Source organism: Varanus komodoensis, unplaced genomic scaffold (assembly GCF_004798865.1).
Source record: "Varanus komodoensis strain SLA01 unplaced genomic scaffold, ASM479886v1 scaffold7_1, whole genome shotgun sequence".
NCBI lineage: Eukaryota > Metazoa > Chordata > Lepidosauria > Squamata > Varanidae > Varanus > Varanus komodoensis.
Window position 1 is genome coordinate 4,002,887 of NW_025336479.1, and position 144,179 is coordinate 4,147,065.

The following is a 144,179-nucleotide window of genomic DNA, read 5'->3' on the forward strand; positions in this document are numbered from 1 at the left end:
GCGAGCGCTCGGATTGTCGCAGCAACAGAGACGCCTCGAGCGGGGGCTTCCAGTTCCGCCCTGCGGGGGGCGCTCTGAGAGCAGATGCCAGCCACGCAGCAAGGACCGCAGACCAGCTACTCTATGATGAAGATGCTCCTTCCCCACCCCATACTCAGTCGCGTGCGCTCTCTAGATTCAGATACGAAATAGCAGGAAGTATGTTACGCTATGAGACACGTACTTCCGGCTATTTCGTTCCGCCTTCGGACCGTGGTGACGTCATTGCGCCGCAACGTGCCTCCGGCCTCGCGGGTGCGCGCGCATCTTGCTGGGGCATGGCCGAGCTGGGGCGGTGCTTTCTCGGGAAGAGGGTTAATCGAGGGAGGGTCCCTTGACTGACGGAGTGACTTGGCGCGTGCGCAGGGGCGGCTCCGCCCTTTCGCGCCTCGGGCGGCTTGGGGTCGGCTAGGCCTGCTTCTGTCCCGAGTTAACCGCGAAGTGCCCGCGAGGAGGGTAGCTGCCCTGGAGCCGCAGGGATGGTGGGCGCGGGGAGATTCGGCTCCTGGCTCCGTGAAGCCGTCGAGGCCCCCTTTGGACCACATCGAGGTCTTTTGCCGCCTCTCCGTCGGACTTGGCTAACTCGCCGGTTTCCAGGTGTGGCGGGCCAAAGCTGCGTTCATCCCCACCCTGGAGGGCGCCGGGTGTAGGGAGGCCGCTGTGTGTTCTGGGTTTTGCCTGCTGCAGCGGGGTGGGGGTAGCTGCCTTGGCTCATCAAGCGTTGTAATAGTGCATTGGGTCCTTCGCTTGTTCTTTTGTGGGGACGAGTTGTGTGATGGCACAGCAAGCTCAGCAATCTTGGAATGCGAGAATGGGAATTCCTTAGGGCTTGTCTGCTTGGCTTGGGTTGTAGAGATACGATACTCTGTAAGGAAGCAACATGTCACATGCTCTAGAAAAAGCAGCACTTCTGTTTTGTAGAAAAAATAGCTGATCAGCAGCTGTGGTAGGGAGGAGGGGCAATTAAAACAATGAACATTAAATGGTAATGTCTCTTTTTTGTCTCTTACAGTAAAGGCTAGAAAAGTGGGGGTGGGGAGAGCTGGACCCACCGCCAGGAAATGCCCTAAACCTCTTGGTGCCTTTTCCTTTAAGCTCTGCAGTTACCAGTCTATACCCTGCCCAGGTGGGTAGGCCAAGCAGCAGCTGCACCTCCAAGAAACAGCATCCTCCTCATTTTTGCTTGGGTAGTTTTGCTAGGCCTCATATTTTCCACTGCTGTCCATACAGAGGGGATGTAAGAACAGGTGAAGTCTTCCACTGTCTCTGGAAGGCCACAGTAACCATCATTTGGTCAGTCTTTGCCGCTGAAAGAAGGCTTGTGTGATAGTATTAATGGGCTTCCTTTTGGTGGAAAGAGCATGAATATAAAGTATGTACTTTTTGTTTCTTGAACAGAAAATTTGGCAACTTTGAGAGGTTACTGCCTTGCTCATACTGAAATTTTGTTTTATCTCTAGTACTGAAGTCATCACCAGAGTGAAACATACTCACATGTGATCAAATTAGCCTTACCATTTGGGAAGTGTTACAGGTTTTTCTTCAGGTAATACATTTGAATTATACAATATCTAGGTCTGCCTATTAAATATGGTAATCAATTTTGCTGCAAGCCATAAAAGGCTATGGGCTAGGAAATGGTGGCTGTGTAGCTGGGCCTCTTGGGGTTCAGCCTTGTACCTGCTAGCCTGACCTTGCCCTAGATTAAATGAGAACTTGGGGTTTGCCCTCTGCAGTAACAGGTGTGAGCATTCTACCAGTAGATAGATGGTCATGTATGATACTGCATACAGTTTTGTGACTTCGGAAAAACTTACTGTGGCCTACACTCACTGCCTAACAGAGGTCTGTTAATGGCTGAGTTTAAGTAATGAAGGGTATGGGCAAGGAGACATGTGCTTGGCCAGGCCCAGGCAGCTTGCCATTAGTAGATGCATTTCTGAAACACTGGCCAAAGTCATGGTGAGACCAAAATGCAGCAGCTGTTAATGACTGATTTTAAGTCTCTTTGCTGGAATAATGAGAGAAAATGTTACAGTCAAGAAAATCATTGAGTTTCCAGCACTTCAGATGGAGAGATGGAATCTGAGTGTCCCATGTGCATTCAGCCTGAGGGGCACCTAGTTCAGTTTTGTAATTGAACTCAGAAAATACAAACAGAAAACATTATTTTCAGTTCTGGTAACTCAAGTTGTGCTGCTTCTGAAGGGCAATTGTATTTCTGTTACATAGTTAGATTGAGACCTGGGAGTTTCCAGGCAGCTGACAAACTCTTTTAATCTAGGAAGCCATAAGGATTAAATAGTGCTTTGCAGGACATAAGGATCATTTTCTGGATAGAAGAACTCTGGGTTGGATGATTTCTGGAATACTGCTCACTTCATTTAAAAGACGATCTGTTGTGTGTGTGTAATGCAAATGGCTAAACCTTTGGCTTTTGGCACCTCCTGCACAGAATTCTGTTGCCAGGTTTTTGAGTAGACATTACCAATGGCAATCCTTTGTGTGGGGAGGATGGTGCAGAAACATCGTATTTTTCTGCACCATCAGAAGTGTTCAAGGGGAACCCTTCCAGCCCAAAATCAGTTCCTCCTGCCAGAAGTCTGCCTTTCTGATATACAAAGATAAAGGTTCCTCCCTTCCATTCAAGTGGGGTTTGCACTGCATGTCTTGTGGAAACCCAAACTTCTTTGGCAACTTGAACTTGAAGTGCTACAGCAACAGGGAGATTTCCTCCTTTGTGCAAGTATGGTGGAAAGGCTGTAAGGCTAAATGTTTCAGATGGTGGTCCAAATCATGGCAGAGCATGGCCAGTTGGAAATCAGGAAGGGAATAGAAAGGCTACGGTTATTTCCACCACGCATACTATAAGGCTATATATAAAATCAAGAAATTTTCCAAGGAATTGCCCAGGCAACCAGCCTTTCATGCAAGCTTATCCCAGCTCCCTTTTCTTTGCAGAAACAACTCACCCATCACAAGTTAGAGAGGCTGCTAGCTTTCTTACTCCAGCATTTGCTGGATTTATTTGTGTTGTGACCTGCTTTGGCCGGCCACAATAGATGGATTGTGTGAAGGAACCACAGAGAAACAGGTGGGGCAGACATCAGTGAGTCTGCAAATAAATGGGCATATTACTGAAGTTAATCTAAAGAAGTGCCCCTCATTTTGTCTTATTCCACTTCAGGCCTACAAGTTTAATCTGGTTTTACAATTTGGGATTATGCTGCCATTTACTGAATCATTGCACTTCTATGCAAACTCTAAAATGTGTAACTGATTTTTATAAACTTGATTTTTTTTTACAGAGATGTAAAGTGATTATCAAGCTCTGGAACATTTAAAGTTTTGTTGAACTGGCCATGAAGCTACAGCTATTCAGCAGTATTGAAATGTAATAAATCAATCGTTCATAGCGCTTGAAAGATAAAGTGTGCCAATTTAATTTCCAGTAGAAAACTGTAAATTGAATCCTTATGTAAATAGTTACTTTGTGGCAGATTTTGTAGCAGTTCCAAATTGTCTTAGAGCCTCCTTTGCCTTATTAGGCACAGAGGAGAAATGCAAACAACTGCTCATGTGGCTTAGAAATTCAGGGTGCTTCGCTAAACCCTTCTAAAGTCTTTATGCTGTTACAAATCTAGAGTTCTATTTCTCTATGGTTGTAGCTTGTATATTAAACAACCTTCATCTGTAAATTTAGAGATGTCCTCATTTACACTGAACTGTAATTACGTTAAAATCAGTCTGTCAATGACTAACAAGTATTTCTTTTAGGTGTTAGTGGTACAAAAAGAATGGAAAATGATGGATTATTCTGCACCTTCTTACAGGTAACTGATATTTCAAATCTCCCCTAAATATGTTTTAGATGCAGACAGGGGGAAGTTACTATGGAGCCATATATTAAACTAAAGCTCTACAGGTTTATGCTTCTGTTGCACAGTAGGCCTTGGAGGGAAGGCAAATTAAACTAGATATACTGCTAAACTCACTTGTGCATTGCTACATAACTTATAGGTTCTTCTGTATTTTCTTCTTGCAATTGGCAAACTATTAGGCCTATGACTCTTTCTTATTGCTCTAACTGCGTTGTAAAGCATTATATATTTCCAGTACTTAAATAAAAACTAGGGAATACATAGCTCAAAGTGTACTGGCTTTACAGTAATATTCAAAATTTAGTGAAAACATTGAATTCTTGTTTTGACATGACTTAGAATGACTTCTTTCCTGTATGCCAAAATAAAGCAACTGGAAGTATGAAGAGAACTTGAGTATGAAATACTGGATGTAGCAGAGTTGATTTATATTTGGAACAAAGGTGGTGTGCATTTAATGCTGTCTTCCTTAAACCTGGTGCCTTCCGTGTGTGCGGGGTTCTTCCTTAATCTGGTGACTGCTCCAGTTCTATAATCTCTGACAGCATTTGGTCATCCTGATGAAAGATGAATACAATATACCTGGAAGGCTGTGTTAGTTAAATAGCTACATGATTCCTTCAGGCAGTCTTAAGGGGTCATAAAAACATATAAGGGAAGTCTCACAGTTGTAAGTTCTGCTATGTTTCTGGAGGGTGTGCATGTGGGGGAAACAATCCTATCTTGGGAATAAAATGCATACAATTTGATACTAATGTGAATCCTGAATATGAAAAATAAACAATTAGCTTGTTGTAAGAGCTGCTTTAGAGCTGGCCTTTAGTCTTGTAGGCCTGGACCTGCTTGAGCGATGCACTCTGTAATTTCACAGGTAGCATGTTAGTTTTGGTTACCTTGATTCATGGAGTGCTAAACTAACTGGCTGCCTTGGCACAGAGAACCCTTGTGTGTAGTCTTGGAATTCTTCTGTAAAGGTGGCCGACAAATTTTCCTCAAACATGCTACAGTTTGCATCTGTCCTGAGAGTACCTCCCAACTACAAATGTTGCTGTTACGTATCTTGTGATTTACCTGGGAGGGCAGCTTTTTTTAAACCTAGGATTTTTAATACTAAAGTGCATGGAAGCTGCTGCACAATTCTTCCATTAACCTTTACTTTTAATAATTGCTGTGAACTGAGATATTTTGACTACCTAGGAGAATTTGCTGCCCTGTGCTTAGGGTTCCAGTTCCTAAAATGAGTAACAGCACACTTGTTGGTGGTAAAAGATAAAAAGCTCATATGTGGGACCAAATTGTCTACCCACAGAGTAGGCTAAAGTTGCATGACCTCTTCTATGATTTTCCCTTCTTCAAACATCCTGTGCTACGTTGGCTCATTCTGCATTAGAAGTAACTAATAGAATTGCATTTGGTGGAATTAGCCATGCTTTGGGGTGGGTGTAGGTAGATACTTATTATATCTGTGTGTGAGTCACTGTTTTGAGCTTCTAGTCTGTAGACAAGCCAAGATCAGTGACTTACTCAGAAACACAAGGGATGGTGGGTAACTTTCTACTAAAACTGGGTCTCTGATCTTAATTAAGAAACAAGTAGACTTTATCTGAAAGGGAAATGTTGGTTTAAGATTTCTTGTTTTGAAGATTCTGAGTTTTCTTCAGCTCATCACAATTATCATTATTTTTTCAGGTGAACCCTGGTAGAAGAATAATGCTCGAGTACTGCAATAAGAACACAGTAATTATATTCCAGTTACATGTACTGTTGTTTCTTGTTTTCATGTAATGTTTTCTGGTTTATACATAGTAATCTAATAAATGGTTTCAAATGCTTCCATGACTTGAGTGCCTGAATGTCTTGCATATATCTCATATTGATCTTTATACTGTTAACAGCAAGTAGTAATGTGTGCATTCTTGCTATCCCTGCTTATAGCCATTTTATGATGTGGCAGCTGCATCTTTAAATTGTTAGCTGTGGCATCCTTGTCTACCACTAGAGGGAGACAATGTACACTCTATGGTCTGCCCAGTGCCTCTTCCAAGCAAACTGCTGTAATTGCATTCCAAGAATTCTTAACTTTGCAGATTATATAAAGATGATAGATGTACAAAAAGCAAACCATCTGACAAGTACTGTGCTTTTTAGCAACCCACTTTAGGAAGCCTGAAGGAGCTTCAGTAGAAGATTCCAGTAGCTTATTCCGTATAAATGATGTGCAGTGAGCACATATGAGCATCTACCTGGCTAATTCAAATTTCTGTATGCAATTTAAAGTGCCAGAAGGCAGGGATGAAACAGAAGGGGACAGAGGAGTGCTGTGCTTGAATTGAGAATGTTGTTTCCTTACAGAAATTCGTATATGTCTTACTTGTTGAGAAGTTAGTTTTGCTGCACTTTCTCACTAATTAAGAGGGCTTCAAGGAACAGTTTTTAAGCTTAGCTATTTGTGATTACAGAAGGCCTCTTACTTTAGACATGGGATATGCAGGGCCCTCTCTTAGTGATAACCATTAAAAGGATTGCCTTAGCATTCATATGGCTGTGGGAGTGTATTTCCTCAGAGAATGAAGCTGTGATAATGAGGAAGTGAACTATATATGTACCTTAAAGATATGAAAATGAGCACTCTGATAAAAATTGTCTCTGCTAGGAAGGTTATGGCCCAAATGCATGTTCATACTTACATAATTAGATTACATATGTATTGTTTATCAACTGTGGTCCTTAAAAATTCCTGGCCATACTTAAAACAAGTGTGAAACTTCAAACGGGTATGATACTAAACAACTTAGGACCAGGGTACCTGCAAGAGAACTTTCCCTTCTTATTGATCTGTCTGGTCACTAAGTTCATCAGATAGCATGCTCTTTCGTGGTCCCACATGGACCTATGTCCCTGTTGGAGTCCACCCAGAGAGCTCCCTTTCTGTGATGCTCCCTGCTTCTGGAGGTCAAACAGGAACCAGCGTTGTTCTTTTTGCAGTGCTGCTTTATCTTAAATCTACCTTGTTTGACTATTTGACTAGCCATGGTTTTTCTTGGTAGTTGGGTTCATTTTTTAATAGCTTGTTAAAAATTTACTGTTCACCACTCTGGAGTTTGTTTAGATGTGGAGCAGTATTTAAGCGCTGCATTCTGGTAGCATTTGTATATTTGCAGTAAAACCAAGTTGGTTTATTGAATAATTCAAACATAGGGGAAAATTGTTGCAACTGGAGGAAACTTGTGGAAAGAACAAGAGATAATAGTGGACAACTTAAGAAGGAACAGGTCATGAGAAGCACTAGAAAAAGCAACATGAGTTTTGATGAAGCATTAAGTTTTTCACATCTAGAAATTTAGCTAATACTAAATACATTCCCTAGTATGTTCCAGTGCCCATGAGTTTGGAAAGCCTATTTGCAGCTCTTGGAAGTGTGTCACATGAGCTGTCAACATTTCCTAATACACTGTACCTGATACTAGTGCAACCCTTGCCTTGATATATGAACACCATATTTTGTCAGCAAGGGAAGATCTTCATTGCGTCAGAGAGAAGAGTAACATGTCTGTAAGCACTTTAAATTAGCCCTAAGCAGCTGGGTTTGGGAAGGGTGTGTTATGTAATCCTTTCATATTTTGTAATGGTCATTCTGGCATAAACCATTGGGAGTAGTTGTAGCTTGGCTGAACTAATCACATTTTTTCCTGTTGATAAAATAGTGTTGGGTGTTTAAACCTATTCTGTGAAAGAACATATTCCTTAGAGCCACAAAGCAGCTTTGTATTGAGGTCTTCTAAATGAACCTTGCCCTGTGCACATACTTAATTTATTATATAGCCAAGAAATAGAATTTTCTTGTAATGTAGGGTTGAACTTGGGGGTAGGATAGGACCCAGCTATAGAGCTTTTCCCTTCCCTACCCAAACATGGAAAGAAACTATTAGCTTGCTGGAGCATATGTTTTTCTGCATATATTACTGAGGTAGTATGAGAAGATGACATACGGAATTGGTTTTCAGGCCCATGCCAAAACGCATGAATGTTTTTATTGATGGGAAAAGAGAAGAAGGAGCATTTAAACAAGCCAAGATGACAGAGGTAGCCCAAGTGTTCTTGTGCTTCCAAGCTCTCTCAGTCTAAAGCCTCAAAATCGTGCTTAACATGAAAGCAGACTGCTGCATCAATATTTATGTAATGCATGATGGCATTTTAGCTGACAAACTAGCCTCTTCACCTGTACGGAGCACGTGCAAAACATGAGTGCAACAGAAACACCACTACCACTGTGCTTTATGTAGTGGTACCTCGGCTCATGGACGCCTCAGTTCATGACCAAATGAGGTCGCAAACAGAAATTCATAAAAATTTTGTCGCAGGCCGTGAACTCTGCACTGGGTGACGACCATGATCGTGCCTGCCTTCCCTGCATGGGTGCGGTCGCAATCGTGCTCGGATGGGGGAGATGGCCACAATCGCACCCGTCCTCCCTGCCTGAGTGTGACCACGTTTGTACCCGTCTTACGGCTGTGGTCGCGCTCGTGCCGCCCCGAGGCTTCGGCAAATGGGGCGGCATAAAAATGTTTTAATAAATAAATAAATAAATAAACACGGTCGTGTGGGTGGGCGGAGATGGCCGCAATCTTTGTTGTTCTCTGTCACTTTGCTTCAAATTTTTGTGAGTAAAAAAAAAAAATAGTTGCAGAATGGATTACCCTTACTTACATTGAACCTTATAGGGAAATTTGCCTTGGCTCATGACCAGTTTGGGTTGCGACCAGAGTCGTGGAACGGATTAAGTTCATGAGCCAAGGTACCACTGTATAATGTTTTGTAGAATAACTTGTTGAGGGCTCTTTAAGAATTCCTCTCTTCTTATGACACATGGGACTGTCCTGTCAGCAGTAAAATTACCACTTTTTGTTTTCTGCATGAGTTAGTTTCTGTACTGAAGCTGTATATTTTGCTTTTATAATCAAGTTGACTGCTTAATTGTCGCTATAAGGCTTTCCTAAGCTATTCTAAATTAGATTACATATAATATTAAGAACAAAGGGGGTTTTAAACTTGGAAATTGAGAAATGCTACCTTTTTAAAGAGAAGTTTCATCCTTCAGCTGTTTTACTAGATATGTTAATTGAGCATGCTGTATTCTTGCCCGACTGACTAGTTTTAGAGGTTAGAGGTAATACCTTGATAAGGAAAAAAAGTAGGCTTTTTGTGGCTGAATTATGCAATGACTGCTATATTATCTTGGTGAAGTAGAGGAAGAAAAGAATTAAGGGACTTTCATTCATCCAAAAAAGATGGGGTTAGACACTGGGCCATATAAAAGGGTAATTGCATTCTGACTGGGTGGGGGATGGCTTTAAAAACAACCTGAGACCACACAGTTTGTGCCTTTTCAGTGGTTTTGCTGCAGTGCAACAAATTGAGTGGAAAGGAATTGAAAACTTGTCACCTAACCTTTATGACCTGCTCCAGTAAAGTTTAACAGTTGTTTTAGTGAAGAAAGCATCTCATTATATAGCCTTTAACTGAAAATTCCTGGGCACTGCTCATGTGAATGGGCAAATCCAAGGCTTGCCATTCCTCTTCTTTAAAACTAGATTAACCATTCTGCAAACTGTGTAAGCAACTGGAAACAGATTCCAAGGGGTTATATGAGTCTTAATTTTTCTATAGGTGGAATGGCCTTTAAAAGCTGACTGTTTTAGTGTTCAATGATAAGCGCGACCCAATTATGCTGGAAAAGGGTCCCTTCTATTTTCCTTATCCCCTCTTTATCTCTCCCCTGAAATAGCTAGATTGTCATACTGCCCAGGGCCTTAAAGGGCTTAGTTAGTAGTCACTCCTTCCCTCATGGAGTTTAGAATTAAGCTTTATAATTCATTTCACCAACTGGTTTGTTTAAATGCCTATGCAAAACTCCTCAAGTCTTGTCTTCTTTCCCAGTTAGGTAAACATGTCAGTGCAGGGATTTGGGGGGGAACAGGTTAAATGCAAGAATGTGGGGTGGGCAGTTGCGTGCTCAGTTCTACTACCCAGATTGAGAGGGAAGAAGAAGAAAAAAGTAACAGCCAGACATTGGAGAAAGCTATGTTACAGCCTAGCAGACCTGCAAAAATTCAAGCTCATGCTCTTTCATGCTTAGGTATTCCTTTGGAGGATTTAAAAAATACCCATGGTGGGTTCTGTCATCACCCAAAGCTAGATCTGTTCTTGCAGAGGGGCTTATTTGGGGGCAACAAGTCATCCTGACAGCCCATGGCTTGTGCAGCTTGGGCAAGGGGAGACTTGGAGAAGCTTGAAAAGGTGGAGGACTCTTCACCTCTTAAAAGCCAGCTGAATATGATGCTGCATGGGAAATCTTGTCCTGCTCCCTTATGTCTACCTTCTTTTGTAATATTTCCCTTGTTCAATGGAGGAGTCTTGTTCCCTGGCAATTGTGCACAAATTTGGCTACATGCAGTCTCACCTTTCAGCTTACATATCTATTCTGCTGAGTGCTCCTTTTGACAGCTGAAACAGATGAGGCAATTGACCAGGCAGGGTTTCTCCTACCAGACAGCTGTAAGTGTGCTCCTTTATGCTCACAAAAGACCAAAAAAGCAATTTAAAAAATCACAAATACAGCCATGCCATTTTCTGGGACAAAAAAAGATCCCTATGGCACATTTTTTAGGTTCTAAGAGTTTGTTTTTTTTTAAGGTGAACAAAAATGGGTAGTTATCTGGGAAGGGTGAGACAAGAGAAGTCCTGCTGCGAAGGACCCTGACTGGGGACTGAAGGATAAAGAGGAGGAGAATGGGAGCTGTTGGCCCGAGGGTCGGGGATGCCGTGTGTTGTTCCATGAACAACCCACATTGTGGTGATTATTCATAGGGCATCAGTCTCGCTCTGTGTTAAGCAGCTGTGGTGAATGACCACAAAGTCACCAGCATGCTACTGGTTTTGGGATTTGTTTTATAATTATATCCTCCCTAGACTAATAAATCTTAAAAGTACCTTATAAAATTAAAACCATGAAACAAAAGAAGTACATAAAACGTTTTAAAAATTAATTCTCGGCCATGTTACAAAAACAGCCAAAAGCCCTACTTTGCACATTCACATTGCAATTCAGTATCCCTCATTTGAAGAGGAAAAGCCTTTGTACCCTTGTTCAGCCTTCAGCGAGTGAAATTGAGTGAAAAATATATGCAAACAATTCCATGAAGCATGTGACATGACTTCTGATTAAGTAGCTTTACTGTTTTGAATGTCGGTGGGAGAACTCAAGACAGCTGCAAAGTAGTGCTGCTATTATAATATTTACCGAAACAGCCTCAGCTATTTCCCCTTCTTTCTGCAGCAACTGCTAGGTCAGTGAAGATCAGTAAACCTGCCCCCATCACTGTAAACAGCTCCACCATTAGCAGCTATCTTTGTCTCTGGAAGATTACAAAATAGTGCAGCTTAGAACATGAACTGAGTTGTGTTTATGTCTTGCTAAAGCAGAACATTTGTTCAGGTTTCCAGCACAAAGCTTTTTCCTGAATGAATACGAATAGCTTTTCTTGTGAAGTACAGTGATTTTATCTGTTTGGATTAATGCCATGTGTTGACTGAACATGGAAGAGGAAATGTCTGTTCAGTCTGAGGGAACACTAATGGTCTAAAAACAGTTTCCCGTTTTTCTGGAAATTTTTGCTTCTGTTTACATCTGTTTATTCCAGTGCAGTAGCCTGGAGTGGCAACTTAAGAATAACTGCTTGGAAGGAAGTCTGCAAAATCGGGAGAGCCTATTTCTAAATGAACAAAGGGGTGAAGAATTATTGGAACCCAGGGACTGCTAGAGAAGTTTCATGGTGGTCCTGTGATTTTCAGACATCCCCTGAGAGAGAGAGAGATAAAATTCTCCCCCCAACCACAAATTAGGACCACAAAAATGAGGTAGATGTTGCATGCCAACACTCCAGGTTCAAACCCAAGCATCTTCAGGCATGAGATGATGATACCAAACTGGATCAACTCATGATAAGAGGCAGCTTCCTGCATGTTTTGTCTTCCTCACATTTTTGCAGAACCTCCTTCCTTCCGCCATCTCAGGAATAGGCAGAAACACAACTCCACAGGGAATGGGTGGAGAGAAGAAAGAGGGAAACATGCCAAGAAGCTGCCTTAATGTTTTGCCCCAGGACTAAATGTTTTTGCCATAAACTCTTTCCTTGGGCAACAAAATATGCTCTTGTATAGGAAAGGTTTACAACAAACGGGAAAAAACCTTGCAAAGTTTGCAGTGAATGCATTACTGAACGCACAAATTTGGCCCACTGTGATTTTATCCTAAGTGTCTTGTCTTAGCTGTGTGTGTTCTGTTATTCACATGGAGAAACACAGCAAGTAATTTTTAAAATATTTCTTATTTAGGGTGGCAGGGCCTTTATTGAGGAACAACTGGAAGCATTCAAGAATTCTTCTTTTGACCAGTGGAAACACACAGACCCTGTCCAGCTTTCTCCTGGAGGTAGTGCCTTCACTTCCAGACATTTTCTCTGTGATGAGGGTTAGAAACATGCTTAGCATCAGAAAGATGCACTGCTTAGGCTTTTGCATGTGTTATAGTCCCTACCTTTGTGAGCAGGTGGGCATATCTGGCAGTTTGAGAGAGTGCCTTTGGTCCCCTCACAGAATGGCTGTCATGGAGATTACTTGCTCACAAAATGGCTGCCAGGCAGGGATCAGCCCATAACAGCACAGCTATTTCTCTGAAAGCAATTGGGTGTAGCTAAAAGAAAAGTAACTTGTCCAAGAAGTCTCAGTACAAGGTGGCGGTGAGGTCTGACCTCTGAAAAACACAACGGCACTTCTGAACCAAGAGAGACCCACCCATATCACTCAGCCATACCCATAAAACATGTATGAAGTTACAAAGGCCACCCTAAAAGACACAAAGGCAAATGTATACAAACCTAACCAACACATCCCCTCTACACCTCAAAAATACACTTGTGTGTTCTTCTGCACAGTATCTGTACCCCTACTTCCTTTCAAAGTCTTTCAGATGGGTTCAGCAGCATTTGGACTAAAGGCAAGAGTACAAAGAATCTCCTCTGAGATCAAAATGTTTGATCTTTTCCCATTTCATATGAGCGTAATTAGACGCGGTTTTTGACTCCAGGGCTGGCAGAATGAGAAATTTGTCTGTCTTAGATCTATTTCATTGTTTGACGTCAGATACAGCATTCTGTGTTTATCAGTTGCGCTGACCTGTTCCATCTGCATCTGGAATATCAGTGTGTTGATTTTGGAATCCTGATCACAAGCCAGATACTCTTGATAGAAATTTTTGAAAGATTGGTTGATTCTTGAATCCTTCAAGAATGCATTGTGTACTGTAAAGTATCATTGCTTCCCAGGGTGCCATGGACAGCTATGGCAGCCTTCCCTAACCTGCTGCTCATGAGTTATGTTAGACTAGAGCCCCCATCATCCCCAGTCAGCATGAATGATGGGATTTGTGGCTCAACGCAAATGCAGAAGGCTGACTATGATATCAGTTAGTTAGAAAGCCCTTACATCTTACATAGAATGGTGCTGAATTGCTTGTCATCACTGCACTGATGTGCACAGATTTTGCAGGCTGGAGTCCACTGTTAGTAAAGAGCAGGATTTTGTCCTTCCTTTGTTGTGAGCCCTCGACTAACTCTTTCAAGGATTTTCAGTTGCCTCTGAGAGCATAATGCTCTGTGGTGCCAGGCATAATCCAGTGAGAAAGATGGCCCTGACGGTACCCTTTGAATCACTTGGCAGAAATATTTGGTACAATTGAGAAGGTTCCACGGATGGGAGACCTCATGGAAACCAAAGGTTTATGGTTGAGCAGGAGGTATCCTTGAAAAACGCCCTGCTACATTTGCCAGAATGGTATTTGGCCCTCCGCTAAGTTTACTTAGTTTGGTGGCAGGGGACTCGTCTCTTTCTCCCAGAATTCTGTCTTGATTGGGTCACAAGGCAGCAAGGACTCCCCCCAATGTTTCAGAATAAAACTTGGAGCTGGTTATGCTTGGGGAATATTATGAGATATGGTACCTTTGCACTGTTGTCTGTGAAGCCATTTTGCAAGTTAAAGACCCAACAGAACACCTCACTGTATTTGTATAGCTGTGAGATGTCAGTAGTTAAATTTATTTGCTCATTAGTGGAGATATGAAAGCAGATGAATTCCCCTTCCCATGCCTTTGAATAAACAAATGCCCACGTTACAGAAGAGATTAGGCACAAGTTATGCTTTTTTTTCCTATCAAGGGAGCATGCCACCTTTTAATTTGATTAATTGTGTTTGATTATATTTATATCCTGCCTCTTTTTTCCTCTTCCATGGAAGCAAAGATGGGTTACATGGTTCCCCACCTCACACCCTGCTCTCCATTTAATCCTCTCAATGACCTGTGAGATGAGTTAAGCTGAGAGTTAGTGACTGTCCCAAGCCCAACGAGCTTCATAGCAGAACTGAAACTAGAACCCAGATTGCCTGAATCCCAGTGCAGAACGTGATCCAAGGGTTTTAGGGAGAAGATAGTGTGGTGGTGAATTCTTCCTTCTTGCACCTTGATTGGGGGTGCCCTGTGGCTACCATTTCTGTGTCTAGTTTGGCTCTGATGCAACGGGAGGGGGAGGAGATTCTAACTTCCCAGATATTATTAGAATGTCCCACTCCAACCCACATGTCCGGTCAGATTGATGGGAGTTCTCTTCCAGTAACATTTCAAGTGCTGTGCCATAGGATTCCTGCTCTTGGTTTAGAGTGTATAAATTGCAGTGTCACGCAGTGTTTACTTCCTAAAGATTTTCTTGGCAAGGTCAGCTATGAATGCTTGTAAGTCCTACAGATCTTCCTTGGAATTGTTTCCACCTCTGTTTGGAAATAATTATCTTCACAAAATGTGGCTTCAAGTTCGCACATCTTTTTCATGGGAAGAAATAGGAAGCATTAAGTTGCCCAGATGAACCCCCAAAAGAGCTGGCTTTTCCTTGGGGCTGCATTCCTTAGAATCTTAGATCCAGAAATACCTCTGCAGGGTTGGCTGCAACTTTTCCCCATATAACTCCATCACCTTTGGTCATCCAGAGCTTCTAGTCTGAGATACACTGAAAAAGTCCACTAGGCTAAGCCAAGAAGTTTGATGGCAGCTGATATTTAGAAATAGATCAGCCTAATCTCATCTGTGAGCACAAATGAGATTATGTGAATATGTGTTGGGTACAGTTGGAGAGATTGTTTCTGCGTCTACTTCACCTCTCTCCCCTGCAGAGTCAAATATCCTGGCCAGAGGCAACATCTGCAGAGCACCATCATTTATTGGGGAATGTATTCCTCTAGGGTGCACGGACTAGGTAGAGTGGGTCCTTTCCTGCTTGGCTGTTAGAGAGGATTGAAGAAGAAGAAATTTCAGGACAATTTGCATGGGTTGGATTCAGGTTTCTTGCACATCACTTAAGAGGTGGCCAAGGACTGTGCATGAAGGGCTTCCTTTCACCCTGCAGCCTCCTTGGCTTCCTGCACTTCAACTAAAGCCATGAGGTGGTTCTCCCATAGGACTTTTTCAGGCAAGGAAATGCAGGCACCCTGCGTGTCTGCAGAGCAATGGACAGATGCAGCACACATGCACCCCACACCCTTGGCTCCAGCCCAGGGATTAGCTAAGCTAAGCTCAAAAACTGGGGGGGGGGGAGTGACAGAGCTGGTCTAGACTACCTCCTTGAGAGCAATAAAAAAAATATGAGAGGTGGCTAGAGTGCAGATGGAGGAAATGTTCTGGTGAGTGAAACTGAGCCCTGAAAAGTGCCTATAAGCAGGAAAATTCACACTGAGGGTGGCTAGGAAACATCTCACTTTCTCCATCCAGTCTTCTAGAACACTCTTTAAGATCATTTGGGGCCTATTCACACTGGTCCCAAGAACATCTTAGACCCGTCTGAGGACCTCAGTGATATATTTGCCAGGTACTTCCAGAGTACTATCTGGTGCATCCTGTGGGACTGTCACACTGTAGCAGTTGAATCAAGTGAGGTGCACAGAGAACAGTCTGGTCCAGTTTTAGGTTCAGCTGGAGAATGCTGATAAAGGTTCAGGTAACCATGTCTGTACTGGAACCTTGCCCTTCTTGGCTGATAAAAGCCAGCAAGGAAGTGACAACCAGCTGGGTCAGGGAGGTGATTGATGCCTCCTTGTGAGAGGGAGTGACCTCATGCCATCGGAAAGAGAGAAATGGTGAGACCACTCCTAAAGGTAACCTCCCTTGACCTGGAAGGTCCTAGCAACTTTGGACCAGTGGCAAATGCACCCATCCTGGGGGAGGGTTTTGAGCAGGTAGTGGCCAACCAGCTCCAGGCTGGATGAGATTGACTGATTATATGGAACCATTTCAGATGTGCTTCAGGCCAGGTTTTGGTCTAGGAGTGGCTTCAGTCACTCTGTATGATGACCTATGCTGGGAAAGAGACAGGGGAGTGACTGTGTTGATACTACTGTGCCACTTAACAGCCAGCTCCAGAAGGTGCTGCTTGGGGAATATTGCTTGGCCCCAGCATTTCCATATTTGTTTGTTTGACTTTCATTCCACCCCATTAGCTTGAGTTTGTCAGGGTAGCTCTTATTCCTCCATCTTAAGATCTACATGAAACCACCACATAGATTCATCCAGATGTTTGGAGTGCATGACCATCAATCAGTACACTAGGACACACAGGTATATTTCTCCTATTCAGCCTCTTCCGATGAGGCTGCGCATGTGCTAATAACCAGTGCAGACTGGTTCTGGGCTAATAAAGTGAAGCTCAATCTGGAGAAGAATATGTTGTCAGTGTGTGGCTCTTCTGACAGGCTGGGAAGTTCTCAGCCTTTTCTGGATGGGGTTGAACTCCCCCTGAAGGAGCAGGATCATAGCCTGGGGGCCCTCCTTGACCCATCCTTCTCTCTTGAGGCTCAGGTGGCCTCAGTTACATGGAGTGCCTTCTACCAGTTTAGCTGGTGGCCCAGCTATGCCCCTATATGGACAGGGATAGCCTGGCTTACGTAATCTGTGCCTCATAAGCTCTCAACTAGATTGCTGCAATGTGCTCTACATGGAGCTTCCCTTGAAGACAGTTTGGAAGCTACAGCTTGTCCAAAATGTGACATCCAGACTAATAGCTGGGATAAGGCCAACTGACCACAGAACTGTTGTTCTGGCCACCTGCACTGGCAGCCTGTACTTTCCCAAGCCCAGTTCAAGGTACTGGTTTTTAAGCTGCCACACTGTCCATGCCTTGGGATCACAACACCTACTGGGATGCTGCTTCTGACTACAATGTACCTGCTCACTGTGCTCAGTATCTGAGGCCTTACTCCAAATGCTACCTAGGTAGTCTTGGCTGGTGGCAACATGGAGGAAGGCCTTCTCTTCCCCAATTATAGAACAATCTCCCCACCAAGGCCTGCCTGGCACCAACTTTACCTTTTTGGTGCCATCCCCTTTGCTGAGGTTTTCACTTAACTCCTAAAGCAATGGGGGTCACGAGGGGTGGACATTGCCAACTGTTTTTCTACTGGCCATGCAGCATGGGCCGGCTCTGGCTGCTTAACTGTGACACATGGCTTCAAATACAGTTTTAATTTTGATATAATTTTATAATATATGATTGTTGTAATCTGTATTATCTTGCATTGTGTTTACTGTTGTTGTTCACTGCCCAAAGGACTTCAGCTATTGGGCAGTAGAGAAAGCAGATGGATAAATGCAAATGAGAAACAGCCCTCCTCAACAGCAGACCAACTTTGCATCAGCTGCATCAGATATACGCTTGTTTTCTGGCTCAATTTAAAGCACAAGTACTAACTATAAAGCGCTTAAGATCCAGCGACCTGTTTGTTTGAAGCACCACCTACACCAGCTTCCCCCAGCGTGGTGCCCCATGGATATGCTTGACTACAGCTCCCTCCAGCCAGCATGACGACGCTGGCTGCAGAAGGCAGAACTTGATCGCTCATCTGGAGGGTACCAGGTTGGCTACTCGGCTGAGTTGCAACAGTTTGAATCTACCCTTGGGCATTTTGTTCTCATGCCCATCACTAAGATGGATCTGGTTGCAGGCATCGAGGATGGGACCTTTTCAGCAGTAGCCATGCCATGGCATTTCTAACGTGCCTCTAAAAAATGTGATGCAGAAGCTGTTTGACGTATCCATAGAAATCACAACTGTCAGTTGCCTTGGGAGATCTTGCCTCCAAAGGTGGGATAGAAATAGTGGGGTGCACCCCACAACTGGGGGAGCTGAAGTTAGGTGTGATGATAGAGTTCGGAGTAGGAAGGTTCGTAGCACTATCCTCTCCTGGAGTAGAGAGCTGATCTCGGTTTTACCATCTGGGGCAGCCCTGTTTTGGGAATGTAATGCAGAGCTCATTTCCTCTTCAGTCATAAATCTGGCCTTGGCTGGCTGAAGTTAAGCTTGTGTGCTCAATGAATCAGTGAGACTTCTTCTCTGGAAGAGCGAGCCCGAACTGAGCGATCCGCTAAGATGTTATCTCAGAAGCACCGAACCTCTTCCAACAAAGGACTCAATTTCATGTCAGAGAAATTCCCAATGGCTGCATTCCAGTGGGGGGAGGGAGGCAAAAGGAAAGAGGGCAAAATACCAAAAAAGCCTGCCAATTTTAGCCCGAAGTTCCTACTGCCACTCACTTAAGCCTTAGGAGAAGGACTGCAGTAATTTAGCATGGGGGGAAACTGCACAAAAGCCAGGAAACCAGCAAATGATCACAGATAAAGGATTATGGGAAAGGCATGGTCATCAGGGGAGTGCAGGTGGGCCAGGTTTCACACCTGGGCCTGCAGTTCTGCACCTGAAACTGCAGATAGAGGAATATATTCTTGTTCCCAGCCTTTCATAAACCTGGTTTCAGTAATGTTAGTTGATGCAGGGAAGAGATGGCGACTGCAGCTTTGGCCCACTTCCTCCACTTCTTTGTCATGGCAAGGGCGGAGCAAAGCAGCAGGGCCACTGACTTCATACTGTAAAATGTGTCTGCATTTAAATGTACACTTGGGGTGGGGTGGCTTGGAGCCAAGCCACTAGGTCACTCCCTCTGAAAGTGGAAAGGAATTCATTCTGCCACCATGAAGTGCCCTTTTCTGTTTCATCTGGGCCATTAAATGCATAAATCTTATATGTGCTTCAGAAACTGAGTCCAGGTGTTCATTAGCTATCTGAACATACGTTCAGGTTCAAATCCTGCCACTTCCCCTACCCTGTGTGTTTTGTTATGGCTGGACACACAAAAAAAGTTCTCAGAGGGAGCACCTGTGAATGCAAAATAATAGGACCCCCAGGGTATAGAATGGGCTTCCACGGGAGGTGGTTGAGGCCCCATCAGTGCAGGTGTTCAAGGACAGGCTGGACATACACATGGTGGGCATGTCATGAGTGGAGCTGGGTGGAGCCGGGGGTCAGACTAGATGGCCCGGGAGGCCCCTTCTGACTCGCTATGTTTCTATGTTTCTACAGCAAAAGATGCACAATTATGGATTGTCCCAGAAGGACTGCAATAAATCCCCTGAAGTTTTCCTTGCAGTAGAAGCATTGCTGAATAAAGTGAAGGCCTGTTTGTTGTTTCTTAATTATTCATGTCCCTTCTGTGACCTCTGTGCAGTCAGAAGTGTGACACTGTGGGTCCTTCCTCCACCATTTTGGTAATGTGAATTGAACTTAGGCCACATAGGAGGAACTAAAGCTTCTCCTCCTCCCCAGTATTGCCATCATTTTCCTGAGTGGGGCTGCATGTGTGTTTGAAGCCTTGTGCAAGCTCCTTGGGGCATGCCCTGTTTACTCTTGCAACAAAGGAAGGCACTGCACAAAGAGAATAAGAAGGGGAAACGGCTGCAGTTCAGTGGCCGAGTGTTGCATGGAAAAAGTCCTCAGATCCATTCCCTGTCATCTTTGGGAAGGACTCCCTGCCCGAAATGCTGGCAAGCCATGCCAATCTGTAGGCAATGCTGTACTAGATCGGCCAACAGCCTCACCTGCTGCACAGGAGCTCCCTCCGGTATCCCTGATGTTAAAAGCGGCAACAGTAGCAAAGTGCAGTGACTGTCAATATACTGCTTGCCCTGTAAGCCTAAACCAGTTTGGGGATGGGCCACTTAGACGTGAGTCTGAATCTGAATGCAGTTTGGAAATGCAACATTCCAGTTTTCTCATTTCATTCCTGTGAGTGTCATGGGAAATCAAGAGATGACTATAACTTTCTGTCTGTGTCAGAGATGGATGAAATTTAGTCACAGCCTTCCCCGAAGAGGGAAGTTCTACCAGCCCAGGCTCAGAAAATAACTGCGGTGAGTTCTGTGCTCCATGCCATCTGTCTGTCTTGTCTATTTTAAAGGACTTGTGGGGCCAAGGGAGCATAAAACAAACTAACAAAAAGACTTGCCTCATCTTTTCACCTCTGGAATGGCCCAGAGTAGGAGGCTGGAAGATCTTGCTTTCACTTTTGGTTAGCCACAGCTTACTGTTTCATTGGAACTGACCAAAGTATAATTTTAATGCTGATTTCCTTGACACACGCAGACATCAAATCAAGAAGGGGCAAGCTGGACAAGTTTGTTTCCTCTTTGCCTGGTATAAACAGAGCTTTAGCCTGTTAACACTTTATGATGTTTCTGTTCTATTGTGGATAAACTCCCCCCCAACCACCCTCTTGGGGCATGGAGAAGTTGCTACAGCGGTTTTTGTTATTCTTTATGTTGTGAACTGATAAGAAATCCACAGAAAAGCAGTATAACTCTGTTATATTTACTCAGGCTACATGAGGAAAACAACTGTTGAGAGAGATAAAATGTCTTTGGTTTGCCTGTTTGGGGGGGGGGCGGGGTGAGGACCAGGGGAAGAAAAAAAAAATGCATAGCCATGGAAATCTTCTGAATGAACATACTGGCTTGTTTTGTTTTTAATGGTTGTACTTAAATGGACAGCCATATCTTAAATATTTTAAAAGCTGTTTAGAATAAACTAAATGCAGCTGCAGTGGTGACCTAAATTCCTCTTGCTCTACATTTCATTAGAAAGTGGATGTGTTTGCCTGCCAAGAATCTGACCAAGGTCATTTGCTGCTTCCAATTATGCTTTTATCAGCAGAATTCAAAATGTGCAGTTAACAGACTTTCTTCTGGTTCTATTCCTCCACCCCTCCCCTTCATTTAAAGAAAGTGCAAATATGCTTATCAAGCAAGAAAAAGTAGTATATGGCCCAAACCACTTACACTGGATAAATGGGAGCAGACTTGCTTTGTTTTAGGATCAGCATTAGCTCTAATCATTCCCATCTATGGCAAACGCTTGCCATATTTTTCCCCACACCCATCAGTCTCTCTGCAGTAAGAACATGTGGCATACATGGAATGTACCACTGGATACAGCGACAGGCAAGAGCCATGGCCATGCACCGGCTTTCCAGCAATTCCTAACATTCCTGTTTGCTGTCTGACTACAGAACACTGAGCTAATAATTGTGCTCTGCTCAGCCCTTCATGACTCCGGGATCAGTTCTTGTAATGCCAGTGCTAGACCGCAGCCTTGAGTATGTGTAAATACAATTTCTTTATTCCCAACGTACCTCCTTTCACATGCTGCAGTTGCTCTTAATTATATCTTACCAGTTGTCCCTGAACTACCAAATACAGTGGTACCTTGGCTCACGAATTAATCTGTTCCAGGACTCTGGTCGTGACCCAAATTGGTTGTGAGCCAAGTTAAATTTCCCCATAAGATGAAATGTAAATAAGGTTAAACCAATCTAACCATTTTTTTAAATCAGAAAAATGTGAAGAAAAGTGACAACAACCAAGATTGCAGCCATCTCCTCCCCACCCCAAGCACAAGTGTGGCCATCTCCCCACCCCCGCAGCACGACCGAGATTGCGCCCATCATCCCCAAGTGCTGGGGGAGGGGGAGAGACAGGCGGGATTGCAGGCACACTGGGGGGGGGGAGACGGGCGCAAATGGGGCGCGCCGGGGGAGGGAGAGACGGGTGCGATCTTGGCCATCTCCCCGCCCCCAGCACTATCGCTGCCATCTCCCCACTTGGGAGATGGCCGCGATCGTGCTGACTGGGGGAGGGGAGATGGCCAAGATCGGGCCCGTCTTTCCTGCAGGAGCGTGCCCGTGATCACACATGTCTTCCCTGCACGAACACAACTGTGATCGTGGCCTTCTCCCCACTCGGGGTGGGGGTGGGGGAGATGTCTGCAATCTTGGTCACCACCCAATGCCGAGTTCGCGACCTATGTCAAAATTTTCAAGAAATTTCTGTTCACGACCTGATTTGGTTGTGAACCAAGGCGTTCGTGAGCTGAGGTACCACTGTAATTGCGCTTTCCACACCAGCAAGGTTTTATTGCACCAATAAAAATCGGCTAGTAACTGTGTGTCTAGTCCTGTGAAGGAGGCTGACATAAGCAGGGGCAGGGACAGGGAATACACATATTAAACAAACACCTTTCCACTAGCTGCCTCCTTGATTTTTGGAAATGGAAAGAGGTGGTGATTGTTATTCTGGTTTCACTTCTTGGCACAAAAGGGACCTCAGCTGCTAGAAGTGTTGCATTCCACATCCCATCCCCCTCTAGTCCTGAAACCAGCTGCATATGGAAGGCAGGAGAAAAGAAAAGCATGTTTCCCCCAGAGGCCAGAGCTGAGTGAGGGCTGGAGGCCGGCCAGCCCCTCCTCCCCGGGATTTTGCCTTTGAATATGAGAGCACAAAGAAATGGTCAGGTAAATTAGAAGAAGCTGGTTTTTAAAGCTATGATTATATCTATATCTGTAATTTTCACAAGCCAAGGTGAAGTTCAGACATTTTCTTTATTTTGGGGCTGCAAGCTTTGCGTATCTTCAATAGATAATAACGAATCAATGAATGCATAATTGAAGCCAATATTAATCCACCATCATAGCCTCTAACATTGTTTGTTTACTCTCAGTTTCAGTTTATTGATCACTGTATAGTGTATTAAAGCCTCCTGATAGTTTCAAAGTCAAGACCATTTCTTTGAGGACAGAAATATAGCTCGCTGTCATAAGCAAACTGATGACTTATACTAGACCTTTGAGCAAAATCTGCCAAAAATTCGATATAGACTGAAACAGGGAGGCTTCTTTGAGATAGCTATATTTCTGTCTTCAAATGAGGAGAGCTGAGAGTGTTGTTTCAAGTGCAGTCTGCAGGTGAGAGTGTTGCACCAGGGGCCCGGACGATGCAGGTTCTAGTTCCTGTTGTCAGCCTAACTTAGGGTGGTCGTAGTTGTTGTTGGGATAAAATAAAGCTGCGTCCACCAACTTGATGAATCAATTTTCTGCATGTGAAATGTTTGCACTTTGATCTCTTCCTCCAATGAAGCTGCTGCTCAAGGATCTTTACCTCTGATGCCCTTCCATCTCTTTTCTTTCTTTCACTGACACACATGAAAGAAAGAGCTGTTTCTGTGGTGGCAGTCAGAGTGTGGGACAATCGCTGTTTGCTTTTTGCCTGCTGGTAAGCAAGCTGTGAAAATGCTGTTGTTGCAGCTCTTTTAAATAGGCAATGCAGCTTCCGCATTGTTTGATTGTGATTGTACTTTAAATTGGTTTCTATACTTGTTTCTAAGTTCTTGTAAGCTCCTGTGATCTAGCATGTGCCTAGAAAGGTCAGATATAAAATGTTTGTTATAAAGTAAAATATTTAGTATATCTCCACCCACCATGGTAGTTGCTCTTCCATTTGTTATAAAGGCTGTTCGGAAAGGAAACTCGGGAAAGCAGATATTCTGCACAAGTATGGAATACAGTATTGGTATGTAGTATTCATACCAATACAGTATTTTGTTCCTTGAGAGTGTTCATGTCTTGCCCTTACACATGTAATGGTTGTGTGATAAGCAGGGGCTGAGCGGGTTCAGATCTCCCAGCTGATGTGTGTGTACATGTAGCTAAGTGTGTCTGGGCAGGGGGAACCTCAGTGATCTCAGAATCAGCAATGCAAATGCAGTATTGCTTGCTTAATTTACATAACTTTGAAGCCCTCAGCAGACAGTGTTGCATAAATCTTGGGGAGCTGCAACCTCTTTTAAGGGTGAGTAGTGCCCAGCTAATGATTACTTAAGCATATTTAAACTGGGATTTTTAAAGACAGAAATGTTCCATTATTTTTCTTTGATGGACGCATCCAGTTCTGTTTTAGGCTCATGAGTCGTTTTTTCTTTCTTTGCCCAGACATGAAGTGGACTCCCCACACATGCATCACCTCTGCTCCTAGCTACCGAAAAGCCTCAGGCTTGGAAAGTATTGCAACTTGTTTGCAAACTCACAGTATTCTACTGGAGCCAAGGCAAAGAGGTGACTTCCAGAACTTGCTACCCAACTTATCTATGTTTATGCAGTTCTGGAGAAAATATGTGGTATTTTACAGGCATCACAGCATCTTGGGCCCCAACCACAGTGCCAAGGGTTCAGTCTGAATTTTACTATGGGGTATAGTGAAATTAACCCATCATCCCTCCCCAGACCAGCTCCCCCAACTTCTTCCTGTATCTCTCTGAGTTTCTACTTGGTTTCTGTACATGCTTTTGCCAGTCAACTAGCAAAAGGCAGAGAGAAGTTAATCCAAAGGCTACTTGCAATCCTATTCAGAACTACTGGGGAAGCAAATGGGCCTTCCTTCTGAGTAAGCATGCTTTGTGTTGAACTAGTAAACACTTACTGGAGAATTCAAGACAGGGATTGTTTAGTTTTTTCCATAAATAGCTTCTTTAAAAATTGCCAAAGCAAGGCTTGCTAAATACCTCCCTGCCCCTTGCTGTCATCTGGTGACTCATTCCATGTCACATCAGTTAAGAGGAGGAGTTTTGTTGATGGCAGCAAGAGAAGCAGATGGTGGGTGCTTGTGTGTTTTTGTTTGGCCTGGCTATTCTTTGCTCCTTCGCTTTTCACAAAGGAATTACGGGACCCTTCCCAAACCGCTGCATTCCAGCTTGTGCTGCATCGTTGCGCCCCCCCCCCCGACCTGTGGTGACGTTCATTCTGTTTGTACAATGGTTTAGACTGGGCGGGCAAGGCCCTGTTGGATCCTTAATGGGAGCGGCCTGCAGAAGGTTCAGCCCCAGGCAGCTCTTGTTTCTAAGGCCCTGGGGAACTGCCGCCTGTCAGGTGGACCGCGCCAGCTGAATAAGGCAGCTTCCGGTGCGCCTGATTTTACTGCTTCTTGTAGCTAGCTCAAAGCTCTGGGACTTCATAAATTACATCCTGCATATCTTCTTGAAATGGGCCCTTCTCTGTTTTCTATTACATTTAGATCTTTTTCTTTTCTTTTTTTTTTTTTTTGCCTCTTGAAAGGAGCCCAAGGCAGCTGACATGACCCTCCTCATCACCATTTTATCCTCACAGCAACTCTATGAAGGGGCTGTGCTGTGCTCACACAACATGGCAAGTAGCCCTGCATGATACCATGGTTCACATTTTTTGCCATTATCTAAACAAGTGGATCAAATTGTTGCTACTTTATCATGGTTTCCATCCTCCCTACTATCCTCCCACTGTTGGCCGGTATCCCATCAGCCACTGTGCCTGAAATTCAATCCTAAAGTGCATCATTTCCTGCCTATGTCACCTGGCTCTTCCATATTGGTCAGTACACAGAGACCAGGGTGGCTCCTGCAGTTATCGCTCTTTCTAGGGGGTTTTGTGGTAGTTGCTTTTGAGGACCATAGGAACCATGATCCTGAATTCAGACAACATGACAAGCCACGGTGGCATGCAGAAATCATACAATAAACTGTGGTTTCTTGCTGTGGTTTCTTACCATGGTTTCTAAAGACCAAACTTACCATAACTGGGTTCAGACGACACAACAGACCAAGAATGGTAAAACAAACAAACCACCATGGCTTGTTGTGTTTTCTGAACTCAGTGACTTGCCCAAAGCCCCTCACTGAATGCCATGGCTGAAGGGAGACTAGTGCAAGAGGCGGCGGCAGACAGAGGGCTTAGTACATACCTGAAACACTCTGGTATCAAGCTAGTATTGTAAGCCTCACAGAGAACCTTCGGGTTATGGAATGGCATAGAAATTGAATTAAGTAAATAAATAAATATTGCACTGAGCACCTTAACAGAATTCCTTAAAGCTAAATAAGCTGGTATTGCTCAAAATATGAATTAAAATTCAAATCTGAAGCAGCTCCAAATTAAAAATAAGTGTATATTTTAAAGGTTGCCCATTAGTGTCACACTCTCTGGGCGGTCATTACAATTAAATTACCAATAGGTAACATAAATAAAATGGTACAATTAAAAACTACACAAGATAAAGTAACATAGAAATAATCAAGCAACAGATAAAATGTAAGCTAATATATTTAAATCAGTGCAAATTGATGCAAAAAGAATCTAAATGGTGCCATAGGTGTGGCAGAAAAGTTTTTGCAAGGTGTGTAAAGCTCAACAAAGTAGGTGCCTGGTGAATCTCAGATGGTAACGCATTCCACAGTTGAGGGGGCCAACGCAGAAGAGGCCTTCCTCCTTGCAAGCTCCCCCTTAACATCCTTCGGGAAAGGAACGCATAGAAGAACCTCTTCAACAATGGGCAGGAATATATAGAGTAAGGCGTCCCTAAGAGAATGTGGTCTCAAGCTGCTTAGGGCTTTATATGTCATAGTCAAGACCTTTAATTCAGCCTGGACTAGAAAAGGCAGCCAGTGCTGCTGATGAAGAGGTATAATATGTTCATAAGAACTAGCCCTTCTCAGCAACTGTGCTGCCCTGATCATTTGAAGAGTCCACGCTGTCTTCAAGGGAAGCCCCACAAATAGTGCATTGCAGTAGTCCAATCTGGAGGTTACCAAGGCATGAATGCCTATGGCAAGACTACCAAGTTGGAGTAGTTGGTAAATCAAAGCTGATAAAAGCTGATTGTAGCATTCATGCGCTTATTTTGCCAAATATCAAATCTGTGCAAAATCCAATTTTACTTCAAGTTCTACAAGTGGAGCCCAAACCTCCCTCTGTTAGTTAGCACTTGCCTTCCTGTGATGCTTTGCTAACCTTATGTCTTGGGGAATTCAATTCACCCCGTAGCTATTCAGAAGCCAGGCACCGAGCACTTGTCAGCTCAGCAGGATGAAGAGATGGGGTGGGCTTGCCAAACTTGATGTGATCACATGGACTTCCTGATTAAGAATTTCCCTGACTCAAGTATGGGTCTTGGATACCTGCCAGTGTTGCTCTGCGTAAAGCTTGGGTAATGGCGCATTGACTTTGGAAGGTGAAGCCAGAATGCTGGCAGCTGAGCCTCTTTTGGCCAACACGTCATCTTTGCTTTTTCATCTTCCCAGGCTTCACTCTTGTAAAAAGAAACGGATGAGTGAAGCAGCGACCAAGCAAAAGTGGTGTGAGAAGAGACACTTCGGGGGGAAAGACAAAACTGGTGTGATAAGCAGTTAAGAAACAGGCTGAACGTATAGACAGACGTCATGTATCGTAAAGGCCATGCCATGCATTATGATCCTACCACATAGCTTGACCAATGTCAAAAGTGTTATTGCCACCATGGAGACAGTATAGAAGAGACTGGCTCCATGGGGTTGGAGCTCTCTTCAGTGGAAAAAGTTAACGAGGCTACTGGGTATTTAGTTGTGGGAGGAGAGAAGACAAGCAGCAGGCCATGATGAGAATTCTTAAAATATTACAAATTAGGACAAATTGGTTGAAAGTCAAATGTGTTCCAAGCACCCCTGACAAGAGGTCCATATACAAAATGGAGGGTAATATACAAATCCCGTAACAAATTAAACCTCTTGTTTCCTTTCCAGGTATCTGCAGCAAGGGGGGATGCTAACAGAGAAGAAACTGGAGCCAACCAGTTTTTCCTTTTTTAGTGTTAGGAGCTGAGGCCAATCTGCCCAAGCATCCGGGGGAAACATGCAAAAGCCTTGATTGAGCTGGCTAGCTAAATAGATTTATGTTGCTCTGTTCAGTCTACTTTTCCAAGCATCTGGGGACAACTGAGGACACAACACTGACCAGTTCCCCTTGGAAGAAGGCCACTGGAGGCTTAGTGGCATTTTGTAGTATCTGCATGTATTTGCAGATCTGTTTCTCCTATTTCTGAGGGTCTTTCATTGTTTAAAAAACCCAGCAGACAGAATCTGTGGCACGTGTTCTTCGGTTTTGTAATTTTTCTTCTGGAAGGACTGTGTTGCTTACAGGAAGGTCAACAGAGTTTTATGTTAAACACTTGCTGACAGATGGATGTGACCAAGTTTTTGTCAGTGGCAGTAAGAACAAGGAAGCAATTAACCATCTGATTCTGGAAGGACTTTTGCAGTAGGTGAGGGATTACAGAAAAGCGTTTGCTGTTTTGTATCTGCGCATAGCTGAGCTGATGGGCTCTGTTGTATTGTTTGGTTCAATTTCTGGACCACTGTTTAAGAAGTCAGTGGATGGGTGGAGACAGGCAACTTGAGCAAGGACAAAGATACAGCTTGAATACAACACAAAGCTAAAGTCTTCCATGTGACACCAACACTCAAAAGGGACAGGCAGCACCCTAAAATGCTTTCATAAAGCCTTAACAAAGCCCTCTCTCTTTTCCCCTCTAAAACCTGTCTCAGCTTGTGCACAAACATCTGGATTACAACTTTCCCATCTAAGGGGGAGGGGGGAAATCCACTCTTTTTGTTGATGGCTCCGTTGATTCAAACTGTTCCTCAAAATGGCCCTAGAGCTAAGAAGCAATTGCCTAAACATTTAGTTTCCATGCCAACATATTGTCTGAGTATTTTGGGCTATTGGTGGGGGGTGGGGGCAGGCAGCAAACCAAGTTTACTCACAGGAGCCTGATAGGAAATCCATAACAATACTTCACAGTATGGTGCAAGTCTGTTGTACGCATACCTATGCAAAAATGGGTGATTTGGAAAAGAGCCTATTTCTGGAAGCTTTTCCCTGTTTACAGGAAATGACTACTTAATTAGCATTCTTGTTGCAAAATACAGTTGCTTAATCTCAGCATCTTTTTGTAAAATACTCTGTGAGATTTTCAAAAAGTACATTGATTAGGTGGCCAGTAAAGATTGTTCGAAACACCTTAAATACTTGAGAAATCTAGAAGTTTCTTTTCTGCAGAATCTGTGGTGATGATGGGGAAGGATTAAACATTGTTATGAATTCTACCTGTATATTTCATGCTATTAAAAATGGAAACATTGTACAGTGCTGTAGAGAGATACGTTCCTTTTCAGATTCTTCCTGTCTTTCCATTCTTGAACTGACCTTTATTTATACTTACATACATACATACATACATGTATTTATAGCCCCCCGCCCCCCACCATTACTGGTGAGGCCTTCCTAAACAGCTTTTGGACTTGACACCTTCAGTTAAGAATAATGTAAGTGGATCAAGCAAATAATTGTGCTTTCCTGAGGTAAATAAAATAAAACCACTGTTAATTGTATACAAAAATATATGTATGCATTATGGCTTGAATCATTATATTGCCTTCCATACGTAATTATCAAATTTTATTCGAAAAAGATTAAGTGATGTAACTTCATAAAATGTCTACTGTCAGGTTGTAGACATTACTCATGTGAGGGACGAATTCACTTGTGCCTTCACTTAAATGCCAATTCACCTCAATAGCAATAGTTTGTGTCAAATCACAGAAATGGTTTACATTTGGTTTCTTGTGCAAATAGGTACATACTGGCGCTAACAACAGAGCACTGTGCATTCCTAGGAACTGTATTCCTAGGAAAACTGGAATTGATCCGCAGCTTATCCTGAGTAACTTAATTGCAAGATCAGTTGGAGATGGAGAAGGACTTGCCTGAATGACAGCTTGTCGAACAACACTTTCAATCTTTCCCTTCAAATAGCAAAGGCAGTCAGTTGTTGGGTTCACTGCAAAAATGAATGTACCTCCAGAAGACACCCCAGAGTCCTCTGAAAAGCCATGGATACTGTGGCCTATGACAAAAAACTTTTAAAAGGAGGGTCCAAATAGACAAGCATTTCCTCACAGAAAGCTGCAGAAAGCACTGCTTAGGAGACATTCTCTCTGTGTATATATCTGTGTGCATGACTACTTGGGCTATAAAGCGGTGCATGGTGACACAACTGACCCAGCGAATGTGTCCTTATAGGGTGTAGCACAAACAAAATACCTCCCCGCCCTGTGATAACACAGAAAGGAACTCACCTGGTGAAGGGTTATGATTTGGAACATGATTAAGCCATTCTAGAAGGACTAGAAGCTTTAACTGTTCAGAGGGTGCTGAGAGCACATGCACAGGTCAAAGCTATTGCGGGTGTGCCTACTGAGGACACTGATAGCCTTAGCCCCTGAAGCTCTGGACCGAGGGGACATCCTGCGCCAGCAACAGAGTGGAGAAACTGCAGCAGGCAGCATGAAATGCTCTGTTTCTAAAATTGGACATGCTGGGGCTTAAACTTCCCTGAAAGCTCTGTGTCCTCATCCCTGCTCTTTGGTGGCAATACAATGGCATAGTGCACATTCATGTGCTCTAGGGATGAACACTGACTCCTGGTGTGCAATTGCATGTGAGGCGGCATAGAATAAATAGAATTAAATAAATTCATACGACAATGCTACATGTGTTGCATTCAGAGGACTGAAAAGTAATGTATCAGTACAAAGGATTGTTGTGATTACATAGATGCCCTGCCTTCCTTCATCTTTGAAGCAGATGCAGCAGCAAATGAATGTAATGTGATTCAATCTTAGTTGCAGCACAGCTCATGGTAAGGGACATAACCTTGCATGGTTTGCAGAATGACTGCATCTGTATGCGTGGCAAGTCTCTGTGATGCTTGTCACACAAGGCACAGGCAATGGAAAAGTGTGACATGCCTAGAAAGGGTTAAGTTTAGGAGAAGAAGGATCTGTGAACCTGGTGACATCATAGAGTGCCTGCCTACACCCCTGCCTCTTCTTCAGGCCCTGCATGCTGCTACCTGCTCCTCAGCTTAGTAACCTGGAAGGCACAGAGTCTGCATGTATATGGAAATTCACAGTAAAATGATTCTGGAGTTAGAAACATAGAAACAGAGCAAGTCAGAAGGGGCCTCCCAGGCCATCTAGTCTGACCCCTGGCTCCAGCCGGCTTCACTCACGACATGCCCAGCTATTCAGGTATAACACTAAGGGTGCAATCCAATCCACACTTGATGCATAGACACCTCCAAACTCAGATGCTCATGTGCTCCCAAATGAATGCAGTGAAGCTCAGTGATAATCTTTCTGTAGCAGTGTTTGGCCATCAATTCAAAGAAGTGCCAACCAGAAAGGAAGGAGGCTGGGGCAGTGCCTGGATACTTTGTAAGCTGCCAGCCCCAGCCTCCTTCCATGCCCTCCCCAAACTGGCCCACTCCTTCTCCTCTCCTCTGTGGCCAGATTGTAGCTGCTAAGAGGCAGCTGGCACGGTTCTCTCTGCATTGGCTGCAAGGGGCAGGGCAAGGGCTCAGCCTTTAGAGCCCTGCTTGAGAACTCGAAGCCAGGACTCCAAACACAGAAGCCGGAGGCCATAGGACTGTCTCTCACATCATGGTTGAGCATTACAGAAATGAGCAGGCACGTGCCTCAGACTTGCAGTTTCTCCTCTCTTCCTCATTAAAGATGAAAGGCTTCTGATCATCTAAACCCAGCAAACTACTTATGGCTAGCAAAAGCCGTGGTTTGGCCAGAAACTAGTATTCCAACCCTGCATCAAAACCGGTCCTGGGATCAAATGAAACAAACACGTCTGGTTGTTTGGTCGCTAACTGCAATCAGAAGCTTTTAAACGGGAGGAGGAGAAAGGAAAAAGAAAATGGATCATCTTACATCTGAAAAGGTTCACTCTCTCATACTTTGGTTTCGACTTGCTGCATACCTGGTGAGAAGGTTGGTCTCTGCTCTTGTAACGCATGGAAACTGATCTACCATTTTTATAATCATTTGAGGTCAATCTCAATGTTGAAACATAGGAATTTCTAAACAAATCAAAAGAAGTATATATGCCTCCTACATTACCATGGCAACTGTCATGTTAAAGTGTTTCCAAACATTTACAGTGGCAGAATCAATTCAAGCACAGAAGCTCCAGTGATGTTGACAGGTGCTGTGGACCATACATAGCACGATGCACTGGACAGGATGTCACATCTTGGTGCTTTTGGACTCTGGCTGTAGGAATATATTGCTTGATATCAATTTGCAAAAGATTATGCTTTTCACATTGGAGACAGCTTGTACTAACTCAGATGAGAGTGTCTGACTAGCACCTGCTGTTCTTGAGGCTGCGTTCTGCTCTAAAAGCACACCAATTGACTAGTTACGTTGCCAAGATACAGAATGGGTGTTGGCACAATGAAGAGACCTCATCTTCCCTGCATATAGGCATTTGAGCATTTACACTACACTCAAAGGACCTGAAATTATCCCACAGAGCCACAGCTTTATCATTTTAGCAATACCATCATATTACATATATGTTACCTGATTAATCATACATGTTTAGTTCAGTTGGACATGCCCCGTGGCCTGCAGGCTGTTCTCTGTGTGGTCCACCAGTCTAGAAGAGCCCCCACCCTCTTCCTTGCAGCACCATTTATCAACTGGATCATGGAGAAAAGATGGCTGCTCCAGCGCTATCAACAGGACAGTGATAAAGGAGACAGACTTTATCTTCCTCAGAGACCCCCCAGGTGTCTGGGTTGTTGGATGGAGGTTGCTTTGGCAACTCAAAACAGCCGGTCCCCCCACCCCCGGATGCAGGAATGGGTGGTGAAACCGACCTACCACCCAACAGTTGTGGGCCCACCAGCCTGTGACTGCATAGCTTTACATTCTTTCCTGGGAGTAAGCCTTACTGAACTCAATGGGTCCTACTTCTGAGTAGACCTATTTAATTTGTGTGGTTTTTTAAAATAAAAGCATTATTATTGTACATTTGTACAATAGTGTACACGTTTAGGCTTTATTGATGTACATTTCTCGATCATTAATGCTGCCTTACCTAGGGAGCTTGCTGAATTTCGCCATCCAAATTAAGGATTCTACAAAACAAGGGACAAGTCTGGCTAGAACCTTGAAAAGCAGCTTTGTTCAGCGAAGGTGCTAGATTAAACTAGAATTTCACGTGCCTTTTGAGTCACTTAATTTTCAACAGAGTTGAATGCATTACTCTCAGGTAAGCATACTGAAGGGCTCTGAACTCCACAGTAAATATAGGGAGGCTTTTTTCCAAACAGGATCGGGTTGTTAGTGTGCTTCCCAAAGTAAGGCCAAGCTTTGCAAACTTTGCTTCGATTTAGATATACGAGACCTTCTAGTTTGGTGAAACCCGATTCATACTAATTCAGTTTTGGTAATTTTGATCCGCAAGCCTGCCGTGCCTTCCTTCTGAAGGAGCCCAGCACCGACTCCTCTGGCGTCCCGGATGCTTCTCCACAGCGCGAGCATTCCGCCCTACCACCCCGCAACTACTGCGGGACGACTTTAAAAGACAGGATGTGCACTCGCGCTCGATGAATCAAATACGGTGATGATGAAGAAACCCCCGGAATAAGAGCAGGCCACGTGGTCTTACATTTGCGTCTCCCGTTTGCGCGAGCGAGTTCAGAACCTTGTCTTAGAGGAGCATGCGCAGAGGGAGCGCACACGTGCCTTCCCCTCCTCCTGTGAGCGGGGGCGAGTTGTCGTTCCTCGTAGTGCGCAGGCGCACGCGTTGGCAGGCATCTAGGTACCTCCTCCGGCCTGTCACTGGCTATCAACAAGCCGGGCGGTCGCCGCTCTATATTCCTTCCCTTCCCCTCCCCTCCCCTGCCCCGGAACCGGCGGGGGCAGCAGCAACACCACAAGGAGGGGCCCCAGCATCGCCGGCACAAGGAGCTGAACGAGGAGCCGACATGAGGCAAGAGACCAACGGGCCTTGGCGATAGAAGGTGGGCAAACGGTGCGCCTCTCCTCCCCTCCCCCTCCGTCCTGTGTTTCCTCTCCCCTCCGTGACACTCGTTCCTCTCCTGCGTTCCCCCTCCGTCCCACTGCTACCTCCCTTCCCCCAAGTCTCCTTATCTTCTGCTTTTCTTCCCCTCCCCGCCTCAGCCCTTCTGTTCTGCTGAGGCTGGGATGGCTTCAACATCCTCTATTTGCTATGTCGCCTTCTCTCCTCTGCCCCCTTCGCGACGCGCCCGGGGACGTCCCCGGTCCCAGATTCCCTGCCTTCCTCCAAGTTTTTCAAACTTCGGCACACTAGGTGCGTCCCCATCGCTCAGCCTTTCTGTAGCTTCTCTCCCTCGCCTCATGCCTCTCTGAATGGGGTGTGTGTCGCCATCAATCTTTCCACTGCCGCCCCCCGCTTTCTGGGTTCTTCCTCCTACCATTCCGACTAGTATCCTCGGCCACGTCATGCCCACTGGTGAGCCCTCCAAACTCGTCTCCCGCCTCCCCACCCCGCAACTCATCCCTTCTGCCCCTTTGCTCGAGCTACATTTCGTCTGAGTATCCTCCTTGCTTCGCTCGTGTGCCCTTGCCTTTTGGCTTTCCCCCTGCTGCTCTCTTCCCACCCTTGCCCTGAAATGCCTTCCCTCCCTTTGTTGTACGACTGGTCTCGCCACTGCCCCTTCCCGTCCGCGGTTTGGTAACATCGACTCAGTCCACGTACGTGAGCGCCTCATTTGTCTCGAAATCTTCTCGTTCTGCCCTTCGCACCCCCCGCCCTGCCTTTCTGCCCACTAAGCTGTTTTTCTGCTCGCATATTTTTCCTGTTCTGCAGTAAGACAGTTGTTCCCTGGTTAAAAACTCTGAGCTTCTCCTCTCGCACCCCACGATAGAGCAGATGGATAGTGCTACTTATTTGGGGGCAACTTTTTGCTTTCCTTGTTGATTCTGCCCTGTCACTCCCAAACCCTTTCTTCCATTCAAGAAAGTCACCCTGCCTTTTGAGCTTCAGTTGATGGAAAGGGCTATATTATACAAAAATTGGTTAAGTTGTTTAAATATGTGCAGTCCATGCAGGTTTTGAGACCCTATGATGGAAGGGTATAGACTAAATGAATCCTGAATTTAGTCACTGTAAAAATAATAATAGTTGTAAGAGCAGATCTCTGTTAGTATCAGCTCTGAACTGCTTTGCAGGCTACAGAAGTGACAAGGAAGGAAAGAAAACAGTTCCATGTAAACGTTAAGCTTGATACGGACCAGGCAAGAATTCTGCTTAAATGTCGTCGAAAATGCTCTTGACTGGGTTGCTAAATATTTCTTTTAATGTAAATGATGTCTGTTTAACTATCAAATAATAGTGTGGCTTGGCGACACCCCCCCCACCCCCAAATCACTGTGTTTTTGTGCTGAAAGAATTTGAATTTTCTCCAACATTCTTTCTTCTTCACTGCTTACAAAGTTCTTGTTATGTTAAAAAAACAAAGCAAAATTCCTGGAAGAGCCTGTTAACTCTCTCTGACATTTTGAAGTTAATTTATTGAAGCAGCTATTTGAGACAGTGAATGTTTTTTCCCTTGTGGCTGCAGAAAATGGTCCTGATTATTTCTCTTTACTGTACTTGTTAGAAGGCTGTTCCATATTAGCCATGCACACAATATTGGGGTATTCTTTGAAGAGGACAAAGTAAGATCTCTTGAATGTGTATATTTCTTCTTGAAGTTGTGTACAGCTGGATTGGAATGTCCAATTCCATAAATCCCTTAAGGGTATCATACTGAGTCTCCTGGTTGCAGTTAATGATCTTTTGTATTCAGAACATCCTTAGTGCTAATCCCAAAGAACTGCATTAACCAAACACAGGCATGATGTATGGCTAGAATTATTTATATTAACAATCTTTAATGTGCTTTTATAGTTGATCTGTTACGTATTTTTGTAACTTTAAAATATATTTGTGCATTGAAATGATTGTTACCAGCCCTGAGTTAAGTAATTAGTTAATTTTGCATTCTGATGACCTAAATAGGCTACTTTTCCATTTGAAGGAAAGGGACTTGGTAAAAGGTCACCTTAGATATTACTGACTGCCTTGCCTAGCACTGGAATAAAAAATCATATCCTGGATGTTTTCAAATTCTATGGGACTTAAAGTTCTAATTTCTAAATTAGAATGTTGTATGCTGTCTTTTTAAAAAGGGATGAAAATCAGTGTAGACTATCCACGCAGTAAGAAAAGTATTCCTAATAGTCTTGTTTTATTTAATATCTACTATATCACATTTTTAAAAGAAAGTACCTACTGTGTTTTTCAATTAAAGTTGATGAATCTGGGAATATATTGACACTATATAGCTTTAGTAGGAAAACATGCTGGTTCTTTAAGGGTAGTCTCCCTCCTGCATGGAGCTGCTTCACTTTCCCCTCCATGTGAGCAGCAAATTTAACAATGTTGTTAATGCCTTCTAAAGAAGCCAGATTATGAAATGATGGTTTAAACTGGCAACCATAGACTCAGTTCCCAGTTCAGGTGTAATGGGAAAGTATAATTAACTTGGCTTGCTTGCTCAGTGTGGGACAAAAAAACAAAGTGTCTGTGTGTAGGTTCCTAAAGCTCCTGTATATCATGGTTTATTTAAGGAAGATTTCATTATCCCAAAGTGACCACAGTTTGCCTCATTACTTGCCAAGTGGCATAACTTGTGTGAGTGAGGCTGATGTCCTTTTTCCCATTCAGCATTCTGGTTAAGTAGAATTGTTTTAATATTTAGTGACTAACAATCCAGCTATCGTAATTTCAAGGAACTGAAATGTACAGGTAAAATGGGGGCCTAGCCTAGATGCATTCAATTGTGTGTTCAAGTGTATCTGTACACTTGACTAGAACTTTTAAAACTCATGGTATGCCATTCAAATATTTCTTTGAATATTCTACTGCTGGTTAAGTACCTGTTGTACCTGAAGATACAGCATCTTGTGCTGCTGCTTGTCATTTCTCTGAATGTGAAGTTATAAAGGAAGCCAGAAATGTATGGCTTAAAATAGAAAAGTGAGTATATGTTGTGGGTGTGCTATCCCATATTTTAAGTACATTTAAAATATAGTAATTCCTGACCAAATATAGCTCTTCAGGTTCCATGATGATAGTGAGCCTTCTGTTGTGAAATACACATTTTAAATGCTTTTTCAGAAGAACTATTCTGATAGTGGCAGCATAAATCACACCTACCCTGAATTCTCTTCAAAATCTTCCATGTGTCATTTGGATATAGAATTCTGGTGATCAAAGTGAAATGTAAAGTACCTGTGATTACAATTGAAACAGTAACATGCATGGATTGATACCATTTCAATCTCTTTCCCCCCTCAGATCTGTGTAGTACTAATCACTCACAACCATGGTGCAGAAATACCAATCCCCTGTGAGGGTGTATAAGCACCCCTTCGAGTTAATTATGGCTGTAAGTATCCATTTTCTAATGTATTTGCTGCATTGTGCATCAACTTAGTTGGACAACTTGAAGATTAACAAGTCTTGTGTATCCTTTCTCTAAAGAGGATATTATCAAAGGCCATTTTTACTTATAAATAATTCATACTGCCCTGTTCACATCTACTCTAGGACGTGATGGTGTTTCAGTATGTGATCTGGAACAAATATCTGAGGCTACTTGGAACAGTATGGTGTGTTGCCAGGGGGCAAGAGATTCTTTTAGATTTGAAAAGCAATGAACATACCACTGAGGGAAGAAAAAGAGATTTATTTAGATAGAAACAAATACAAAAACAGAGAATGTGCTCTTGGAAGCTTCAAACCATCACAGGTGGATTCCTGCATCCATTTCTCCCAGCACTGCCTCTGTGGTCCCACCTGAGCTGAGGTTCTACCAACAATGAAATTCCTTCAATTTATAAAGGCATAACATCAAGGTTACATCTGGTGTTAATTGTGGGTGAGAATGGGCATGGATGATAAAGTGTCTGTACAAGGTCAGATAGCTGATATCCATATTTGACACTTCTCCTCCTCCTCAATCTCTTGTGTCACACTGATGCCCAATTTCAGAATTCAGCCTTTGATAATGGGCATAGAATGAGGGAACTGTAGCACAGTTACAATTACAATGGCCTTCTGCATGAATGTCACTACAGTATGTTCTGTATTTTTGCTTTCTGATTATCCAGATCAGTGGAGTAAAGCACAGGTGCAGTTCAGACATTTGAACAAATCATGGTTCAAGAATCTGAACTTGGCATAATATCTGTTGACAAACTTTTGCTATCACTATTGCTCTGCCTCTAGAGGCCACTGCCCCTAAATAGTAGAGTAGGGAGCATTTTTTAAAGGCAGCTTTAAAATCATGGACTTCTGTGCTTCTGAAAGATCATACTGTGGCCAAGTAGTAAATTATTGTTTGATGTACTGTAATGTTTGAATTGAGCCACTGTGGGGTATCTGGTTCTGAGAGTACTATCTTGTGCACAAAATATCTTCATGTAGTCTAAGATAAGAAACATGTGGAGAGGAGGGGAGAGAGTTACATATTTCTTGCATAGAAATCTGTTCTCCTAAGCTGAGTTATAATACTGACAGATGTCCTGTAGGAAGTACAGCAAATCTGAAAACATTGGCAGTGGCCTTTTAGGCAAACAGTCAGGACATGCTGTGCAAAAGAGTTTCTTTTAACTACAGTGCCAAAATATAGTTGAAATATTAATAACAGGAAAATTGAGTCTGGTATTGTTCTACCTGTACTTTAAAGAGTAACCAGTGCATGAAGAAAAGGAGTCCAACATTCAGGCAGTATTACCTGTTGGTATATTCATGTGTAGATTTAATTGGATCTTCCTCCACACAATGGTGATAGCATTTCTGTGGCTTATTGATGCACACCTCTTACTTGTGTCAATGTTGAGATCTTTCAAACCAGGTATTATATCTTACAGAACTATTACAACTAAAAAAATACTGTAAATATGGGTGACAAAGGAAGTAGAAAAAAGAATCAGATTAAGCCAACATTAAAAAAAAAAAGTTGCAGAAGCGAGGAGCATTGAATGAAAATTTTAGTCGTTCTTCCTGTGTTGGTAGGATGATGCTTGTGTATATGAACATAACAGAAACATGGAGGACTAAAAAAACCCCACACTACCACAGTTCAGTTTTTCTGAAGGAACCTTAAGGACAGAAATTGCGCTGGTGAGCATATGAAAACGGAGAGCGGTAAACTTCTCCTTAGGAGTTGGGGGAAACGTATGAGAAGCTACTTTAGTCAAACTCATAGTTGCTTCACCTTTTCTATTTTGTAGAAGGACATTGACAGAAATCATTCCAGCTTCTCTATTTTCTGGTTTTGAATATTCTTAGTTTGGTTTTAGATTTTATGTGGCATGGCAGCATTTTTGAGGCTTTAATGAAGTTTTTTGAACTCTTGCACAAGCACATAGTTTTCTGGAAGTAAGTATTTATTCCCATGTGTGACAATCATGGATTTGGAGACTCTTTTATTAAAGTTGTGCTGTGAGTGAGTACTTCTATAGCCCTTGATACTCTCAGGAAGAGCATTCTCAGACAGCAGTATTTCCTCTACCCTAAACACTCAACTTCCTTGACCTCACTACCTTGCAAAGAAGCAAAACTGAATAACTGGTTCTTTCGCTGCTTATTGCCACCCCAGGGCCCAAATAGGGTCTGAGATGTGGCACCCATCCTACTTTCTGTTCAGCATCTGCCTGAATGTGGGGAAAACTGATAGCAGCTGTGCAAAGTTGCGGCCAGCTGTCATCAGTTAGAGCTCCTTGACCAGCGTGGCACTCCTTTTTTACCACTCTGGTCCAGGACTCTTAATTTTTGACTTGACCATAGCTTAGCATGTTTCCCAGGTTCAGATGGCATGCTAAATCATAGAGAATTTTCCTAAACCCTAGAACAAACCATGGGTACATGAGGTGGCTTATAAGCTGCCCCAAGGAGACTTATAAACCACCCCACTGGTTTCTGTAAATTCTCAGTCAATAAAGCATGTAGGTTGTATCTGTGCTGAAAATTAAGCACTATATTTCTGAACTTGGGTTAGGTTTAGAATTAGGATTTAGACTGTACCACAACCAAAAACTTAAGAGGGAAGCAAACGAAACTAAACCAAAACTTTAAATGCCAATCTCATTCTCCCAAATAGAAATCCTTGAATTAGCAGTCATAAATACCCAACACTATATCAGATACAGAGATATTCATAATACTGATATTCTGAACACATTTCATTCTATTTGCTGCTTTTCAATAGGAAAAAATCCAGATATGAATAATAATGTTAGCCTTTACTAAATTGACATCATACTCAAATTCCTACATGGAAATAAAAAAATTGAAAAATACAAGCTTAAATATACCTGGGATAATGTTCCATGCCATAATAATCAAATATCTTCCTTGTTTGTTCTGTGATGAATTATTCCATTCATTCAGTGTGTCTACCAACACAGGAAACAGTTCAGTATTAGTTGCTATGCATACAAAGCTCTGTTTTCTTCCACTGAAGAGGACAAAAATAGGATATTTGGCACATCAATGTTCTGGATGTGTACCACCTATACAGCTGATGTCTTGCTGGGTATTTGTGGCCGATAATGTATTAGTTTCAATTTGAGTGAGGCATTGGAGCTTATATCAAAATGTTGTTATATCTTAGGATATGTGTATGCTTTAATCATTTTTGTTTGAAGTTTTATAAGTGGTGAAGGACTGAACTCTTTCTAGATTTGCATTGGACTACGTTTATTTGGACATGGTACTTCCATAACACAGAGATCAGCTCCAGCCTGCCCCTACCTGCAGTTGATTGGCAAGCAGCAACAACAACTCAAAAAACTTAGTGGGCCAATCTTACTAAAAAGTAAGGTTATTGAACAGTACCAATGACCCAGTGTTTCTCCCTGTTTTCAAAAAGCTGCACTAGTATCTCAAAAGCAGTGACATTAGATGCTGCTAGATACAGAAGTGAAATAAATAGGATAGGAAAGCTTCTGCTTTCAGTTGTCTTAAAAATTTCAGTTGACTTGAAATTCTCTGTGGTTTCAAACATGGGCCTTGGGCCTCACTCTAAAACTCTGAAGAGCTGGTGCATGGTCTGCTGGCCATGTATCATACATATCTTTGTACATAATAATGTAGAGTTCAGCTTTAGCTGCATAAAACATATTCTATCATACCTGGTAGTCACTCGGGAAGGTTCAGCTTATTTCATGCATGTTGAAATGGAAGAAGAAACCAATTTGCAAATGGCTTCAATACCTTGCAAAACTGTCTTCATTTTAGAGAAGCAATAACATAGGCAATGTGTTGTCCTACAATGCAGTATAGGTTTTTAAATGGCTGTTTAACTGAGGATTCTTTTGCAGAAAAAGTGCATGTAGCTTAATGGATTTATTCAAGGTTGGAATACATAATCTACAGAGCTCTGAGGAGAAGATGTTTACATACACAAATGTATGTAAGCATCTAGTGGAAGGAGTTTTCTGTGAAATAGGTTCATGTCCATGTGAAATATGTCTATGGTTTTCTTAATAAAATGGAATTTCTGAGATGAATCATATAAAGGTTCCAGATCCATTATTCAGCCAGTGGAAGAACATTGCATGGGAAAAGGGATATCTGTATCCTGTCTCTGTTGTAGTCTTTTCCCTCAGCTCCGTGTGCTATTGATCAACTTCCAAGATTTGAGAAGGGGAGTCTGACTGTACAAGCTGTGTCTTGTGTTGGTAGAATGCAGGATCTGGACCCAACCATGACAATTCAATTCTAGTTCTAGATGTTAAAACACTAAAGGTGCAATCCTCTGCATGTGAGGATCAGAGAAGCCCTAGAGCTTCATGTATGGCTTGTTGGGGATTGCTGGATGTTGTAGGTCTCTCCTCTACCCAACTAAACATGCATAACATTATACCCTAAAGCAGCCTTCCCCAACCTGGTCCCCTTTAGGGGCTTTTGGACCGCATCTCCCAGAATTCCCATCCAGCAGGGTCAATGACTTGGGAATTCAGGGTTTTGCAGTCCAAAGTTGTGTTGGGACAGCACTAGGTTGGGGAAGGCTGCCCTAAAGCAACATTGCCTATACCTTGGGGATATGCAGCTAAAGCTGGTGAGGGCTTAAGAACTGAGGATGTTCTAGGTTTCAGAGAGAATCTGTTTAATAGGAGATGAAACTGTGTTAGGAGTTTGCACTGTTATCTTCAGTAAAGCAAAAGCTTCAGTATTTATTTGAACTATTGTCTTCAGTAAAGCAAAAGCTTTTTCAGTGAAATTGGACTTCAGAAGGGGAAAGCAGTGCATATAATTGCAAGGAACACTTTAAATGGTTTCCTAGCTTCATGCTCTACAACACTAATTATGTTGACGCTTATCTGTGATGGGTGGCCTGGACAGAAAGCAGTAGAGCAGGATTGATGTAGATTTTAATCATTTTTTCCATGAAAACAAATGGAAGCTCTTCTTGTCAAGAGGTGCTAAAAGGATATTGTGTTGAGATAAGCCCGATTTTTTTCCCCCTCAAAGGAGCAAGTTTTTACTTGATTAATATGGGCTATCTAATGGCTTTAGTGTTGTTAAAGTCTGTTGTAATATTCCTAGTGATAGTTATTTTGGACTTTTATAAGATTGGAGATGTAAAAACTGGGGGCAGGGGAACAGAAACATTTGGAGGAAAATGCCCATTTTTTCCTAAAAAAATTATGGGCTTTTTTGGGGGGAAAACTTGTTTTCCAAATTTTACCAGGCCTTCATACCTCTGATAGGACTGTTGTAATTGAAATAAATTATACTCTTTGGTGTCGAATAACTGTGCTTGTTGTTGCATTACCTTAATTTGGATGTATTTAGCCTAAGAACCGCACTGCAACTTACCTGTGAATTCATCAACTGCTGTCATCTTACAAATTACAGTTCTGCTTTTCAAGCTACAAATATTGTATGTAGTTTCCATCTTTAAGGCTAACTGGAAATCTGAGATTTATATATGGCTTCTAGCATGGCAAAGGTTATATGTAAACATCACAATGAAAGGAGACCTGTGTAAGTAGAAATCAGACAGCATTTTTCAAGGAAAGGGTTAGAGACAAGGCAGAAGAAAAGGTATAATGGACCTTGTATTGGGAATTTTGCCCTTTAAAAAAAATGACCCAGACTGTGGTTGTGGTTAGCCTACCGTCAAACTGGCAGGTATAGTTTGTTTTTAATTGCGGACCCATTCAAAAATGAACCTTTTTGACACGGGAAAGTAACAGTTGAAATTCCACCAAACAGAAAAACTTGGCGGTGTTCCTCTTTGTCCTCGCCCCTGAGGGTAAGCTGACAAGGGAAAAATGAAGAGAAAAAGGTTGCACAAGCCCCATAATCTACTTAAGTACTTATAGAAGAGAATATAGAAAGCAAGAGCCTTGCGAAATTCAGTAATTGCTTAATTGCCTAATCATGGTGAAGCTGATCTCTCTGCCCTGTCTTCCTGACTTGGATAGGGGAAAGAAATGTGTTAACATTCTGTGTCCTAGACAAGTCTATGTATCTGTACAAACATGCCTGTGTCATTTTCTAGGCCAGGCATATGCTGGCCATGGACACCAATATGCCATCTAACAATTCTGGCTCCATCCAAAGTCATTTCACTTTTTACAGATTAATATATTTTCTTACCAGAGTTGTGAAATAGATATCTTTTGGTGCTGGAAACTCTGGATTTGAAGGAGCTCTTTCTTGTGTTGAGGCTCAGAACCCACTTCTTCCTTGTCATCTTTTGTGAGGTTTGCTTGTCTTATCCATGCTTTCAGTTGCATCCATTTTGTGATGGGGCCCAAGACGGTTTCTTAAATTGTCAAATATGTCTATGGCTAACCTTCCCTTAGGCTGACCAGTGATGGAACCTGTTATGGGCTCTTCCTATGTTGTAGAAAATAGGAGTTTTATAAACTTTTAAAACAGCAATGATCTGAGGAAAGTACCTGTTCCTAGTATTACTGCCCATACTATTAAGAAGGTTGACTCATCCCATAAGAACCTCTGGCCTAAAGGCCTTCCCAGACTATAATTTTTTCATGTAGTAAATCCGCAGTGACTACTCATTTGTTGTAGGCAATTCAGATGTATACCTTCAAGGTAAAATTTCTTGAGTGGGACACTACATTTCCCAAGCATTCAAAACAGTGCTATTTTCTTTTTATCAGAGAGGGCCGGATGTCATTAACTATTCATATACAGGAACCTTGTTTACTGGAACAGCAGTTTTTAATGTAATGCAGAAATCTTGTAATTCTGCATTTGCATGAATGTTTTCTTATCTGAAAGTGTGTCATGATAGACTGTCGTCATAACATGTGTGAGCCTTGGGCTTGTGTGCATTCTCCTTCTGTATGATCATGAAGGGGCGATCAAACCTTTTGCTTCCATTTAGTTAAGTGCAGTCTACTGTTGCATCTAAACTCCAAAGTGTAGATTAACTATCTTTTTGCAGAGGGTAGAACAGAGATAAAATTAACTTCTGTCTCTTCAGGTTTGGACAGAATGGTAAACTGCTTTCAACCGGGAGTGGCACGTGAGCTAGAATCTTACTCATGTAATGCTAACCCATAGTTTTTAGTGTTACGTCCAAATGAGGCTTATTTGTTTTTGGGTGATGACAGACTCTAAAAATAAATGGAAGTCTTGTTTAGAAATCAGTGGGAACTTGACTAAAGTGACAGTTAATCACTAGGAAAGAATAACAGCTTAACTGTTTACCATGCAGAGTTGGCCTTTGTTTGACTGGAGGTTTCCACAGCTTGCCTTCTTCTGTGTTTAGCTGAACATCAGCTGATAATTAGTTCCCTGGGCTTTCAATCCAGTTCTTTTCAAAAATGATTCACACTCAGAGTGATGAAACAAGGCCAATCTGCCAACCCTCTGTACTGAAAAAGAGTGCACAGTTTTTAAAGTGGTGATGCTGTCTGACTATAATATTTTAATGGGGTGGGGGTAGCTGCAAACCATGAATCAGAGGGAGCATTTCATTCCACTTTGATGTCACTGTTTATACTACTGTGTGATTCTATACTTGGGTGCTGTAATATCTCCTTTCATGTAACTGGTTTCTTAGCATGGAACTGAGAGGACGTGTTGCTTAGATTGTTAAATTGACCTCTGTGATTGGAAGAACCTCAATGAGTATGTGTGTATCTTCTGGACATTCTTCCTCCATGTAACTTGTTTAAATGACAGTTTTAATTGTTAACTATATTTGTATGCCTCGTCATAACATAAAGTTCTCTGGGCAGCATACCTTGAAGTATTAAAGGCTGCCTTTGGGTAAGTAATTGCATAAAGTTAAGTTCCTTAAGGACACAATCCACTGCATGTTTAGAAAGGAAAAAGACACGCACTTCTCAGCAGCCATGCTGGCTGGAGCATGCTGGGAATTGGGAGTCATTTTCTGTCTAAACATGCATTAGGTTGTGTCTTGAGAGGACTGAGTAAAGTATAGGGGTATCTTGTCCTCTGTTAACAGTTGATGAAATGATGGGGAGAACTAGGTTATGTCCTGAGCTACTAGGAATTAGGGAAGAAATTGATAGTTGCATTTATGGAGGGAGGGCTTATGAGCTCTGAGCCAAGCTGTGAACATTCTGCAACTAAAAAGTGTAAACAGAACACTTTCAGAGGTGTGATTGGAGTTGAAACACTTTCCTCTCCCCATTTCAAGCTATCAAAAAATTGAGAAATATGGCTCAATGAACAAATTGTGGAGATTGTGAGCATCTGAACCAAACTCCAGAAGTTTCAAATACATGAGTAGATTTCTGAGAGTCCATTTGTGTGCTTATAACATGTGACCACTTTCAAGTTCCCATAACTACATGGTCTTTGTGAATGTGGTTTGTGATTTTAATGCAGGAACAGACAGAAATGTTACCAAGATTTTGATAAAATAATAATGATTACAATGGGTATATTTGTTATATTTATAGCTTCTTGCATCCCACAAAGTTGTGGGAGCAAGGGTCATGGAACATATGTATGTTGGGGCCTCAATAGGAGAATAGACATTGAGTGAATTGTATTTTTTCACTTGATGGAAAGCGTGAGTGACATCAACCCATGGTTTGGTGTAGCAACCTTAGTTGTTCTGACTGTATGCCTTCTTCCCTCCCTCCCAAGGATGCTTTTAAAAAAATGAAAGGGAGGAGGGAGGGAGAAACCACAATATGCCTGAATTGCCAAGTAAATGTGCTATTTGTAGACTGCTGTGGTAATATTCCTTCTCCTGTAAGTTGCAGATATGCTGTTATAATAAACAGTGTTGAATATGAGTGACTTCCTTTGAACTTGTTTGTTAATACTTCCTGTTTTTCAGTTTGGGTTCCCAAAGGGAGCAGATTCATAGGGTGTGGGAGAGAGGAGGAAATGTCAGTGCAGGGTTAGTTTTCTAAGCAAAGCAGGGTGCTGTAGGGGAGCGGATACTGAAAGAGATTCTCAGCACTTATATTTTCTGTCAGACTGGTCTCAGCACTGCATGTGAATGGGCTCTGATGATGATGATGATTTAATTGCTGTTAACATTTCTATATTGCCCAATATCCAGAATATTCTAGACAATTTAGAACAACAGATAAAATACAGTAAAAATGCAATGCAAAATACAAAGTAATAATTTAAAAATCAGAAATACAATACAGAATCTAAAAGCCAAATTTTAAAAAGCTACAAAAGCTTAAGCAGATGAGAGCTTAAGGTTTTCATGCCTCAAGTGGGTAGCAAAAATTTAACAAATATCATCTGAGAAGATAATTTAACAAGATGGCTCTCTTTGTAAATTATTATGTACTCTTGAAGTATATAGAATGTACATTTAAACTTCCTGCTGGTAGTGCAAGGCTCCCTGGGTAAAGATGGTACACTAGAGAAATCCTGTTTGTTATATTCTACCTTTTTTCTTTCAAGAGACTCGGCTAGTCAGGCTTAGGTGTTTTGCTTAACCCTTAATCACAGGAGGCTGAATGTTTTGAATGCATGAAGTACTTTTATAAATAAACATATCATTAGTGGGAATGAGTGCTGAAATATTGCTGATACTATTGTCAACAGTATAGTGGTCACCATACTAAACCGAAAAAAGAAAAAAAAGGGAGCTGGTTGCATACTCTTAGATGAGACAGGAATATCCTTTCTTATGGGGTGGTCTAGCTTGTGGTCAATTGGTGGATGCAATAGGGTACCCTCACTGTTCACCAGACAGTGGAACATCATGGAAGAATTAAAATGGGGCTGGAAAAAGGACAAGGATTAGTCCAGAATGGCTCTTCTACAGCAGTGAACGTTGAGGATGGATTATATAGGATAAGTTTATTGGTGGCTACTGGTCTTGATGACAGTGTGCGGCCTCCAGTATCATTTGCCTGTGCACACCAGCTGCTAGGGGACATGAATAGGAGGGTGCTGTTGCTCTCATGTCCTGCTCATGGATTTCTGATAGGCAGCTGGTCAGCCATGGAACTGCTAGGCAGTTCCAGCCTGGCTCCTCTTCTGTTCCTAAAAGATGCAGCTTGTTACAGGCGGAGAGAACAGTAGCAGAGTGAAAACACGTGGCAGGGAGATGCTGGGATATGGGTGAAACAAGACAAAAAAAGTAATCAGAATTTTAAAAGGAATTGAAGGTTTTTTTCCCCTTAAAACTAATTTCTGATAGGAAGCTTGGTATACGCACCTAGTGGGATGGTGCGGTCGTAGATCTTAAGCACATCAAGGAGAAAAGCTAGCAAGGAAGTTAGCTATGTTTGCATTTTAACTTGGAAGTTTAAATAGTCTGACCTTATGAAGTCTAATGTACACAAGTATTTTCTGATAGAAGTTAGAAAACTGATTGCCTACCTCTCATATACATTGTTAGAAGCTACTGCAGCATTTCATTGCATGACTTGTTCATGGAATAGTACAGCATCAGTGATAAGGAAACAGCGTCATACATACAGCCATACTGCAGCAAAATATACCAGTTCTGCTATTGTTTCCTCTGGGGAAAGTCTATATCTTTAAACTAGATCTGATTATAGCTAGTAGCTTTTTGACTGTGACATGCAGTGTTGGCTTCTGTCCCTTTTCTTAAAGCATCTGTGCTCCTGAGGCAGTGAAAGTAATGGTACAGTTATGTTAGGTAAGATTTACCTATCTTGATGTAGGGCTCAATTTCCTTGTGGAGTTCTGGAAGGCAATCTCTTTACTTTTACAGCATAAATTTTCCTGTCCTGCAGCATTTTTAGGAGGCTTATAGTATCAGCATCAGGGAAAAGAGGCCTGTTAACAAAGCCCCCCTTTTCACAGTTGTCTTTAAAACAGGCTTCATAGAGCATTATTTCTTTTTGTATTCTACAGCAAACATTTTAAAAGGATATTTGACATGTGCTCATATTACAACTTCTGTTATAGAAAGATCAGAGTGAGAAAAATTGCATATTGAAAGAACAGAACTTCAGTATTATTAGCAAGATTTCCACAGTATATTTTCAAGATCATACTTTGAGATGGATTATTAAAAAGGATAAATAATGAAGAAAAACTGCAAGGAGATTGATTCTTTATGGTAATGTAAACAATGAGTAGGGGTATTATTTCTATCAAAAGACATCTGAAACTCACCTCTCATTTTGAACTTTATTGTAGACTTTAGCATTGGCTGGCTGTTCAGGATGCTGTGGTTTTGGGATTTATAAGCTTGCAGTTTGTTTAGTGAAACGCCCCTAGTGTGCCAGAAACTGAAGAACAAACAGCCATAGTTTGTAATGTGGGACTTGTAAAGGGCCAGTGCTATGAGGAAGCAAACAAAGCCCTTTGTGGGTGTTCTGCCACAAGTTGCACGCGATTCTTTGGAGAATCCATTGTCACAGTGGGTTCTCACTACTACTGCAGCAGCAGCTTTCTTGTCTGAAAATTTGGCAGTGGTACACAGTTTAGGATGCTCTATTAAGCTTGGGAAACTGGCAGACATTCTTTATTTTAAATATTGTTGGTGCCAGCAACTTGTATAGACTAGCATATAGCATAGAAAACAGTAGTGGTAGCAGCTTGCTTATGCCCTTTCGAGAAGCTTAGGTTCATTGGCAGTGCAGAGTCTCCAGACAGCCCTTTTGTTGAAGCCTTTCTAGTCTAGAGTAACTGCCAAAGGCATTTGCCACTCAGCATGGCTCTGCTGTGACCCAGTGATGCACACAGTGTATTGAGATGTACCATGGGGGGAATGAATTGCGTGAAATGCATGAAGCAGTGATGTAGGTTCCATCTCTCAGTACACCAAGCCAGGGAATCTAGCACTGTGTCTGTGGGCACCTCCTAATCTCTTCACATGCTTTCCTCTTCAAAAATGTTTGTTCTGATAAAAAAATGGAAAAAAAATAGGACCCCTTCTCCTTCCTGTTCCTGAACCTGCTGCTGGTCCGCTGTTCAGTAGGCAAGTCAAGCAGGTCAGACAAAGGCATGGAGGGGAGAGAGAAAGAGGCTAGGAGGAGGAAGAAAGAGCAAGTTAGTGACTGTGAGGCAGTGGGGGAGAAACAGCATGAGTTGAGCCGAAGAGAGAGCAAGGCTAAGCCAGTAGTCTAGCCACTGAACCATTTAGTCAGTTTGAAACTTCTGGTTATTCCCACAGGCATAGGCTTAATTATTATTCCATGTCTTAAGACAAGGAAACATAATCACATAATGGAAACAATCACATTCCTTAGAATTTTGTGACAGATTTGGCATAACCCTTTAAGGCCATAGGCAATTGGGGTAGCAGACGTCACCGATGTGTCTTACCAGAAAACTACATAAATTAATCCCTGAGGGTACAGCTAAACAAGTCCCGAGGCTGTACAAGTTGGATCAGTTTATGGTTATGTGACTTTTTCCCACAAAACTTATTTCAAGTGTTACGGCTGCTAAGCAACACTCTGTTTTCATGGCTTGAACTGAGTATTCAAGCCTGTGGTGAGGGAGCAATGTTTGAAGCTGCTGCTCAGCCTCTGTTAATGAGGGGCTATGTCACAAGCTAGCTTACCCAAGCATTGCTCTTGGAAAATGAAATCCTGCCCAGCTGGCTGTGTGCTGTTCTTGTCGGGAAGGTCCAGGTGCTGAACTTGTGAAGTCAACTTGGAAATGCCTGCCTCTTGATCTCCAGTAAAGCCTGCTCACCGCAGCTGTGGTCAGAACACTGCTGCTGACCACCTGTGACTTGGTGCCATAACTATTATCTACCCAAAGAGCACAGTTAAGTGAATAATAATGTAGACTAGGCAACCGCTACTAAACCTAGATCTAGTCCTTAATATTGAGCAAATTGCCTGTCTGTAATATGGAATAATCAGTGGACAATACAATGGGAGTACTTGGCACATCAGTCATGGTTTCAGGCAGACGTTGACTTCTTCCAAAGCAGCTTCATGCATGTCAGACCCTTTTAGGCTGCCTAAGAGGCTGTACTCAGGACAGTCACAGGTGCATAGCCTAATGCTGAATTTGCAGATGGCTGAGAGATAATGGGCAACATGGCTAGGGAGCTGGAATGTAGGAGTTGACGGATGTGTGGATTGGCCTCACTGCTCCCTAGCCCAGTTGCTTGTTTCCAAGCTTGTAGCAAAAATCCTCACATTTTCGGATTGTGTTTTTCACATAATTTAAAAACCTTTCAGGTTAAAAAAAATGCAAACTGAGGCTTCTGCTTACTGAACTAGAAGGAGGGGTCCTGCAACTTGTTGCATAAGTTTTGGGTACAGAAATCCTTACATCTCATTCTACATGCACTGTTCTTTCAAGAGGAATGTTAAAAGAATGCATTTTGTCCATGCTGCTAGCTTACTGTGCATTATTTTTATAATATTCACTTTACCAACAGCTGGTACAAATCCCAATTTGGTTTTGTGTTCTTGATTTTGTGCTTTTAATAGCCCAGCTAGTTCCTTTTGGGTTAGAGTTATATAATAACTTTCAGGGGTTCAAAGCCAGCTTAAAAAACAAGTAAAACCAAATAAGCTTCTGATGAGTTTAAATAAAAATGTAATAATCAGTTCTACCTCCATATTTAAGGCATTCAGAATGAAATATGTATAACTAGCTTTTAAAACTCAATGGTTGGAGATCCCAGAATGGCAGCAATTGAATAAGCTTAATAACCTACTTTAGGACAATCATCTACAACAATGTTAGATACAAGCAAGAGCAACAATTACTTTTTTTTTACACACAGAAATGATAACACAAAATACATTATGTAAGTAAATTCTGTTGGGGAATGAATGCTGTTATAATCCCGTTGAGCAGAATTTGTGTTTCAAACCATACTTGAATAGTCCAAGCTCATTTACTTTTGGTGCTTTGCTGTTCATTCTGCCAAATTTAAGGCAACTTAAATGGGTGCTTAGAAGGCCTCCTTGGTGTCTTGGTACAGGAAAAAAAAATACAAGCTGCTCTTTTTAAAGAAAGTATGTTGTGATAGATCAAGAATATGAGTACATTTTCAGAGCTTTAGACCTCATGTTAAAAAAAAATCACATTCATAGCTGAAGGCAGCACTGTTATCATAGGAAATACTAAGGTATCTGAGGCAGGCCTGAGGACATGTCATTGCACTAGAAGTGGTTTATTTAGTGGTTTTTGTATGCAAATAGCTTTATATTGCATGTCTCCACTGTATATATTCTACGACCTATCTATATTGATAAGGAACTGTAGCAGAGAGTGAATTGCTGAAAGCCCATCTCTATGAATTTATGACAATTTAAATTCTAGTCCAACAAACTCCAATAATATCCAGAAAATGAGATGATTCTAGATATTGTCAGGTCCGATGAACTGGCAACATAAATAATTTTTTATCTGCAGTTAAAAGTTGCATTCAGTGCATATAAAGTTGGCATGGGCGTGTTTTGCATGTCCACCCAATGCTTTTTACCCAGAGCCAGGCTGGGCTGCTGTGAGCCAGGTGATGCCGACTGACCAGACATCCTCTGTCCCTGTTTTGTAGCAGCCTTGTGCAGAGTGTATGTGCGTGATTTAGACAGAGATGGATGTGTTGGAGGAAGTGCACAATGTTGAAACTAACATAAACGTGTTGTATGCATGGAAGAGCACCTAATTCAATTGTGCTGCACCTCGGTGATAATGGACCAGGGAAAGTGCGCTGGCTATAGAATTTGTCTCAGAGCAGGTCTTCTCTCGGAGTCACCTTGTTAGTTCACAATGTTCTTGTCAAACTTGAGAGTAGAAAAGTTGAGCGTTTTCTTTGTTTACTGTCACCTCATATTCTGACAGTCAGACTACATAGTTCCCAGTCGATAGTTCCCTAGAAAGTGCATGGGCTGGAGAGGTGCAGTGTGCACCATGGTCTGATGCTGTGCAAATGAACTTTTGAGGAATCCTGGACTCACATTCCTCCCCTTTTATGCAGCTCCACCTTTCCCCTGCTTTTTGGTGTGCAGTAACTAGTTTGCCATTTATCCAAAATGGCAAATTATGGTTTGTATGTGTCCTACAGATTGGTTCCCATTTTTCTCTCCTGCATAAGCAGAACCCATGGTTTACAGTAAACTGGCATGTGAAGGAGGAAGCAACAACATGGTAGGAGAGAAGGAAGTGTGAAAAGGGCCTTTTAAGTTAGATCCATACACCATGAAATCATCATTTGGAATTACATTGGAAGTGTCCTTAAATCTAATAAAACATTTATGAATCTAGAACTGAATGCATGAAGCTTACAAGCTCAAATTGCCATACTATACTGTGTATGCTTCTTAGAGAACAATGCTAGCTTTTGATATAGGAGGAAAAAAAGTATGTGTTCCAGAGGAAAGTGTTTAAATATCATATATTCCAGCAGGGGAACTAAAATATTATGTAGGTGGTGATATGTGGGTGGATATTGGCCTTTTAGGCTGAAGAATGCTGTGTCTCAATGTTTTTGCTTCTAGTTTCAATAGAAGCTTTTGGGACATGTATCGGTTCCAATAGACTGTGAAGGCTTTTAACTTAACATGTTACTGAGGCTTCTACCTGCAGATTCTTTGTGGAATTAAGATCAGAACTCTATGCACAAGGTTTTTTTTCTGGAAGTTTCTGTTCTCTGCTTTTCTGAATGTTCGATTACACAACTGCTAAGTGATGCTGTGGCATAGTGGAACTGAGCAATGGTATAAAGAGTAAACCCTGGGAAATTAGTGAATAATACACTAATTTCCAATTTGCTTCTTCCTTGAGCCTTTGAGGAGAAGAGCAATGATTTGTGTTTAATGTACGGTTCATGAAGAATTTGTGCACAGTTTTCTCTCTTTCCTGGTGGGTCTTGTAGTCTATTTTGCCTATCAATATTTGGCTCAGCAATGCAGTATTTTGATTATATAGGCAAATGAAGTAATGCGTTCTGATTTGCAAATATTTCTTTCATATAAGCGGCCACAGTTTGAAGTAATAATGTCAATCAATACAACTGACCAAAGTATCTTTCAAAGGATGAAGTCTTTATAATCTAAAAATACTTTGGGGCTTTTTCAGATTTGCATCAAACTCATTACCAAAGTATAGAACAATCCCATTCAATCTGAGGAAAAATAAAGACACTGACAGATATTTGGGAAGCTCAAGAGATTACTGTGATTTAATGAAAAACGTTGCTTGTGGAGGATAAGCCTGCCAATAGCTCAGTCAGGGTGGATATATATTCCCTCCCATGCAGGATCAGTATGCCTCTCAATGCAAGTAGCTGGGAACACAAGTGGGAGGGTGCCGTTGTGTACATGGCCTGCCTCTGGGTTGCCCGGGGACATCTGGCCACTGTGGGAACTGAGTGCTGAACTAAACAGACTTTTGGTCTGACTCAGCAGGGCGCTGATGTTACATAAGTAAACAACACTAAATGAGCAAGCACGTGCATGAACTTGTCCTGATGTAAACAGGCCAAGAATTTAATTTTGGTATGGGTAGATGAACCCCTCGCAGATGAATTGCCAGGTCACTTGCCCTATCATGTTTGGCACATTTTCCCTTTTTCTTTAGCCTTTTAGGGTTACATGTAGATGCTGTGCTGCATGTGTGTGGAAGAACATTACCGTGTGAACTCCCATTCGCAGTCTGAAGCGGTTGAATCTGGACTGTGAAGTACCACCTCAAGTCAAAGCCAGGCTAAGACACAGCCTAAGCACACATGCTGACTCAAGCAGCATGCTTCTGCACAGCTGCTGTAGTTACATCAGGCCGTCACAACAAGACAGCCATTTAAGCCATCTGCTTCATGACTGTTAGCTTTTCTATCCCCCTCTTCCCCCTTCCCCCATTTCTTACATCAGGTGGACTCCTTCGGCAGTAAGAACTACCATAGGGATGGGAAAGAACCTCTGTATGTTAATCCAGCCTGCTTCGTGTTTGCTTCTGCCATATGTTTTTAGTTCCAGCCTATAGATACCATTCTCTTTCCTCCAAAAAACCAAAACAAACCAAACCAACCCACATCAACAACAGAAATAACTTTTGTTAATTAAAATATTGGCACTGCAGTATTTTAGTTGAGCATATTATAATGAACCTAAGAATAAGGAATGCAGAACTTTTTATAAATCTAGAGTTGAGAATTTCCAGGAGTTTCACTGTCTTGTCACTTGGGGTCTGTCCATTTTCCATGTAATTTTTCTTGATTAAATAAAATCCAAAGATTCATGAGCTGTTGTTATTATCATTATTAATAAATAGGCTTCATCGCTCTGTGAACGAACAAACAAAAGCATTATGTTCCTGGTGCAACTGCAGGTTGGTAAATAGTACACTGCAGTTATTAGCTGAATGGAGTTGCTGCTTTTGGGGATAGCTATTCCGGTAAAGAAAAAGCTTTGAATGTCTTTGCTAGGCTTTGGGGAAGTACTTGGAAAACATGCTAGATAGTTCTCTAAGAGACACTAATTTTCACTCCTTTAAAGTCTTCCAATACCACATGACGTTACTGACAGATATCTGTGATACACAAACAAGCACCTTTTAATACGTAATATGTTTAAACAATGTATTGAAGTAAACAGAACAGTTGTGATTAGCTTGAGCATACGAAATGCTACCTGGAGAGTCAGGCGATAGAACTTCAAAATGTGTTCTTCCTTTCTTACTCTTCCAGGCTTATGAGAAAAGGTTCCCCACATGCCCACTCATTCCCATGTTTGTAGGCAGTGATACCATGAATGAATTCAAGAGTGATGACAGGGCCATCCACGTGATTGAAAGGCGCTGTAAACTGGATGTAGATGCACCACGACTCCTGAAAAAGGTAACTGGATTTGGTTTGGCTGGAGGGTGTTACGAACTGGAGGGGGAGAGATTTTTGCTGCTGGCAGACCTTGCTTTATCAGGCTTGAAGAAAGAATTACTGAAGGGCTGTTGCCAGGCAGGATGAATCTCCTGACACACCCTAGTCTGTCCAGCTGCTTTGGAACATTTCTGGGTGCTATTGCCAAATATTCCTCCCTTCAGTCCAACTCTACAAAACTTAAAAAGAAAGAGGTTGTGTGTGTGGGGGGAGGGGGGAGGAGAAATGGCCTAAGCCCTGGAAACCACAACAACATCTTTTTGAACAACCTAGAAACACAAATGGTAGCTCTGTAACTGTGTGGGGAAGTTTAGAGAGGATTTCCTTTTTAAAACAGATTAGCCAAGTGTCCAAAAGTTAAAAGGAAGTTTATTTCTGGAGTAGCGGAACAAATTGAGGGAAGACAACCATCTTTCATATATGTATGTCTTCGTGCACGCATGCACACACTCTTCCAAATAGTGAGTTAATCCAGAGTGGTTGCAGAGATCATTACACAGAGGGTAATCCGAGAAAACATCCTGACCTCCAGTTAGATGGAGTATGGGAAGCTCACCAGGAGTGAACAAAGTTTCTAAAGGACAGTTTAAGACAGTCCTTTAGAAATTGGTTGGACAGCATAGCAGTCATGCAGTAGCCTGCAATTCGAGTTCCAGTAGTCTGGCCAGCAAATTTGAAAATCAGTGGCTTCCTGATGGCTCCAAACTTACATCCCACAGCCAAGTAAACAGGTAGCCTAGTTTTAAAAAGTACTTTTTGGATGTGCCTCTGTGAACAAGAAGCCAAGAAGACATCCCAGCTTGGGACCCACTTACCAGGTGTCCTAGGGGCAGTGTTGAGCCACCTTGGAATATGGGGCCTTGTTGCAAAGGCCTTGCCTATCTTCAAGCCTTCATCTTTTTAACCTAATCTCTGTTCTTCTCACAGATTGCAGGGGTAGATTATGTTTACTTTATTCAAAAGAACTCCTTGAACAGACGAGAACGCACTTTACACATAGAGGCCTATAATGAAACTTTCTCAAACAGAGTTGTCATTAACGAACACTGCTGTTACACGGTGAGTTGAAATTGACATTTCAGTAGAGACCTGTTTCTGACTCCCCCTAGATAATGATTCTATTGCATATGGCAGTTCTTGTTCCTTTTTAGTGAGCTAATTTGTACCAAGCAATGTTCTTGAACGTTCTTATTTTGGTGAGATTCCATCAGCACTGAATCTGAAATAATCTGTCATATTTAACCATCTGTGCTCAAACAGTACAGTAAAAACATATGGTATATGTTTGGACTGGTCTGTGTTTAGAAATCTGAATGCTGCATTTTCATTCTGATTCAAATCAGCACATCCCTTGGCATGTGCTTAAGCTCTTTCTTGGTAGTTTTTGGCAGCAGGTCATAGCTGAGATGACCGGCTTTTGTACCAGTGTCTGTTAAGCTTGCAGTCATCTCCAGCATTCTCTCTTCAAAGAAAAGAAAGGCTAACATGCAGGGTAGGAACTGGATAATAATATTCAGTCTGCCTGTGCATTCACAGGACCCACTGTTGGTGCAATGGAGTATTTTTGGTTTCTAAGATAATGTGAAACAATTGCAAATATTTGTTTCTGGAGCAGGGCAGGTCAATAGAACTCCAAGGAAGGAGTTCTGCTAGACTGACCTAATCTGGAACAAGCTTCTGTTTGGTTGTTTCTGGGACCATAGCTAGAAGAACTAAAGATCTGTGGTGCAAGTGGTGGAAACCAACAAAGGCAGGATAGTCCAGTTTGATACTGCCCAAAGTGCTTGAACAGGACAAGTTTTAGGCAAAGATGCAATAACAAAGATGCAAAATTTCAGGGTATAGAAATGGAGGAAGGCATTGATGCAGGTGAGGGACTCTCTACGGTAGTCATAAACATACTATTATGATTAATGCATTTATGAATAATGATTAATGAATTAATATATCTTGAATTACCTTAGCAGAAGTCGGCACTCCAAAATTGAACATGTAGCAGATGTCAACTAGCAGCCTTATTTTATGAAGAGTTAGGTGAGCTTTAAATTGATTTCATTTAGGCATGCTTAACTCTGCATAGGGTCAGGCTGTTAAAATTATTATATATGAACATAAGCAATAGACAGTTTTGTTGAGACTCTTCTGACAGGAATGGATAGTGCTGACTTCTGTGCTTATCAAGGGGATGTCAGAAAACAATTGAAGGGCTGCTACCAATAAATTGCATGTGATCTCAAGTGTAATTGCTGAAATCAGGGAACAGCCAGCTACTTTCAGTTAGGGGAACTGTACATTTTAATATGAATTTTACCAAGTTCACTGTCTTCTAAAACAGGGGTGTGCAACTTGTAGCCCTTCATATATTTCAGCCTATAATTCCCATTATCCCCCATGACTAACTGTGCTGGCAAGAGCTGATAGGAGTTGTAGTCCAAACCATCTGGTGGGGGACAAGCTGTCCTCCCTGTTATAAGCATTTAGATCATATTGCTGTTGTCAAACTTGTTTCCACAACAAAGAATCTTGGTGGTCACAAGCATTTGTTTTGTATTGTATACTGATGTTCCAAAAAAGAGCAGCGCCATGTACTGTACTGCAGAAATAAATGTGCTTATATTTGATCAGGCTTGTTTTTATATACACTGTATGATCCCCTCTGTTTCTTTACTCTCTAGGTGCATCCAGACAATGAAGACTGGACGTGTTTTGAACAATCTGCAAGCCTTGACATTAAATCTTTCTTTGGTTTTGAAAGCACAGTAGAAAAGATTGCCATGAAGCAATACACCAGCAATATTAAAAAGGTGAGCATTTATGTCTGTAGGTCCCTGGCTTGGTGGGTCATACCCTTGAAAGTACTGGTGTCACTACTGGATGCTGGGAAGATTGGGAGTAATTCTGAAATCACCTGGGATTTATCTTAATGAAAATTGTCCTGGTATGGCTTTGTAGTCTGTGGCTGGCAGGTTATTCTTACTAAGGTGTTGCGTTACTTTAAAGGGCAAAGAAATAATAGAATACTACTTGAAGCAGCTTGAAGAAGAAGGTATAACATTTATCCCCCGTTGGACTCCTCCTAAAAAATTTGAACATTGTGCCTCTTATGTAAGACGGTCACTGTCCCCTCCAATCAATGTACCTGAGACTGCCATCAGGGAGGGACTAAGTCCTAAAGAAGTTAACACTTGCAATAGTGCATCAGATCCCACAGCTGGAACACCTGATGGTGAGTTGTTTTCTGTCCTGTTCTGGTAGGCTGCTCTTTTGTGTATCTGCATTACAATCTCAGCTGGCTTGTAATGATATAGGCAAATAGTCTGTATATCTTTGCTGGAGCTTTCCAGTGTTTTGAGATGGAAACTCTTTTGTCTAAGCTGCACAGAGTAAACTGTCCAGACAGGTAAAACTGTAGGGCCCTTCTTTGGAACAGAATCTGTAAATATGGGGATTGTATTGACTGTGCGAAGCAACGAGAAAGCACCTGGTATTGCTTGGGTTCATGCAGGTACACTGAAGCCTTCCACTAAATTGCTGGGAGGAAAACAGTGCAGCTGGAAAGGGTTATCAAGATTAACTTTTCTCAAACTCAGTAAAGGTTAGCAAATCAGAACTTGCTCTGTGAGTAACAAACTAGTGTTTCCATTAGAGTTGTGTGCGCAGAAAACCATTTACTAATTGGCCTATCTATATTGTCTCTAATAGCCTTGTGTAAATACCTTTTCAGACAAACTAGATGCAGACTACATCAAAAGATATCTGGGTGACTTGACACCACTTCAAGAGAGCTGCCTCATCAGACTTCGCCAGTGGCTCCAGGAAACACACAAAGGCAAAGTAAGAATCTGTGTCCGCTTGGCTCCCTGTCCATCAGGAAAGTGTATAGTACACAAGATGCTCTGGCAGAATGTCAGCAGTCCATGAAAGGGATGGACATTTTTGCTTTAGTTGGCCTTGGTAACTCATTTCAGCCTGATACTGTTAGTTTTCTGGGAACTAGGAACAACTAATCTTTAAATCTACTTCCCAGTGTGCAGAGGGCAGATACTTTGGGGCTTAAAGAAAGCAAAGCTTGGGCTTGGTAGCCTAGAGACCCTTTTAGTTGCTAAAGATTGTAAAATCTCTACAAATGAACCACTTTTGCCGTATCCCAAGAAGGATTACTCTGCTGCCCCAAGGCTTCTTACCAAGGTGGAGTTGTCCCACTAACCCATACCATGGCATTCTCACTGTGCAGAGTATCTGAAAGCATCTGAAAGCTACAGTGCATGCTTGGACAGGTGGTTCATAATTCAGGGAATGTTGCTGCAAGTTGCTTCCATTTAAAAGTTAATGAAAATCAGTTAGCCATGCAAATATATATTTGCCACAGATAGCCAAGCTCCAGTTTCCAAACTTTTTTTTCAGTCTTGCACAAGAACTTGCAAAGGTGTATGCATATGTGTTCTGAGGCGGGGGTGGGATTTTAAAATAAAGTCCAGCATACTGAGATTGCAAGACTGATGAGAACAAAAGAAATGTTCAGTGTATTAGGATTTACAGTTTCTACCTGAAAGCAAAATGGAGTGTCTAGATCAAATTTACTTTCAAAGTCATAGGTTATGACAAGAACAGATGAAGTTAATACAATAAATTTAAAAGGCTTCCTGAATTTAGAAAACTACTAAATCTTAAATAAAATTTGTATTTTAAATGATTTTAATTCTAATCACGACGTTACTTTAGCATCTAAAATGTCTGCTGTTAACTATTTTAGCAGAAAAATATGTTTTAAGTATTTCACCTTGTGAACACAAGCAGCTCTTAAATGAATGCTTCCTGCTTTCTGCTGTTGCTACAAGTACAGGCCTTAAGTTTTTTTATAGGCGAAAGCATAAAGCCCTTTGAAAAGGAACCTTATTCTTGTTCTTTTCTACTTGCTTCAACTTTTCATACCCAAACCTTATGGAATCTGTAGAGGTGAGTGTATCTTATGAATACCTCAATATTCACCACCTCTATTTTTTCTAGTCTCTGGCACTGTGATGTGAAGGCTTACGTGGAAAGTTTTTTCTCATTACTTCTCTACTGCCTGTTCTCCTTCTCTGTGAGAGAGGAGGTACTGCTTCTAATACAGTACTTCTTAAGACATGGGAACTTCTGAAAAAAACTATATACTATTCAAATTATTTTGTATTGTTTCAATTACTGGCTTGATTCACACACAACAACAAACAACAGTTTACTTAACCATGGTTTATTGAATCATGGGTTGTCATCTAATGTTAAGCACAAAAAACCACAAAGAAAACCAGTAGTTTTATTTCAGTTTGTAAACAGTGAGTTGTTTAAACCATGGGTTATTGTTATTTATGAACCAGAATTGTGGTTTGTCGTTTCATCAAGCTAGATGAAGACAAGAAGCAAAAAATCTCCAGCTTCTTTACATGCCAGTATTGCAGTACCTCAAAGGCAATTGGAATATGCAGGGAGGAGGAAAACAACTCAGGGACTCAGTACCTGAAAAGTGGTTATTTGATCATCTGCCAGAAAAACCATTGGTATTGCCACAAACAAAAACCAAGAAACATGGTTTTAATGAACCATGGGATTATCATCTCATGAGTACTAGGCCACTGAATAGGCATTTTGCCTCGGACTGGATGTATGTTTTAATTTAAAAAATCATGAGGATTATTTTTGTTCTGCATACATTTATGAAAAGCTGAACTTAAGTCTCAATAATTACTCAAAGTGACAATCCTAGTCTTTTTGCTGTGAGGGTGGAAAACTGATACTTCAGAGCTTGCCAAAGGCAAATGAAATGTACTGTATTGGATATTTTGGCGTCAGGGAGTTTTTAACTTTTACCCCTCGTTGACCATACTTTACAGATCCCGAAGGATGAACACATCTTAAGGTTCTTGCGTGCAAGAGACTTCAACATTGATAAGGCCAGAGAGATCATGTGCCAGTCATTAACATGGCGCAAACAGCACCAAGTGGACTACATTCTGGACACCTGGAACCCTCCTCAAGTACTGCAGGATTACTATGCAGGAGGCTGGCACCACCACGACAAAGGTATAGTAGCAGGTTTATGGGAGGCACCTGAGCATCTGCTGTACAGGAAGGTGTTTTTCCTACTCCAGTGCTTGAGGTCAGCGTAGCTTACAAAAGGCAAGCTGACCTTTTGGTGAGACTGACCTCTTTATCCAAATTACTCGATCAGTTTAGAGTGCTTAAATCTGCTTTTCAAGGGTGCTGCAAAGCTCTGTTAGACCAAAAGTATCAAGTAATCTAGATACAGTGGTAGGCACCGCATCAGGGTTATGGAGCACTTAGAGGGATAAAAAAAAGCTGCTCACATGACCTTTTTTGACACTGTCTCCCCATTCAAATTTAAGAAAAGCCATGCTGGATCAGGCCAAAGGTCCATCTAGTCCAGCACTCTGTTGACATGGTGGCAAAGCAGCTGCCCTCAGGAATGCTCAAGCAAGATGGCCACAAGATTCCACCTGCCCAGTTGGTGTATGCAGGCACCCTCCCTCTGATAATGGAGTAGCACATAGCCGACATGGCTAGTAGTCATTGATAGCCTCCTTCCCATGCATGTGTCTAGTATAAAGCCACCCAAATTGGTGGCCTTTTCTACTTCCTGCAGCAGTGAATTCCATAGCTTAACTATATGCGATGTGAAGAGCCTCCTTTTGTCTGTCTTGAATCATCCCCTATCCAGCTTCAGGGGATGACCCCTGATTGTAGTATTATCAGAGAGGGAGAAAAATGTCTCCTCTCCCCTTTCTCCATACCATGTTTAATTCAAAACACCTCTATCATATCTTTCTAAACTGAAGAATCCCAAAAGCAACTCCCATACAGGAGCTGCTCCAAGCTCATCATCCATTTTTGTTGCCCTTCTCTCCACTTTCTCTAACTCGTTAGTGTCCTTTTTCAGCATCAGCAACTAGAACTAGATTACTTTCAGTTCCTTTCCTAATTAGGCTTAACATGGAGTTTGCCGTTTTAACAGCAGCTGTGCCCTGGGTTGATACTTTCATTGAGCTGTCTTGTCTGCCACAGCTCCAAGATCCCTTCCTTCACCTGTGACTGCTAGCTCAGATTCCATCAGCCTATACTTGAAGTTGGGATTTTTCGCCCCAATGTGCATTACTTCACAAGCAGAACTAGGGGCCTGTTGAGCATGACATATAGAGCACTGGGGTAGCCCAAGACTTGATATTTAATATTGGTTATGATGCGCAATGCTGTACAAAGGGGGGTGGGTTGGTTAATGAAGTATACAAGAAAAGTGGAAAAGAAGGAAAAGAGGGGAGTAAGGAATCAAAAGGCATTAGGCAAATGTAAGCACCACTCTACTTTCATGAACAACTTGTGGGTGGGAGATGTTCACCAAGGTCTTCTTAGCCAAAGCTGTGCCATGCTGGGCTAAACAAAGCTCCTCCTACTTGGCATGACGCAGTGACATCAAAGGAACTCGGTACTTTGGCTGTGTGTGGCATCCAATTCTAGATCATCTCCACCTCAGCAACCCAGAGTTCTGGGTTCAGATGTCACGAGTATCTCCGGGGATGGAGTGTCCATGAAGGTGGCTGAGAACCAACATGGATTCTTGCCTCCACTCATCTTTCCAAAGACCCCCGGTTTGTTAACTGTGTGAACTGGGCCACTCACTCATTCCACATTTGTTGAAAAGAGTAAGACAAGGAATCAGTGACCTTTGCTGTTAAAAATAATACTTTAAATAACATACTGTTCTGTTAAAATTACTGATCCCCTTAAGGTTATGTTTCAAAGGCAAATGCTGGCATTAATTTATATTGGAATCTTGACAACATCAGCTTGACTTAAAAAAAAAATAGCTCCCACAATGGAGAGAAACATGAATGTGATACCATATCAACAATTCCCCACTTATTTAAATGCTGTATCTAAACTTTTGAAGGGGCTACAAGTCACTTTTATATGCTTTGTATGTGCTAAACCTCTACAGATTCACAGATATTGCTAATGTTTTTCTTAAAATCTGGGAGCCAGGTGCTTTCCATTAAAGGATAGCTGAGATTCTCATCTAGCTGCATGATGTGAGGCAGTAGGAAAGTTAATTCTGGCCTGGTTGCTTTGCCATTGAAATAATTAGAAAAGTGCTGCATAGCCACCTCAACAAAATGTACTACTGGAATTCTGTAGCCTGATCTTCCTAACTTTCTGCTAAGCTGCCAATGCAGGCTCATCTATTAGCTCTTACTTTGGGTAGAAGAGGTGTCTTTCTCCTTTTCCTTCAGCACAGAACACTTGATAAAAAGAAGTTTCTGGGAGCTGGGGGTGTGTGGGGGGGGTGTTTCTGCTCATCATTTGCGTGCCGAAGTTCAGGTTTCTTTTGCTGCCCAGAAGACATGGTGGTAGCTTTTATAGAAACTCAGGTTACATTTTGTGAACTGCCCAGGGAGCCTGTGAGTCGATTGATGGGTGGTGAAGAAATGTAAAAAATAAGCAAGGGATAACCATTCCGGTAGCCCATGTAACAGACTAAGGGCTTCCTAATGAATCCTGTGTGTGTGCGAGGACAAGAAAATTGCTAAACCCAGTTGTCTGTGCTCCCTTGTCCAGACGGGCGCCCACTGTACGTGCTGCGACTTGGCCAGATGGACACCAAAGGCCTGGTGCGAGCTCTTGGGGAAGAAGCCCTGCTTCGCTATGTAAGTGCCTTAGATGCAAGTCGACTGGTCGTGGGTGCAGCGCTCCCATTTTATTGTGCTAGAATCGGGCACACTCCAGCAGTGGGTGTATACTGTGAACAAAACTTGTTTGCTTTTTGTTTCTGCCAAAGGCCTGGGGCTCAGGAGATCCATGTTCTAGTCATCTCAGCCAGGAGGTTCACTGGGCGACTTTGTGCCATTCACTCAGCCTCAGCCTAACCTGTCACTCAGGGTTGTTGTGAGCGTAAATTGTGAGAATTGTGAGAACCTTGTAAGCCCCATCAGGTTCACTGCAAATAGAATTTAAGGCAATGTGGTGGTAGTCATCATCGTCATTATCCTCATCATCCTCATGTGGGAATATGATGTATTAATCCAGAGGTGGCCTGCAGCCCTTCTGAGTACAGATGAGGATGTGCCTTTTAAAATGTTCCTCATGTTGTAAAACAACAACACTTCTACAAATCTGCAAAAAAAAAAAAGAAGCAAAATGAAAATGCATATGAATGAGAACAGCTTAAATCATCCTCTTACTGCCTTGTTACTTTTTTATTTACATGGAGTTTTGATTTTAAGGAAGTACTCAGCAGTGTGATCTCTGGGGATGCAGTCTACTGTACTGCCTCATTACATATCATTTGACATTATGTGGAAAGCAAACTGAACCATAGACGGGTGACAGAACCCATCAGGCTTGGCAGTTTTCTGCAGTCCTCTACTGGGCCAGCTGTTGCTGCTTTCAAGCAGCATTTTATGCTAGCCTCTGTAGTTTCCAGTGTTCTTAAGCTACTGAACATATCTTCTTTCAAAATAGTTCTAGTCTACACACTTATGCCCATAAGAAGATAGTGAGCAATTGACACGTTTTCCTCAGGTCCTCAGTGATACCCAATTGTGGAAAATGGGGTGAGTTCTCCATGGGAAACAGTGCACTTGAATGGCATCTTGTAGTACATGAGAGGGAATGAATATGGCAGACGTAATGCATCACAGGCATTTTGATGTTGTGGAGAAAAGAACCCCAATCACACTTCACCAAAGCTGGTCGTAACTTAGCTAATGCTGCTCAGTGATCTTTGCATGTAGTTTCTTGTGGCATTGTTACACTCAAACGTCAAACAAACATAGCAGGGATCACTGGGCAAAAATAAAATCAAGAGCATCTTAAATGGTCCTCTTGTCCCCCATTCACGTATGTGATTTTTGGGTTCTGCCTCAGCTTTTGCTAACCTTTCTAAAGTGTAGAAGTAGAAAGCTTAAAGCAACAAACTAATCCGGAACAGAAGAGATGATTTTCCTGCAGTTCTAGACAGAGTCAGTGGCACGTATCTCCTGGAGAGTATAAGGTTGCTGCCTAAGCTTATGATCCTTAGTTAAGAGAAGACATATATATCTAAACTCTTCAAAACCAGTGAATTGGCAAAATATGAACATGAAATTATTGTCTTTTCAAATAAAGGTATTACTGAAAAACACCCAATTAAAGCACCTCTATTGCTCAAATTTCTTCAGTGGCCCCCTGCAACCGCATCTCTGCAGATTCATCTTTTTTTTACTCTCTGTCCTGTGTCTGCAGGTTCTCTCTATAAATGAAGAAGGACTGAGAAGGTGTGAAGAAAATACAAAGGTGTTTGGAAGACCCATAAGGTGAAGTCAACATTTGTCCATTCAGTTTGTTCCATTCAAGTCCAGGGATAATCTGAATGGTTTTGTTGTCCAGTATCCTAGGTTTATGATTCCTAGGTTAATTAAGAGGACATAACCATAACACTTCTATATGAGCAGGGCCTACCCGTCATACTTGTTATATAGTGACCACAGGCTCCTGGTCCGTAAGGTTCTGGCAGCTCACCCATTGTGCACAAGTCACTAGAAAACAAAATTCTGGAAGAGAAATGATTGATGGTCCAGTACCCCTGGAAAAGAGGTGTAAGCAGTTCAGAATAAAGTGCTTAGCAGGACTTGAGGGGTGGATAGTGGTTGCAGGCACGGTCAGAAGGCAAACATTGCAAGCTGGAAGCCAGGCTGGTCTGGGTTTTCTTCAGTATGTGAATTGAAGCTGCCTGGGAAGCACATATATATCTGATGGAAGAAAAACTAAACTATACTAGCTAAATATTGGTCAAGGTAAGTCCAGAAGCATTCACCTCCACAGCCTGCTTTCTGTTGCTTCGCATGGGTGCTAGCTCAGTGGATGTCCAGTGGAGATTGGAAGATGATCCAATCCACTTTGTGGATTTTGAGAGGCTAGGGAGAACACAAAGTTTCTGATAGTAAGGTCCCATAAAGGTGGTGCTGACCTTCAGAAAAACTGTATGCATATGTGTTGGTTCATTAGAAAATGGCATCACTTAATTTAAGATTGCAATATTGTTCTGTGTTCTCCACACAAGTGTCTCAGGTGTTCTGCTGGAGGCATATACATCTAATTTGACTTGATCTGGAGAACTTGAAAGCTTGACTCACTGCTTGTTGTGCTGTTACTTTTGACCTTCATAATTTTATCTGGGCAACAGCTTGAGCAGGTCAAGCAGTAATTAAAAAGTTTCTCTTCCAGAGTTGCCTTTCACCTTCTCCAAAAACTCTTAACCACAGAGTGCTTTCTATGTATATAACATTATTCAAATTATATCCCTGTTTTCAGTTGAGCTTCATGTAGCATTTATAAAATGGAGTGGTTTCAGAATCTATTTGTGGGGAAAAAACTTGTGATGGTCCCTTCCATCAGGCATTTGGTAATGGAAATGAGGTAGAGCATCATCCTCTGGCTGATCTGTGCATGCCGTTTTCCCCAGAGAACAGCCTCTGTGGCCTTACTTTAAACTTAGGCAGGTAGAACTGAGGTGGGATTTCAAAGGCTTGTTTTTTCTTTTAATTGGGCTGCCTGCTTGGAGTGATAAGCCGTGAGTCACTGGCTCATCCGTGCATAGTTATGGGATTGAGGTAATATCCCACTGCGGTTGGGACATCCCCTTATTATTCAGAATGCTGGTATCGCTCAAGACACTCTCAAATATTCACTCAGTTGCCACCATATTCAGAGTCTGTCTGGAACAAAAAAAATCATGGTTTCCACATAGAAATGGACACATGATGTCCTTTCCGAACTAGAAATTGCTAGTTCAGACAGCAATTTCTATCCATTTGCTGAATTTTCTTGAGCACTGCCTGTCAGCTGCTACACTGCCAGGCAGCAGCTCCCACGGAGAACGTTGCAAGGCAAGGGCATGGTGGAGGCGAGTCACCTTATGCCACCACGGAACCTGAAACGAGGAGCAGTAACTGTTTCCAGGTAGAGAAGAACACGATTACTTTACAGAGGCCTGCGAGAGCTATAGACTCATAGCCTTCATAGGTCAGCTATGATTAATTCCACTTTAGCACAAGATTCCTCTCAATGGGACAGTATAGGAATATTAAGATAAGTAAACAAAGCTAAATAATGAAGGGTGATAGTCCATGTTTTGCTAATGAATGTAAGGGGTTGGATGGGGAGGGTTACCTACTAGGCGCTGTTGCAAGGAAGGAGGGCTAGTGCAAAAGAGCCTTGTGGAGGCTGTGATATGAAACTCTTCGGCATTCCTGATTTCAAGGCTGGGAAGTTTAAAATAAATGCTTAATCAATATGTTAAACCAGTTGCTCCCCTCCCTTTTTTCTTTTTAAACCAGCTCTTGGACTTGCTTGGTGGACCTGGAGGGCCTCAATATGCGGCACTTATGGAGACCTGGTGTCAAGGCCTTGCTAAGAATAATTGAGGTGGTTGAAGCCAATTACCCAGAAACATTGGGGCGTCTCCTGATTTTGCGAGCTCCTAGGGTGTTTCCAGTCCTTTGGACGCTGGTAGGTTTATTGTCCCCCACCCCAAAGACCTGTGCTGTGGAAATCAGATACGTTCTTGAAGCCATTTGTTGGCTTGAGGACTTCACTCACATTGCACTTTATTGACAGGTCAGTCCATTCATTGATGACAACACTCGGAAGAAATTTCTGATTTATGCTGGCAATGACTATCAGGGTCCTGGTGGGCTGTTGGATTATATTGACAAAGAAATTATTCCAGATTTTCTTGGTGGAGAATGCATGGTAGGTAAACAGGAGAATGTAGCAGAACTGTTTGAATTACAACAAAGGTGGAAAGTTCAGCCCATTGTTTCCCTGAGGCTGCTTCTTCCATTGAGAGGAAACATATGCCCTTTACAAGGTTCCCCCTCCCCACCCCAGGAGTCTGTATTTCTGTTTCTTACACAAAACACGCATTTGGTTAAATTCTATTAACTGTGGCACTGTGGTACAACTGCAGTGCAGGAGATAAGAGACTTCTCATGAAGCTTTGGTTCCAGTTGGTTGCAGTTTAAAATTGAATACCATATTTCTTTCTGCTAAAACAACAAAAAGAAACCACAGCCAGCTCAAACGGCTGGAAACATGGGAGAAACGCTGGAGGATGACGACAGCATGAAAAGGTCCCACACACTTCTGTGAGGGAGGAATTGTTAGAGCACAATGAATGCCTCATGTAGAGAAGCCCAATGACAAGGCAGGCTGTTTTTATAATCGGGTAACAGGCCTCAGAGCACAGTGCAGTTCTAAATAGCAAATCCAAGATGGCTGATTCCTGGAAATTGCTAGATGCGGGCGGGGAAGTCTACTGAAGTCTAGTCTGACTTCAGCGGGTAACCTTGAGCAAGCAACCATCTTAAGCACACCCATCTCATGTTCAGTGTGGGCACATTACCAACTTCCCTTAGTGGTTCTAAAAGATTGCTGAGAGAATCCACATGAAGCACTTTCAAAACTCTATAAAAGCACTAGGTAAATCCGAAGTCTGAGCATCCATCTTGCTTCCAGATCTCTGGGATTCCCTGCAGATACTTGGCTATCTTGGTAGCACATCTGCCAGTGGCTTAAAATGCTGTGTGGGCTTTTCTTTTTGATGGATGATAGGAACGAGTAACTTAAGAGAACTGATCAGAAGATCTAGCATAGCTTTCAGGTTTGGTGTCAGAATTTCCCTGAATAAAAACACACAAAGTTGTGTGTGCCATAGTGTGTCGTTGGTCATGCTGGCTGTGGGAGGAAGCGAGTTGTAGTCAGACACATTGCGGGGGGGGGGCACCAGGTTAGGGAGGGCTGTGGCAAATGGTAATGTTCTTCAGTAAGCCAGCTCAAATGTACTTCAGAGTGGCGTGTCCGTGTATTCTTTCTGGGTTGTTTTCATTCTGAGCAGAGCTCTAATGCTGCTTTCCTTGCCTCATCATATCTCTGAAGTGTGAAGTTCCAGAGGGTGGGCTGGTCCCCAAATCACTCTATCGGACAGCAGAAGAACTGGAAAATGAAGACATAAAATTGTGGACAGAAACCATCTATCAATCTGCAAGTGTCTTCAAAGGAGCTCCCCATGAGGTGCATTCCCTTGTTCTTTTCCTTGCATTATCTGACATGCTCTGAGAAACCATCTCAGAGCCTTGGTGGGCTTGGAACAGGAGTCATACTGACTTCATTCTCTTGAACCTGATTCAGATGAAATTTCGGCTCATGTGAACGGGGTCACTTTTGCAAGACAGCAATTCCTCTTCCATGGTTCCCCAAAAAAACATCTCGTGGGCTTTCTATTCACAGAGGAGAAGCTCAGACCTTACTCGGGTCACCACACGCATCCCAGGGCATGTGCGGGTCAACCTCACTCGAGCACTTCCTGACAGGAGCAGGTTTTCTCAAGTATCACCTAAGCTATCCCAAAGTCCTTTCTTGTGGTATGAAGTTGTGTTGGTAAAAAATGCTCTAATTATGAGGAAGAGGGTAAAGCGGGTCCTCAATAAGGTCTGCACATCCCAACCCTTGCCTTCCTCTTCCTGGTTCTGCTCAAATCATGCCTCAGCTGCAGTACCCAGGGCGCCTTTCACAACACGTAAGGGAGCCTACAGCCCTCCGCAAGCCGCGGCCCCTGGTTTTTTGAGTCCTGCTAAGCAGCTCTCGGACAATGCTTGTCTAAACTCCTCAGCCAGTGATTCTGGTCATGCTGGGAAGCTGACCCTTGCCTTTTCCCCCTAAAACAACACAACAAAAACCTACATCTTTTTTTCATAGGAAACAAGAGGGATGGCTGCATCCTTTTTCTCACGTGGTACAGTTTGTATAGTTTTGAGATAAGAGTTCTTCAGTCCTTAAATGTCGCATACTTTTTACCCTTCTTAAAGATGCAGTAATAAGCATATAAAAATGTATATGCAGCCCACCAGTGTTTCATCTAGCAATGTTTATTCAGGGACTAGTGTCCTACCGTACTTTTTCCTAAAGGAGAATGGCAGGCTGCTGGTGACAGATGGTGTACGCACCTTCACCATTCCTCAGTATATGGTTCTGGATTTCAAGGCACCGGATTTTATTCTCTACTGAAAGGCTTTAAAAACACTGAAAATGACAACTCAGATTGTGTAATGACAATGTAACTTTAAAAATGTAATTCATGAATGTTTTGCAGTTGGATGTGGGCACATTTAAAAAAAGCTGTTTTATCTGTTCGCCAAATCACTTGTGGCAAATACAGACATAGTGGATTAGTAGTCGAAGGATGTATCATGCCCACCCACACTGAGAGCCAGTGTGGTGTGACAATTAAAAGAGTGCAGGACTGAGACTCAGGCACTCTGGGTTCCAGTCCCTGCTTGGCCATGGAGTCAACTGGGTGACTTTGGACCAGTCACAGACATTCAAACCAAGCTACCTCACAGAGTTGTTCTTACAAGGAAAAGATTGCAAGCAGGAGGGGGAGAAGTACTTTCAGTTCCTTGAGAGGAAAAAAGGTGAGATATACATCTAATAAATAAAGTAAGGTCAGAGACTGGGCAGCCATGCCAGGGTGGTGCTTCTCATCAAATACCTACCATCTTCACTGAGCTTTTAACATGTTCTCTTCCCCTTCTCTCCAGATTTTCATTCAGATTGTGGAAGCTTCCTCTGTGATCACCTGGGACTTTGATGTTTGCAAAGGTGACATTGTTTTTAACATCTATCACTCCAAGAGAGCACCGCAGCCTCCTAAAAAAGACTCCCTGGGGGCTCACAGCATTACCTCGCCTGGTGGCAATAATGTACAGCTGATAGACAAGGCCTGGCAGCTGGGGCGAGACTACAGCATGGTGGAGTCTCAGCTTATCTGTAAGGAAGGAGAAAGTGTGCAGGTGAGCGCAAGGCTTGAACATTCATTAGCTGACAAAATGTCATTAGGGCCTTTCCAGACAGTTCAAGTCTTTTAGTCGCTCATGCTAGGCAGAAGCATTCTCACGCGGGCTCTGAATTTTGGCACACAGCACTTAAAGTGCACTTGTGGTTCCTTACTAAACACTGGCCAGTTTCTGTTTTTATGGGTACTTTCCTGTGTGAGTGTGTGGGTGTTTTAGAGCAGGGGAAATGTATTATTTCCAAAGGGAAAAGGAAAAGTATTTTCCTACCAGTGAAACTGCAGTACTCCATATAGCATGGTGCTACCTAAAGGTTCTGTAGTAGAAAAGCAGGAAAGCAGCAGCTCTTCATGGAGAGGTTGGATCTCAGTTCTGAGATAAAAATGGAAGCAGGTACATCAATTTAACAGCCTTTGTCTGCATGTCACAGAGAAGAGTAACTAGCTAGAATTTATAAGGTGTGATCAAAAGTCACGGGGTATGACCTTCAGGGACAAATGCCTTGTCTCTTGAACATCATGGTCTAAAGTATGTCATCTTAGTCCTCTTCCTGGATGAAAAGATTAGACAAATGGATGGAGGAGGAGGCTCTAGGCCATTCCCAGTATCGGAGCAGTGTGCCTGTCCTCACCAGTTGCTTGGGAACTCGGGTTGGAGGCCGTTGCCCGCATGTCCTGGTTGTGTGAATGGAATACTGGGCTACATTGGCCCTTGTAGTGCTACCTCTGTGTTTCTTATTGGAGGTTTTTCAGACAGTCTTTCTCAGATTTGTTGAGCCCCCGCCCTGCATCTTCTGCCTTGACTTTAACTCACTGCTTACTATCTGCTTCCCAGGTAAATGTGTAGTGATTGTTGTATGTATTTGCATACATGCAAGGGTCTCTATGCTGCAACACAAATCCCACTCTGACAGAAAGAGAAGAATGCAACAGGGCACCATCAACCTCTCCTCAAAACCATATCCAGAAAATAACAAACTGTCTGTGAGGCCTCTGCCTGTGAGGGTGGGGAGGCATTCAGTCCATCTGTGCCTTGGCGGTTCATGAGAAGAAGGTGCCAACAGTCTTCTGGTCCTGCCCTGCCCTACAATTTGCACCCTTTTCCTGCTTGAATCTTCATTGCCATCCTTGTAGTCTCGGCTATACCTGTTAAATGAGGGGTACTGGCAAACAAGAAATTACAGCTCATCAATAGTCTTCCCTGTGCCCCAGATGAGCAATCCATGGAGATCTGACATCTGGATTAGGCTTGAAGCAGCTTCCCCCAGTTACAGTATCTTGCTCTTTAACCCGTTACCCAGATTAGTTTGCCACAACTTGGACGAGCAGTCAAAGGCCACAGGGTTCAGATGAACAGGCCAGACCAAAGAAAACAAGTCAGTCACTTTGCTTCCTCTGCACTTATGGCATAACTAGGCTTGTGCCTGAGAAGAAGACCCAACCACATGAGGGAAGGATCATCATGGCAGCCCCGCAATGACAAGGCTGGATTCTGGTGATGCATTTGCCACTTGGGGCATTCTGAGTGGATTAGTGCTGGCGGCCTCTCCCACCAGGCCTCGGGCAAGCCCACTACCATCTTCTCGGCTCTTTCTTCCAGGGGTCCCATGTGACTCGATGGCCAGGTTTCTACATTCTCCAGTGGAAGTTCCACAGTATGCCTGCCTGCGCTACGACCAGCATGCCTCGTGTGGATGATGTCCTGGCGTCTCTACAGGTTTCATCTCATAAGTGCAAAGTGATGTACTACACAGAAGTAATTGGCTCAGAAGACTTCAGGTACTGTGAGCACCCCCCCCCCCAAATTCCAATGAAGGCAAAGCCCCCTAAAACAAAATAAAAACATTTCTAACAGTCAGGTTTGCTGAAAAGCAAAACTGTCGTGAACTTCTGCATAACACTTCATGGGTAGAATTCTTACATTTCTGCCATTTTCGGAACTTCTTTCTCTTCAGGATTCTGACAGTGCTCAGAGACTGATACCTCTGCATATATCACAGTCTTGTACCTTTTGAGCTTCAGGCAGTGCCTCTGCTTGAAAGCAGTTTGTATTATTGCTTTCCACCAGCTCTGCTGTAAGAAAGCTGTTTTCATTCCCCTTGCTGGATTCCCCATCCCTTTCACAGCTTATCAATATTTCGCAGTGATCCTGTGTTCCAGAGCCTTGACTTTGCATTACCTTTTTAAAAGTAGCATATAAGACATATTCCATGAAGTAGTCAGAACTTTTTGTCTCCCACTAAAAATGTTGACCATTGTAGGAACATGTCATCATATGTCCTCAACGCATGAAAGAATAAATAGATGTATTTGGAATAAATGATGATTAGAGATAATTTGAGGAAACAGCAGGAGCAAAACACATTGGAATTGGACTTATAAGTCAGTGATAAGGGCAGAAGAGCATACTCGTGGAAGACATGTGGAGGCCTCCAAAATTCCACTCCATGGTTTCAGGAAATCCCAGTCAGCCCCAGTTAGATTGCTGGGCCATGGCTGTGTAGTGCTAAAATGTTTTTTTACAAAAGCCGCAAATGTATTCTATAAAGGCTTATGTTCTCCAATACAGAGTTCCTACTAAATACCTCCTTGAACACCTGCACCTGGGTGTTCAGCCCATGTGAAAAGGTCCTTGGTCCTGGTTAATAATGCTGAAGCCCTGTTGATTGGCAAACAATTTTAAGGATTTTTAACGGTGTGGCTGCCGGCTTCCCACTTCAAGGTTACAGTCAGTTAGATAATCATGTCTTTAAAAGATCGTGTTCCTCAAAACAAGGGCACTGCATGGCATCAACATTGAGAAAATCTTTCATTTAGCTATTAAAGACTGATTTAGAAATTTGTCTTTCCTTTGGTTTAAGTATCTTAATTTATCTGCTGAATCATGGGTTGGAATGAAGAAGAACTCCTTCTTATGGGAATACATCAGGCCCTGTCCCTGCAGGCTTTTTAAAAGATTCTAAAGACTGGGATGTTTTCTGTGGTGCTCATACTTTGTGGCATATGGCAAGAAGCTTCTTTGGGAGGTTTTTTAAAACTCTAAATGGTGATTTATAAATGTTTAAACTCATCATCATCTAATTCATCTGGTTCCTTCCTTTAATGAACTATATAAACCATAACTGGGGCAAAGCTTCCGAGGACAGGGCTTTGAACAGGCCACTGGCAGCCCTGTTTGGAGGTCCCTGGCGAAGAAGCTAGATGAACAGCTCTTCTGTGCAGCTCCACATGCTAAAGGGTTTTATCCCTAAAATATGTCTGTTTCTCTCTGTGCAGGGGATCCATGAGCAGCCTTGAATCAAGTCACAGTGGGTTTTCTCAGCTCAGCGCAGCTACAACCTCATCTGGGCAGTCTCACTCCAGCTCCATGATTTCCAGGTAGTTCCACTGCCAGGAAAAAAGCCAACTGATGAGATGGCCGGACCTTCATCTGTGGCAGCCAACTGCAATACAGCACAGTCATCAGCGACAATTGCAAAAAAGAAACAAAACACCTACACACACAATCCACCACCCACACACATGGAAGGCCTTTTTATAGATAGTAAAGTAGCTGTGTGCATTTAAATATGCTGGTTTTGTTTTCCATTAGAACTGAAACAGTGTGTGTGTAACCTTAACTCAGTAGCCATAGTTCCTTCGTTTGTTGGTTTTTATAAACATGCTTGCACAAATCCTAACTTAGAAATGCAAGGGCTGTTTTGCAGAGAGAAATAATGTGCTGGTGGTTGGAAATTTATTTTAAAAACGACACCCTACCAAAACATTAGAAATCTAACCTAAAGCTTTTGCCTGGGAGGTTGTGCAAAGTTCAAAAACATGTTTTCCTTCCTGCTGCTGCAGGCACTGCCCACCCTTAAGGCCTGGAGGAGAGCAGTGGCTGGATGCTGGACGTTCCGTGAAATGCCAGCTGGCGACTGGCTGAACCGCTCCCCTGCTCTCCAGATATGCCACGGGTGGTGCTCGCTTTGACAAAGGAGGCAGAACTGCCGGCACTCTCAAGCAGCCATTTTGATGCCAGTGCATCTCCTGTATTCACGCTGTCAAGGGCATACACACTCCAGCTCTTGGCATTCAACAGGCTTTAAGCCAGAATTTACACTTCCGAGCACTGGAGATGGAACAGAAGAGGAAAGAGCAGGCTCTCCTCGACGCAGCCCAGTGGCTGGCCCTACGTTAAACCCTCAGGTTCATTTCTTCCTTCTGGAGGTGCACTTGGCCCCTCCTCCCTTGTATCTTTGCACCCATTGAATGTTAGTGTCCTTCCTGCCAAGAGCTGACTTAGAGGAAGGTGTGACTGCAGCAGTTCTCTTTCCTGCTCTTCTTCAGACCCTGCTCCCTGCATGTAACCCATGAATGCAGAGAAATCTCGTATGTCACTGCAGTACTGAAAGGCACTTAGCGTTTTTGCAAAGCACAGTCCACTGGGGCAAGACTGCAACTCAGGCCACCCCCCTCCCCCAATGCATCTTCATAGAATGGAAGCCTTAGTTGCTCTGCTAAATGCTCTTGAAGCTCCAGCAGTCATGTCACTGATACGGTGGGAGACTCCAGCTTGACACTCACTGTGTATTTTGGAAAGCTCAACGCTCAAGCCATTCAGCCTGTCAGAGCAGGGTAGCAGTGATGCATCAGGCTGTACAGAACATTGCAAGGACTGTGCGTTAGTCCCCGGGATGGACCACAGCTACTGAAGCAGCATCCTCTTCTGCTCATCCCATCTTGGAGAGATCTAGCATCAAAGGCCCTCTCCTTTACATAATCCGGGGCTTGTCCAAAGAAGAGTGTTTGCCTGCATAGCTTGTCCAGCCCAGTGGTTCCATTCTGAGAAGAGAGGAATGAGGAATGCAGCTGGTGAATTTCTCAAGAAGATGTTAAAGGCTTGTGCTAGTTTAAAGGAGAGAAAAGCTGGTTGTTGCTAGAATTAGGCTGTTGTCTGCTAAAAGTGTTAGGCCAGTATAATGTAATTGCTTCCACTCACCCATACATGCCTCTCCTGCTCCTGCCTGTAATAGCTGCTTAACTAGTACACCCCCAGCATGATACCCATCTCCAGCAGTAGCTTTAATTATTGGTCTGCAGAGGTGGACAGGGTGCCAACTCAGAGAAACCCAGTGCCACGCCCTGCCCTCTCACTGTTACTGTTCCTGGTACCCTGCTGAGAAAGCACTTTTCCACTTGCCAGGGTTCTGTCATGAAAGATGGTCCCCTCTTTCTCTCTCTCTCTCTCTCAGATGGCGATTTTGCTGACAGCTGTAAAGAAACCACTTCACCCAACAGTCCACACCACCCCAGAGATGTCTGGCTTTTGTAGAACTTTTTTTTATATTTAAGTTGCAGCCACTTTTCCTGTCTGAAGATCTCTCTAGTTTTGCTCAGTAGTTTCCCTTGGGAGTCTTCTCTCTAGAAGTCTAACGCATCCTTCAGAGCTCAAAGCACAAACACTTGAGGGGGTCCGCACACCACAAAACGCAAGACTTGTTTTTAGCAGAGTACCATGGCAACTGTGACCCAATGCCAACTGCCTGCTCTTCTCTTTAGTGTGTGATCTTACCATGGTTCTAACTCAGTTTCTCCTTCCTGCCAGAAACGATAATTCTGCTGGTCCTTCTTTCTCTAAACTTAATTTAACAACTTTGCCCCTCCTTCTCTGTGTTCATGAACTTCATATCAATTTCTGTAAATGTTTTGTAAACATATTACCTCAATCTTGGTAATAAGGTAACAGTCTTTAAAAAGATTTTTTTTATTTGTATCGATAATAAATGTGAAAAGTTTGGGGGGAAAAAGCCTGAATTCATTCCTCTCAGCTTGCTTCAAAAGAGATGGTTTTCCCAAGATGCAACAGCACTGACCTGAGCAAAAAAAAAAAAGAACCGCCAAGTACTCAGAGACAGGCGTTCAGTTCAGGTTTTCCTAAGGGCTCTGGAAAAAGGCCTCTGGTCTTCCGGGGTTCCATCAGGTTGCTCTTAAACTAAGGGTTTTGGAGGGCTCAGGAACATGAATCCAGTGCATCTCAGAGCCTTTGGGACTGTATCTCTGCGCTACTGAACTCCTACCCAAGAGGGTTTGCCTGAGTCTTACGAGGCAGCCATTGCTGTCCTTTTTGTGCCTTTCTGTCGGGGGTGGGGGTGGGGGAGAGAGAGGTAGAGCTCACCTGTGGGAGAGGTTCACCAGTTAAGAGAGGCCACTAGATGCACTCAGTTCAGCTTCCTGTGGCCCTGAGAACTGGAGAACCCTTGTCTTTCTGAACAGTGCAAGAAGAAACTACACAATCTGGCGGTGAAGAACCTGATGAATGTAAATGCAGTGATCTTGTTTTTGCATGTATGCGAGTGGCCAGCAGGTGCATTAACAATGCTAAGCCTGAGGGATGTATGATTCACTATTAATGGGAACAGGTTCCCAGAATCTATTTTTGAGCATGTCAATTTGTATCTTACTCAGCCAAGCATACTGATGGATTGTGTGGCAACAGCAGCACTTCCTCTTTGTTTTGGTATCATTCAGTTGCAGATGCCAAGGAAAGAGCCGGCTCGCCACCTGCTGGGCACTCCATGCGGGCACTTCTAGGGGCTCACAAGTTGTTTCACACATTTCGTCCACCCTGCTGGTGAGCGAACGTTCAACCTGCCTCCTCTCTGGAGCACATGGGGGTAATTTTGCCAAGGTCATCTAGTGAGCTTTATGGACTGGGATCAGAGTCTTCCCTAGTTGGCCCCTTGTTTATACAGGGGCCTGGTGACACACAACCTGCACGTGCCTCTTGCCTTTCCTGTGAAGTACATGCCACCTTTGAAAAACCAAAATGTAGTGGCGGGGCGCGAGATAGTCTTTCAACATGGAAATGCACACCAGGGCCTGCACACCAGCTTTTCATAAGTGAGGGGGAAGGAAGGGACAGGGTGGCCCTGCTTGGAAAAGGGGGAGCTGAGGTAGGACAGGGGTTTTGGTGCAGTGGGGAGGAGGAGGAAGCAAGGGCGGGCAGAGGAGGGCTACAGTGCGAGGGTGACTCGAGGAGACCACAAGGAGGCTGGGTGACCTGGGGGCAGGGAGGAGCAGGAGCAGGGGCTGCCAAGGTTGACAGGAAGGGTTGGGGCAACCGGCGGCAGGGGGGGGGGGGGGGGCGTTATATGAGTGAGAGAGAGACAGAATGTGCTTTCACAGTAATGTCACAGAGGACAAGAATCCAGTACTGCATAGGTACAGCATTAACCCTATCTGGTTAACTAAAGCAATTGAACCTGAATATTGTATATGAATAAAAGAGGCTACACAGACCCCATTTTGATTGTTCAGAATCAACAACTTTATACGATTTGGGAACAGAACCTCATATTAGAAATTTGGACCTCATGACTTCCTGTTGATGGTTATTGGTAATCAACAAATGGCTGTAATATTTTGGCCTTTTGACTGAAATGAGACATGTTTTCCCCTTCTGGGGGGGAGGGAGCATGCCAAATGTCAGACCACCAAAATGGTTTTGCGCTAGGTGTGTGCACAGAAGTTGCCTGCATTGCAGAGGTGCCCCTAAGTGGGCAACCCATAAAATTGCTGGAGGACAGATTGACTGAGGCCCAAGCATCACGCAGTAGTTTCTGCTGCCCTGCTGGAATGTCACAACACCTCTGAGGATCTGGTACGTGTCCTCCTGCCCAGGGCTTGTTTAGTTTAAGCAGCAGCGATGTTCAGTGCTGTGTAAATTCAGCGGCTTGAAAATACCTGCTCTTCAAAGGGTTGCATGGAGAAGCAGGGTTCTAGCCAACAGGAATACAACAACTACAGATACTGCTCAGCAAAACAAAGAAGCAGGAATTCTTCCCAGTGGCCAAACATGCTGTGTGCAGATCCTTCCCTCTAAGTAGCCACAGAGCAAAACAGTACATAAAATATATAACAACATTGGTTTAACTTGCATAACCTAGAGAAGATGCAACCTTGGCGCGCGCGCGCACGCACACACACACACACACACACTCTCTCTCTCTCCTGGCCATGTTTTCTGGTAAGATGAAGTCCTTGTGCAAAGGTAAATGAGAGTTTTTGTGCACACAGCTTGCTCCTCCCCAAGTAAGACCCATGGAGATCATGCTGTTGAGGTGAGGGAGGGTCTAAAACAAACATACCCACATAACCAAAGAAAACATGGTCACTCCATGACAGTTTCAGAAACATGCAATGTTTCCATGTTGCCCTTTTATTTCCTCCTGCTCTCCCTCTTGGCTAGCACAGTTGTAATGAAGAGATTGAAAACAGCTGCTTCCATTTTCAATCACCTGTGATTCATTATGACTGAACCAAGTGTGTAGTTAATGTTAACCGCTAGTCGGACAGGGCCGGGCAACTTGTTGCCTTCCAGACGTTTTGGCCTGCAACTCCAATTTCCTCGACCCCCCCCCCATAATCAATAGTGAGGGATTCCGAGTTAAACCATTTGGAAGACAAGTTATTTACCCCAGGTTTAGTATTATTAATCCCACCTTTGTTCCACTTGCAAGAAACCACCCAGTTTATGCACATGGTGTTTGTTTCCATTTTATCCTTAGCGCAACGACCTTGTGAGGTAGGCTGGGCTCCACAGTTCAAAGCGCCATAGTTCACAGACTAGTTCAAAGCAGTGAGCTCCACAGCTAAGTGGGAACTAGAACGCGGGTCTCCAGAGTTGCAGTTCAGCACTTTTAATGACTATCCCCCACTGGCTATCTAGTTTAGGGAAATAATCATGGTTTGTGGTTGGCTTAGTTCCTTAAATTATAAAAAGGCTGACCACTGTGAACAAATTACTAGTTAGCTGCAAACAGGAGCATAATACTTCTGATCTTTCTTGCTCCTGTTCTAGGGAAGGGGAGGAGAAGGGAAGCAAAGTTCAGAAGCCAAAAATGTTTTTGTATTCCTCAAACTCATAGTTTAGTTTTGCTGCTGAACACTGCCTTTGCAGCTTTCCTCTCTCAGGCATGCGGGCAAGCAGTGAGTGGCAAGCGGCAGGGCTCTGAAGCCAAAAAATAGGGAGTTATAATTATGTTTACCCAAGATGTTGAAAATTAAGAGTAGTGACACCAATGAAGTGAATCGAAGGGTAATTCCAGGCAAGGTTTTTAATGTGCACTCGCCCTGACTTATTTGCGGAGTGTTATGGTGGTCTCACATGTGGACCGCCTTCATTTGCAACCCATGTTTTCCCACCACTCCTTCCATCTGTTCTTATTACCGCATTCCAATTTGTCAGGAACCGTTGCACACGGTCTTCTAATGAGTAGCAGTAAGGCTTCCTTCTGGAAGTGTCCCAGTATGTTTATTGCATCAGCCTAACGTACAGGGTGCACCAGCAGCGCTGTCCACTAGATGGTGCAAGTAACCGTCAGAAATTCAGTGCCACTACTATCTTCCAGGTGGAGGTTCTGGGAGAGGAGACGCATCATTTCCGGTAGGGTGAACACAAGCCTGTATTTTGATCATACATCAAGTGAAATTTGGGATCCCTGTAATGGAACACGTGCAAGAATCGTGCCCAAGAGTTCAGGTGCAGCAGTAGGAACCTAGATGTTTTCACCAAGGCAGGATCAGATCTTGAGTGGCCTGTGTTACCTATATTGTAATGTACAGAAGTGTCTAGAAGCAGAAAAGCAGGCTCTACCAACACAGCAGCAATCATTTCCGAGTTCACAGTGTCTACAGCTGCAACAACTAAGCAGCTCATGAATGAACAATCTTGTGTCCCCTGAAGAACCCCTGAAGGACCACAAGAGAGTTGGGAAAATAAATAAAATCCCCACATCTGAAGGGGCTTCAGATAAAATGCCTCTTTGACAGTTGACACCTGTGGTGCAACCTGTACATTAAACTTCTCTTTAATTCTTTCTTCTCCACTTCATTTTTTTAACAAACTCAACAAAACCCTATCTAATCTTTTCACAACTGCCCTTTGTAGATATTTCTCATTCACCTGACAGTACACATCAGTGTCTGTCTTCCCTCAACAGCTGCAGGAAAGCCATTCTGGAAAGGTGCTTCTCTAGCTAGAACTTTCCATGTAATTTACATTTTGATGTTTCAGTGCTGGGTGTTGGCCTAGCCGGTCATAGTTTCTTTCTAGGAACCTATAACTGAATTTTAATCTGAACCAGGGATCAGGCAGTCATTTGAACTGATGAATTAAATATTAAAATACGCTAATTCAATTCTTGTTAGCTGAATTTCAATGAATATGCCAGTTCTTTCATATAGCATTAGGTACTCTATTTTCATCTCAAAAAAGGGATTTAAAAAAAACGATTGCCTGAACTGATTTTTGATGGGTTACATGACACAAAATAATGACATTATATACAAAATCATTTTTGCATGAAAGGCACAGAATTATGTAGGATGCAATCCCTGGAGGGTGGGGGTGGGTGGGTGGGTGTGTGTGTGTGTGTGTGTGTGTGTGTGTGTGTGTGTGTGTGTGTGTGGCGTGCAGGGCAGTGCACTGCCAGGGACTCCTCTTCCTGAAGCTATAAATTGGGAGGTGCCCCTGCCCTGGGCCTCCTCCTAATTTGCCCTTAAGTGCTTTCAATTGCCCCCTCGGGCCTCGGTATGGAGCAATGCAAGGCCACTTTTGATTGTGAATCAACATCCTTTGAAGGAAGCAAATTGACTGGCTTTGCAGTTGGCTTAGGCCAGGGGTCCTCAAACTTTATGAATAGGGGGCCAGTTGAAAGGCCCCAGTGATGGGCACGGGCCACCAAGGCGGTACAGTTGCGGGGTGTGGGCAGGGGCGGGGGGGGGGCATGCGCAGAAAGGCAGGGGCATGCGTGTGCAGAGATCCTTTTCTCCGAGCGAGTCCAAAACGACCTCCTTGTGAGCAAGCCGGCACCTTGCCGCGCATGCATGGTGAGCTACGGTGGGCCGGATGAATTGGCATGGCGGGCCCAATCCTGTCTGCGGGCCATGGTTTGAGGACCCCTGGCTTAGGCTATTCAAAGACTCATCAGACTGGGCTCTGGTTCTCTTGAAGCTCTCTCACCTTCACTGGGTAGCCAGGTAAAGGGCTCTGATAACTATCTGAGTATCAGGCACATTTGGTAAAGTGTTGCATGTAAAATCAAAATCCTAGAAAGAAAATTTAGCCCCCTGACTAAGGGATGTGGCAATGGGAAAGCAAGGAAGTATCCAAGCACTGGCTGAAGTTGGGAACACAGACACGGACTCAGAGCGATGCCCTGCCCGGGCCTCTTCCTGGTGGGGAAGCCGGCATCCCATACTGCAGTCCTATGGCCAGTTGCCTGGGAGGAGGCTGCCCTGACCATGGGGGGCCCTTCTTATGATGTAAGGCATTATCCACTGCCATTCACTGTCGAATCACAGGGCAGTGCAAAACAGCAATTAACAGTCAAAGAGAGAAAAGGACAAACACAAATTACCCAGCTAGGTATTAACATTAGCAAACACTTGAATGAAAAGATAGACTTTCAGCTTCTCAATGGACATTTTAGGATGGCACTGCCAGTCTGTTCTATATCCTCTCCTGCTTTAAAAGCTGGACTAGGCAGGACTGTGCCCAGTATTCCCAAGGGGAAGGTGCGCTTGCAGACAGCATGGAGTCCTGCGTTTGGGTAAGACAGCGCAGCAAGGTCTGAAGACGGCTGCACCAAGGAGGGAAACAGTCAAGGCTTCCTAGAGCTAAGACAGTGGGTACTCAAGCCTGGTGGTAATACCACATGGGTACCACCCCAGATGTGCACACAGCGGCCCTCTAGATGGTTCCTGCAATCCAAGACACTTCAGGAGGAATGGAAAGTAGCATTCCCATCACACCTCGGTTCTCCTCAACTTAAGACAGGCCATGCCCATTTCGGCCAGGGCTGGAGGGGGAGCACGGATGCCAAGGCGACCTCTGCTCTGGGATTAAGACTGGCTGCATTCAGCAGGGCAGCCCAGCGAAAGCTCTCCGGCCATCAGTGCTGCACAAGTGCCAGGCTGGCCATGCCAAGTGCTGCCTGTGTGACAGGGAGGGAGAGGCAGGCAAAAGGAGACCATCCAGCACATTGCCGGTAGGGTCACAAGATGCTCGCTTCCTCACAGTCCACTCAAAGCTCTGCTGTGCGTTCTCAGAGGGATGAGATCAGCCAGGAACGCGCTCATCCCCATCCGAAGCTGACCACACGAGGGCTCCAGATGGGCCCAGGAAATGAGACCTTGGGCTTGCCCAGTGCCATTTCCTTGTTTGTAACAGTAGCAGCTGGGAGTGTGGAGCCAGAGGTGCAGACGGTTGTGTGGCATGCGCTGAACTGTGCATGTCCCTTCCGCAACGAGTTCCCTAGTTTCCATCATTTGCTAAAACACAGAGGCCTGAGCCAGCAACCACAGGGCTGGCGGAATGAAAGAAAGCCATTGTTTCCTCACTTTCAAGGGTTCCATGAACTCAAAACCTGCCCTTTAAAATAAATGCCTAACCTGGTTCTTGAGTACTGCCCTTTTACTCTTTAAAAAATATGTTTTTTAAAAGCCACAATAACGAGCAAGCATGGGAAGAGAGCAGTGATTACCTGAAATGGGGTAACTTAGTGTCTTGCAACAGCAGGTGGTTGGACCCAGTGGCCTTCTGGCCCCTTCCAGCTCTACTATTCCATGATTCTGTGAGTCTCTGCTGAGACAGAAACAGCTATTAATCATGTTTGTCAATGTTTCAACAAAGAAAGTGCCCCCTGTCCACTCAGCCAAGTTCAATTCATATGGCTTCTCACCCCAAGCTATCAGAAAAAGGAAGTCTTGCTTTTGATCTCTTGTGGTGTAGGGATGCCTCAGCAAACACAAACATTTCTCTCTTTTTTCCAAAATAAAAAGCTGAAGAGCAAGAAGACAGTGGGGAATGGTCATGCTGTATGGATGTGTCGTGCTGTTTCATATCTGATAGACTCTCATTTTGCCTGCTTGGACCATAAGCTGAATGCTGCAACCCAAGCTGCTCCAACATGATGTTCTCCCCCCACTAGCACACAGCTAGCTTGAAAGGGACTGTCATCCTGTCTTGGGAGTAGGTTTTCTACTCCCTAGAGTAGAGCCCTTGTCCCATGGTTGGAGGTCAAAGAAGAGAGACAGTGGAATTTTATTAGTAGCATGCCTGGAGGAGGATATCATTAAAGGCAGCAGCACAGAGAGGGCTGGCGAAAACTGTTCCTTCCAGACTCCTAATGCCCTTGAAGGGCTCCATCTGACCTCTGGGCCTGTCATTAATGATGTACGACTACTTTATCTTGTTCCTAATTCATTGTGGGCAGACTTAACTGGCACAGCATCATGTCCTGTAAAGCCCGCCGTGATAATAGCACTACATCTTGTCCTAGAGAGATCCAGGTGGATACTGAGGATAAAAGAATCTCCTAGCCAAGGGCTGTCCTTGGTTTGTCGGAAAGGTCACCCCTTACAAAAGCTACAAGGAAGCTGGGAAGATATTGAGCTTCTTGCCATAATAAGGTTACAGGAGATTTCAGAGGACAAAAGGGATGTCTCCTGTTCAGTTGATGGCCTGCCCGGTTGCAGTAGAAAAGCTGCTGGCCAGTCACAACTGGGAAAGATCTGGCTAAATATGTCAACAGCTCAGAGCACTTCCGAGAGGTTCAGGCAGTGGAAGCCTGAGCCTGAACTACACTCAGCCTCTGCTTCTCATCCCCCGCCCACAGGACAGTGGACACTCTTCCTAGTGGCTCCACTTGGACTGGATTTCCCTGTGCCTGACAAGCTGTTCCCCCAACCCAGTGGCACTGTATCTTCTTCACACTTCAGACCGGGGATGGTGGGAAAGCCTGGGGTTCCAGTGGAAAACAGACTGAAAGGGACACCCAAGGATCATGAGTGAAAGAAAAGCGCACACTTGCAACATCCCAGAATGTGTCCAACATTCCTGATAAAATTTGATTAGCTTGTAAGGAATTGTCCTACTGACCTAGATTGCTCTTACCAGATTGATACATACAATTCTGTGACCTTCTTACAAACACACACCCTTTGGCCAAGCAGCAAACTGATAGAACAACTCAAACCTTAATCTTAATGCACAATCTTACAAGTGTTTAGACAGAAAAAAGGTCGGTATTTTGGGAGCTGTGGGTCCTTTTGCTACCTGAGCATGCACAGGGTTACACTATTTTAATAGGTTAACTCATGCTGACTACATTTTTAAATCTATATTAAATATTAAACTTGCCATGGTTTGCTTAGAATGCCATATACGAGTCAGAATGCACAAGTTTGGATAGCTGTTCCTCTCTATTTCTAAGTTCTAATTTTGATTGACCTGCGTCTATTTTTAGGAAGTTTAGGCTACAGCCGATGCATATTTAGGAGTAGTAAGCCCCATAGAAAACAATATGATTTACTTCTGAGTAGATACATCTAAGGCTGCATTGTCAATGGATGCTAAGGAGCCTGTTTTTAACTGTTTTATTGTCGTAATAACGGTTTTATATAAATTCTGTGTAAACTGTCTTGAGATTCTGTAATGAGTTGATGTACATAAAAGCTGCAAATAAATAAATAAATAAATGAGAATTTGTTCTGGCACTTTAGTTCTTGCAAAGTTTACTTGTTTCTGTTCCAAATGCCAATAATCCTGCATTAGAAAACTGCAAAGTAATTCCTTTGAGTTCTTGAGAGTAAGATAAAACAAATTAGTAGAGAGATATGGAAAAGATAAACATTCCCAAGTCTGGGCAAAGCAAGATTCAGCTCTTCTTGGTCTGAGACAGTCAGTCCAAGCTTCCAGCTCTGGCAGAAAAGGTTTCAGGTCAAGAGCTGCCCCTTTATCAGCGGGCTGCCCACCCTTCTTGGCAGAGTTTCGGCATATATGTGGCATGCAGATAGCTTCCAGGTGGCAAAATTCTGGCTAACTGATGACAAAAAGGAAAATCACTTAGGAGCCATAAGGAGCCTTTCCGTGAATGTTACAGCTTCATAAAAGCAAGTCACAGCCGGCCTGCAGTGAGGCCACGATCTGGACATTCACATGACTCAAGCCGAAACTGGAGCAGAAGGCGAAAGCAGTTCCATTTCGATCTCGTCAACCAGAGGCGTGCCTGGTGTCTGCCTGCCGCAGCATTGGGAGCGGGGGCAACGAGGGAGAACCGCCTGCTACAGACGGACGCTGAGCTCGCCCGCTCCTTCGAGCACATTAGGTAGGCTGCATTATGCCGGATTAGGAGCCAGGAAGGCCGTTCATGCGTGGAGTTATATGCCATCACGTGAGGCGCTGTTTTAGAGCCTTTCTGGCTTTCAGGAATGGCACGGGAAAAACAATATTTAAACAAGATAGCAGCCACAAAAGGAAAGGATTAGGTTAACAAGGCGTTTTGCAGTTTCCTCTTGGTATCTGCTGGGCCACAAGATAAAGGCACCGTGCCCCAGGTAACACTTTTGATGTGGGTCCCCGAGAGACCATTTGCAGCTGGGGCATCAGTGGTCCTCCCTCAGGAAGGGCCCAGTTCTAACATTATCCACCCCCCACCAGCTGTCTTTGTTTTCCCACCTTGCTGTGTCATATTCCAATAATATGCAGAAGCCAAAAACAGCCTTTTACTAATACCTTTGTACAAAAGCATTGTCAAGACATCATGAAAGAATGAATAGATATTAGCAATCCTCTGGCGAGCACAGCATGAAAAACGGTTTTGTGTAAAGTGAAAAATACAAAGATTATTATTTTTGTTAATAAGTGCATAGGACCTAACCATAATAGGCTTCTACAACCGAGCAGTTTGATTTAATTATTTCAGAAGACTTCTCTGGGGAGAAGCTTCACAGCAGAGCAGCAACTTGATCAGAAAGAGTAGGCAACAAGAATAAAACAAAACCCAACAACCTTGTATTGCTTCAGATGGAGCTGGATTAAAAATTACCCAGCGAAGTGACTGATGAGACATGAAATATCAGGGATGAAAGGAAGAGAGCATTCCTCTCTCTCTCAATTTCTCTCTCTCTTTCCTAAAGGCCAAATATCTAGAATCCTCATCGCAATGAAACAATAAGCTCCATTTCATCGGCTCCATGGACCTCTGGCATCAAGAACAAGAGCACTTTGAAAGCTTGCCTAGTCCCTTCCCCTGGAAGGCAGCTCAGGTACAGGCCAAGCTCCACCCACACAATGTGCTACCCACAGGACCTCATTCCAGGGCTGCCTTTTCTTCCTTCTCTTTCGTGGCAGTGGAGTGGTGTGGCGGGGAATGGGAGATTTGGCCCAGGACCCTTTAGGTTGTTCACCCCACTCTTATGCACTTTGGCCCACAGAGAATGCTGGGAGACTATTCCACACAGATGGGATGAATTCATGGCTCCAACTACATGCAGACTGCAGTTAGGTTCCAGGTGTAGTTCAAAGTAAAGGGAAATTGCTCCCGAGTGACACAAGCCCTCCCTCCTACTGTGGTCCAGGGAAGATCTTGGCTCTGAAAGGGGTTACCATGGAGCTAAGACTAGATGTTTGTCAACTGCTGCTTTGGCCTGATAGAACTTCTCTCCACAGCAAAGCCTGTAGGTGCTTGATGCTGTCAGTTTTTGGGAAATTGGTTAAGACCATCCTATTTGAGAAAACCTTGACTGTAAGAGTAAACACACCTTGAAATTTTATTCCCCTGGGTAACAGGAGAGGAGCTAAATTCTATGGACAGTCTCTACAACCACCCTGATAAAATATCACTGCTTCCCATGGACTTCAAATAATTGGGACTTTGGGTTGAATCCAGATTTTAGCTGCTTCAACTGCATGCCCAGAAGTGGACTTTCCATAGCAGCCCCTCTGAGAGTTGCAAGATCCTGTTGTAGGGGTGAGTTCTGCAGGGCAGGCGATCCCCACAGACTGAAAAGGAGGGGGTTTCCTCTTGAGGAAGGCAGATGTAACTCTGAATGTTAGGGCTGAGCCATGTAACCGAATAACAGGGGGTGCAGAGAGTGTTGACAAAGGGGACTCTTCCCATATCCAAATCTCAACTGGAAGCGGGGGGGGGGGGAATCAAAGGCCAACCCTTCCCTCCTCACATCCTCTAGTTCCTTGAATTCTATGTATTTCCATGATTCAGGTCTGCAAGGCTTATTTTTGACAGGAGGAGGAGGAGGAGGAGGGGTGGTCTTTGAGCTATTTAAGGTGCAAGCCCATGCATGTTTCAATAGAAAAAAAGACCCATGATTCAAAATGGTGGTTGGGGCATTTTGGGACTTCTAGGCCTTTTTTCTGCCCAAACATGCACAGGGTTTCATCCTGCAGCACTTTGCAGTGTTCACCAAGAAACATCCTCACAAGCTAGTCTTTGCAAACCAAGAAACAGCTATTTAATATTTAAATGCTATCAGCCCAGCATGAATTACCAGCATGCCTCAAAGATATATGGCTATCCTTGGGAAACTGCCTGTGTAACTACAGGCTGCAGAAAATTTTTCTGAGGTAACTTGCTTAAAAACTCACACAACTCAAAAACATTTTTAAAATATGGCATAACATAAACAGCACTGACTTTAATGGGACAAATGTTCCCTTTACTTTTAAAGCTCTTATTTTAATGGCAAAATGTTGCTGTCTTATCCTAAAATGACCACAGTGGAATAAGGTGATTTCTCATGTGCTTTCTCAAGGCCTTTTTCAAGGCATTCCTAACAATCACTTCACAGTATATTGTACAGAGGTGTTGAACTGCCATTCCCATCATTCCAAGCCACTGTACTGGCTTGGAATGATAGGAGTTGTAGTCCAACTCTTCTGGAGAGACCATGCTGGGAAGGAGCAGCAAGGAAACCACCTAACTGCACACATTATTCACAACTGATGACAACAGATACATGTTTTATGAGTGTAAAAGTAAGATGCAAACTGGCTCTTAGGTGATTTAGATCGCTGTAAACTGCCCAGAGAGCTTTAGCCATGCAGGAGCATACAAATGAAATTAATGCTAATAATACTGAGGGTGGTTCTTTGCATGTTTGCCATCTTTCCCTGATTAATTATTCCATGCCTGCTACTCTTTGCAAGTCCCCCGAGCTCCCTTAGGTTCTCAGGGGAAGAATTAACCTTTCAAGGCAAACACCCTTCAACGGAGTTCGTGCAACCAGCGGCAAATAGCAAGCCTCTTCCTGGAGCAAGCAGGGTGACTGCACAAAGCAACTGGCTGCACGCAGAGGGTTCAGGGCCCCCAGGCCCATCCCTGTGCTTTGGCTGGGAGGGCGCTGCACAGCCCTTCCGTTAAGGGGCACCGTGGTTGGCATGAGTCCTTTGCAGGGAGAGAGGGAACAGTGTTGTGGAAAGCAAGAACATGTTGCACAGCGGGGATTTTTATGCAACAGACCTGTGTCGGGAAAGGCTGGATGTGGGTTTCCCATTTTAGGCCAATGTGCCACAAAGATACAGAGGATGAGTCAAGGCCAATGGACAAGTTTTCTTTGTAAGCAGAGCTGGGTTCATGCTCATGTTTCATTTGAAAGCCTTTAGTAACAATCACAAGCTTTTATTAGGCACTTTTGGAGCACTCAAAGTCTTTCGCCTACATATCTTAATAATCCTTACAAACAACCCTGCAAGGCAGGTCAATATTAATCCCCATATTGCCTCCAAGGGTTGGAAGAGCAGACTGAGGCGGAAAGATAGTAATTTGCTTATGGAGGCCACCTACTGAGTGGAATTTGAACTGCAGACTTTATGATGCTGTCCAGGGTTATGCAACTCAGTCCTACACATGTTCTTTCTAGTTCGAAGAGATATATTTTATTCCCAAGAAACTGTACACAGGATCGAAGCCTCACAGCCAGCTCTGTGCATTATTAGTTGGAAATAAATCTACCTGGAATATTACTAGGGGTCATCCCAGTTGAGCCAAGTGGGGCATTAATGGCTCAGCAGAACTTGCACAGACTGGAACTCTAAAGCTGCATTAAGGGACTGCAGGCTTAGTCACTATGATACAAAAAGCCCTCCTATTTGTATATGCAGCAGAAGCCTGGTTATAGTAGCTGCATAAATTACCAAATAATTTTCATTTACCAGCACTTTAGAACCACTCAGGAGATGAACTGACACAGCCACAGAGGACAACAGTTATCAGAACTTTTCCAGATTAGCTTGATTGGTTTTTATTTTTGGATCATGATAAGCGTCTATAAGATACGGACAAGTCCTCCCGGGTCTGTAGGACCCACTTCTCAGAAGCAGCGTAGGGAGGATGCAAATGCCTCTGGACTGTACCACTTCTGATTTGCAAGTGGAGGTTCACATGACTAATTCCTCTTCTCCCCCACCTCCAAATGCACACACATGAAGAGGTCTCCAAAAATAGGAAAACAGTATGCCAGGGAGAAGAAGGCTTAGCCAAGCCCATGATTCCCAGATGTGCTTAATCTTCACAAGGGCTTTATTCCACTTACATGGAAGAGTGCACAGGTGTGCAGATCTGAGCTGCAGTCTCAGATCAAGGTACACATTCATGATTTCTACTACAGGTGGGCAACTTGTAAAGACGCTTGAGAGCCACCGCTCCCAGCGCACCTCCCCACTGGCTATGCTGACAAGGGCTGATGGGAGTGGCAGGCCAAGACATCTGGACGGCCACCAGTTACCCACCTCCATACCTATGTTGTTTGTGACGAGTAGGTGAAGGTGGCTTTGGCAGGTCTCCGTCCTGCAGAGCAGACCAGCAACTTCTCACCATGGCAGAACGAGGAGAGCGGGCTTTAAAGCCAGCCGCACCAGAAGTGGTCCCCTCAGGGAAATGAATGCCCCCTGCCCATTTCCATCCTAGTGCTAAGCTCTCTTCTTCTGTTGCTATGGAGATGCATTAAGAGCCTGCATTTAGCCAATAACTCCAATATCAAAGATAAAGGCCCTTGGTGGAGAGCTCTCATTACCGCCTTGGAAGCAGGGAGCCAGCATTTGTATCATCTGATAATCAGCTATAAAAACGTGAATTAGAGAAAAGCAGCCCTGGATGTTAATTGCTCCATGGTAGCAACACAGCTATTTATCAATAGCTGCTTATGAGCACAGCTTTCAGTTTAGCTCAGGCTGCAGCTAATTGCCCCCTGTCTAATTGATATTACAGAATAAGAACAGCTTGGGAGGGGAGGGCAAAGCAGAAACCCAGACAGTGGCTTGCATGTATAATCAGAGGCTGTGAGCAAAGCAAGAGGCACTTGCCCCAGTTCCAGACTTGGCCCACATAACGGGCTGTGGGGAGGGAGAGGAAAGCGGCTGGCAGAAAGGGGCTGTGTGGGAGAGAATTTGGGCGATTGCCGCCTGCCACAGGACGGCGCATTGCGGAAAGAAAAGCTGCCCTTGCGGAAGGGCCCTCTTCCTTGCTGCAGTTAAAGGCATGGGAGAGCTACCCTCACTTCCCATCCTAGAAGACGCGTGCACCAATGCGTGATCTGGGGGACAGGGGCAGGCAGAAGAGGCCTGTTTTTAGGAGGGCACAGGAAGTCACAGCCGGTGAAAGCGTTTGTGAATGTGCATGCATGGGCACCTCGGAGGCTGGGCTTCTGGATTTCACGAAGGTCCCTTCCCAGTTGCTTCCACCACCCGCTAAATCAAGTGCTGACTTGCCCTGAGGAAAACCACTGTGACAGCAAAGCAAGAGGCAGCCTGGAGGGGGCGCTGTCACCTGGTCCTTGCTCAGGGATAGCAAAGTGTTCACCTTGTGCTCACACAAGAGGGCCATGTGCAGAAGTACAAGGGTGTCCTGAACTCAGCTTGACACCCTTCCCCTCCCACCTCATTAGCCAGCTTTCCTGAGCCTGATGCCCTCTGGGCATTTGAAACATCAACTCCCATCATCCCCATACCCAATGCTCAAGAGCGCTAAGAGCTGTCATCCAAAACTATCCGGAAGACACCAGGTTGGGGAAGTTGTCATTTGTTTTCCTGCCTTGTCTGCTTCCCAGTGCACATGTTTGTTTTCTTGGATCCCTTTTCTCTGTCCCCACCCACAACAGGACATCGCTTCTCCTATTCCTGTGTGAGATGTCTCCATTTTCTTGGGAAAAGGCAGGACAGCTAAGATTTTACATTAGAACCTGAGAAATATACTGCAATGTTTCGGTCTCTGAATTACACTGAAATTTATCATTTCTAATTAAATCAACAAAGGTGCTAGTAATTGTCCTGTAGTAGTAGTAGTAGTTTTTTTAAGCGTACTTAGCTAAAAACAGAATAAAGTAGGGTTGTGGTGGGCAGTGTGGGGCTATCTTGCTCCATTTGTCTGAGCAATACCTGCTGGGGCAGCGCCTTCTACATCAGGTCATACTGAGGGAAAGCTTTGCATGCATTCTTTGTCCAGAGGAAGTGGGGGAGGACAGGCATGCTGTCTCTGTTCCCAACCTCTCAATTTGGACTCCATAGCCTAGCTGGTACGGTTGATTACATACATGCACCCGCCCACATCCAAGACTCTCAAGTTGTCCCCAGTTGGATTGTATTTGCCAACTAAATGGGGATCATGTGTTAGTAAATAACAACATCGAATCTAAATTCAGTACCAATGCCAGCCAACTGGCACACACAGCAAAAAATAATATTTTATAATTTCTGGAATTTGTGAACTGAGATGGCATTGGTTTTATTTGCTGGAGGTTGTTTTTAACATTCATTTTAGGGTATGTTGCAGATTCCTCCCCCTACATCACAGGAGGCAGGAAATGACTGCACACTGGATCTCAAGCTTCTAGTTGCCAGTTGTGCTGTGGGTGCAGAAGGGGAGGAGCCAGAGCACAATGGTGGGCCTGCTTTGCATACAGAAGGGGCCTGGACCAATCCCTGGCATCCCCACGTGTGACGGGAGCAATGCCACCTGGAACCCAGGAGAGCTACTGCCCGTTGGACCAAGAAGTGCACTCGGGAACCAGAGCTAAACGCTGGCACACTCTGGCTTCCGCCCTGGGCCAGCAGACCATGGCCCGCTGGCGAGTGCCCTGCTGCTTCCCAACAAGACCACCGCAGCACGATGATTTCTCCTTGACTCCATCCATGGGCCAGAGAGGGAGATATTACTGGGAGCTTGTTTCCCAGCTCCTTGCCAGAAAAAACACTCTGTTGACTCCAACTGTCGGGTGACCTGGGACCACTCTGTATTCTGGTCCCACCCACTGGCCACATGTGTGTTTGATGTGTGTGTGTGTTGGGGGGGATTTCAATGCACTGAAGCTTAGGAGAGTTCACTGTACTATACATTTCCTAAATAAAGTAATAAATTTACAGCACGTGGCATTTTCAGGGGCAAGTGCAGGGGCCCCTCGAGTGTGCCCCTGGCTGGGCCCTCCTGCTCGCACCGCACTCTGCGCTCGGAAGGGCTGCTGCCAGGAGGCGGGTGGAAAAGGCTGTGTGTGGAGCAACACATGTGCAAAGGGGTGGGCAGGATGCAGCAGGCAACTGGCTTGGCTTCTCTATATTTATTTCGGTAATTATTTGACATCCATGCCAACCCATCCTATTGTCTCTTATAACAGCTTTATGCTTTCTCTCCCTTTGCTTTTCTCTTTCGTCGTTTAATTCTTTTGTACCTTCCGCAGCACGACGCCGAAAGGCATATGGCTACTACTCCGTTTGCTTCAGTGGAGAAAGGAGGGCTCCGAAACAGAACAAAGACCAGTTCTCCCATTCCAGCAGCAGCTCCCATTCAGCGGAGGATCAAGTAATGCATCAGAAAGGGGCTGTACAGACTTGACCTGCTTCTCCCAGAATGCAGCAGTCCAGAAGTGGAAGAGGTGGTGGGGCTGGGATTCCTACCTGAAAAGACAAGTCCAGCAAGTCTCAGGATAAGCCAAGCAGCTGCTGAGAACAGACTGAGAACAGATTTTGGGGAAAGTCACTGTTGCACAAGCTAGGACAGAGAAGGAGAGTTGCAACATAATAAGTCTCATGCTCTGATGCCAGTGCAAGAAAGCTGGCCAATTTAGTCATGTCCAGCATTCCTGCCAATTGACCCACAAACAGTGGGAACCTCCCTGAGGATGAAACTAACGCCATTTGGTTGGCAAGGGAGAAGAGGGATTCAGTCAGAAATCAACTTCTTGGCCTGAGGGTTAACCCCTCTCTGATTAGCTGGCTAATTAGCTAACTTGCTATATTGCTTTTTCTAATGACCTCACTAAGCCAGCCTGGCTGGCCCACTTTAACATAATAAAGACAGTAATTAGAAGTCTGTTGTCTTGAACTGCTTGGAAGGAGGGAGCGGGAAGTCTGTCTCCCTCAGAAAATACACACAGCCATAATAACAGTGTTAGTGATAATAATTAAAATCACTACCACTTTGACATTCTCCAAACCATACAGGAAAGCAACCTTTGGAATGCAGGAACAAGTTCTGGAAGCATCTAAAAATCTTTGCCTTTGTATAGCCATTACAAGGCATCCACCCCAGAAGGCCTACTTAGAATGAGCACAGTGCAGAATTCCAGGTGATACAAATCACCTGAAAGAAGCCAGGACTGGATTGCTTAGGAGAAGATATGGGCAGCCCTTTGCATGTAACAATAAGTATATCAATTGGAAATCTTCCCTTCACAGAGATACACAAACTACACCTAGAATCACAGAATTGTCGAGTTGGAAGAGGCCATGAAGACCACTGAGTCCAACCCCCTGCTGTTGCAGGACACCCCGTCACACCATCCCACTCATGATAATGACAATAAGCCTGAGAGTAATTAAAGAAGACACAAAAGAGCTTCTGAAGCACACAAGCATGCACAGCAAAGCATACACACATCCGACAAAGTATACACCCCTACAAAGATTTTTTTTTAAAATCCGCCCCTGGAGCTGCTCTGACCACTCCTGTAAGAAAGGCACTGAAGCTCAACCAGATGAGCCCCTCCTGCAAAGAAGGGGCTGTCTCTGAGGGGCTTCCCCTCAGAAAAAGGGTTCAGTGCCACACCCCATCAGCACCCCATCAGGGCCACCCTCCTTTTCTTCCCTCCACCTCCCTTCCCCCAACCTCCAATCATTTGGTGGTTTCCCAGCTTTGGAGCAAGCCCCCTCCACTCTAAATGGGTGAAATGTTTCTAGTAAGGCTAGTCACTGGCAGGAAGATCTTTAAGCTACAATATGCTGGCATTCTTTGTTTTGTTCTCTGTCCCATCCGCTCTGCCATTGGTCCTTCCCACCACTTGGGAATTTGTCCCCTGAAGTGGACTTTGGCTCCTGGGCTGAAAAGGATCCCACACCCTTCCCGAGACGGTCCTGGCAGCAGCAATGAATGAAATAATGCCTCCTCGCCCTTGGTTTAGTTACCTTGGGTTTGTGCCGAAACTCTCAATTAATGTTGCAACTAATAAATTCATTTAGCTGATGCCCATCCAGCATCTCAACTGATTCTGTTTGAATAAGAACAGTGCATGGTAATTAACAATGTACAATGCACACTCCTAATTATAAGCCAGCAAGCAAACAGTACAATTCACACACAGTTATCAGCAATATGGGCGGACTACATTTTGTTCCCCGCCTGTCCTTAGCTCACAGGAACACAGCAGGAGACTCGCACGCACGATACGATGTGTGCAACACAGCATCATGTTGGTGAAGGCACGCCACCAACTTGTACGACGTATATGCAGACTAAATATACAGACTCAAATCTTGTGTGATATCCTTTATTATTGTCAGAATTATTGCTTATTGGCTTGAAGAAGTGTGTATTCCGCATTTCAGATGAGAGTTACTCAGAATGGCCAACACAAAACTGAAATACGGGATTTTAATGATTGTAAGCCGCCCCGAGGCTCATGCGATGGGGTGGCATATAAGTTGTCTAAATAAATAAATAAATGCAAAAACAATCTTGGGATTTGTTATTTTGAACCCAATAGCTGAATTCATCATTTTAAGGTGATCCGCTAACAGGTGGAATAGATCAATGGGGTAAACAAGTCTGGCCAATTAAAAATCTTGGGTTGGATCAAGACTTAAACTGGACTCTTAAGTGTGCTGGCAGAGGAGGGCTTCCCTGCCCCCTCCTTCCCAGGGCAGTTCCCCCAGGCCCACGAGGAGGCAACTCAGGCGCTTAGGAGACTCTGCTAATGAGGGTGAGCTGTGGTGTGGGGGTGAAGGGGAACCCCTGCAAATTGAGCAGAAGCATCCTTTGTTTTGTGAAAAGGAGATCCTGGATCCACTCCATTAAAAGACAAATTGCTTCCTCTGTGGGGCAGATATCAGGGGATATCATGCATACTAGAAAGAATTCATAATGCACAACTTAAAATAGTTTGGGATGCTCTTAGGAGTACACTTTCAGCACTACATAAAACTGGAACAGAGTGTGATTGCAGTGTGTATTTTAAAGTACTGGGTTAAACTACAAACAACTGGGGTGGAGTGGGAATTGTCAGATGCCCTGTGTTTTGGTTTCAAGAGCAAATCCTCCCTCTGTAAAAATCTCAGCATGGGACATGAATTCAATATCTAAACTTATCATTGTTCTTAGACTGGCTTAAAGGTGACTTGATAAAGAAGACTCAGCATTAATTTAGACTAAATAATTTTTCAAACAGGATAGTTAGCCAATGCTGAGGAAAGTTAAAGTCTCTCCAGGGTATTAAATATTTGAAAATGATGATGAAAATTCCCCTGTGATGTTCAGATCTTGGTCCTGGGATATTATTGCTGCTGGGGAGACACACTGCTGCATAGCTTAGGTCAGGAAACCAGAGTTCCCAAACCTGTATTTACCAAGGTAATGAAGACCCCAGGGCCAGGGGTGGCCAATGGCAGGGAAGAAACGCTGGGAGAGAGGGAGGGAGGGAGGGATGCTTATTGCCTCCCTCCCCATTCTTGCTGATTCCTCCCAGAAAATGGACTGTCCTTCAGTGCTACGTTCTCCTCAGCTGGGCTTACACCTGGCTTAGGGGTCTGCTCTGGAAAAAAACCAAATAAAATGTTTAGTTCTGCAGTTAAACTGTAGACTATCGGGCCACCTCAAGCTCATTTAAAAAAGGAGGAGAGCACAGTGGGTGGGTTCAGATGACATTTAAGTCCAGGATAGCCATATAGCTATCCAGGGGCACCTCCTCCCATCTTTCCCCCCATCACTCCTCCTGCAGGCACCCCAGGGGATACTGTGGGAGCACCGAGGGGGGCAGGGATGCCAGCTGCCCAATCTGGGCACCTTCAGCAGTTGTCATCCCCTGCCCTGCCCTGCCGCCAATGCCCAGAGAGCAGAATTGCTCAGGAACAACCCCATTCTCCCAGCATCAGCAGGTGCGTGAGCTGTGGAAGACAGCCTGTATTTGCGGAGGGCACATGCTGCCTAACACGGGGCATGGAAACCCAGTGCGAGGCAGCCCATCCCTTCCCACCCATCAGCCAGTGCGGGGCTAAGTTGAACCCCCTGCCCTTATGACTGCCATGCAGGTGGGGACTCGTTTTCCCCACCTCCTCCTCAGGCGGTGGGGCTGCCGCTCAGGATCCTGCCAGCCACACGAGCTCCCCAGTGCTGCCCTTCTTCAAGAGGAAGCACCGCACTGGGGAGTCTGGCTCCTCTTCCCCCCACCCTCACCCAGCACAAGGACAAGGGGGCAGAATGCCAGGCACAGCCAGTGGGAAGGAGAGGCCAGCTTCAGCTCCGGCTCTGTCTTCCCTTTGCGGCAGGTGCAGAGAAGGTGCAAGCCTCACCCACCTGCAGAAGCTGGCTCTTTCCCCATGCCTGCCCCAAAGAGCAGGCAGGGACATGCTAGGCCAAAGAGGCAGGTGCAGCCAGCAGGGAACAGGAGCCAGCTGAAGATCCCTGTTCCCCAGCTGGCTCCTGCTTTCTGCTGGCTATTCCTGACGCTTTCTGCAGCTGCTGGAATGGTGGCTGTGCTCCAATTGCCATGGGGTGGTGGGAAGGCGCACCAGCCCGCCTGATCGTGAGTCAGTCATCCTGCCTGGCAGGGGAGAGGGCCTCCAGCCCTGCCACTCCGTTCCGCAGCTCTATTGTCAAGTGTTGCGGGGGGGGGGGGGGGGGGGGGGGGGGGGGGGGAGTGGGTGTGGGGGTGAGCTGATCTGCTTGCTTTCCTGTTGAGGGGGGCAAGCCAAGCAACTTCTCAGCTCCCCAATTCCTGGAGCTGAGCCCAGTGGCTTCTGCCACACTCCTGCTATGGCTGGGAGAATGGGCTTGCCCAGGGAAGTCAGAGACAGCCACACAAAGTGCTTCTGGGGCACTTTGCTGGTTGTCATCAGCTTGAGTTCCTTGACCAGAGCAAAACGCTCTCTAGCTTTTCAGCTTTACTGTGGTTTAGCATGTCGTCCAGGTTTGGATAACTTGTGAAGCTACGGCAGTTTTACTAAACTGAACAAGCCATGGCTAGATGGGATGATTTATAAGTATCCCCAGGGTGTCTTATAAACCACCCCCCAAGAAGCAGTGATGGGCCCAGTCTGAGGCTTAGCTTGTCAGAGCTGGAAGTCTTTTCCAGAGTAAAAGATGAGAAATGCTGAATTAAAAAGTGCTACTCTTCCTGGGCTCTATTATAGCAGTTCTCAATGAATAAAGTGTATCTCCAAGAAATTAAAAGACACTTGCTCCTTGGGAGGAAAGCGTTGGCAAATCTAGACAGCATACTAAAAAGCAGAGGCATCACTGTGTTGACCAGGCATCACTGTGTTGACCAAAGTGCGTATAGTCAAGGCCATGGTTTTCCCAGTTGCAATGTATGGCTGTGAAAGCTGGACCATAAGGAAGGCCGAGCGCTGAAGAATAGAGGCCTTTGAATTGTGGTGCTGGCGGAGACTCCTGCAAGTCCCTTGGACAGCAAGGTGATCAAACAGGTCAGTCCTAGAGGAGATCAACCCTGACTGCTCTTTAGAAGGCCAGATAGTGAAGATGAAACTCAAATAATTTGGCCACCGAATGAGAAGGAACAACTCACTGGAAAAAAACCCTGATGCTGGGAATGATTGATGGCAAAAGGAGAATGGGACAGCAGAGGATGAGGTGGCTGGATGGAGTCACTGAAGCAGTCGGCGTGGGCTTGGGTGGACTCCGAGGGATGGTGGAGGACAGGAGAACCTGGAGGAATGTTGTCCATGGGGTCATAATGGGTCGGGCATGACTTTGTGACTAACAACATCAACTTATAGCACCCTTTTCTTCAAATGTTGATACACATACACATATACATATACGTATACAGCCATTTATCCCTTACAAAAAGCACCCACTGTGCTCCTTTTAAAGGGGACCCAGTTTTGACAGTTCAATTTTTCCTGAAAAAGAAGGCAATACACCTAAGGACTTTTCTTTGGCAAAACAGGGAAAAGAAGAAAAAGGACTTCATCAAGAATGGGGTATAAAACTTGCCACCCTCTTTTCACAAGCAAAGATCCCTCACAGCTTGGCAGAGGGAGAAGACAAAGCATTTGAAGCCTTTTGGGTCAATGTTCCAGGTTGGTACCAGGACACCAGGAGCCCTCTGGGGCGTTGCGCAGGCAAGGCTTCCTGCTTTGGACCTGCAGAATACACTAATTTAAACACCAAAACATGTGTACAATTTTAAAAGAGCGGTGTCAGCATCTTTGGTGTACCACTTGGGCTCTTTGGAAGGGCTGTCTTTCACTGGCAGCAGCACAGGCAAGATTGCTAACAGCAGCGGGGGTGGGGGGGCTTAGCGGGCTCCCACCTGCTGCTTCACTTGACACATGGTGGGACTGGATACCCAGTGTTGGAATCATGCCAACCCACTATGGGTAAGACAGGCTCACAGGTCCTCAGATTGGCTTGTTTAGCAAAAACCAGCCACTTCAAGTGCAGCTGTCTGGGTTTGGACTACATGACAGTCCACCATGGTTTGTAACCTGAAATGGGTTGTTGGTAGTCCACACCCTGCTGAAGTGACCCTAAATGTATTGTTAGATACCATCATCATTCCTTCTAACAGCTAACTTGGTTGGTGATTGCCAACAGGATTGTAGCCAAAATAAGCCTCTAAGAAGGGGGAGGGGGGATCAGCAAGCTCCCAGGAACCTCAAAATTTGCAGAGATACAACAAATCTTTAGGGGGAAAACCATATGAGACCAACTCCCCACCCACCCAAATAGCCTAACGATTAACAAGCATGGTCCGTGGGCACAGGTTGCACAGTGCATTGGGGGAAATGGAAAAGAGCCGGTGCGGATGAGGGCAAGGCTGGGTGGCTGGGACAAGGGCACTCTGCCCTGCAACATTTTGTTAGAGGTCCTACTTTAGTCTTCCTCCTTTTCCAAACTGAAAATGGTTACTAGTGTCCTTTAGACTTTGAGCTGGTCAATAAAAAGCAAAACAAAAGATCAGGATTGCAGGAACTTGCCTCATCCTTTGGAAGCCAAATCTTCAAGGAGGAAAATTGGGGATAGTCTCCTAGAAAAACTGCAGGACATTAATTTGATGGAAATCAAAGCTGGGAAATGCATGTTATTTTCTCCCAATCAGGGACCCAGCAGGAAGCAATGAGGGCAAAGAGATATAACAATTACAACCAACATGTTTTGGGAGCCTTTCTCCAACTTTGAGAAGCTGAGAAGAATTGCAATAATCATTTTTAGGAAAAAGAGACAAAGGAGAGGGTGAAGGTTGAAAACAGGCCAGACGAGCTCTTGCAGTGGCAATAGGCTCTGTAGAGAGGGCTTGTGGGCTGCAAAAGAGCAGCAGGGGGAACTGTGGCTGTGGAGTCGAGCCAGGAAGGAGCGGCAGGAGTCCCACAATGGGATGGGTCGATGCTGCCCCTGCTTCTCGTTCCTATGCAAACACTTTGCTGCATCTCGCCACTCAAATGCTTTTTAACATGCCCGTCAATGGATAAAAGTGAGGCAGACATTCTTGATATTGCCTCAAACAAACAAGCCAGAGAGGGAACATCCCTGCTCCAGAAAGAGCAGAGCAACAAGCACACCATCGTTCTCCTTACAAGAGCTCGCCTGCCTTTTGCTTCTTCACCTCCAGAGCTGAGCTCATTTGCTGGCTTCTGAAGGGGAGGAGTGAGAAACTGGGTGCAGGGGGACAGGCGCAGGCAGGAGTGGGAATTGCTGTGTTCACCAAAGCACAGCTCAGTGCCAGCCACCAGCCTTCCCACTCCTGCCATTTTGTACTCACCATTTTAAAGTCACTTAATCACTGGTACAATGGGAAGTGTTTGTGGAGCAGGAGACTGTGTGCCCAAGGAGGGGCTTGTTTGTGTATCATCCCCAACCCCCAAGTGTAATATGGAAGGTTGGGAATGGGCGGGGGGGCGTCCTCAGTCTTGGCAGGCTTGAAGCATGCATAAGTTCTGCTTCAAACAAGTGCTTGGAGCCCATCAAGTACATTAGCACAGATACATTTTCCATGTTAAAGGAAGAGGTTAAAGGTATAACACATCAATATCCCAGGTGATTTGTGTCCCCCATGAAATCAGTTCAGGAATTAATAGTAGTGTGGGGGGATACCAAAACTATATCTTGAGACTACCCTGACGGTAAGAGCCATATTTTGCAAACAGCAAATTCTCACTGCAGGGCTGTGTTTGAGTGCCACCCCAAAGAGAAACAACAAACATACAGAAATTATACTCTAGTTGTTTCTCTGACATGCCTAGTTCTATATATGCAGTCAGGTGATTTCTGTTGTCCTTGTTGTCAAACGACATTCTAAAATGAAAGAAGTAGCCTGCTAAGCAGAGAAAAGAAAATGGGTCTAGGCCCAAGGAGTGGTGCAGCAGCAGGCACTGGAAAGAAAAAAGAGGGCAGAGCTGCCATGTGGCAATAAAGAATTGCCAGAGAAAATTGATCTACAGAAGCAGCACGACGGAGAAGACTTTGCAGGGGGTATGTCAACACTACCAATTGAAGAGCCCTGCAGTCACACAGACACAGCTTCTCTTTCCCCACCTGTCTGTCAGCTGGAAAGAGAGTTGATGTAGTAGTACCTGTATGTTTATCTGTATTGCTCTTCTTTTTTTGTAAATGGGGACGGGAACCAAAAAAGCCCCCTCCCACACGTGCAAAAGCCCAGCAAAAGGGCTCGATGAAGCCAAGAGGCTACGGTACCCAAACTATGATCATTTCTGAACTACTCTCCCTGCTCTGCCACCTGTGTGAGGACACTGCTGCCACCTCCTTTCCATCTTCACCTTTCTCTGACATCTTTGCCCGCATATTTGTCTGGCGGCTTTTCCTCTCACAAAATTGCTTGAGAGGCAGGTGGCGCAACATCGCCTCAGGGCACCACGCTGGCCAGAGTCTCCCTCCTTTCCCCCACACTGCTTCCTCCCACCTTTTGCCCCATCAGATGGGTCCTTAGGAGTATTATGTTAATATAGTTTCAACTGAGGGTTTTATTAATACACTGTTTTCTTTCTTGTAGGCTGCCTTGATAGGATTTTGTCCTGAAAGTAGTAAATAATTAGAACTAGCAATAGAATAACTATATATGAAAATAACAAATTATAGATAATTAAGAGATAACTATATTAATTACAATGAATAGTTATAATAAATAATACATCCATTTTGCTTTGAAGGATTTGTCAGACATAGAACAAATGAAAGGGCAATGAGCAGCGGGGGCACAAGGGTACAAGGCCAGTTCCCTTGTCTGTTGCCAGGGAAGCCGTAGGACTCTCGGGCTGCCGGCTTCACTGCTCTGCTGAGGAAGAGGAAGGAGAAAGTGCCCAAAAGATAGAGCCCATTCTTCCACGCAGGTTTTCCTGCCTTCACGGGGCTACTTGGCAGTGTGGAAGGAAAGCTAGGCCAGGATTATAGGAATTCCAGCTAATGAGCCATCATGTTGATATTTGGGATGGGGGTAACATCTGGGGGAAGGGAAAGTCCTTCTGTCCTGCACTCCAGCATGGGGCAGGTCCGTCACCCACATTGCCTCGGCACCCTTCTCCTTCCCCTCGTCAGCCTTTCTCTCTCTTCCTCTCATCTATCAGACAAGGCAATGGACGTTCCTAAGGGAGGAGGCAATCCATGGCCTCAACCACCTGGATGAATTGCTGGCCTTGGACTGGGCCACAGAGACGGGGCTCACTCATGGGGGTGGCTTTTATGTGTGCGAGTCGGGGAAAGCCCGTGCTTAGGGTGGGGGAGGCAGATGGGGAGCACAGGCTTCCGTGTTGCAAGCCCTCCCGATGGATGCGGCCATCCTGCAGGTGCACATCAGTGGGGGCTAGTCATTCACTGTTGCCGGTGGCAGGAGGCTACTGCTCTCAAACTAGTACACGGTGCAGCATTTAATTTATCATTATTATTATTATTATTATTATTATTATTATTATTATTATTATAACATTTCTATGCCGCCCCTTGCCGAAACCTCGGGGCGGCTTACAACACGATAAAATACATTGAAATACAATAGCACATAATAAATTACCATTAAATACAAAAATACAAAAAATACATTGATTTACAAATATAAGATTAAAATTATCAGTATAAATTAAGTAAATAAAAATATAGGAGCAGAAAGAGAAAGAAGAAGAAGTTGCCCTGGCCAGATCATATGTTTTAACAATTAAAATGATGTTTAAATAAAAAGGTCTTTACCTGGCGCCGAAAAACCAGTAACGACGGTGCCAGGCGGACCTCTTTGGGGAGTGAATTCCATAGGTTGGGTGCCACCGCAGAGAAAGCCCTCCTCCGAGTACTTACTCTCCTAATTTCTTTCATGGAGGGTTCCCGGAGAAGTGAATATCAGCTCCTGACTTAATAGGAGAAAGTAAAGGGACTGACACGAAAGAAGAGGACTAAAGCCACTTCCTATCAGGAGTGATGCTAGCCATCAAACATTAAGTCTGCCTGGCCCCCTTCAGTGGTCTGCTTCTTGGCCACAACAGGGAGGGAACACAGAGAGCATGGGCTGACACGCTGGCACACTGCTTTTATGTGACTGCATGTGCACATGGCTTTCCCCACTTCCCAGACTAGTGCTACTGGGTATGATTGTCCGTGATTTGCTAGGCTGCAAATACACAGACAGAGCATATGGGCCCTCTTAGAAGGGAACAGATCTCCTACACACACACAAACACACACACACACACACACACACACACACAGAGGAAGAGGAAGAGGGAGGGAGGGAGGAAGAGGGAGAGAGAGGGGTTTTCTCACACACAGTAGACCAGATCGTTGTCTCAGAGCTCAGATCTGCAGGTGACTTGTCTGTTCAGGAGACCACGCACAGCCATTAAGAGAACATCTGTGTTCTTTTGATGAATCCCAGACTCTAATCTCTTCAAGTCAAAGGGGGGATAGATGCATTTACAGTAAATTAATCCATGAACTCCTGACAGCACCTGCTTTCCAAGGGGATTCTGGTCCCCAAGGTACTTTTAGACTGTATCTCTAGGAAAAAACATAAATTCAAAAAATATAAAAGTGTTTTATTAGCAACTATTTACATATTAGAAATAAATTTCACTGATAAGTACTTTCTCGATTTCCAGATCAAATGTTGGCCTAGTTTGCACATACAACTAAACCATGGTTTGATTCCCTAGGTTTGAGTAGCACAGTGATGGTGAACCTTTTAGAGACCGAGTGCCCAAACTGCAACCCAAAACCCACTTATGTATCGCAAAGTGCCAACACTGCAATAAAACCTGAAAACTGAGATTTTAGCTTAGAAAAATCAACTCATAGCCAGTCCAAGCAAATCTCTCTCTCTTTCTCTCTCTCTCCCTCTCCCTCTCTCCCTCTCTCTCTCTCTTCTTGGCCATGGTTAATGAGTCGTGGCTTGTGATGTCATCGGCTGGCGCCACTACTCCTTTCCAAGCATGCACAAGGTCCCTATGTGTGCTGTTATCTAATGCTTGGCTGCTGGAGTGATACTGGTGCAACTTGGCTCATCTGCCAACAGATAGGGCACTGCATGCCCACTGTGGCATGCATGTCATAGGTTCGCCACCACTGCCCCAACCCTACCCTGGTGCACTTCCCTAACCCTAATATAGGGGCAAAATAACATTGATAGTGGCGATTTTGAAAAAGCCTTCCCTGAGTAGCTTTTTCTGCACAGCTCAACATTTCTGCCCATTCGAAACACATTCCAACCATCAAAATCATACCAGAAAACCTCGTTTTTCTAATCCTAACCCAGTGATGGTGAACCTTTTAGAGACCGAGTGCCCACACTGCAACCCAAAACCCACTTATTTATCACAAAGTGCCAACACTGAAATAAAACCTGAAAACTGAGGTTTTAGTTTAGAAAAAACAACTCACAGCCAGTCTAAGCAAATATATATATCCTTGGCAGCGCACTGATTGGATGAGCCACGGTTAATTAGTCATGGCTTGTGATGTCATCGCCTGGTGCCGCTACTCCTTTCCGAGCGTGCACATGGCCCCTATGTGCGCTGTTATCTGATGCTTGGCTGCTGGGGCGATGCTGGTGTGACTTGGCTCGCGTGCCAACAGAGAGGGCTTTGTGTGCCCGCTGTGGTACTTGTGCCATAGGTTCACCACCACTGGCCCAACAGATGATCAAAAAAAATCACGGTTTGCTTTCTCAGTCTCTGGGTCGTTTGTTTCCCTCCTTCTTTACCTGTTCCTTCTCTGTATCCATTTGTGGTTTGTTGAGTCTTCTGCTAGATAGCAGTAGTGCCATATAAAGAAGTTGGGGTGTTTTCCCCTGCCTCTGCACCTGACAAAATAACCCACAAACAGCACATGATTTTGCACAGAATAAGGTTCACAAGCCAACAACAAATGATGGGTTTTCTTTTTCAAGTATTCAAGGTTAACAACTCGGAGACTGGGTTCCCATGGCACAACAATCCATTGCGAGTGACAAGCCATGGTGGGATGCTGTGCCATATGAATCCAGACCAATGGGGTGGCTTGTTCATGGATAACAAACTAACCTGGCAATCTACTGGATGTTGGAACCACTGTGGGTTTCCATGTCATCTGACCTAGGCAAGCAGCCTCATCATAGGTACTGAGAATGCACTAGTGGGACGTTTGAAACCCCCCGCAGCACCTGGGAGGGTCAGTGGCTGGCAACCCATTAAAAATTGCACATACAGTGCAAAATGAGCACGCTTACTGCCAGTGTGGGCTGGCATGGCATATGGACATGCCCATTTTTAACTTGTAGTTCTGGGTTTGTATATAACAACAACCAACAGTTCAACAAACCATGGTTAATTAAACCATAGATTATCACTGCATGCAAGCTTGGTTTTTCTCTCTTTCAGTATTTTCATTCAGAGAACATTACCATTAACTTCACAAAAAAAAGATAACATTCACTATGTACCTAAAACCATTATCTTATTTTCACGTAATACTTGTTCACATGAGTGCAAGTAAGAGCCTCTTAGCTTCTCTTTTTTCCCCAATGCTGGTAAATTTTGAAGTGGGTGGATTTGTACTTTTTCAAGAGATATACATATAGGGAGCTATACAGACATACAAACACACACACACCCAACGGGCTATGGAGTGGTATAAAAGTATAGCAGTAGGAATAGGCGTAATAGTAATAGTAGCAGTAATAATAATAATAATAATGAGATACTACTTTGCTATTATTTATACTCAAAGGAACTGATACTCTATTTTAAAACTCCATTGTAACACAAAGACATCTTCCTGGCGGAGTGCCTGTTTTGCAGGTTTCACCCGCAGCTTCTTCAGGAAGGTCTGGCAAAACTCCTCCCTGGAACTGTGGCTGCCAGTCTGTGTTAACAATTCTGGGTGAGATGAACCAGCGTCTGACTCTGTATAAGGAGGCTTCCTAGGTCCCCGTGGAGCTGACGGGCACCAGCCACTAATGAAATCTCACCACTAGCTTTACACAACAGGACTGCCATTCTATTTATAGAATGGGAATTGATCAAAGTCCTGCAGCTGCCCTCCCCAATGTCCTCCCTGCGCTCCCCCCACTCTGAGTCACCACATTTAGAAAACTGAATGGACAGAGAGGTAAGGAATTTCCTCCTTGCTAGCTGAGCTCCATCCCAGAAAGAACAACAAAAGAGTCATGTGGTGCCTTAATGACTAGCCCATTTATTTATCCTGGCACAAGCTTATTTGAACAGCATTAGTTGTTAAGGTGCTGCAAGGTTCTTTTTAAAAAATGTAATGGACAACATGGCTATCCCTCTGGAAATTGTTCTAAACACTATTCTGGTGTGTCCTCCTCTACGTCCTGCAGGGGAGGGAGCAATGGCGCACTGGCTCACCCCCTGCCTTTACCCCACCCCCACACTGACACCTAAGACAGGCCCTCCTCACCTGGGCTGCCCCCACACTTGCATTCGTGCATAACCTTAATTGTGCAGAGTGAATACCTGATCAGGACTAGACTTTAATCCATGTATGCAGTTACAGATCAGATTTGCACAATCACAGAGGAAAAATAAGCGAAGATGGCTTATTTTTCTCTGTGTGTGCTGGTTGTGAGCTGACTAATTACCATAATTACAATAATAACCCAGTAGGGATATGTGGGGTGGTTTACATACCACCCAGAAACCCCAACTGTGCAAACCTGACCACAGTGCAAGCTTAAGCTGAAAAGTCACTTATTTCCAGTCGTCTGACATGAACAACCCCCTACTCTGGGGAAGTTGTCAAAATATTTAATCACACCCTCACCTCCATTTTCCCTCCCTGATTTTATTCTTCTTGCTGCTGCTGAAACACTTCCCAGGGCCATTTCACTTGCACCTGGGTCTGAATTACAGATCTAAAGACTGCCACAAATCATTATCTGAGTTACAGAGATTCATCCTGAGTCACAGATTAATCTGTTCAAATTCATTTCCAGGAGAAAGTCTCCTTTCCCAGTGATGACCCAGGAAGATGACCTCGTTGTGCAGCTCTGTTGCTGTTGCCAGCCCAGATGCGCCCAGTGAGTTCGAGGAGGTCAGTGTCTTGCACCTGGCCCATCAGTGGCTTGGCACCCACACAGTGCTGCCACCACATGGCCTCTGCTCTTCCCAGGAGCCACGTCGGTATGAGAAGGGAAGGTTTTAATCCAGCTTGGCCGCTCCCCTTCAAAGGGGTGCAGTACATCGCAGGTTTACAGAGCATTCAGGCGAGAAACTAAAAGTGGTTTCTTGTCTTCAGAGACAATGTGCAACTCCCTTAGAACTACCCTTTCCATAGTTCCCAACTACAGAGCCCACTGCACACAACCATACGACTAATTTGGCTGGCTGTTTATATTGGGTTGAGAAGGAGGAAGAAGCTGGATAGAACCATCCATCCATCACAGCCTCCATTTTAATCCATTTAAGGAGCTGCCTACATTCCTATTTCATTTAGAAAATCAAATAGGACACACTGACATGACCCCACAATTGCCTCAAGCTTGCTGCAGGCAGCAATGGAACCATGCATCTCTTTGCCCTTTAAAGAGAAAGAGAAAGGGAGTGAGTGAGTGGGGGAGAGATTGAGATCTGGATTCGGCTGTCGCTATAGAGCCATAAGGTGAGACAGCTGGAGAGCAGAAGTACTGGGATGGGATAAGGTCATCAAAAGGCCAGTCAGTGGTACAGAAGCATCTTGGGAAAGAGGGTGACTTGCTTGCCACCTGTTTTGTGGGGTTTTTGCATACAATTTTACACCATTACTGAGACTGCTGTCAGAAGGGCTACAGGAGCAAAGGGCCAAGGCCCCTGCTCCTCTCCCCCTGCTGATCTGGCATTTCTTGTACTTCTAGAAATGTAGCCTAAAAAATTATGCATAAGGCCAAACCACATGGATAAAGGACATGCTGTTTGATTCTTAGGGTTAAGATGAAAGGAAGTGCTTCTTCACATAGTTAAAGTATGGAGTCTGCTACAGCAAGAGGCGGCTACCAATTCTGATGGCTTTAAGGGGGACTGAATGCATTCATGAGCAATACAGTTACCAAGGGCTACTAGCCCCGGGGGCCACATGCTACCCTGCATCAGAGGCACCCTTTCAATAATGGGGGTGAGACAGTGGGAAGAGGCTCTTGCTCTCAGGCCTTGCCCAGGCGCTTCTTGTGGGGCTGGCATGACAACTGTGGAGCATGGTATGCTCTGGCAGATAGGTCTTCTTGATAATGCTTTTTTAATATTCTTCAGAGTAGGTATGCTGTAGTATTTCACGATTACATCCCACTGTGCCATACTGTAATTATTTGTTTTGATATAGTCACAGCTTTTCTGCATGCATTCACTCCCTTCTGTACCTGAGCATATTCTCTGATGTTATGTTACACTGACTGGCCACATACAATCCAATACCACTACTTGAGCAAAAAGTCACTGTGGCTTGGCTAAAAGCTGTTGGTCTTCTAAATTAGTTATTGATTCTATGGAAATGCTACTGGCTTCCTACAAGTGCACCTATTTCTTTTCAAAATGTTCAGAGGAAATTGGCAGGAGACTATAAAACATAATGAGCTGTTCCACATGTGATGGTAAATAAGCTAGAAAATAGCTGCCTTTGAAGACCACTGCGTCATTTCATTTTTGTTTGTAATTCTTCTGGAAGATAAGTGCTGTACAGGATTGCCTAAACATTGCCAGCACTTCTGCAGGGGACTAAAGTAATATCAAATCCATTTTTGTCTGCTTTTGTGTTTGTGTGTGCAGCGGGAAAGAGCTGGTGTTCTGAATGCACAATAAGGGCAAGTTAGCCCCAGAGTACCAAGGAGTTAGAGAGTCCAGAGATGCAGAAGGCCAGGGAGACGCCAAGTCTGCCTGAAACCTTCTAGCTGCAGGGACTCACCTAAGCCAACCCCATCGGAAGCACAAGACCCTGGATCCCTGCCCTCCACCCCATTTCACATCTTCCTGTCTTTGAGAAATTGCTTTTAAAAAGAGCTTTTTCCAGAATAATGTTGTGGAGAAAAAGCTGTACTCCAACTTGACATAGTTGGTGTTAGGCCTACCAGAAAGATACAGGAACTTTCATGATGGATACATGCTGCACACTGCAAGCTGTTTCATCCTTGGAACAGGCCATCCCTTCCAAGCAACTGTGCGCTAGCATTTTAGTATTACACTGAAAGTTTAAAAGAGTAGAGAAGGTGCTGCCAAGGAAGCGAATTATAGAAGGGGCATTGCTCAGCTTGCCCCAGTGCTGCCTCTCAACTTGTGGACGTGTGCTGTCAGGAGCCAGCACTTATTTGTCCTAAGGCTGAACATATGACCATTTGCAAACTGGAAATGCTTTATGAGCTTCAGCTGGCCTGCCACCTCGATCTGCGGAGCGCCGAAGCAGGACAGCAAGAAAGATTCCATTCTAGGATCAGTCTTATTTGGCACCTATTTCTTCTTCTCCATTCCTACTGGCGCAGTCTCAGTGCTGCCAAGTGTGATGCAGCTTGCCTCTTTGCGTCTCTGAAGGCAGTCATCCCGTCCGTTGGGCATGAAAGCACATCTCATGCCACCATAGGCATTGGACACGGATAGCTTGTCTGCTTGGCGCATGGCACACAAGGAGCTTTGTGAAAGGCGCACTGCGATATCTCAGGAGAATGGGGCCAGCATATCCCAGGCACATCTGGCCATCTGAGGCCCTGAAGCCGCTGCCGCCTGCCATACAGATCCAGGGCAAACGCTCTGGCCTGCCTATCCTTAGGTGGGCATCACTTGGTTGTTTCTGATCGGCTGGGCAGCCTGTTAATGGCATGCTAGCCTGCTGCAGGCTTGTTGTGTTTTCATGCTCAATTCTCCTTAGAGATGTCAGCTGCCACACTCTGTCATTTCTGCTTCATGGAGCTGGCTTATACCGCCAGAAACAAGTTTCTGTTTAAAGAAGAGGAGTCAAATGACATGATGCCACTTCTTTAACAAAAATGAAGACAGTTGCTAGAAAAATGATGGCTTGGACATGCTGAGATTTCATGGAAAACTGCCTGCCGCTGATCCCAAATGAACTCCATAACAAGAAATCAGGTTATAACTGGAACTGGCCTACTGGAATGTATGGAGCTTTTGCCTAATTATGATAGAGACTCACATCACTTTAACTCTCACAGTCATAAAACCAAACACCAGCAACCAAAACAAATGCATACATAAAATTATAATGCAACAATGCAAGCATTGAAATAATGCAATATTAAATACTAAAAATGATAAAAAGTATTTAATACAGTGAGGAGCTAGCAGTGAAGTTAATAAAGCAACAGGTTAAAGATTAAATGCCTTCTGAAAGAGAAAACCACAACCTGGTGTCTCAATTAATACACTGAAGAAGACAAGAGGATCTCCTGGGAAAGGCATTCTAAAGATGGGGGCCACTACAGAAAAGGCTCTTTTCCTGATAGTCACCCATTGCCTCCAGAGAAGACCCCCAAAGATCATCTTAGTAGAAGCTCAGAAATGTATGGGAGAATTCACTTTCAGGTAGACTGATCCAAAGCTTTTTAGGGCTTCATAGCTCAGCAACAACACTTTGAGGTGAACCTGGAAACTCGTTAGCAAACAGTGCAGTTGATGCAGTGCTGGAGTCATAAGTTCAAAACAATTTAAGGGTGCAATTCTATGCATGTTTAGGCAGAAAACCCCCCCTGCAACTCCCAACTGGTTAGCAAATGCTTGGAGTTGTGGAACTTTTCTCTGTCTAGCCATGCATAGGATTGTGTTTTAGACATGTGGAACATGCTACTGTCTCTGTATGATCTATCCTTCCCTTGACCTGTCAGTGAAGATTCTTAGTACTGTATTCCTGTTTCACAAAGCTGATGGTGAGATGTAGTGATTTGCCTAAGATAACACAGGGAGTCCATGACCAAACTGGGAGTTTTGCTCAGTTCCTAGTCTAATTGCCTATCCAGCAGCTGTGGTCTTCATAAGGAGCAAGGAAGCTGTGAAGAACATGAGACCAGCCAACCCAAAGATACATTCACCCCAGTGCTGGGTCTTTGAGCAATGAACTAACAGGAAATAGCTGTTCGTTAGGATGTGTAGGGATTACACCAAAGCAAGATGCCCACCAGTCCATCCTGGCACGTCCCCACTTCACCATTCCCTTTGGGAGGTAGCCCTGCCAAGGAGAAAGACGCAGCAGCAGAAAGCCACCTGCCATCTAGTGAGGAACTCAGCCATTGACTTCCCTTTCTGCCAGGTGACGGGCAGGTCCACAGCACCCACCTCACAGCAACCACTGCAGTCTGCCTGGAAGTGTCGCTGCAGCTGGAGTAACTTGGTCACCTTAGAAATGAGAAGCATTCTCAGCATAATATTACAACTGCTGGCCTTGTCTTTCAGTTTCTGTGTGTGTGTGTGCACGCACGCACATGTGTGGGGGAGGACCCCATTACTTAGCGCTTTACTGCTTCTTTCAGGTTTCACAAGATATTTCTCATCACCACCGCCTTGAAGCCGCTTCGTGTCAAGTTTGCCCCCAGAGGAGGGACGCCGTCTTTATTATCATTTTTCCTGACACTCAGTCTTTCTCTTGCTTTATCTTTGAGACATTTTTAGGCCAAAGAAGCTGGGGACAAATTGATCCTGTTGGAATGCATTGCCTCACTGATCACAGAAACCCATCCTGGGCTTCTCTGAGGTTCTGAAAGAACCAAACTATTACTTGGTCTCGCCTAGAGGTTTGCCTCACCCATGTATGGCTTTTCTTTGACGACTTGAGCTTCAATCCTGTTTCCCCTGTTGGCTTCCAGTCATGAAAGAAAGAGAAAGAGTTATTATGAAACTGGACTGGGATACAGACATCTTCCCTGATTTCTTTCTCCCTTTAATCAGAATTTAGAAGCACAAGTGAATGCAAGGGTTCTGCTTTAGGGAAGCACTGGCTGCGAATTTGTGGGACAAATTAATAGGATAAAATTAGTCAGCTCTACAAGTGCCACACTGTCTGTGGCATGATTGCCTTTATGCATCATGCAATCCTGACAGTTTTCTGTCTCCAGCTGCTGCAGGCCTAAATATACCTTCCAGGAAGCTCAAGTACCCTGTTTGAACCCAGTGAAGTTTAGGAAAAGTTTACCAGCAGCTCTGAGATGTAATCCATTAGATACTGAAATGGGTTTCATTCTGGAAGATTTTGTTCAAATAAGAATTGTCCTGCTGGATCAAGTTAAAAGCTGCAGAGTACAGCCAGCTCTTCCAGTTCCTCCCCCACAGTTGGTTATCAGAAGTCTTGGTCCAGTTCACATATAATGACAACCCACTGGTTAAAACCCCTCAATGGGTTGCCATGCATGAGCACCTGCCTCTTCGGTTGTTATTGTTCAACGCATGATCCTTTAGGGGCTAAAAGTCCAGGCTCACACGTCACATTCTACAGCCTGCAAAAGAGCTGATCGTGGGTTGTGGGGTAAATTAAGCCCTTTGCAGGTATTTCCTGCCTGCAGTGTGTCTTTGCCCTCCCACTTGCGCATGGTTTTGGTTTACTCTGGGCCAGTTAGCACCTCTAAGGGTGAAACCCAATCCAAATACAACTCTTAGCACATCCAAGCCAGCACAGGCCAGCCAACAACTCAGGAACCTAACAGTAACGTTTTAAAGGTGTTAAGGCAGGGGCAGAGTAGAAATGCCCGTGTTTTTTGCTCCGAGTTCTTTGGTAAAAGGGTGGGATAAAAATATAACCAACCATAATAATGTGGGGGAAGGAGAGTTTCCTGTGCAGAATTGTTGGGAAGAGGTTTCAGAAGCATCAATTAACTTCAAAGCATGGCATACCACTGCCCCAAATTTCTCTTTGCTTCGCCTTGCTTCTCTAAACTTCTGGCAAGACAACCTGCTGACGGCCAAATTCTGTCCCATCAGCAACTCAAAACAAAAAAGAATTTTGTAACATTGCACTGAAATTCTTTCCTTTGTGGGGAATGTTCTAACTCATGTAATTGTAGGGAGCCTCCTACGAATGCCAAGTCCTGTTTGTTTCAAGCAGATAATCAGGAAAGAGTAAGAAAATGAAAGGCACATCATCCAGCAGTGGCTGCCACTGAGGAGCAAACGCATGCAGACTCAAAAGTGGGATCGGTGATGACAGACCGCAAGGCTCACAGCTGCCTTGCAGTTCCTCTTCTCTCTCTCTCTCAAGGAAGTGGCAAAGTCAACCAGACAGTAACCGCCAACATCCTCTGTCTGGTGCATTGCAATGGCCAATCCCTTCTCTTTCAGACAACTTTCTGCTTGCTCCCAACGGCTGCCCATTCCTGGGCAAAACAGAAGCACAGAGCAAGCGCCAATGTTATTCTCTTAGGTATGCGCAGCTGTATCTGTATGTACTTTGAGCTTTGCCTTCATGGTTCATTTCAATGACACTCTTGGAGGGCTGTTTCAAAGATCCACAATTTTGTTCCAACTGGCATGTTTCCCATCATCATCTTCACACTGCATTAATACCCCACCCTTTTCTTCCTGTGAAGAGCCCACAGCAGCATGCATAGCTCGATTTTGTCCTCACAACAGCCATGAAAGACTGTCAGGCTGAAAGTGGGTCACTAGCCCAAAGCCACCCAGCGAGCTTGTGGCTAAGTGGGGGTCTCCTACATTCCCGATCCAGCACTCCAGCCACCATACCACAGTGTGTGCTGTGGCGCCTTCTCCTTCTCTAGTCCTTCGACTCAAAGCCACACAGAAAAGACCCAGCCTAGTTTAGCCTCTTGCCCCAAGACCTGGCTCCAAATTGCAGCTGCATTTCATTTTTTCTTGTTTATATTTTTTAAAAAGAGCACACTAGAAAAACAGGTGCATAGTTCTGTTCCAGCAAGATATTGAGATGAGGAATGGCAGGTAACAGTGTATCAGAGAAAAGAGGAGTAGGGAAGAACTACACTGCATCATGCAGCCCTCAAACCCATTCATTCTGAGGCAAGTTTATATAGACTGAATATTATGAATATAAAGCTGGGTTCGCCAATTCCACTGGCTGGTGCTCTCCTGTAAACGGAAGGTAAACCAGTGTTCTGCGCATTTGCAGTACCTTCTCTCCAGCATTTGCTGCTGAGAAAGTCCTGGACAGGTAAATGAGGTCCTATCTCTCAACAAGGCTGTGACAACAAGCTTCTATTTCTGGTGTAGATTAATAGTGCCCCCTAGAGCATCTGGTAAGTTGGCAACATGCTGGGACATGGGAGTAAGCATTTGATCTCTTCTTCCATATACATCTAGAACTTAAGTTCGCATTTTATATATGCTAGGTTGTTTCCAACTGACTGGCTCCTTTGAGATGTTAGGGTCAGTATGAAAGTAGATCCATACACCAAGTAATTTCCTATCTAAACTACTGACTTCGGCTTATTGTTGTAAGCTGCCCCGAGGCTTCGGCGAATGGGGCGGCATAAAAACGTTTTAATAAAATAAATAAAGATACTGCACCATTGGGCAAAAAAACCCTGGTGAGTCTCAGTGTATGGTTTGGCTACTTTGAACTTAGATTCCATTAAAGAAAGAGTTTGCTCACTCATTTGTCTAATAGCATCTAATCAGAGGCAAGATGCTCTGCAAATCATCTTCTCTGCAGCAAATGCATGTTTTGAAAGACAAAACTCTACCCCTGCAGGTACTACATAACTAGCTAATTTAAAGTGATTTTATTGATTTATATTTGCAATTCCTTATGTGTGATGGTTGCCTGCCTGCCTGCCTTCCTGCCTGCCCTCCCCCGTTCCATCCTCCAAATCTCCCTTTTTAATATCAGAACAACATCCTGGTGTTGCAAGGCCCTCCAAGGTACAGCATGTGTTTTTAGGTTTTTCCACAAGGTTTTTCTCTGCATCTGGGCTTTGGGTGAGAAAATCCAAACTGCCTTCCTTTTCTTTATTTCTTAGGTCTGGGCTGAAACGAAGGATTTTTGGTAACAGGGTCTAGTTTGTTCAAGCAGCTGGCCAGACTAGGGTGTGTCTGGAAGCCTATCAGTAATCGCTTTTGGAGAAACTTTGGAAAGGAAACTTCCCCCACTGGGGTTAGCCAGCTCTCTTCTGTAACTACAGCTTCTATGCACTGAAGCCTGCAAAACAGGCAGGATCCTGGCTCTGATGGAAGCTAGCACCGATAAGGCAGAGCCAGAACCATGCCGTGAGCCCTTCCTGATGGAGCAGTTCTGACACAAGCCCTGTGGGCTGAGACAGCGAGCTGCTGATAATCGAGGCATTATCGTGTCCCAGAAATGAGGTGTCCTGACAGGTCTGCAGCCCCCCCTCCTTGCTCAGCACCCCGTGGCTGAGCCCATGAAGTCGAGGCAGCAGCTGTGACGGGGCTGTCAATAGCACTTAGCTTGACGGCACATCTGGGGCAAGGCTGCTTTTGACGTTGAGAATTAGCTCCCAATTGTGCTGCATTAATAGGCAATGAAAGCCACAGATGAGGAGGGGTAGCCGCTGCTGCCGCCATCTCTGCCTGCTCTGTGGGACAAATGCTACACTTACAGGGAGCCACAAGGACAAGATGAGGCTGGTCAAATGTCTCCAGAAGGCCTATAAAGGTGGCCAGATCTCCCTTGTTTGAATGAGGCTTCCCCCTTCTCATTACAGAAGAACACAGTCCCAGGGGGTAATGGATAACCCTGCATTTCAGAGTACTAATGGCAATAGAGCACTCTGTGGGCCTGGGGAGTCCCTAATTTATGGGAGAGCGGGCGGGCAGCTGCCCTGTTATCGGTCTCATTGCAATACACTGTCTGCTGGTACTGGAAAGTGCTACTTGGAGACTAGTCTGTGGAGGTGTGCTTATGTGTGCTGCGAACAGAAACCATACTGGCCCTTTCATTCCTGTCACTGGTGTCATTGCATTCACCAGAGGAGTTCAGCATGATAGACATGAATGAGTGGGGACATTTGGAACAGGAAAAATAACGCCCCGTCAAGGCTACAGCTGTCAAATGGAAGTTACTGCATGGCCACCATTTTGTTAGGAACCTGCAATGTGACTGTCCCAAATGGGCAGAAAGCAAATCACAATGCCTTTGCTCAGTCAGGGTGTGGAAGCTTTATGCTTGCAATGGGCAAACCCTTGTTCCAGGGCCATTAGCAGCCTTCAGCAGAAATGCGTGGGGCTCCCAGACTGATTTCAAGAGTCTCTTCGAGGGATCAGTTCAGACCACAAGCAAGAGTGATTTGCCCCTCCACCAGCAGCCCCCTGGTTGCAGAGGAAATGGGAGTGAGAGAGAGAAGAGACAGAGAGAGAGAGAGAGGAAGAGGGTGGGTCGCACCATACCCTCCACAAACATGCGGCCTTCAATATTTTCTTCTGAGGAAATGTGGCCCTAAGAAAAAAAGTTTTGTGAGAACACAATGGGCAGGTCTGTGTGATGCAACAAGCTGGGGGGGGGGTCTAGTGCAACATGGTTTATTGTGCTGTCTGAACCCTGTCATGTTCTATATTCTAGGTTCATTATAGAACATTTGGTTTTTGGAAGCCACTGTAAGAAACAATGGTCTGTCCCATAGTTTCCATGCTCCAATGTGGTTTTCTCTGGTTGTCCGGACCTGACATCATGGTTTCCACAGTCCTGGTATGCAGCTGCCACAGAGCCCCCTGGAAAGAGCGGCAGCTGCTGCAGCAGCTGCTCTAGCCCTCCAGTATGAGATTGGAGTTCAGGCTTGGTGACTGATGGGATATGTGCCAGCAGCAGGAGACTGGAAATCATGCAAGCATAGAGACCTCTTAATCATCTGTCGGGCACATCCAGGCGAAAAACCACGTACCCTAGAAACTTCATGAGGTTACTTGTCATGATGTGTGGACCCAGTCAGTGGTTTGCAATCTGAGGATATGGCGGGCAAGTCACCAGACTACTGCCTCATGTGAGGAAGTCAACTTAGGTTGCTGCTACCAGTACACCTTAAAAACACCAAATGATGGCCTCGTGTTCTGGATAACGATACTGCTGCTGTTCTTTCAGAGCAAACTCAGAATTTACTGACTGCACCTACAACTTGGTGACTTCAGCATGGGAGGAATCATGTTAATCAATACACCTGAAGAGCATCTAGAAGACACCATTTCCTCTAAACACAAAATGAAGAAGACTAGAAGAGAATTCACTATCAACTTAATATTTTAAATACCAAGTTGGTAAAAGACACTCCATGTCACTGAAGCCACCAGAGCCTCAAACAACAAGGACGGGTCAAGGAGGGCTCCCAAGTTGTGAACCGGATTCTTCAGAGGGTATACAACGCCTGAAAAACAGGCTGAGCACCTTCCATATGGTCAGAGGAACCACGCACCAGTAGGAGAAATATACCTTTGTGACCTAGTGTACTGATGGCCATTCATTCCCAAAACTCTGGATGACACCACTGGGTGGTTTCATGCAGATGTTAAGCAAGTCAGGGGATAAGGACTACCCTGAGGAAATGGAGCCAAGCAGTATTCCCCAAGCACCACCTTCTGGAGTTGCCTAAGTAGAAGTGCAAGTAGTAGAACTGTGGCAACGCAGTAGTCCCTGAGACGAGATCACAGTCAGTGGCAAGAAATGCCTTTGAGAGGTCCAGGGGTATCAACTGGGTTGCACTCTGTCCTCTCCCCCCAGCACTGGCCATTGCAGGGGGAGACCAAGGCTGACTCTTGCCAAATCCCTGCCTGAATCCAACTGAAACGGATCCCGCTGTGTCCTCAGCGGGGGCAGCCAAAGTGGGTCTTTATGCACCTACTGTGTGCGCGTGCGGGGAGGGTTGAGCTCTTGGGAGGCTCTCGGCGCCAGGGCTCCAAAGAATCCCAGGGCATCTTAGACTGGGCCAGGCCTGCACCCTGAACTGTCTTGTGTACATCATCCAAAGTCTGCATAATGCACACCATTCAAAGCCAGCCCAGGTGAAAATGCCTGGCTGTGAAATAATTAAAGGGCGGGGGGGGGGGGGGAGATGACCACTTGCCCAGATGGTTGCTCATCAGAGGTATTTTTCCATAGTTGGCAAAAAGGAGGCAGCACCAAAATGCATGAAAGAACACATGGGCATGCGCACCTGGCTTACTTCACAGGGTTGTTGTGAGTATAAAATGAGAAAGGAATCTTGCACACCAATCACTCTTCACCAGAGTGAAACTTCTTTCACCAAAGAACTAAAAACATAAACAATCTAAGAAGAGTGAAACTTCTTTCACCAAAGAAGGACTAAAAACATAAATAATCTAATTAAACTGAGCAAGGAAATACAAGATTTTTTTGATATTATGGATACCAGAACTTATACCTTGTTATTTTATTCAGTATTTTACTTACTGTACAACATTTCTATATTGCCTTTTAACCAAATTTTCCCGAAGTGGTTTAGGTCACATTTTACCAGAAAAATGAAGCTGGGGAGCTCCAAAGGAAACAACTACCCCATCTATGCATGTGGCTTGCATTTTGGTAGTGTGAAATAAACGCAGTGCCCCTCACTCTGCACCCCATTCCTTTACCCTGCGTGAGATCCAACGAAGTAGTTCACAAAATAATGTTAATAATGTTTGCAGTAGAAGAGAAACTGGCATGATGATGAGTCCATTAGGAAACAAGGAAGGACTTTTGATCCTTATTAGAGAGGACTGCTTAAGTCTGATGTGTGCTGGCTTTTGCCTCTTCCAGTAATATGCTGCAACAGTACATGACACAAATTGGCCTTTGTCTTAACATCTGGTATCGGGTTGTAAATCTGCTTTTCCTGAAGTTTCGTGAGTCCATTTCTCTACCCATAAATTGTCGCAATAAAGATCACATGAAACAAACTCTCTCCATAAACACTGATCGCTTGGTTAAGCTTTGGTAGATACAATTGGATGCAGAAGTGCCAATAAACAAGAACCTCTCCACAGGAGCCTTTTAGCCTGAGGTTCCTGCGTCTGGATTCTTTCTGGGTTTAAGATCTGCTCCTTGACACAGGTTTCTTTTTCTAGATGTTTCCTTCTGCATGTTCCATTACACAAGCACAAGGTGGCAGTGCAGCAGTGCAGAGGAACTGCATTTCCAGCTACCACCACTTTCCTTAGCTTTAAAAAAAAAAAAAACCCCAATGAAAGTATCTGGAAAGCATGGGAGAGGCCCTGGAAGATGGGAAAGGAAGATGGCGATGTTGTGCAAAGCAGCTGCAAGCTACAGTGAGGAACCATGACTGCCTCGTGTGGAAATGCGCCAAAGCTATGGGCATGCCAGGCAGAACTGGCCTGAGGCAGAGCAGCTCACAGTGCCTGCGCCTTCATCCCCACATCAAGATGCACTCACATGCACAAGGCAGCCTAGTTATTCAGGCCCCAAATCCCAGGTAAAGCCCCCTCAAACAGCCTTTCCTCTCTCAAGGGCTCTTGCTTTCCATTACAACAAAGCAAGAAAAGCTCTGCTTGAATGACAGCAGGAATGCTTTCCCCTTCTTTTCTCTAGATCCTGTCCTATCAATGGCAAGGCATTAGGCCCCCAACCCTGAAGGCATCAGCCAACTCATGGGAGCCCCACACTGCACTTTCTGACTGGCTGGGTGTTGTCCACCTACCTCACTTCCCCATCATCACCCCTTCTGGGACACAGCATTCACACGTGCCCATGTCTGTTCACGTGGAAAGACTCTGCTGCTCCCTTCCAAGATGAGTCCTGTGCTGTTTGCAAATCTGCTGAAGGCATTTGGTTTGGAGCTAAAAGGAAGGCAGGAAGGCAAACTAAGGAACACACCATTCCCTCAGCCCCCTCCTTACAGTGAAATGAGCACAGATGCCCTGGAGACTGAGACGTTTCTCTGAAATTCTCAAAATCCCCCAAAAGAGGCAAGCAAACGACCACATCTTTCTTTTGCAGGGGTCAAAGAGGCTGCCAAAGAGATGTGGGGTTTTAGCACAGCACTAGTTCTGAATTACTCCTTGTCCGTTTAGATAAATGGGGGCTGTGCAGAGGCTGGACGGCCATTTGGACCTTGTGTCCATGCTCTTTGGAAATGCATGGTATGGTGAGACCAACAGTAGGATAAATTGCATACAGACAGCTCCTAGCGCAGCCAGTCAAAAATACTGCAATGTTCTGTCTTTCCCTTCTTAATGGATTTGGAAAGACAAAAGGATGGAAGAAGTGCAAATACATACAGGAAGGTTATATATGGAATCTGACGTCCAAGTGCTTAGAACTGAAATCTAAGCACTACACCAGATTAGTTGCCTGCTTTGCCGCTACAGAGCCCCAAGGTGGCACTGTGGTATAAAGGAGTAGAGCAACTACACGAGTGAAAAAAGTAGCTTCTCTGCTCTGTAACCAAACACCTCTCCTGCCCCCCCGCCTACCCCCCCCCATAACACACACATTCGCGCACACACACCCCTAAAGGTGCTAACTGGACAATGAAGTAAAACTGGGTCATCATGAGGTTGTCCAAAGAACCTGCAAACAACTGTGCATAAGGAATGAAGGGACCATGATAAATGCCTTGTTTAAAAATTCTGTCATCTAGACTCGTCCTAAAATTCTGTGAATGAGGCAGGCTGATAGCATGATGCAAGTCTCATCTGGGAGCAGCGTGTTTGCTGTATTCAGTCTCTTCACACACAGACAAAAATCCTTCTGCTAGTTTCTCTGGCTGCAGGAATGGAGGGGTCACCAATATGGGTTGGAGTTCTCCAGCAGCATCTCCTCCTCTCATGTTACTGTATACACAAGAAGAACTTACACATGTTTTATATACTGCTCAAGGAAAAGGCTGGAGAATGGCAGCAAAACCCCAGCCACTCCACATTAAGAGTCCCCCTCCTTTTCGCTTTACTCTTTACTCATGGTGATGCCAGGGAAGGCAACTTATTGGCCTCCAGCTCCCATCAGGCCTCCCCACTGGTTGTCCTGGCTATGGCTGTGGGGAGCTGGAAGCAAAACCACTCCTCCAAGAATAGAAAGGACAACAGGCAAAGCAAGAGTTAAAGGAATGAGTTGTTTGAAGAGGGCTTCAGGTAGGAGGCAGGAAATGCGGGGTTTGCCCTGGTCTGCTACTGGTGTTACACTAAATGAAAGAGAATGGTATAAAGCAGAGTTTCATGAACACCTGCCAGGGAGAGTGAGAAAGACAAACGCAACCTTTAAAATCCCTATTAGAGACGGAAGTTTCACAAATGAGCCTATTTAAACTGGCAACACAACTAGGTATGTTCTGGGAAACTTGAATCCACTTTAGAAAGACAAATAGTTCTGGGAAAAGGGGCTGGTCCACCCCTACCATGGTCTTTTCCTTCTCCCTTTCCCTCTTTTCATTTTCACCTGGAGTAACAGGTGGTCCTGATGGCTCCACAGATAGCTCTTTCTTCCCACCTTGGTGCAAGGTGGCAGCCACAGCCTGGAGAACAGGGAGTGCCATGTAGAAATGGGTCTGGGCTCAGCACCCCTGGAGTCAGGGCTGGGAGCCTAACTTTCCTCTTTTGTTGGGAGGCACAGAGAATATGGAAATGAGGGATGCTGTCCCCTCTTACTGAGAGCAATCCCTCTTTTATGGTACTTGTCCACAATTAAACAGCAGCCTGGTGTTTGCTTTGTGGGCAGATGTTGGTTATCTTTTTCTAAATGTTGTGAGTATAGACTGGGGCTACGGGGTGGGGAGGGAGAATTAAAACATTCTGAAAGACAGACAGACGGACGGACAGACAGAAGATGTGAAGCCGAGTGCAGCATTGCCTGTTCTCATTTCTTTTATTCTTAGCCCGGGTTTGCCAAGGCAAGAAAATATATTGCCTTCTGTGGACATCTCTGGAGAAACTTAGGAAAATCATTGCACTTTCAGTTTTGCCAGGTGTGCTAACATTGGGAAACATCTTGCACTTGTGTCCTCTGTTGTACCATTCCTGGCACAACAAACACTGCTGTGATTTTCAAACATGTTGGTCTCCATGGATTTCTTTCTTTTTTTCTTTATCATGGAACCCCTGTAGGGGGAAATGTCAAAGTCGCCCTGACTCAGGGGAAGAAATGGAATGAACATGAAGATGTGCACACAGCAGGCATCACAATAATGACAATGCTTTCAAAGGAGCCATTGTGCATGTCACGAGTGTGATTAATAAGCCCCAGTAGCTTGCTAACCAGCTCCCTGTTGCCATAGCCAGTTCTGGGTTGCTGTGTGGTTTCTGACACCCCACCTGTGCACCCTCACCAGGTTCACACGGCAAGCCACACCTGGCAAGGACAATCAAGTAAATTAGCTGGCATGCAACCAGCACATGTAGGGGCAGTTTGCAAACCATGGGGGCTTGTGAATCACCCTCACGCCTTTCAAACCTGGCCACAGCCTTGGAATCTGCTTCGAGTAGGAGACATGGGAAAACCCTATCTATCTTTTGATGAGTAGTGAATAAGGTTAAAAGCATGCATGGCACCAGCCATTTATAATAAAAATGAACGCAGTATCAACAAACATCATGTGATCCTAGGCCGAAGTGGAAATTCCCTGCTTGGTTCTGCATGGTTTCACTTTTCTGTAGTTACTCAGCTGAGCAGAGCTTTGTCATGAAAAACTGTAAAGGTAAACAAAGGGTGTTTTGGGGACCTTTGGACTTCAGGGTATTGCTTTGCATTCACTCCTGTCTATTCCCCGCAAAACATCAGTCCTTGGCTGCTGATAGCCTGGAGAAATGATGCATTGCCACACTGCAAAGTATGTGAGGCTCTATGAACAGAGCCCTGAGGGTCACTTCAGTAGACAGAATGGGAACGGAGCTGAGTTTTCTCACCCCGGTTTAGCTAACTGGAACCAATTATCTTCAGAACTCTTCCAGCTCTTTTATTTTAAATATAAATTAAGCAAAAGAAAGAGCTCTGCTCTGATACTTGAGTCATGAATTGAACTGATATTGAATAAATACCCATTTGGGTCCAAATATTGATTGCTTTTTGCCCTGTTTTTGAATTGCACAAGGAATTGTGACTTTAGCAAAAGCTGGAATTGCATAAGGAAACATGACTTTAGCAAAAGCCGGAAATCCCCCATGGAATTAGAAGCTTGTCTTCATTCCCTCCTCCCTCCCTCCCACCCACAATGAGCCACAAATGGCAAGTGTAAGGAACCCAAATTACACAACGGCTCCATCTGAAAATGCACAAAATTTTGTTCGCTTAGAAATGTGAGCTCCACCACCTCTTACAGTATGGCTTGTCAACTAAAAGGGGCTGGGGGACCTTCTGGGAACTGTGAAAAGCAAGATGGTCTTGCCTGCTAACGTGGGCTAATCTCAGAGGAGGGCTAAAGGTTGGGGCTTGAGCATGCCAGTCAGGAGCTGAAAGGCAGCCACGCTCCTTCCAGCAACCAGCCCTAGTCTCAGCTCCACGCCATGCATGCTAGTGCCTCGCACTCCCTCTCCAGGGGCTGGGCTGGATTTCAAGGGCAGCACTCCGCTGATTGGCCCAGAGCATCCTCCCATCTCCTGCACTCCTCCCCCCTCCCCCTTCTACACAGCGGAGATTGGAAGAGAGAGCCAAAGCACTGTGTGTGTGTGCGTGTGTGGCAGGAAGAAACATAAATATATGGGGAGACAAGCTGGGAAACTGAGCACACAGCGCCGATTCAGCTGGCAGAAGTTGGTGAGCAAGGGTGGAGGCAAACCTGTGGAGCTGCAGTGGAAGGAAGTGCTACTCTCCAAGCCAAGCTGCATAAAGCGCCCCGCTTCCACACACACCTGGGGCTTGGGACACGCCGGCATAGCAGCATGTCTCTGGCAGTGAAAGAGAAGAGCCAGGTGCGCCTGGTGTTCCTGGGGGCAGCCGGGGTTGGCAAGACAGCCTTGATCCGGCGCTTCCTGCAGGACACCTTTGAGCCCAAGCACCGGCGGACCGTTGAAGAGCTGCACAGCAAGGAGTACGAGGTGAGTGGGGCCACCATCAAGGTGGAGATCCTGGACACCAGCGGCAGCTACTCCTTCCCCGCGATGCGTAAGCTCTCCATCCAGAACAGCGACGCCTTTGCTTTGGTCTATGCGGTGGACGACGCAGAGTCCTTTGAATGCGTCAAGGCTCTGCATGAAGAGATCCTCGAGCTGAAAGAGGACAAGTTCCCAGCCATCGTGGTGGTAGGCAATAAGGCAGAGGCTGGTGGGCTACGGCAAGTGCTGCCCGAGGACGCCCTTTCCTTGGTGGAGCTGGACTGGAACAGCCGCTTCCTGGAGGCATCTGCAAAGGAGAACGAGAACGTGGTGGAGGTCTTCACGGAGCTGCTCCAGCAAGCCAACCTACCGAGCCGGCTGAGCCCTGCCCTGCGCAGAAGGCGAGAGACCTTTCCCAAGGAGCCTCCGCTCAGGCCACCCATGAACAAAGCCAACAGTTGCACCGTCTGCTGAACCGTACGAGCAAGAACAGGCAAGGAGGGCTGCTTTTGCCAGACCAAGGCAGGCTGGATACAGGTTGCACCCTCCACATCAGTGTTGTGGTATTCAAACATGGGTGGGGGGCTGAGGAGCCATTTGTGAATGTTGATTTGTCATGACCTAGTGAACTCACTCCTAGTGCTCCCAACCACAGATACCTGTGTGCCCCTTTCATGCATTCAGATCTGAGGTGCAGCCCAAGACTTGGGAAGCTTCAATGCGTGTGCACACCTCTTCATTTAAATCTGCTCTCCCGATTCCGGCAAGGACTGTTACTTTGAACACGGGAAGAGATGTGCCCTTTGCGCCCGACCTTAGCCAACCCAGCTTGGTGTCGGTGGAAGGGGGAAGGGGCAGAGAGAGAAGCTGATGCTCGAGGCAACATCGTTTATGGCAAGAAGCTACCTTTTGGGGAGTACCTTTAGGAAACGTTTGCTTCTGGGACACCAGTTTACGGTTGGTGCTTTATGACTGACTGACTGGGCGTGAAGATAGGGAAGAAACTTTTCGTGACTGTTGGACAGCAGGTGTGCCTGCATGTGTGTGCACACGCTGCACTGTCTCCCAGAGCCTTGATCCTTCCCATGCACAGCTCCAACACAGATTCTGCTTACAGATCCAGCCACTGTTTGTTCAAAGCATCACTGCTTGTGCACTGCGGAAAGAAATATGTGCCTGAGTGTATATGAATTTTGATCAGTTTTTGTTTTTGCTTTCCAAACACTGTACCCAATAATAATAATAATAATAATAATAATAATAATAATAATAATAAATGCCCTTAAACACTGCCAGAAGTGTGCTGTATTTCTTTTCTGCCAGGCTGCAAGATGTGACTGTTAGATATGCAGCCCTTTCCAACCTCTGTTGCTTGATAGTTACATGACGAAGTCTCTTGCTTCCGTGCTCTGGTTCGTGCTTGTGCCTTCATGTCTTTGTAGGACATTCACCCTGCTGAGTTTGTGTAGATTTTTATGCTTGCATGCTTTTAGTGACAGATACTGTAGTCCAGGGACAAAGCAGTCAGTTGTGCTCCTAGGAGACAGTATTCCTTTGGAATCAGCTCACGAAAACGGCCCGATGATGGCCTCCCCTCAGCTGGGCTTCTGCAGAACTGAAGCATTAATGAGCTCTCTTGTTGGGCAGAGATACCAGAGAAAGATGGCAAATTATTTAGCACATTAACACACCAGTCTTAAGCTCATTTGCCAGAGGAAGTCCCACTGATACCAGGGACCCTCCACTGGTGATTAATATGCTTAGAATGTCAACTCTTAGGTGCTATAGATTAATGGCAACCACTTAGGCATTACAGTTTGACCAAGGTGTGAAGCAGATAAGTGTCATTTGCCCTGTCACAGCAGAAAGAGGGGGAGAGCTGTGGACTGATATTTCATGCTGTGAAATAAAGCCACGTGTACACTGTCACCGTGTGTGATTAAAGCTGGAGGAAAGCAGAGGGCTGGAGCTTGTGCCCCTAATGTGTCCTACTATTTTCAGCTTCCTAAATGGATCCCCACTAGGGGGCTGCCTGTTGCTCACTCACTTGCTCTTCTTTTCTTTCTTCCTCACGTTCCATTAGCACATTCACGAACTGCATGAATTGCAGCTGCATCCATTGCATTCCATGCAAGGGGATCTATAACTTTAAACACACTCTCATAATAAAGCAATCTATTTAAAGATAGCACAAACCATTATTCAAACAATCAGACAGTGGAATGAAATACGTTACTTGGCACGCTTGACAGCAGGGGCATAGAACCTCAAGCCCGGGGCCAAATCTGCCCCACTGGGGTTCCCCAGGTGACGATGCCCTCATCCTTGAACGCTGAATTGTTTCCCAGCTTTTGTGCAGTCCCTCCTCCGACTCGTCATAGTTGCCATACATCTCCTAAGCTTGCAATACTTCCAGCTACACCAGGGTGCCACTTCTACTGTTTGGGCTCCACCTCTTGCCCTGCTCACCTTGAAATGGTTGCTGCTGAAAGAGTCTTCAAAATGGCACTTGATCTGAGGCTGGAAGAGGCACTGCATCCCTGCTCTGCCGCTTACCTAAAACTAGACAAATTGGGGAACTACCACAAACAAGGCCCTGTCTCATGTCCCCATCAACCTAACTTCCTTGTGGTGGGACATATAATAAGGACTCTGAAGAAGATTAAATATTTCCTCCCCCTACATGACTTAGCAGGGTCACAGCCTTTCGCCTTCCTACAGTATCTGTGCATGTTGCAGTCCAAAGGCACATCAATGTAAGTTGCTTCTTTACTTACAGGTGTTTAAGCATGACGGCTTTTACAGTGATCATACTGCATGTCCATCCTGGCTTTCTTTCCCTTGGGAGGAACCCAAGGCAGCTTATATAGCTCCATTTTATCCTCAAGACAGCAATCCTGTGAGGGAGGTTGTGCTGAGAGTGGGGACTAAAGGCCAGATCCTGCAGTCCAACACTCCACATGGGCTCTCATTTACAAGCTAGGTATGGCCAGTCCTGAGTGTCATTAAGAACCAACTCCACCATCTTGCTTTGACTCCTGGGATGAGAATGAAGACTGCTGCAGCACCTGTCAGCCATGCTGCTTCAAAGGAGAAGGGGGAAAACAGTACAAAGATCTTCTGCTATTTAGCAAACATTCCCAAGCCCTCTGCAGTGACGATGTCACTGCTTTAAATAATCATGCACAGCTCCTTTGTATGAACTCTATGGTGGACACATCAAATATATTCAGAGAGCAAGGAGAGATAATCTGATACAGGGTAATGCATTTTTTAAATAAATAGAAGCTGAGAACAGTACAAACAGTTCCTAATCTCTCCCGATCACCCCAGTTTAGAGCATGCTGCCTTTATTGCTACTTTGTGTTGCCAAAGAAGCTGCACAAATGAAAACCCCACTGCACGTTAAGTCCCATGCATTTACTGAACCTATTTTTGGTTTCAGTCCATTGATTCCAAGAGAACTTTCATTCTATTTTGTGGGCTTCTTAATAGTTGTTCTGACTGACTACATCTTGTTGCTTTTTACATTTCTTTTGCATTTTCTTTGCCTCAACACTAACTTGAGTAGAAAACTTGCCAGGAATACTAATTAACAAAGCATGCAAAATGGCTGCTCACAACAAGATTACAATCTTATGCATATTTACTGGAAAGGCCATGCTATTGGAAATCCTGGGATGTATATCTAAGGGGATAAACATAGACTAAGGCTGCAAACCCAGAACTGCAAACTCTGTTGGTACTATGAGTCTGCCCTTGACATGGCAGGGGCTCCCTGGAAATGGCTGTGATTAACTTATCTGGCATCTTATGTATGAAAAGTAAACCCAAACTTGCTTTTAGATAGTTTTGGCTCCAGGTTTTGGGAGGCCTTTGGGCAAGCCAACCTCAGTGAACTAGTGAGTCTATTTTTTCACTGACATTATACATTTATTTATTTATTTAGAAAATTTCTAGGCCGCCCCATTCACTGAAGCCTCGGGGCGGCTTACAAATAAATAAATTAAAATACATAAATAGCAATATAAAATACACGTAACTGTATAAAATAAGTTGCCCTGGCCAAAAAACTTTAAAATAAAAATAACATTAACAATTAAAATGAGGTTGAATAAAAATAAAAATACTAATGCTACTACTAGTAATACCATCCAATAATCGAAACTCTCTGAGCAGGCTCTGGCCAAAACAAGCAAACAAACAAAACAATAAAATACCATTGACATTTACCAAAATACAAAGTTTTAAACCAAACTCAAAACAGCTAATAAAACATATGATACGGGAGCCTGTATTGCTAGCTGCTCTTGCAGCTCAGCCTCTTCTGCAGCCTCGTCACTACCTGCTTCCATGCCAGGCAGAGAACGCATGCACAGGCAGGCAGCAGCAGTGACTGGTCCACTGTCTGGGCCAGAGTTAGCGGCAGATGGAGAAGCCAGACACTGGGGTGAAGAGGAGTGGGCCCCTGCTTGGGTGTGGGTCTTGGCATGTGCCCAACCATACCTACTCTTGATGCTTGCCCTGAACTTCCTCTTACACCCCTCAGAAAATCCCTTTGATGGTTTAAAAAGCTCCCTAATTATTAAGGGATGTAAATTATGGATACTTGGCCACCAGAAAGAATACTTGGCACCTGTTTCCCACAGCAATGTAGTATTTTGTAAGGTGTGGATCCTATCAACATCCTTTAAGATCCTAGAGCACTGGAGACGTGTGGAAATACATCCATTGAGCAGGTAACCTGCTATTCTTGGTGTTTAGTAGCTTGAAGAGTTGTAAGTGCAGTGCCATGACCGTCTCAAGCTGGAAGGGCTGGTTTCAGCCCTGGGTGTGAGTGGCCCTTGACTTCTCCCTTGTAAAGGATCCAAGGAAAGCACACCACCACATTGACTGGGTGAGAAAGAGAAGGTACATCAGAAATAGTTGCCCTGTTCATGGCTTTACACAAGCCAACTGCACCCTCTGCTGGAGTTATTTAAAATGGTCACTCATCCCAATGTAATTAGGAGGCCAGCTCAGATGTCTGTGAATTGCCTCATAAAAATGTCAGTTAACACAAAGCTGTGGATGGCAACACCCCTGCACAGTATTGCGATGCTCACTATGGGTCACGTGTGCATCATCAGTGGGGCCAACTCAAACTACAGACAGGGACATCCATCCACTAAATACACAATGTCCCGCTAGGCCAGTATTTTTTTTGCATTTTGATTTTGGTTACGGATGGCCTCATACAAAATGCATGCACTCCTTGTCAAGTCTGGGAGTTGCTTAGCTTTAAAATTCAAGACGTGTCTTTTTCAAAGCAGTGACTGGGAAAGAATCAGAGGCCTGTTTCCAACTGTGAGCTTTCTTTGCCCAGCTGTAAGGCTTGGGCACCCATGCCTGGGTGCAAATGTAAAGCCCGGTTCAGCTCACTCCCCGCCTCTGCGAGCTGTCAGGCTTGGCTTGTCCCACATCACCCTCAGCTCTGCCACAGGAACACTCTTCCCGCACTGACATGTGCTGATGTCAAGAAGAGAGTTTTGACTATTGTGTGGTAAAGAAATGGAATAAGAGAACAAGCAAGCAAACAAGTAAAAAGCCCTTGACGTGGGGAGTGCAGGATTCCTGGAAATTATGGGATGAGATAGTCACAAACATCTATGCAGTGTGTGTGGGGGATATACAATGCTTATATTTATTTATTATATTTCTATCCACATTTTGCCTTTCTTAAAGGAACTCAAGGCGGTTTACCTAATTCTCCTCCTCTCAATCTTATCCTCACAACAGCAACAACCCTGTGAGGAAGGTTGGGCTGAGAGTCTGACTGGCCCAAGGCTACCCAGGTAGTTCCATGGCTGAGCAGGACTAGAACCCAAATTGCCTGAGTCCCAGCCCACTACTCTTAACCACAACAGAACACTGGCTCTTATGAAATTGTGCCTACTTAAACACAAGGATATCAAGGCACATCCAATATCATGTGTACTTAGAAGCTGCAAATTCATAGTCATGAATACAGTTTCATTGCATTGTTGAAAACAGATGCAACATCTGTTCATGAGAGAATTCTTGTTTTGTCCGCAAGATGCCGGTTGTGGGACTCATTTTGGAAACTCGCACACACACAGAGCAAATGTCAATACTATACTAACAAATAAATGTATGGTCAGTCAGAATGACATGAAATGGTACTGAAACTGAAAAATGCTTTCATGCACCAGGCTTCCAACAGATGCTTAAATATGCCTTTTTCCTATAATAGGCAATGTTGTAGGTAAATCAGAATAACAGATGCTACAAGCATTAAGGCAGAAGTCATTAAAGGGTGTGTTAGAGTGCAACCCCTCTATAAGCTGAGACAGAAAAAAAGCCTACAGATGCCAACATGCCCCAGTGAGTCGTAGCGTTTTTTCTGCCTAAACTTTGCACAGGTTTCCAACTAAGCAATTGCCAAGCTTTGTGTGTTCTAACAGTCTGAATGTCCCTTAAAACAAAGAAAAAAAAAACTCCACAAACTCTGGAAGCACCTTTAAAAGCTTTAAAAGACAGGAGGGTAGATCTTAGCCTGTTATGTATAAGCCTCATGACACAGCATTTGATCTCCCATTACAAAAAACACAAAAACCATTGGTTCAACGCTAACAAAAAACAACGCAGGATTTTGTAAGACTTTAAAAATCAACAAATTTATTCTAGCATAAACTTCTATCGCTTTAATGTACCATAAGATCCTGTTTCTGTTGTGATAAATTAATGTGGTACCCCACCCCTGGAAATCATTTATGGAATTTACCATAACATATAACTATAACTAATAAATAAAGCTGACATGCTCCATGGATAGATGCCATTCCCAGCTGTTAAAAAAAATCCACCCAAGGCTTAGTGAAGTCTGCAGAATGACAGTAGGGCTTCTACAGGTCAGTGTACCTTCTCTGTCAGCGATTTTGTGTTTTCTGTGCTGGAGTATTGCCTGGTTCCATCATGGACCAGCCAGGGTCAGAATGCCCCGTTTTCACACTCTGCTAGTAAGCAGGCTCTGTTGGAAGATCTGCAGGCCAAATGGCATCACCTAGCCCTAGCTGGTGCAGCAGGTATTCCCTTTCTTCCAAGGACACTACAAAGCCTCTGCACACATCCTCCATATTGAGAGACCCACATACAAATGTCCCCAGGGCAAGTTCTTCGGATAATGAGCCTATTTGCTGCCACGGAAGGGTCATACCGCCTGTTCCCAGTGCTGCTGGTGAGTGGCAAGAGGAGCCCTACAGAAGAAAGGGGGAAGAACGTGGCAGGTGAGTCGAAACATCTGGTGGGTGTGGTGGCCGGGCAAGTAGAGGACTTGGGGTGTGGGGGAAAGGCAGCCAGAGAACAAGCAGGAAACAGCCAGAAGGGCAGAGCAGCTGGGCCAGGAGGAGGCAGCAGTGTGAAGAGGTGCTGCCAGGGAGAAAGGGAAGCCACAGAACTGAGGAAGAGAGAGGCACTCAGCTGGCAAGGACAGGTGGCACCCAGCAGCACAGCCCAGACACAAGAGAGGGAGGGAGCTGCAGGAACTCTTGCTCAGAGGTTCCTGCTCTCCCAGTAACTGCAGCACCGTTTTTGGCCTGAACAGTGATTTGGGGTTCAAGCTACGTTTATTTGGTCTCTATAGTTACGTTTCTTGCTTAATTAACATTGCTACACATTAACCTTGGTAAAGCTAAGTAAATATTAGTATAGGTTTAACTCCTGAGTGATTGCCAATCTGTTCACTTCATTCTGATCATGATACTCTGAGGTCTTACATCCATTCTAAATTTTAGCTTTTTAGCTACTACATTAGGGCCAAAGGAAGCAAGAGGTGGAGCTGAGTGCTTTGCGATGGGATCCTATCCCATCAAAGGGAAAAGCTGAAACTCCTCTCTATTCTAAAGTATCAATTCAGTGCTCTCTCCTCCCCCTGCCTCCACTACTTTAAAAGAGTTTTAGTTCTCATGCCAGATTGCCAACATTTTTTTTCTTATTTGGCTCTAGGTAACATTTGGTGGTATACTTTGAGTCCCTCAAAGGAGGGGAGAGCAGTGAATTTTTTGGGGGTTTTTCTGGTTCAAGGTGCCTTGGTTATATGTACTGTTTAGATTCCATACCTGGGCAACTGAAATTATTCAGGGCTGAGGTACAAGCTTCCACACATTTGGAAGGATGCAAGTGAGCACAGAAGGATGGTGGTGGTAGGTATCCCAGGATGTATTTTGAAAATAGACCTGGGCCCAGAAGGAAACTCTTTTCAGTTAAATGTCAACATTTGCTTGTAAACCATGTGGAGTGGTTTTAAAGAATGCTTCTGGATATATGAGAGTACAAGGTTCAAATGTCAGCAAAGGGGGAGGAACTGCAAAATGCAAAAAGCAAAATTATGTGTAAGCCCAGTGAGCTTCAGAAATCCTTCCTCAGGGGGCACTAAATAATACACACAGAAAGGGCTAATCGGAAAATGAAAATGAGCACATTAACAGTTGTAATACAATCTCTTGCTAAACAGTATTAAAACAAAATTGTTCCAATTATTTTAATTTAAATACTACTATTTAAACCTCAAGAGATTATATTGCCAAATTGTTCTTTTGTTAAAAGCTAACCATCTTTTAACAAAAGCTAACATATATGCAAAACAGCCATTGTTTAAAGACACACTTCAAAGAACAAAACATTCCTTAAATCTGTTTAAAAATTAGAGCACGAAAAACCTTAACACAGAGAGAATGAATTTACCTTTAAGAGGAACAGAAAACATCTGAAAGTATAGTATGAAGACCATACTAGCACAGCTATTCTGGAAACGCACAGCGGGGCCGCTGTGGCCTCCAGAGGCTGCCTCGAGGAAATTTGCACTGACCTGGAAAAGCCCGCCGGGGTCAGGGCTCGGGCTCCGAGCTTGGCACCCCTTCCCTCCGCTCGCAGCCAGCATGTCCCGGGGCTCCCTTCTGCGGAGCAAGTAAGGGCGCGACAAGGCTGCAGGGAGGCACGAGGCGTCCCGGTGCTGCCTCAGCCCCTCCTCACGACCAACACACGCGGATGGCCTACATGGGCGGTTTCAGCATCTTGGCGGAAGCTCCTCCGGCCTTCCGCTGGATGCTGGAACCCTCCAAGCTCAGAGGGTTATGGGCAGTCACGCCCGATCACGATCCCCAGCACATTTTCCATTACAAACATTGCAAACCAAAATGAAAACACGCTGTTTTGCAATATGCAAGGGACGCTCCGTGATACCTGGGGCAAGACTCCTCTGCCGCCGCCCCCCATGCAGCTTGGATGCCAACTGAAGGGGGCTGGAGGGTTTTGGAGGCCCCTCAGGCCACGTGAGGGCCCCATCCTCGACCTCCTCCCTTCAGTCACGCGTCTTTCGATCCAGGCTTCTCAAGTGGCTGCGCAGTTGCCGCCCCTCCTGTTCTTCTCGCATTGGTGCACTGGGGACAGAGTCGGGGAGCCTTCAAACGCCCCAGCTGAGCGCTCCTGTATCAGTAGCCCCAAGTTTAAGCTACGTGTGAATGTGGCTCTGCTCACTAAATAGGCGATTATTGAACCAGTTTTGTAAATGAATGGACAGCCTCAGTGTGGGGATGCCCAGAGGCTATTAAACCGGTTGCATCTAAGTGTTGTGACTTTGTGAGGCCTGTTTTGTTTGATCTTCTCATTGACAAAATTTGATTTTTTTCAGGCATATCTGAGAATTTTGTCCCACTGTGCTAATGCATGTCATCACAAGTACACATTAGTACACATGCAAACTTACCCCAACCCTGCTCCCCCTTAAAAACTAGTGTGCAAATCCGTGGAATATATAGAAACTTGGCCTCATTTGAGTCCATTGCAGATTGCTTCAATATCCTTACTCTCCTTAAATGCATTCTCAGCACCTCAGCCATTCTGTGCAAACAGATTAGAGCTACTTCAACACTGATACTTGCATTTCTTAAGTATGAACAGTGTTTTAAATGCTCAGCTCATTCACGCCTTTCTGAGAAAATAATTCCCTTTTTTGGAAATGGCAGAGCAGAAGGAGGGTGACAGATGCCTTCTTACCTCATTGTGGCAGCTAGCAAGCAGGTGCTGAGGGGCAAAAGTGGCAGCAGGTATTGCTGCAGAGAACTCATGGCTGCCCCACAACTGAGGCCTACAGGCTTGGTGGTGCTGGCCAGAGTGTGGAGTGGGAGAGGAGGCATCATGTCCTTTGCCTAAGGCAGCAAGACATTTCGGGCTGGCCCTGAGTATTCTTCAGTGGGAAGTAAAAAGAGGCGGGGGACTCTCCTCACCTCCTAATTTTCTATATTCTAATACAATCATGAGGCTGCAAATGCTACAAGCAATTTCATTCCAACCCATCTGAGAATAAAAGATGTAAAGTGAAAATTTGCACATTATGTTCTGCTTGTAGTGGTGGGACTTATGAAACTAATTGGCTGAGGCATGTGGGTGTGCAGAATGTTCCAGAGCATTCTAGCATTCTAGCTTCTCAATGAACTAAGCTGTTAGAATTTATCTCTATCCAGTTTCTCTGACAGGAGAAAAAGTGCTGTTTTGGGGCAGGATTGCACATTCCATGAGCTTAGCTTTTGGGAACAGGTTGAAAAGTGATAAACATCCATAAGAGGTAGGGAGTCATATCCAACAGAGAACATAAAAGCAAATTGGCAGCTGAAGTGGAAGAGACAGAAAAGGATTTTATACAGAGATACTAAATTGTCAGTTGTTGAGATGCATGTTTCTACTATACAGAAATGTTATCACTTAGGCCTCACTTATAGGACTATGTGGGGCACTTCATGATGAGCTACAAGCCTGACATTCGATCATGTGGCACTAAAAAACACAAAAACTCTAAAAATGGGAAATCTGTATGCGGTATTTTCAGACCACCAACCAAGTTGAAAGGTGTCTCACATATGCACATGGAATGACAGCCTCGTAACGAAGAGTATAGTGGAGAGGACCCTTGGGGGGTTGGAACAGCCCCACTTATTTTGGAGGGGGCCCTCAGAGAAGTTGCTGGATCCCTGAAGCCGGGGCCACTGTGCTTCCCCCACTGCCTCTCCAGAGACTTAATAGTGCTGGTTTGTGGGTGGCAGCTGCCCCAATTTAACAGGTTAAGAACAGGGATGCTTTTTCAACAGTGATCAGCAGTTCCTGGAAACTGCCTTTCTGGAGAGGATTGCCAGGCTTGCATGCGTGTTTTCTGTGACACTTTCCCTCATGGTTTTCCTCTGCTCCTCAGCAACATGTGGTCAGTTTGCCTTTGCTGCTCCTCAAGCAACCTCCCATCCCCTCAACATTCACACCACACATTTAGAACACCTTTATTCCACTTTAAACAGTCACTGTTTCCTCAACAAAACTTGGGAACCATAGTTTGTCAGGGGCACTGAGTGTCATTACTGGACATCTAGTCTTCACACAGAGAGGTACAGTTTCCAGAGTTTCGGAGGAAGCAGGATTGACTGATAAGCCATTCAGGCAACTGTAGCTCTGTGAGGCAAATAGGTGTTTCCTAGCAACTCTTAGCTCTAAAATTATCTGAAAGAAATTATGGCAATAGAAGTATTGTAACTGGAGTATATTCACTTGAATCAATAGGAAAAATTAGCTGTGACTTCTGATAGCCCTAAGTTCCCCTTACTTTGGTTAGGCTACATTATGCATGATTCAGTGTTGATCCAATGAGATTGGATATTGGATATTTTAAGAAACTGGAACCCCTAAACTATGGACTTTGGATTCATGGAGGATTTCCCACACATATGCCCACACAAAGTCAATGTTTGCAGAGGCCACAGAAAATTGAAAGCAACCAAACAGCGGTTGTCAATCCAGACTGCTCTCTTGCAAGAACTTAATTACCTATGCTTCTCTAAGTATGAGTAATTAATGACTGGGTTTCCTTGTTTACCATCTTCCTTCCCTGTCCCTTTCCTCTTGTATGCTATGTTTTTCAATAGCAAGCCTATCTAAAATAGCAAGCCTACCTTATGTGCCCTATTAATTTCACATAAGCCACTCTGCGATTTTTTTAGCTTCAAAGCGGGATATGAATGTAATTTTAACAAATCATTCATGATAAGATAATAAGAAATAACTTCTAGACGCTACCATTGTTTCACCTCAAAAAGAGATACCCCCATTTTGTATTCATTACAAATGTTTTGAGCCGCCCCGAGGCTTTGTTGCAATGGGGGCGGCATAGAAATGTTTTAAATGAATGAATGAATAAAATTACTCAACAGAAATTCAAGCAAAGGGACATAATCTTGGGGTGTGTGGCTTTGATGGGGTCATGTCTTTGAGGTGTGGCTCTGACTATCATGAAAGGACCCCCTCACACACACACACACACACACACACACACACTTCTAAATTCGCCACTATACCACTCCTTGCAACTAGAAGTCCTGAAAAATGGTTAGTTTTGCATCTAACAATCAACTTAGGACATGAGACAATTCTAGGCTATTCCAGCACAGGGTGGAGCCACCCCCATCTTGTTCAGGCTTTGAGTTGAGAGAAGGCAAAAAAGAAAAGAAAACCTCAAGGAAGAATGCAGAATACAAATTACGTTTCATTTATTAATATGATTTTAATATAAAACACACTCAGTCCCCCCTCTCTTTCTGACTGATATAGGCATAAAAAGTAATTAGGAAGCTTATGTCCAGCAAACTGTTTACTAGGGGCAAGGGAATCAAGTGGACCTCTTCTTGCAAAGGAAGGCTTTTGCTGGACTCCCACTTGCTGTAGGTCAGCCATCCAAGCTGGTGCTGTCTGAAGTATTCTGCGAATTGTAGTCTTAATTATCTGGAGAACAACAGGAAGGGGAAGGTTGGTGTAGTTGCTTCTACATCAGCTATTTGTGTCACAGATAAGTCCAAGAGTTCCTGATTATTAGAAAACAAGGAGGAATTTGCAAGTTCTCCCTCTAATGGGAAACATGAAGCTTGCCCTACAGACCTTAAAACGCTTTCATACCACTTTGAAGCTGACAACATTTATGTATTAGTACAGGACAGTAACAGCAAGCCAACAGTCCTATTTTGGACAAATGCTAGGTAAACTGTGTAAGATAGTTCCCAAATGATGCATGCCAGCAAGCTGTATCTATCTGCAGCTAAACATCTATAACCACAACACATCGTGTTTCCACCTTCATGGAGCAAGTAGCAGGCACCACTTTGCACTAACTAAATCTGTTAAAAATTATGTAGTAATAACATAATTCTAGTAGTAGCACGAGTAGTAGTGTAATAGTAGTAGCCAGTAGCATAACTCAGATGAATTTGATCTAGTTATGCATTGTATTAACTAGTATTACATCTGGGTTTCCTTTGAATTGTTTGACCATTAATTTCAACAATTGGTGAGATAATGTATTTTGAGGATTTGTTTCTCTTACTAACCTTCTTCAGACAAGCTAGGTGCACACTGACTACTTAAAAAGCTTTGCAGAGTGTGGGTGGTAGGCTTTGAGGTAAGGCTTGAAGCAAGTCTAGCTCAGTAATGCCTCCTGCTTCTCTGAAGTGCATTCAGCATTCCAGTTACCTAAAGTCCACAGGCTGCCACTCTGACATGTTGAAACAGCTCATTGTGCTGCAGCCCCAAGTAGCTACCATTGGTTAGTAGTCACCTGGGAGTACCTTTAGTGCCAGTTAAATGAGATGCCCACAATGTGCAAAACAGCTGTGCAGAATGCTATGCAGATTGCAGGTATAGTTGAAGCACTCCAAAGCCATGTACAAGACCCTCGATGAGCAGCATTCAGATGCTGACAACACTGCTGTGTGTGGATATCTGGTATGATCTATGCAGGCTGCTAGCTCAGGACGGGCCATAGCTCAAGAGCAAAACATATGCTTTGCAGAAGGTCCTAGGTTTGACCCCTTACATCTCCATGCAAATTTTCTACGTGAAACCTTGGTCAGCCATTCCAGCCAGTATCAGTAATACCACGTTAGATGGACCAAGGATCTGACTCATTGTAAGGTAGCTTCCTTTCCCTTAGATGGGAACTGGGAAGGCTAATTAATTTTGGAGAAAGGTCATAGCTTGGTGGCAAAGCTCCCGCTTTGTAAGCAGCTCCTAACTTCAATCCCTGGAGTCTCCTGGTACAGCTGCAAAAACTGCCTGATACCCTAGAGGACTGCTGGCACAATCTGCACTATGGAGTTGCCTAAAGGTTGACTCTGAGTTTTCACTGAACCATGGGTTGTTGAAATGTGGCTTATCATGTTGCCTGAGCCCAGCCATGCTAACAAACTGTAATTTGCTAACCGCAAACAACCTACAGTTTGCAATGCAACAACCATGGGTTGTTTGTGGTTAACAGGTTAATAGGTTGTTAGTGCAGGTGAGTTCAGACTAGGGATGTGTGAGAAATCTGTTTTGGGAGTGGGAATACATTGGATTCCCTGGGCTCCACTCCCTGCACTCTGATCCCCTTTGTTGCTGCTCTGTGTCCAAGTTCCTGGTGGGTGGCCCCAGCATTCATGGGACACTCACCAGGAATTGAGCCCCATGTGCTGTGCAAGCAGCTTTCCTCTTCTGCACCATCTTTGTCCTGGAGTGTTCACAGACTTCCTTTCAACTCAGTTTGCTTTCCAAGACCAAGCTGCACATGAGAAGTCCACAAATGATAGAGGGACAGATTCTGATGATTTCGTCCCAACCCTAATTCAGACAACACAATCCATGACTCAACAACCCACATTCAGTACTTGAGTGTAGATTACTCTGTGGTCTGTACTGATAATACTGAGCTAGCCAGACCAAGCATCTGATTCAAGGCAGCTTCCTATGTCTCTCCATGAATTCAAAAGCCTTTAAATGTGATGCTAGGCTACATGTCATCCTGCATAAGTTTTTTTAAGGACAGCATGCTATTTAAATCCAGTCTCTATTACCTTCTAAGTATTATTTTTATTTAAGATGTTTACATACCTCACACATAAAATATTAAAACAGTAATAGAACACCAAAGGCAAGCTATAAAGGAAAAATTCTTGGAAAGCTAAATGCATCTCATGTTCAGAGACAGTGGCACTTGGGATTCAGGAAGTCACTGAGGCAGAACAAAGGGAACTAGATGGTGGATCACTCACCAGGTTTTAAAAGTGCCTCGAATTCTAAGTAACATTCAGCTCAGAAATCATTGTGTTCAATATAGGTTAGTGTGATTCTTTTATACTATGGTTAGAGATCCCAGTACATTGAAAATGCTGTAGATTTTAATAAAAATACCAAGTGGCACACACAGAGTGTAGCTGAAAATACACATCAGGCCATGTGTAAAAACAGCAAATGCTGGGGGGTTTGCATGTTCTCCTCCTCCCACAAAAACAATTTGTGGCCCTCTAGATTTAACTCCTATGAGACAAGGGAGAAATGTCAGGATAAAGTCCAAGTCTTGCCCTCCCCTGTGCTAAAATTTCCTCTTTTGTATGTTCAGTCTCAAGGTGCCTCATGCTAAACAAATTCTGCTGCACTAAAGAAATGTGTGTCTTCACAAAGAACCGTCTCCACAATCTATATTAAGTTTATTGTTGTGGAAAGTAGTATGTGAAACGGGGTGCACAAAAGAAATGCTCAAAAAGAATGCCAGTCTTGCTTGCACAATTAGTGACATGGAATGAAAGCAGATATGACACTCTTTTAGTGTTATGTCAAGAGACTGTTGTTTGCACAAGAAAACCCAGGGTTTTAAAAGCCAGGGTGGCTGTGGATGCAGCAGTGGACTCATGCGCACTGCCAGATTGGAGAGGATGGGTCCAGCTCTGGCTTGTCTCTCATGCAACTAGCCCAAGCGCCTTGGTTGCACATCACACTAAATCCAGCAGTGGAATAGCTCTGGGTTGCATAGCTGCTTCCACTTGCAATGAACATGACAAAACAACATACATCAATAGCATTGCTAGCTCCTGGTAGCCAAGAGTTCAAAACAAAACAATAGGGTGGTTGCACCATGTAAACTATGTCAATAAGTACAGCCAACCTGAGTTAGCTGAAAGTTAAAAAATGGCTTCAGGAAGTCATCCAATATTGCAAACATATGAGTTGAAACATTTGAGGTTTCCATTTGATAAACCCAGTGATCTTTTCATTACATTTTTCTCTCTTCTATGAGACCTAAAGTGGGAACCAGTGTGATGTAGTGGTTAAGAGCATGAGACCAGGACTCAGGAGATTTGAGTTCTAGTCCCTGCTCAGTCATGGAGCTAACTGAGTGACCCTGGGGTATTCACAGACTCTCAGCCCAGCCTTCCTCACAGGGTTGTTGTTCTTGGGATAAGATGAAAAGCAGGAGGAGGAGAATGATGTAAGCCACCTTGAGTTCTTTTTTCAGTAAATAGGCAGGATATAAACTGAATGAATGAATGACTGAAACTTCTGCTTATAGATGTACTTGTTCACAATACGGCAAAGACTGTGGGAATGGATCCAAGAGTCCTGCTGACTGAAGAAAGGAAGACAGACAGACATTAGGAAGCCACTTTAAGGCAAACTGATCTATGAATTTGTACACAATCATGGCCAGTCCTTAGTGTTTCATAAACCTTTCTCTTTTTGAAAATGCCTATTACATTACATTAGAGGTAAACAACTCTGTGATTAAAAGGGGGATTAGAAAATGATCATAAAAGAACTGCAATATAAAGTGAAGAAAAGAAGAGAAGGAGAGAGGCTAGTTTACTTAAAATAATGCTGATGCACATTGCTTTGTGGCCATTTTCTGCTTTGATCATCTCAATTTTGCATGTTCAAAAGGTGCAATAATATTGCAGCAAAAGGAATGATGGGCTGAAATCATGTTAAAATAGGATTTGTTTTCAGGGAGTATACCCGAATACTAATTCTACTCCATTATAGTTTCAGTGGTGATTAAAGTTTTTCCACAGTATTGTAAAGGCAGAACACAAAACAAAAACAGAAGCATAGAATTTTAACAAAAAACAGTAAGCTCTGCATATAAAATCCATTCCTATCTTAATATTTATGTAAAAAAGGGCAGCTATTAAACACAAATTGCAAAAGTAGGCAAATGCAAGCAGCAAGTCTACAATCTATAACTGTTATATATAATGTAAATTAAAGCATACACACATAAAAGGTGAAATTTTAATCGCTTAAGATTATTTGCTGGTTGCACATTTAACATGTAATGAATGTGGTAAGCCTTAAAAATGACCTCCACAAAAACTGTGATCAAAGCTCAGAGGTTATCTGTTAACAGTCATCTCTGTACACAAGAAAAATACACATGCTTTCTGTAACAGCCAAGAAAAACTGCAGTTTATTAAGTTTCAAAGAATCTTCGTACTCTTGAAAGCAACTTCTGGTGCATGTTTTTAACAATCACATTCTATGAGGAGAAATAACATTAAAAGCCACAAACTTTTTTATCTTTTCATCTCAGAGTTACAGACATCTTGAATTCAAAATGAAAGGCAAAAAACAAAACAAAACAAAAACAGTTTTTTTAAAAAATGTCCATCCCCAATTTTAAATGATCGGGAGTTCTTCTACAACTCATTACTAAACTTTAGCATGGAAAATTGTATTGACTATTTCAATCCGCACATAGGCACATATGTATTTTATATATAAATATGTTTGTGTGTGTGTGTATGTGTGTATGTGTTAAGAGAAAGATATATACAGAATACATATGTAGAGTGCGTGTAATGAGAATGAGATGCAATCACTCTGAGAAAAGGGTATTCAGCTAAATACACTACGAAAACTTGAGAAAACACAAGTATGGAACCCAATCTGTGCATAGTTCATGATCCTCTAGAAAACCAGCTTTTGTTGATTTGCAATCTTGCAGGACCCTTTTTAATTGGACAAAACCATTAAAAAGCTAATCTTTAACAAAACAAAACAAAACAAAATGTAATGCACAAGTTTCCTGATCCAAGCAGGCAGGGAGAACAATGTTCATATAATTTTTAAAAACATACTCAAAGGGTATGTTATTCCATTGTCTTTCTTCCTTTCAAAACAATCAAAAACATTGATCATTTTTAAACATAAAGCAATTTTTTAATATATAAAGCACTCTTCAAACATCTATTTCTTTTGAGTCCATTATTTGGTAAATATGTAACTGCTACACATTAGATTAGGTATTTTTCTTCTCTTACTGTCTTTTTTATTTCATTTTTTCATTTTGTTTTTTAATAATATCTTCAGTGCTAGGAGTTGGGTTTAAAAAATACATGAAATGGTGTGGAGTTGCTCCTCGGGAAACCCGGCTTTCCTGAGACATCTTCCACCATGTGCAAGATAGTGATCACAATATTTTTCGCCACTCTTGACGAAGAGAAAAACAACAACAAAAAGAGTACACAGCAATGGCCAAAGAAAAGGATAAACAACAACAACAACAATAACAACAACAACAAACACTGTTCAATCCCAGAGCTCTGAAGTAGCATATCTTCATTCTGAAAATAGGTTTCTTTATGATGGAAGTCTATTTTTTTTCTTTTTTTCAATTCCTTTTTTTATTTTAAAGTTTGAAGGAGGAAAAAAAAGGTCTGTAAACAGGTGGGAGCTGAAACCGTAGGCTCCTCCAAAAGCAGTCAAAACCCATGTCCAAGTGCTTGTTTCTGTTCCGGCTTGCAGGGAACCATCCACTCTTTACAAGTATTTATGGCCACAGTTCAACAAGAGTTTTTTCCTTTTTTTTTTTTTTTTTACTTTATATTCCGAATGGGGAAAAATGGTGCAATACTCCGGTAATTATTTCCTTGCATTAGTCCACAATAAAAAGCTGCTAAAGGTAGATATACATATTATTCTCCAGAGATACACACTGTAAGTTTTTAAAATGCGGTAAGAGTCCTTGAGTAAACATTTACACATGAATTGTCGCCAGCCCCTCCTATCAGTTTTTTTCTTAAAAAAAAAGTAGGATTAGCTACAAGAAGGGCTGTGGACACTCAGTGCAAAGTTAGAAGCTAATAACAAATGTTTGACCAATGAGCAAATCAAAAGCATATACTGAGAAGGAAAAAAGAAAAAAAATCACACTGTTTGTTAGGTTGTACAGCTGGCGCGCACACACACGTCCATACGCTCACACATCGATCCATCTTTCCCCCAATGCATACATATAAGAAAGAACTGAACAACAATAACAAAAATATTCCTAGAGCCTGTTCATTTGTGTTCTGATGCCAACCTGGAAGTGTAATAATAGAAAGTGTTCACATTTTGTTATTGGCCTGCTGGATTCAAGTATAGTTGCATGTTTGATATGTGTTTTTTTTCCAAAAAAAAAAAAAACCCAAAAAACAAAACAAAACCAAAACAAAATTTTGTTTTACTATTTTGGGGGGGAGATTAAAGAAAAGAACAATGACACAAAAAGTAATGAAACAAGTGTAATAACAATGTGCATAGGCAAGACCCACGGGAGCAGTGGA

General features: G+C 44.1%; 3 protein-coding genes, 1 long non-coding RNA gene and 1 other non-coding gene across 13 annotated transcripts in view; 4 read left to right on the top strand and 1 right to left on the bottom strand.

Annotated features, from left to right (window-relative positions):
* The first annotated feature begins 286 nt into the window (after window positions 1-286).
* Window positions 287-19,284, top strand: LOC123035527. Of its 4 annotated transcripts, XR_006416975.1 has the most exons (6): window positions 287-636; window positions 1,500-1,585; window positions 3,348-3,872; window positions 5,610-5,657; window positions 12,315-12,411; window positions 17,625-19,284. It is a non-coding gene; the product is annotated as an uncharacterized LOC123035527 (long non-coding RNA). The 4 variants fall into 4 exon arrangements; XR_006416973.1 differs by lacking the exons at window positions 12,315-12,411; window positions 17,625-19,284 and having other exon boundaries at window positions 291-636; window positions 3,348-3,433; window positions 3,817-3,872; window positions 5,610-5,754; XR_006416972.1 differs by lacking the exons at window positions 12,315-12,411; window positions 17,625-19,284 and having other exon boundaries at window positions 5,610-5,754.
* Window positions 1,665-1,834, top strand: LOC123035680. Its single transcript, XR_006416999.1, has one exon.
* Window positions 19,285-33,697: 14,413 nt separating the features above from the next.
* On the top strand, window positions 33,698-76,891 carry SEC14L1 (SEC14 like lipid binding 1). Its single transcript, XM_044453659.1, has 17 exons — window positions 33,698-33,898; window positions 37,264-37,354; window positions 55,037-55,186; window positions 56,153-56,284; window positions 57,901-58,029; window positions 58,226-58,451; window positions 58,950-59,059; window positions 61,096-61,285; window positions 63,833-63,921; window positions 65,498-65,568; window positions 67,591-67,762; window positions 67,871-68,005; window positions 69,191-69,325; window positions 70,852-71,103; window positions 72,703-72,881; window positions 74,379-74,480; window positions 76,337-76,891. The coding sequence occupies exons 2-17, from the start codon at window positions 37,292-37,294 to the stop codon at window positions 76,350-76,352; spliced, it is 2,151 nt and encodes a 716-aa protein (XP_044309594.1). The 5' UTR covers window positions 33,698-33,898; window positions 37,264-37,291; the 3' UTR covers window positions 76,353-76,891.
* Window positions 76,892-124,403: 47,512 nt separating this feature from the next.
* On the top strand, window positions 124,404-125,983 carry LOC123035538 (GTP-binding protein Rhes-like). Its single transcript, XM_044453861.1, has one exon. The coding sequence runs from the start codon at window positions 124,585-124,587 to the stop codon at window positions 125,209-125,211; it is 627 nt and encodes a 208-aa protein (XP_044309796.1). The 5' UTR covers window positions 124,404-124,584; the 3' UTR covers window positions 125,212-125,983.
* Window positions 125,984-142,010: 16,027 nt separating this feature from the next.
* The window catches only part of TNRC6C (trinucleotide repeat containing adaptor 6C), a 96,253-nt gene continuing 94,084 nt past the window's right edge, over window positions 142,011-144,179 (bottom strand). For all 6 annotated transcript variants that reach the window (XM_044453910.1, XM_044453909.1, XM_044453905.1 and 3 more), the window contains one exon: window positions 142,011-144,179. This exon is cut by the window's right edge and continues 940 nt beyond it. The gene's annotated coding sequence lies outside the window, so the exon portion shown is untranslated.

Coding starts and splice junctions, on each gene's coding strand:
- SEC14L1 (XM_044453659.1), top strand. CDS start 37,292: ATGGTGCAGAAATACCAATCCCCTGTGAGGGTGTATAAGCACCCCTTC. Junction 59,060..61,095: donor AGGAAACACACAAAGGCAAA/GTAAGAATCTGT, acceptor CATACTTTACAG/ATCCCGAAGGATGAACACAT. Junction 65,569..67,590: donor GTGTTTGGAAGACCCATAAG/GTGAAGTCAACA, acceptor TTTTTAAACCAG/CTCTTGGACTTGCTTGGTGG.
- LOC123035538 (XM_044453861.1), top strand. CDS start 124,585: ATGTCTCTGGCAGTGAAAGAGAAGAGCCAGGTGCGCCTGGTGTTCCTG.